We start from the raw sequence: 144,179 nt of genomic DNA, 5'->3' as shown, positions 1-144,179 counted from the left end.
TGGCACATGGTCCCCATCAGGGGTGATTGTGTGTGTGTGTGTGTGTGTGTGGCACATGGTCCCCATCAGGGGTTATTGTGTGTGTGTGTGTGTGTGTGTGGCACATGGTCCCCATCTGGGGTGATTTTGTGTGTGTGGCACATGGACCCCATCAGGATGTGTGTGTGTGGCACATGGTCCCTATCACGGGTGTGTGTGTGTGTGGCACATGGTCCCCATTAGGGTGGTTGTGTGTGTGTGTGGCACATGGTCCCCATCAGGGGTTTAATGTGTGTGTGTGTGTGTGTGGCACATGGTCCCCGTCAAAGGTGATTGTGTGTGTGTGTGTGGCACATGGTCCCCATCAGGGGTGATTGTGTGTGGCTTATGGTCCCCATCAGGGGTGATTGTGTGTGTGTGTGTGGCACATGGTCCCCATCAGGGTGTGTGTGTGTGTGTTTGTGTGTGTGTGTGTGGCACATGGTCCCCATCTTGGGTGATTGTGTGTGTGGCACATGGTTTCCATGAGGGGTGATTGTGTGTGTGTGTGGCACATGGTCACCATCAGGGGTGATTGTGTGTGTGTGTGTGTGTGTGGCACATGGTCCCCATCAGGGGTGATTGTGTGTGTGTGTGTATGTGGCACATGGTCCCCATCAGGATGTGTGTGTGTGTGTGTGTGTGTGTGTGTGTGTGTGGCACATGGTCCCCATCAGGGGTGATTGTGTGTGTGTGTGTGTGTGTGTGTGTGTGTGTGGCACATGGTCCCCATCAGGGGTAATTGTGTGTGTGGCACATGGTTTCCATCAGGGGTGATTGTGTGTGTGTGTGTGTGTGGCACATGGTCCCCATCTTGGGTGATTGTGTGTGTGGCACATGGTTTCCATCAGGGGTGATTGTGTGTGTGTGTGTGTGTGTGGCACATGGTCCCCATCAGGGGTGATTGTGTGTGTGTGTGTGGGGGGGGGCACATGGTCCCCATCAGGATGTGTGTGTGTGTGGCACATGGTCCCCATCTGGGGTGATTTTCTGTGTGTGTGTGGCACATGGTCCCCGTCAGGGGTGATTGTGTGTGGCACATGGTCCCCATCAGGGGTGATTGTGTGTGGCACATGGTCCCCGTCAGGGGTGATTGTGTGTGGCACATGGTCCCCGTCAGGGGTGATTGTGTGTGGCACATGGTCCCCGTCAGGGGTGATTGTGTGTGTGTGGCACATGGTCCCCATCCGGGGTGATTGTGTGTGGCACATGGTCCCCGTCAGGGGTGATTGTGTGTGTGTGGCACATGGCCCCCATCCGGGGTGATTGTGTGTGTGTGTGTGTGTGTGTGTGTGTGGCACATGGTCCCCATCAGGGGTGATTGTGTGTGTGGCACATGGTCCCCATCAGGGTGTGTGTGTGTGGCACATGGTCCCCATCAGGGTGTGTGTGTGTGTGTGTGTGTGTGTGTGTGTGTGTGTGTGTGGGGCACATGGTCCCCATCAAGGGTGATTGTGTGTGTGTGTGGCACATGGTCCCCATAAGGGGTGATTGTGTGTGTGTGGCACATGGTCCCCATCAGGGGTGATTGTGTGTGTGTGTGTGTGTGTGGCACATGGTCCCCATCAGGGGGTGTGGGTGTGTGTGTGTGTGTGTGTGGCACATGGTCCCCATCAGGGGTGATTGTGTGTGGCACATGGTCCCCATCAGGGGTGATTGTGTGTGGCACATGGTCCCCATCAGGGGTGATTGTGTGTGGCACATGGTCGCCATCAGGGGTGATTGTGTGTGGCACATGGTTGCCATCAGGGGTGATTGTGTGTGGCACATGGTCGCCATCAGGGGTGATTGTGTGTGGCACATGGTCGCCATCAGGGGTGATTGTGTGTGGCACATGGTCGCCATCAGGGGTGATTGTGTGTGGCACATGGTCCCCATCAGGAGTGATTGTGTCTCGCACATGGTCCCCATCAGGGGTCATTTTGTGTGTGTGTGTTTGTGGCACAAGGTCCCCATCAGTGGTGATGTTTGTGTGTGGCACATGGTCCCCATCAGGGGTGATTGTGTGTGTGTGGCACATTGTCCCCATCAGGGGTGATTGTGTGTTTGCGTGTCTCGCACATTGTCCCCATCAGGGGTCATTTTGTGTGTGTGTGTGGGGGGCACAAGGTCCCCATCAGGGGTGATGTTTGTGTGTGGCACAAGGTCCCCAGCAGGGGTGATTGTGTGTGTGTGGCACATGGTCCCCATCAGGGGTGATTGTGTGTGTGTGTGTGTGTGTGTGTGTGTGGCACATGGTCCCCATCAGGGGTTATTGTGTGTGTGTGGCACATGGTCCCCATCAGGGGTGATTGTGTGTGTGGCACATGGTCCCCATCAGGGGTGATTGTGTGTGTGTGTGTGCGTGTGTGTGTGGCACATGGTCCCCATCTTGTGTGTGTGTGTGTGGCACATGATCCCCATCTTGGGTGATTGTGTGTGTGGCACATGGTCCCCATCAGGGGTGATTGTGTGTGTGGCACATGGTCCCCATCAGGGTGTGTGTGTGTGTGTGTGTGGCACATGGTCCCCATCAGGGGTGATTTTGTGTGTGTTTGTGTGTGTGTGTGTGTGGCACATGGTTCCCATCAGGGGTGATTGTGTGCGTGTGTGGCACATGGTCCCCATCAGGGGTGATTGTGTGTGGCACATGGTCGCCATCAGGGGTGATTGTGTGTGGCACATGGTCCCCATCAGGAGTGATTGTGTGTGGCACATGGTCCCCATCAGGGGTGATTGTGTTTGGCACATGGTCCCCACTAGGGGTAATTGTGTGTGTGTGTGGCACATGGTCCCCATCAGGGGTCATTGTGTGTGTGTGTGTGGCACATGGTCCCCATCAGGGGTCATTGTGTGTGTGTGTGTGGCACATGGTCCCCATCAGGGGTGATTGTGTGTGTGTGAGTGGCACATGGTCCCCACAGGGGTGATTGTGTGCGTGTGTGGCACATGGTCCCCATCAGGGGTGATTGTGTGCGTGTGTTGCACATGGTCCCCATCAGGGGTGATTGTGTGCGTGTGTGGCACATGGTCCCCATCAGGGGTGATTGTGTGTGTGTGTGTGTGGCACAAGGTCCCCATCAGGGGGTGTGTGGGTGTGTGGCAGATGGTCCCCATCAGGGGTGATTGTGTGTGTGTGTGGCACAAGGTCCCCATCAGGGGTAATGGTTGTGTGTGGCACAAGGTCCCCATCAGGGGTGATGATTGTGTGTGGCGCACGGTCCCCATCAGGGGTAATTGTGTGTGTGTGTGTGGCACATGGTCCCCATCAATGATGATTGTGTGTGTGTGGCACATGGTCCTTATCAGGGGTGATTGTGTGTGGCACATGGTCCCCATCAGGGGTGATTGTGTGGGTGTGTGGCAGATGGTCCCCTTTAGGGGTGATTGTGTGGGTGTGTGGCACATGGTCCCCATCAGGGGTGATTGTGTGTGTGTGGCACAAGGTCCCCATCAGGGGTGATGGTTGTGTGGCTCATGGTCCCCATCAGGGGTGATTGTGTGGGTGTGTGGCAGATGGTCCCCTTTAGGGGTGATTGTGTGGGTGTGTGGCACATGGTCCCCATCAGGGGTGATTGTGTGTGTGTGGGGGGCACATGGTCCCTTTCAGGGGGTGTATGTGGCACATGGTCCCCATCAGGGGTGATTGTGTGTGTGTGTGTGTGTGTGTGTGTGTGTGTGGCACATGGTCCCCATCAGGGGTGATTGTGTGTGTGTGTGTGTGTGGCACATGGTCCCCATCAGGGTTGATTGGGTGTGGCACATGGTCCCCATCAGGGGTGATTGTGTGTGTGTGTGTGTGTGTGTGTGTGTGGCACATGGTCCCCCATCGGGTGATTGTGTGTGTGTGGCACAAGGTACCCATCAGGGGTGATGTTTGTGTGTGGCACATGGTCCCCATCAGGGTGTGTGTGGCACATGGTCCCCATCAGGGGTGATTGTGTGTGGGGGGGGCACATGGTCCCCATCAGGGGTGATTGGGTGTGGCACATGGTCCCCATCAGGGGTAATTGGGTGTGGCACATGGTCCCCATCAGGGGTGATTGGGTGTGGCACATGGTCCCCATCAGGGGTGATTTTGTGTGGGTGTGTGTGGCACAAGGTCCCCAGCAGGAGTGTGCGCGCGCGTGTGTGTGTGTGTGTGTGTGTGTGTGTGGCACATGGTCCCCATCAGGGGTGATTGTGTGTGTGTGTCGCACATGGTCCCCATCAGGGGTGATTGTGTGTGTGTGTGTGTGTGGCACATGGTCCCCATCAAGGGTGATTGTGTGTGTGTGTTTGTGTGTGGCACATGGTCCCCATCAGGGGGGGTTTGTGTGTTTGATGGGCGTGTGGCACATGGTCCCCATCAGGGGTGTGTGTGTGGCACAAGGTCTCCATCAGGGGTGATGTTTGTGTGTGGCACATGGTCCCCTTCAGGGGTGATGTGTGTGTGTGGCACATGCTCCTCATCAGGGGTTATTGTGTGTGTGTGTGGCACATGGTCCCCATCAGGGGTGATTGTGTGTGTGGCACATGGTCCCCATCAGGGGTGATTGTGTGTGTGGGGGGGGGGGCACATGGTCCCCATCAGGGGGTGTATGTGGCACATGGTCCCCTTCAGGGGTGATTGTGTGTGTGTGGCACATGGTCCCCTTCAGGGGTGATTGTGTGTGTGTGTGGCACATGGTCCCCATCTGGGGTGATTGTGTGTGTGTGGCACAAGGTCCCCATCAGGGGTGATTGTGTGTGTGTGGCACATGGTCCCCATCAGGTTTAGGCCACGCCCCCTAACCACACCCATTTCACAGTCACGCCCATATCCACTCCCCATCCACACCCATTCAGCACAAACACGCAGGCAGCCGGCGGGCCTCCAGCACGGACACGCAGGCAGCCGGCGGGCCTCCAGCACGGACACGCAGGCAGCCGGCGGGCCTCCAGCACTGACACGCAGGCAGCCGGCGGGCCTCCAGCACGGACACGCAGGCAGCCGGCGGGCCTCCAGCACGGACACGCAGGCAGCCGGCGGGCCTCCAGCACGGACACGCAGGCAGCCGGCGGGCCTCCAGCACGGACACGCAGGCAGCCGGCGGGCCTCCAGCACGGACACGCAGGCAGCCGGCGGGCCTCCAGCACGGATACGCAGGCAGCCACAGTGAGGCGGCCGGTCGCCCGCACAGTGAGGCGGCCGGTCGCCTTCACAGACAGGCGGCCGGCCGCCTTCACAGACAGGCGGCGGGCCGCCCGCACAGAGAGGCGGCCAGCCGCCCGCACAGAGAGGCGGCCGGCTGCCCGCACAATGAGGCGGCGGGCCGCCCGCACAGACAGGCGGCGGGGGGCGCCCGCACAGACAGGCGGCAGGGGGGCGCCCGCACAGACAGGCGGCAGGGGGGCGCCCGCACAGACAGGCGGCAGGGGGGCGCCCGCACAGACAGGCGGCAGGGGGGCGCCCGCACAGACAGGCGGCAGGGGGGCGCCCGCACAGACAGGCGGCGGGGGGCGCCCGCACAGACAGGCGGCGGGTGGCGCCCGCACAGACAGGCGGCAGGGGGGCGCCCGCACAGACAGGTGGCGGGCCGACCGCACAGACAGGCGGCCGGCCGACCGCACAGACAGGCGGCCGGCCGACCGCACAGACAGGCTCCGGCCGGGGGTGAGGGGGGAGGGAGGGAAATCAGCGCTGGGGAGATTAGTTTACTGTACCAGCAGCAGCACAGGCAGCGCTCCTCTCTATGCCACGTCTACTAGGATGGTAGGAGGGAAAAGCAGGGAGGCGGAGAGAGAGTGGGTGGGCGGAGCCCGGGAGCCGGCCGTCCCGCCCGTGGCAACGGGACAAACAACGTAAAGCGTGAAAGTCCCGCTGTATCCGGGACGGTTGGGAGGTATGCAGCATGTTAGAATGTGTACATAAGATCCCGCTGGTGGTGGCCGCAGCTTATAGGCCCCAAATCTGGTGACAGGTTCCCTTTAAAGTGAACCTGTCAGGTGCAATCTGCACTCAGAGCCAGGAGCAGTTCTGGGTGTATATTGCTAATCCCTGCCTAACCGTCCCTGTATACACTAGCATAGATAAAGAGATCAAGAACAAATATTTTTAAAGATCTTATATCTTATGCTAATGAGCGCGGGGACTAGTCCGAAGGGCGTTACTTCACTTGGCTAGTCGGCTCGCATAGCATGTTAGCATGTTATTACGCCTCTGTGTGAGTACTAACACGCTATGTGAGCCGACTAGCCAAGTGAAGTAACGCCCTTGGGACTAGTCCCCGCGCTAATTAACATAAGATATAAGCTCTTTAAAAATACTTTTTCTATAGATGCCTTTATCTATGCTAGTGTATACAGGGACAGTTAGGCAGGGATTAGCAGTATACACCCAGAACTGCTCCTGGCTCTGAGTGCAGATTGCACCTGATAGGTTCCCTTTAAAGGGAAACTGTCACCAGAAATTTAGCAAAAAAAATAAAAGATTCCCCTCTGCAGCTCCTGGGATGAATTCTGGAAAGGTTCCTGTTGCTATTGTGCCCACTTTGAGACCTAAAAAAATACTTTATGAAGTCTTACCTTTTTGTATGCAAATCTGTTTTTATGGTCACGGGGGCGGGCTGCCTGGCGTCCGTTATTCCCCCTCCTGCCGCTGTACGCCGTCCCCCATTGCTCATTTCCATACATGAGGACGCCTTCCTCATGTAACTGTCCTCCTGAAGTTTTGTGCATGCCCAGTGCCACTCTCGCGGGACTGAGCACTGTGCAAAGTGTGAACGCTTTTGAGGTGATTGCGCAGGCGCGAGATTATGGGCGGCGCTGTGATTGTCATCAGCAGCGTCATCCAAGTACCTGCCCATAATCTCGTGCCCGCACTTCTCACTCTGCCTCCACCGTTATGCGCAAGCACTGGCCATATGAACCACGTTACCTATTACCATGGGCGCGAGATTATGGGCGGCGCTGTGATTGTCATCAGCAGCGTCATCCAAGTACCTGCCCATAATCTCGTGCCCGCGCTTCTCACTCTGCCTCCACCGTTATGCGCAAGCACTGGCCATATGAACCACGTTACCTATTACCATGGGCGCGAGATTATGGGCGGCGCTGTGATTGTCATCAGCAAAGTCATCCAAGTACCCGCCCATAATCTCGTGCAAGCGGTAATAGGTAACATGGTTCATATGGCCAGCACTTGCGCATAACGGTGGAGTCAGAGGGAAAAGTGCGGGCACGAGATTATGGGCGGGTACTTGGTTAACGCTGTTGATGACAATCACAGCGCCGCCCATAATCTCGTGCCTGCGCAATCACCTGAAAAAGCGTTCACATGCGCAAATCTTCGGGAGGACAGTTACATGAGGAAGGCGTTCTTGTGTATGTAAATGAGCAATGGGGGACTGCGTAAAGCGGCAGGAGGGGGAATAACGGACGCCAGACAGCCCGCCCCCGTGACCATAAAAACACATTTGCATACAAAAAGGTAAGACTTCATAAAGTATTTTTGTAGGTCTCAAAGGGGGCACAATAACAACAGGAACCTTTCTAGAAGCAGCCCAGGAGCTGCAGAGGGGAATCTATTACTTTTATTGTGAAATTTCTGCTGACATGTTCCCTTTAACTGGTAGGGGAGCCAGGATAAAGCAGAGCTGAAGTTGTTGGGAAGCTAGGACCCAGCAGCTCTGCTCCACAGGCAGGAGACCACTGATCGGTAAGCTAATAGAAGCCTGCAGATGTCACTCTGCATAGGTTATTGCCACTGCTATCTGCAGGAGATAAGTGCTGATTGCACGGTCTCCTCAGCTTCCTGACTCCCCGCGTGTCTGCAGCAGTGAGAAGCCGCACACGGGGGAATCAGAGAGAACAGCTGCAGACAAACGCAGGCTCCAGGACTGGGGGGGTCGGCTCTGGGGGAGGGGGGATCGCTCTGCTGCAGGGAGGGGTCGCTCTGCTGCAGGGGGGTCGCTCTGCTGCAGGGGGTGATTCATACCTCAGCAGCAGTCACAGGAGTAGGTGCGCGGTCGGCTCTGTAATGAATAGAAGGGAGAAACAGCGAGGCGGGGCTACAGTGGGTGGGTGGAGCCGGGATAAACAGCCTCACGGGCGGGACCCGGGATCAAAGGCTCAGAAGAGGGACTGTCCCGCTGTATCCGGGACGGTTGGGAGGTATGTGTATGTGTTGCTATACTTGTGGGGACATGGACCTGAATACACACCAACAGTGTGGGGACCTCTGTCTTCGTGTGGACCAAAAATCAGGTCCCCACGAAGCTGCCAATGCTAACCAATGGAGAAGACCTTTTTATACACCTAGCATCAAAATCTCAAGTGTCCTCCTTATACACATATATAAGAGACAGTGTGTATGAGTGCGTGTGCTCAATGTGTGTACACTCCCTCTCTGGTGCCTTTGTGGTACTGCAAGCTGATACACACTTCAGAAAAGCCTCAAGATTCCTTCTCTGGCAAACCGAGGTACTGCAGGCTCTCACACAAATTTGTTTAAAGTGTGTTGTGGGGACACAGATACAGTCTTGGTCATATGACTTAGTGGGAGTGGTGTACAGGGTCTTAGCAGTAAAGAGTATTTCATATTTCTGCCAGATACCCACAGAGATATTGAAATCTGAAAAAAGAGACTTCTGCTCATTGAAGGTAAGAACTGCTCACATAGGGTTCAACTCCACAGCAAACAACTCTCTATTTTATGCTGTATGTTGCTCTTTATATGTTTGGGGTGACTGCACATAGGGTTGCATAATGTGGATTATATAAATATAAGTGTACACAAGGCTCGTAATGTGGATGATGAGGGATAGATATCACACATACCCAGCTTTCCAGTAACTGTACTGAGCAAGAGACATGGGGAATGAACATGATATATGTACAGTATACAGTGTAATGGATATACAGTATCCCACATACCCAGCTTTCCAGTAACTTTCCTGAGCAAGAGAGATGGGGAATGAACATGATATATGTACAGTATACAGTGTAATGGATATATCCCACATACCCAGCTTTCCAGTAACTGTACTGAGCAAGAGAGATGGGGAATGAACATAATATATGTACAGTATACAGTTTAATGGATATATCCCACATACCCAGCTTTCCAGTAACTGTACTGAGCAAGAGACATGGGGAATGAACATAATATATGTACAGTGTAATGGATATACAGTATCCCACATACCCAGCTTTCCAGTAACTGTACTGAGCAAGAGACATGGGGAATGAACATGATATATGTACAGTATACAGTGTAATGGATATATCCCACATACCCAGCTTTCCAGGAACTGTACTGAGCAAGAGACATGGGGAATGAACATGATATATGTACAGTATACAGTGTAATAGATATATATCACATACCCAGCTTTCCAGTAACTTTCCTGAGCAAGAGACATGGGGAATGAACATGATATATATACAGTATACAGTGTAATGGATATGTCCCACATACCCAGCTTTCCAGTAACTTTCCTGAGCAAGAGACATGGGGAATGAACATAATATATGTACAGTATACAGTGTAATGGATATATCCCACATACCCAGCTTTTCAGTAACTGTACTGAGCAAGAGACATGGGGAATGAACATAATATATGTACAGTATACAGTGTAATGGATATACAGTATCCCACATACCCAGCTTTCCAGTAACTGTACTGAGCAAGAGACATGGGGAATGAACATGATATATATACAGTATACAGTGTAATTGATATACAGTATCCCACATACCCAGCTTTCCAGTAACTGTATTGAGCAAGAGACATGGGGAATGAGCATAATATATGTACAGTATACAGTGTAATGGATATACAGTATCCCACATACCCAGCTTTCCAGTAACTGTACTGAGCAAGAGACATGGGGAATGAACATAATATATGTACAGTATACAGTGTAATGGATATACAGTATCCCACATACCCAGTTTTCCAGTAACTGTACTGAGCAAGAGACATGGGGAATGAACATAATATATGTACAGTATACAGTGTAATGGATATATCCCACATACCCAGCTTTCCAGTATCTGTACTGCGCAAGAGAGATGGGGAATGACCATGATATATGTACAGTATACAGTGTAATAGATATATCCCACATACCCAGCTTTCCAGTAACTGTACTAGGCAAGAGAGATGGGGAATGAACATGATATATGTACAGTATACAGTGTAATAGATATATCCCACATACCCAGCTTTCCAGTAACTGTACTGAGCAAGAGACATGGGGAATGAACATGATATATATACAGTATACAGTGTAATAGATATATCCCACATACCCAGCTTTCCAGTAACTGTACTGAGCAAGAGACATGGGGAATGAACATAATATATGTACAGTATACAGTGTAATGGATATATCCCACATACCCAGCTTTCCAGTAACTGTACTGAGCAAGAGAGATGGGGAATGAACATGATATATGTACAGTATACAGTGTAATAGATATATCCCACATACCCAGCTTTCCAGTAACTGTACTGAGCAAGAGACATGGGGAATGAACATGATATATGTACAGTATACAGTGTAATAGATATATCCTAAATACCCAGCTTTCCAGTAACTTTCCTGAGCAAGAGACATGGGGAATGAGCATAATATATGTACAGTATACAGTGTAATGGATATATCCCACATACCCAGCTTTCCAGTAACTGTACTGAGCAAGAGACATGGGGAATGAACATAATATATGTACAGTATACAGTGTAATAGATATATCCTAAATACCCAGCTTTCCAGTAACTGTACTGAGCAAGAGACATGGGGAATGAGCATAATATATGTACAGTATACAGTGTAATGGATATACAGTATCCCACATACCCAGCTTTCCGGTAACTGTACTGGGCAAGAGACATGGGGAATGAACATGATATATATACAGTATACAGTGTAATGGATATGTCCCACATACCCAGCTTTCCAGTAACTGTACTGAGCAAGAGACATGGGGAATGAACATGATATATGTACAGTATACAGTGTAATAGATATATCCTAAATACCCAGCTTTCCAGTAACTGTACTGAGCAAGAGACATGGGGAATGAGCATAATATATGTACAGTATACAGTGTAATGGATATACAGTATCCCACATACCCAGCTTTCCGGTAACTGTACTGGGCAAGAGACATGGGGAATGAACATGATATATGTACAGTATACAGTGTAATTGATATATCCTAAATACCCAGCTTTCCAGTAACTGTACTGAGCAAGAGACATGGGGAATGAACATGATATATATACAGTATACAGTGTAATAGATATATCCTAAATACCCAGCTTTCCAGTAACTTTCCTGAGCAAGAGACATGGGGAATGAGCATAATATATGTACTGTATACAGTGTAATGGATATACAGTATCCCACATACCCAGCTTTCCAGTAACTGTACTGAGCAAGAGACATGGGGAATGAGCATAATATATGTACAGTATACAGTGTAATGGATATACAGTATCCCACATACCCAGCTTTCCAGTAACTGTACTGAGTAAGAGACATGGGGAATGAACATGATATATGTACAGTATACAGTGTAATGGATATACAGTATCCCACATACCCAGCTTTCCAGTAACTTTCCTGAGCAAGAGACATGGGGAATGAGCATAATATATGTACAGTATACAGTGTAATGGATATATCCTAAATACCCAGCTTTCCAGTAACTGTACTGAGCAAGATACATGGGGAATGAGCATAATATATGTACAGTACAGTGTAATGGATATATCCCACATACCCAGCTTTCCAGTAACTGTACTGAGCAAGAGACATGGGGAATGAACATGATATATGTACAGTATACAGTGTAATAGATATATCCTAAATACCCAGCTTTCCAGTAACTGTACTGAGCAAGAGACATGGGGAATGAGCATAATATATGTACAGTATACAGTGTAATGGATATACAGTATCCCACATACCCAGCTTTCCGGTAACTGTACTGGGCAAGAGACATGGGGAATGAACATAATATATATACAGTATACAGTGTAATGGATATGTCCCACATACCCAGCTTTCCAGTAACTGTACTGAGCAAGAGACATGGGGAATGAACATGATATATGTACAGTATACAGTGTAATAGATATATCCTAAATACCCAGCTTTCCAGTAACTGTACTGAGCAAGAGACATGGGGAATGAGCATAATATATGTACAGTATACAGTGTAATGGATATACAGTATCTCACCCAGCTTTCCGGTAACTGTACTGGGCAAGAGACATGGGGAATGAACATGATATATGTACAGTATACAGTGTAATTGATATATCCTAAATACCCAGCTTTCCAGTAACTGTACTGAGCAAGAGACATGGGGAATGAACATGATATATGTACATTATACAGTGTAATGGATATATCCCACATACCCAGCTTTCCAGTAACTGTACTGAGCAAGAGACATGGGGAATGAACATGATATATGTACTGTATACAGTGTAATGGATATACAGTATCCCACATACCCAGCTTTCCAGTAACTGTACTGAGCAAGAGACATGGGGAATGAGCATAATATATGTACAGTATACAGTGTAATGGATATATCCCACATACCCAGCTTTCCAGTAACTTTCCTGAGCAAGAGACATGGGGAATGAGCATAATATATGTACAGTATACAGTGTAATGGATATACAGTATCCCACATACCCAGCTTTCCAGTAACTGTACTGAGCAAGAGACATGGGGAATGAGCATAATATATGTACAGTATACAGTGTAATGGATATATCCTAAATACCCAGCTTTCCAGTAACTTTCCTGAGCAAGAGACATGGGGAATGAGCATAATATATGTACAGTACAGTGTAATGGATATATCCTAAATACCCAGCTTTCCAGTAACTGTACTGAGCAAGATACATGGGGAATGAGCATAATATATGTACAGTACAGTGTAATGGATATATCCCACATACCCAGCTTTCCAGTAACTGTACTGAGCAAGAGACATGGGGAATGAGCATAATATATGTACAGTATACAGTGTAATGGATATATCCCACATACCCAGCTTTCCAGTAACTGTACTGAGCAAGAGACATGGGGAATGAGCATAATATATGTACAGTATACAGTGTAATGGATATATCCCACATACCCAGCTTTCCAGTAACTTTCCTGAGCAAGAGACATGGGGAATGAGCATAATATATGTACAGTATACAGTGTAATGGATATATCCCACATACCCAGCTTTCCAGTAACTGTACTGAGCAAGAGACATGGGGAATGAACATAATATATGTACAGTATACAGTGTAATGGATATACAGTATCCCACATACCCAGCTTTCCAGTAACTGTACTGAGCAAGAGACATGGGGAATGAACATGATATATGTACAGTATACAGTGTAATAGATATATCCTAAATACCCAGCTTTCCAGTAACTGTACTGAGCAAGAGACATGGGGAATGAGCATAATATATGTACAGTATACAGTGTAATGGATATACAGTATCCCACATACCCAGCTTTCCGGTAACTGTACTGGGCAAGAGACATGGGGAATGAACATGATATATATACAGTATACAGTGTAATGGATATGTCCCACATACCCAGCTTTCCAGTAACTGTACTGAGCAAGAGACATGGGGAATGAACATGATATATGTACAGTATACAGTGTAATAGATATATCCTAAATACCCAGCTTTCCAGTAACTGTACTGAGCAAGAGACATGGGGAATGAGCATAATATATGTACAGTATACAGTGTAATGGATATACAGTATCCCACATACCCAGCTTTCCGGTAACTGTACTGGGCAAGAGACATGGGGAATGAACATGATATATGTACAGTATACAGTGTAATTGATATATCCTAAATACCCAGCTTTCCAGTAACTGTACTGAGCAAGAGACATGGGAAATGAACATGATATATGTACAGTATACAGTGTAATGGATATATCCCACATACCCAGCTTTCCAGTAACTGTACTGAGCAAGAGACATGGGGAATGAACATGATATATATACAGTATACAGTGTAATAGATATATCCTAAATACCCAGCTTTCCAGTAACTTTCCTGAGCAAGAGACATGGGGAATGAGCATAATATATGTACTGTATACAGTGTAATGGATATACAGTATCCCACATACCCAGCTTTCCAGTAACTGTACAGAGCAAGAGACATGGGGAATGAGCATAATATATGTACAGTATACAGTGTAATGGATATATCCCACATACCCAGCTTTCCAGTAACTTTCCTGAGCAAGAGACATGGGGAATGAGCATAATATATGTACAGTATACAGTGTAATGGATATACAGTATCCCACATACCCAGCTTTCCAGTAACTGTACTGAGCAAGAGACATGGGGAATGAGCATAATATATGTACAGTATACACTGTAATGGATATATCCTAAATACCCAGCTTTCCAGTAACTGTACTGAGCAAGATACATGGGGAATGAGCATAATATATGTACAGTACAGTGTAATGGATATATCCCACATACCCAGCTTTCCAGTAACTGTACTGAGCAAGAGACATGGGGAATGAGCATAATATATGTACAGTATACAGTGTAATGGATATATCCCACATACCCAGCTTTCCAGTAACTGTACTGAGCAAGAGACATGGGGAATGAACATGATATATGTACAGTACAGTGTAATGGATATATCCCACATACCCAGCTTTCCAGTAACTGTACTGAGCAAGAGACATGGGGAATGAGCATAATATATGTACAGTATACAGTGTAATGGATATATCCCACATACCCAGCTTTCCAGTAACTGTACTGAGCAAGAGACATGGGGAATGAACATGATATATGTACAGTATACAGTGTAATAGATATATCCTAAATACCCAGCTTTCCAGTAACTTTCCTGAGCAAGAGACATGGGGAATGAGCATAATATATGTACTGTATACAGTGTAATGGATATACAGTATCCCACATACCCAGCTTTCCAGTAACTGTACTGAGCAAGAGACATGGGGAATGAGCATAATATATGTACAGTATACACTGTAATGGATATATCCTAAATACCCAGCTTTCCAGTAACTGTACTGAGCAAGATACATGGGGAATGAGCATAATATATGTACAGTACAGTGTAATGGATATATCCCACATACCCAGCTTTCCAGTAACTGTACTGAGCAAGAGACATGGGGAATGAGCATAATATATGTACAGTATACAGTGTAATGGATATATCCCACATACCCAGCTTTCCAGTAACTGTACTGAGCAAGAGACATGGGGAATGAACATGATATATGTACAGTATACAGTGTATTAGATATATCCTAAATACCCAGCTTTCCAGTAACTGTACTGAGCAAGAGACATGGGGAATGAGCATAATATATGTACAGTATACAGTGTAATGGATATACAGTATCCCACATACCCAGCTTTCCGGTAACTGTACTGGGCAAGAGACATGGGGAATGAACATGATATATATACAGTATACAGTGTAATGGATATGTCCCACATACCCAGCTTTCCAGTAACTGTACTGAGCAAGAGACATGGGGAATGAACATGATATATGTACAGTATACAGTGTAATAGATATATCCTAAATACCCAGCTTTCCAGTAACTGTACTGAGCAAGAGACATGGGGAATGAGCATAATATATGTACAGTATACAGTGTAATGGATATACAGTATCTCACATACCCAGCTTTCCGTAACTGTACTGGGCAAGAGACATGGGGAATGAACATGATATATGTACAGTATACAGTGTAATTGATATATCCTAAATACCCAGCTTTCCAGTAACTGTACTGAGCAAGAGACATGGGGAATGAACACGATATATGTACAGTATACAGTGTAATGGATATATCTCACATACCCAGCTTTCCAGTAACTGTACTGAGCAAGAGACATGGGGAATGAACATGATATATGTACAGTATACAGTGTAATAGATATATCCTAAATACCCAGCTTTCCAGTAACTTTCCTGAGCAAGAGACATGGGGAATGAGCATAATATATGTACTGTATACAGTGTAATGGATATACAGTATCCCACATACCCAGCTTTCCAGTAACTGTACTGAGCAAGAGACATGGGGAATGAGCATAATATATGTACAGTATACAGTGTAATGGATATATCCCACATACCCAGCTTTCCAGTAACTTTCCTGAGCAAGAGACATGGGGAATGAGCATAATATATGTACAGTATACAGTGTAATGGATATACAGTATCCCACATACCCAGCTTTCCAGTAACTGTACTGAGCAAGAGACATTGGGAATGAGCATAATATATGTACAGTATACAGTGTAATGGATATATCCTAAATACCCAGCTTTCCAGTAACTTTCCTGAGCAAGAGACATGGGGAATGAGCATAATATATGTACAGTATACACTGTAATGGATATATCCTAAATACCCAGCTTTCCAGTAACTGTACTGAGCAAGAGACATGGGGAATGAGCATAATATATGTACAGTATACAGTGTAATGGATATATCCTAAATACCCAGCTTTCCAGTAACTTTCCTGAGCAAGAGACATGGGGAATGAGCATAATATATGTACAGTATACACTGTAATGGATATATCCCACATACCCAGCTTTCCAGTAACTGTACTGAGCAAGAGACATGGGGAATGAGCATAATATATGTACAGTATACACTGTAATGGATATATCCTAAATACCCAGCTTTCCAGTAACTGTACTGAGCAAGATACATGGGGAATGAGCATAATATATGTACAGTACAGTGTAATGGATATATCCCACATACCCAGCTTTCCAGTAACTGTACTGAGCAAGAGACATGGGGAATGAGCATAATATATGTACAGTATACAGTGTAATGGATATATCCCACATACCCAGCTTTCCAGTAACTGTACTGAGCAAGAGACATGGGGAATGAGCATAATATATGTACAGTATACAGTGTAATAGATATATCCCACATACCCAGCTTTCCAGTAACTTTCCTAAGCGATTAAATAGTTGGTGAATAAACATGATATATGTGTAATATATAAAGGATAAGGGGACCTCTTAAGAAGACCCTAAATCTGAGTTAAGTCTAAGGGTACGTCCACACGCTGCGGGTGTATGGCGTCTGGAATCTGTATGGACTTTGGCCGCTAAATGCGGCGGTATTCCAGAGTATATATACCAATTGGTCGGCGTATATATGGCAGTAATAGGGTGGAATAGCGGCGGTAGTTCCTTACCACCGCTAATTCCCGCAAGAAGCCGCGGCTGATATTTAGCCACGGTTTCTGCCATTCTAGCATGTCAAATTATCGGACGGATCCTGTCCGTCAAATTGACATGATGCGGTTGAGAATAACGGCAGTCCAGATCAATTTCCGGATGAAAATAATCCGACCAATGACATCAGTACTGGTTTTGCTGGCGGCCACGGATCAGCCGCCACAAATCCGGCATGTGTGGACGAGCCATAATTCTCATCTGTTAGGTAATTCTGTCACAGACTTCATGCTTGTTATTGCAATTGGCAAAATTAATTCCATCTTTTCTGCAGGTTTTGAGGTGCTTTTTTGGCGCTCTTATGTGCGGCAAAAGCGCCAAAAAATACACTGCTAAGATGTTGCAAGAGCGGTCTGACAGCGGTTCAATTCTAACCTATAAGCAATTTCCGTTTGTATTCCGCAAGAAATCCGAGCGGCAAATTGACAAGATGCGGTTGAAAATTGCCGCACTGCGGCCTGCTTTCCATGGCGGCAATTTTCCGCCCTGTGTGAACTGCTTTTTGCAGTTCACACAGGGTATAATGGAGGGCGTGGCCGCAGTGGCATTTCCGTGCAAAACCTTGTGAAAAATCCACCACGTCTGAACGTACCCTTAAATGACTTGTCAAATTTACTATTTGCACTTCATTCACACTGCCGCTGTTTTTGTGGCCGCATTTGCGGTCTGTTCTTGCAAAAGTGGGACGCAATTGCGGCCGCTCGAAAGCGGAGTATGTGGAATATATATCCCTTACACTATATAGAAATCATGTTCATTCCCCATCTATCTTGCTCAGGAGAGCATCTCCCTCCCCCGGCACCAAGAGCAGCTCATACTGAATTGTTACATTGTCTAGTAACACAGCACACAGAAATGCAGCTTAATATTCCACTGTTAACCCTTTCCTCCCAGCAGTAACACACAACTCCTCACCTTGATATCATGGTGATTTATGGTCAGAATGACTTCAATGCGATCAGTGATTTCTATTCTAGCTCTGCTCACATAGATTTTATATCCACACTCAACTATAGGCCGTTCTTCATATTTTGGGGCTGTTAGTCAGATATACTAGCTTGTGCCTGTATAGTATTGGTGTAGATGGGAGTGCAGGGCATGGGTTACATGGCACTGTGGTGGGATACTGATGGGAGGTATTGGTGCTGTGTTTGATGCTTCTACTGGGTATTTTCCTACTAATACTGGAACAGCTCACTGCTTAGAACGATCCTTCCCAGCTCTATAATATATTCTATATACCCCACAATGCAGGCTCACACACACATTTGTCTCAAGTGTGTTGTAGGGACACAGACACAGTCTTGGTCATGTGACTTAGTGGGAGTGGTGTGCAGGGTCCTAGCAGTAAAGAGTATTCCATATTTCTGCCAGATACCCACAGAGATATTGAAATCTGAAAAAAGAGACTTCTGCTCATTGAAGGTAAGAACTGCTCACATAGGGTTCAACTCCACAGCAAACGAGTGCTCTAGCACTGGCATCTCAGCAGGGATATTCCCTACTGCACAGCAAACGCGTGCTCTAGCACTGGCATCTCAGCAGGGATATTCCCCTTCTGCACATGTGTGTCTGGGACATAACTCAGGGCCCCCAGACAGAAGGAAGAGGGGAGCCTGAGCAGCTGAGCCTATATCTTGTGAGCATTAGAACCGGCCGGCGATTACAGGGTAACATGAAAAATGTCCGGCTTGCATTATGACTAGAACATGACAATATCCCTTTAAGTACTAACTTATGATGCGTTCCTAAGCAGTTGATGTTATATGTTCTACATTTCATTTTCTGCATACTTTACAAGTAGTAGAATTTGCTTTGATATAGGCAACTGGATTTTCACAATGAAAAGGTGAAGGATAACGCCCGAAAAAGACGCCATACATTATGTCAGTGCCATCACTGACAAACCTGGATTGACCATGAAATACATCAATCCCCTTAAAGGTGAGTTAAAACAAGTTTTAACTAAATTGCCTTAATATTGTCATGCATTAGAATGACATTGGGCTGAAATTCAGTCTGAAAATGAAAATTCGGACATGCATCCAAATTTTTTTTTTGGATCGGCCGAAAAAAATTCGGACGTGTTTTACCCCATTGAAATCAATGCATTTCAATGGGGTCCGAATTTCGGATCCGAAATCTGAAATATTTTCAGATGTATTTTAGCCCTTAAGGCTATGTGCCCACGCTGCGGATTTTGCCGCGGATTTCCCGAAAATCTGCAGCAGCGGCACTTCCAAGCCATTTCAATGGCATTTTGGAAATGCTGTGTCCATGCTGCGGATTTTTCCGCTGCGGATTTGCCGCGGATTTTGATCCGGAAAAATCTGCAGCATGTCAATTGTTTGGTGCAGATTTGGTGCGGATTTTTGGTTTTGAATGGGGAAAAAAAAAAAAAAAATCTGCGGCAAATCCGCGGGTGCGGATTTGCCGCGAAAGTCGCGGATTTTCAGGCAGAAAAATCCGCAGGTACATTCTACCGTGGACACATAGCCTAAGAGGGCAATATGAATAGGGGTTAGTTTGCTTTTAATAGCTATAGCAGGTAGATTAAGGCTGTGTGCACACGTTGCGTTTTTTACCGCAGAAGCGCTGCGTTTAGAACCGCAGCATTTCAGTGGCAAATTGCATGCGTTCAGCTTTCCCAGCAAAGTGTATGAGAAAGCCGAAAAATCAGTGCACACGCTGCGTTTCTAAACGCAGCGTTTTGGATGCCAAAAATCGGTGCGGAAAGAAAAGCAGCATGTCACTTCTTTTATGCGTTGTGGCTGCGTTCTCTCCCCCATTGAATCAATGATGTGGGGTCAGAACGCAGCTACACCGCAGTGAGCTGCTTTTTTGTTGCAATCCACGGGCTTTGTCGGCACACAGAACGCAGGCATTTACCTGGAAGTGAGGTCAAGAGGTTTCCTGTTGACCTCACTTCCTGGCAAAGTCCTGGAAAGCCCCCGGTGTCGCCAAAGTGCCCGCCCCGACCCCCGACCCCCCCCCCTCCCGAAAATCCAACATGGCCGCGCGCACAGTAGCGCACCGGCCGCCCTGCTCCTATGATTTCTGTCGCATGTGCCTTGAGACATGCGACAGAAAAATGCCCCCCAGGCCCTGCCAGGTCACCCCCTATTCCCCCCGGTATTCCCCCTTACCTGTCCGGTCGCAGCGCTGATCCCCCGCGGCCCCCTCCTCCTTCACAGCAGACGCCGGTCAGTGCGGTCACATGAGCAGAGCAGCTGACAGCCAGCACTGTGTTCAGATTGCTGTGCTGGCTGCTCGCACTCTGCAGCTGTGACCCGGGGAGAGTGGGTGCAGGTTTTTGGCACCCACTCTCAAATGGAGGGTCTGCCCTCCTAGAAAATGGGGGATACGTTCCCTGAACGTGCCCCCATATTCTAGAAGGTCCAGAGCCGACGTGGGACATCCAAATGGATTTCTGCGGACCCATTTTTTTCAAATTTTTTTATTAAATTGGAGAACAAGGGAATGATTTGGGGAGTGTTTTTTCTAATAAAAATTTTTTGTCATTTTTTTTGCTTTTGTTAACTGTCAATTAATTATGTCTAGTATCTGATAGACGCCGTGACATCACTAATTGCTGGGCTTGATGCCAGGTGACATTACACATCTGGTATCAACCCCTTATTACCCCGTTTGCCAACGCACCAGGGCGCGGGATGAGTTGGGGCGAAGCGCCAGGATTGGCTCATCTAATGGATGCGCCACTTCTGGGGCGGCTGTGGCCTGCTATTTTTAGGCTGGGAAGAGTCCAATAACCATGGCTCTTCCCACCCTGAGAATACCAGACCCCAGCTGTCAGCTACACCTTGGCTGGTGATTTAATTTGGGGGGACCCCACGTTATTTTTTTTTTAATTCTTTATTTATAAATAAAAAAAAAAGCCTGGGGAGCCCTCCAAATTGATCACCAGACAAGATGAAGCTGCCAGCTGTGGTTTGCAGGCTACAGCTGTCTGCTTTACCCTGACTGGCTATCAAAAATAGGGGGGACCCCACGCCATTTTTTTCATTGTTTTTTTTTTTTTTAGGATAAATACTAAGCTAGGCACCCTTTAGTGCCACATGAAAGGTACTAAAGGTGCCAGCTTAGAATATGCAGGCGGGGGTGGGACGTTATATATATTTGACATCCATTCATCCATTGACGCTTTTTAGGCTGTGTGCCCACAATCAGGTTTTGCAGTGGTTTGGGCGCTGAGTGTTTTCCCTGCGTCCATAACGCTGCGTTGTGCAGTAGAAGCACAGTGGAAGGATTTTTGGAGATCCCATGCCCACTGTGCTTCTTTTCTCCGCAGCATAAACTGACCGGTGGTGTGGCTTCCCGAGCATCAGCATGTCAATTTATGCTGCGGAGACGAGTGTGTTCTCTGCAGGTAGAATAGAGCTAAAGTCCACAGCAGCCTGAACCCAAATCGTGGGCATGGGCAGCTGCGTTCTCCCGTGGACAACACTCACATCTCTGCAGGAAGGCTGACACTGTGTACTAGACGCCGTGTCGCTGGATCATGGCCACATAGCCTTAGGCCTCTTTCACACGTCAGTGATTCTGGTACGTTTGTGCTTTTTTTTTAAACGTACCAGAATCACTGACATACGCAGACCCATTATAATGAATGGGTCTGCTCACACGTCAGTGATTTTTCACTGCACGTGTCTCCGTGCGGCGTACCCACGTGTGCGTGATTGCCGCACGGAGACATGTCCATTTTTTTCTGGCATCACTGATGTTCCACGGACCACGCAGTGGTGTGGTCCGTGAAACACGTGCCAGAAAAAACGTGCTTTTAAAATTAAAATCATTTTTACTCACCCGGCGTCCAGCGATGTCCTCTGCAGCCCGTGCAGCTTTCTGCTTCTGAGCCGGCTCATTACTGTCGCGCATATTCATGATGCGCAACACAGCCGACCCGGAAGCAGCTGCTGCGGGGGTCAGCGCCGGCCGGATGCTGCACCGCGGGAGCGATCAGCACCATGGAGAGCGGGAGCGGGCGCAGGTGAGTTGATTACTAAGTGCAATCACGGGCCACGGAGAACGGAGCCCGGATTGCACTTAGACAACCCACATGTGCCGTGATTCACGGCACACGGAGGGACATGTGCATGTTTTACACGCCAGTGAAAAACGTCAGTGTTTTTCACTGAAGTGTGAAACGGGCCTAAAAGTGAGAATATTGTTGCTACAGCAACATTTTGGGTGAAGTAGCTGTGGATTCAAAATGCTTAATATACTCCTGAATAAAATCCTTGAGGGGTGCAGATTCCAAAATGGGGTCACTTGTGGGGGTTTTCTGACATATAGGTACCAAGTGGCCCTGCTAATGTGACATGGTGCGCGAAGTTTATTTCAACTTTTCCAAAATTCAAATGGTGCTCCTTCCATTCCAAGCCCTCCCATTTATCCAAACAGAATGTGGGGAAGGAAATGACATCACAGGTTTTTTTTTCCAAAAGGTCTGTGTTCAACCAACTTTATTAACACTGACAAGTCTTAAAAAACGCACCTAAAAAAACGCATGAAAAACGCATGAAAAATGCATGCGTTTTCGATGCGTTTTTCTCAAAAAGCATTGTTTACAATTCTCCCCTCTGCCAGAGGGTGCGTTTTTTTCCGCGCTGAAAAAAAAGCAACGTGTGCACATAGCCTTAGGGCTTTTAAACATATTGGTATACCCAGAAATCTCTCATTACAGTGAAGATGTAGCCTCTCTGACTTTACCAGCCAGCACAACAAAGGCAGCAAAATGTCTAAATTAAAAGCAGAGATGTATACTTTCCCTTTCCATGGCCGTTGGCAGTTTAGCTAGCATCAAACTGGTGAAAAATTCCTTTAACAGATGTCAACCAGTGTCATTTCTTATGTTAAGATGACTGTAACAAGGGAATTTTGTCACCAGTTTTTCAGTGTGGAGTTCTCTCACTGTTTGGTAGGCACGGTGGTCAGACAGCAGAAACCAACTTAGGTTATTTAATTATAGAGATTTAAAGGAGTTCTGTCAGGGCAAAAAAAGAAATTATACTCCCCTGCTCCTGCAGACGCTGCCAGCAGTCCATGGGTCCGTCCTCCGGTCGGCGACGCTGTGGTGTCACTTTCCTGACACTGCCTGGCCTGGAGTGCTTCCGGGTCGGGCTGTGTGCAGCGTCTTTTTGCGTCATATGACGCGTCAGGGGCAGGCTCCAACCCCCTGATGACACACTGTTGTTCCCACCCACCAGCGCCTCACAAATGTGAGCAGGGACTACTAAATTCAAAGTCCCTGTTCTTCCCACCCACTTTGACGTGCTGGTGGGTGGGAACACATGGAAACTCCATGTGCGTCAATGTGGAAAGGGACAGCCGGTAAAGCCTTCTGCAGTGACACTGTAGGAGTGTTCCCAGGCTGTCCCCGCCCACCGTGTCTCCATAGAGTGTATCCTTGGGTTTGCCTTCCATCTGGCACTTTGGTCTGTACGCCAGAGGGCAGGGATACCTTGAGGCAGGCTGTTCCCTGCTAGTAGTATTATCCGGACACCTTCCCCTCATAATTTATATGCAAATGAGCTCCACAAGCAGGATTAGGGTACCGTCACACTTTAACCTGATGTTTACCTTAGTTACCAGTGTCCGCAGCTTCCAGACGCCGGCTCTGTGCAAGCGCAGCGTCGCTTGCACGTCGCTGCTGGATGGGGGCTGGTCACTGGTCACTGGTGAGATCTGCCTGTTTGACAGCTCACCAGCGACCATGTAGCGACGCAGCAGCGATCCTGACCAGGTCAGATCGCTGGTGGGATCGCTGCTGCGTCGCTAAAGTGTGACGGTACCCTAACTCGTGTCCGCAATTATCATTACCCTTTGCTTGCGAGCCCAATAAATCTACGCCACACAATGTCGTAGAGTTTTGGAAAAAATTGTATTGTATAATTACAATGGACGAGGTTAAATACCTCCAATTATATCATATGGTGAGGTAACAAAACATCTAATTTACAGAAGATAATTGGTTAGTATATATAAACATGGGTTATATTCGTCATGTGGGCTCCATTTCAACGAATTTCCGTTTAGTTATGAGTACACAGTACCAATGCAGCATCCTACCTTTGGAGGCAGTATTGGACAAAGAAATTACTAAGAAAATGATATGGTTACACAGAAAACTGGTTAAGGCCCTGTGCGCACTTACCGGATTTTGCCGCGGATTTTCCGCGGATTTGCTGCATGTTTCGCTGCAGAAAATGTTCATAACATCTCTGCAGTGAATCACCAGCAAATCCTATGGAGAAAAAAAATCCTGTACTCACTGGGCGGAATTTGACAGCTGCATGTTTTGCTGCGGGAATCCCGCAGCAAAAACAAGTGCATGTCACTTCTTTTCCGCACATCGCTGCGGGATTTCACTCCATTGACTCCAATGTTAATCATGAAATCCCGCAGGGAATAACGCAGGCAGCAAATTCTGTGCGGTTCACTGCGTTTTCCTGCGTTATTCTCTGCGGTATTTCGCGGTTTACCTCCGGTAATGTACATCGCTTGTCTGCGTTTTTGCAATGAAGTGATGTCATTACAGGAAGAGGAAGCAAAGCAGAGAGTAAACGCACACACACACACATCACACACACACACACAGACATCACAGACATAGAACACATAGACACAGACACATAAAACACACATAGAAAGAAAACGGAAATATAGAAAACAAAGAACGTGGGCTCCGCTGCATATTCACCTTCCAGCCGAGGTAAGCACACAGCGGCGGCCCGGTATTCTCAGGCTGGGGAGGGAGAGGGGCAGGGTTAATGTCCCCCGCCTCACACCCCCTCCCGCAGCCGTGAATATCAGCCGCAGCTGCCCCGGCACTGTCGCATGCATTATGCGGCAGCACCGGCGTGTCCCCGGCTCTTCTTGCCGCCGTGTAGCAGTGGCAGCAAGGTAATACAAGGGGTTAATGGTGGTGGATCACCGCCATTAACTCCAGGCTTGATCATGGCAGCGTCTATGTGACAGCTGACATGATCAACCCGTAAGTAAAGTGAAAAAAACAGACACCGAAAAATCCTTTATTTTAAATAAAACAAACAAGCCTCGTTCACCATTTTATTAACCCCTCCCGCACCAAAGCTCCGGCGTAATCCACCGCTCCGGCGTAATCCACAGGTCCTGTGCTGCTTACATCCAGCCGCGACTGTCACAGACACAGGCTGAATGAAAGCAGCAGACAGCAGAGGTAATTACCGGTCATTTCCCACGGCCGGTAATGTGAACTCACTGCCGACCGTGGGAAATGCAGCGATCTGTCCTCTATCTATCTATCTATCTATCTATCTATCTATCTATCTATTCTTCTGTCTATCTACTATCTCAGAATTAAATGAATTTTTTTTTTTTTCAATGTGCTTTATTGCATTGAATGCAATAAAGCACATCCCAACCCGCACGCGGCACAACCGCGGCAATACCGCGAATAATACCGCGGTAAAACCGCGGCGAACCGCATGCGGTTTTCGGGTGCGGTTTCCCGCGGTTTTTAACCGCGGGTGCAGTAATCTTTGAGAGCATGCAGAATTTTCTCAAGAAAATTCCATTTCCCAGTGCGCACAAGGCCTAATAAGAAAAAAAAGAGAAAGAGGCGATCATGAAAGCCCAAAAGACCAATAGACAAAAATTACAGTACAATGTACTTTTTATTAATATTTTATTTTTCTTATAAATATAACAAGTGTGAGTGTGGGCAAAACATACGCCAATGTATACATACAGCGGAAAATATCATAGTTCAATCAATGCAATTAATTACATAAGGCTGCACATTCCTGCAACTTATATGCAATATTCAAAGAGAGGACTCTAGTATCTGTACATACAAGGCACTCCAATTGATATCATGTATATATACCATTCCAATAGCACAATCCTTATAATATATATGTTTATACCAAGGATAGATAGATCACCATATACTTCATATTGGAGAACCTAAAAGCATGTAAGTGAACTCGAACACGCGCAACATCAAAATTTCATCCAAATGGTCCGCAGAACAAATTGAGTTCCTGGATATTGTGGTGAGAAAGGACGCAGAGGGTGTTCTGCAGTCTGACTTGTATCGTAAGCCTACATCTACTAACATGCTTCTCCATGCATCCTCATCACATCCAACATTTATGATCAGGTCGGTGCCGGTTGGGCAGTTCCTTCGGTTACGGAGGATCTGCTCGACCGACGCCGATTTTGAACGACAGGCCTTGGACCTTAAGGGGAGGTTCAGGGAGAGGGGATATAGTGGGAGGATGGTAAAAAAGGCCTACCATCGGGCCAAATATACGTCTAGGGACTCCCTTCTGTATTCCCAAAAGATACCAGAATCTAGTAATAAAATTCGATTTATTACCAACTTTTGTGCCCAAATTCCATCTATTCGGGCATGTCTCAATAGGGCATGGCCGATACTCCAAGCCGACCCCACCCTTAATAAAATCATCCCCGAGCAATTATCAATTACTATGCGTCGCAGTAAAAATCTTCGCGACCATCTTATCCGCAGCCACTACACAAGTGATAGGAAGGATTCAACTTTTTTGGGTAAAATTAATCCCATTATTAAAGTAGGTTGCTTCCCCTGTGGGGAATGCGTGGCATGCCCCAATATATGCCGCGAGAGTACCTTCACTGACGCTGACAACCGCAAAATCTATCATATACGTAAACGTATTACATGTAATTCAAAAGCAGTTGTGTATTACGCAACATGTCCATGTCCTAAGATCTATATTGGACTTACCACGCGTCAGCTGAAGGTACGTACTCGCGAGCATGTATTGGGGATTGAGGCCGCACGAAATACAACTGATGTTGAGAGCCTCAAGACCCTTCCTAAACATTTCTTTAAATTCCATTCTTGTAATGGTGGTTTGCTTAGGGTTAAAGGTATTGATCAACTAGATTTGGGGATCCGTGGTGGGGAGGTTAGTAGAAGATTGGCCCAACTTGAGGCCAGGTGGATATACACATTGGGTACTGTGTGTCCATCTGGCCTCAACGATAATATCAGTTTTGCGCCCTTCCTATAGATACCGAGAGTTCTATGTCGTCCAATATATGCCTCTTTTTGACTCCTATTGAATACATTTAAATTGTATTTTACACGCCTCTGGTTTTTAGATGGTGTTGGTTAACTTTTGTCTAATCAATCCCCTTTTTTTCCTTATTTATTTTAGTTATGTGAACATGTTACACATGTGTGTGGTGACCCGATGGACGTAGTATTTATATTGATCTACAGGACCTGTGTTTATACTCACACATATGATTGCGAAGACGGCTGCATTATCTGGCTATCTGGATGAAAGAGCGATGCTAAGCAGTAATTTTTGTGGCAGCCGTAGTGATGAGAGACAGAAGTATGAGATGTTATATCCTAACTGTGATTTCTCAATTCACTATTGGCTGTTTTGTATTTTTTGCTATATTTATACTTGTTCTTTCTTGTTCATGCCGTTTATTATGAGTGGCATGCATGTGTGTGTATATATGCACACATGTGTTTGCTTTGCGAAAATGATGTTCTCTCCGATCGCCGTCTATATCCATATATTCCCCCCATGGTGGTAATATGTCCACATTTATATTTAGCTATGCATTTCACGATTTTTGCACTTTGTATACCATTACCCGATACATGTACGCACGGCCGTCATTGGCTGCCGGCACTGGTCCGGCCGCTGCGTCTTTACTGGTCTTCTGTTCAGGGGCCATGTGGTGTCCTGGGCTGGATGGCTGGTGACGCGGCGGCCTGACTGGCGTCGGCAAGTAGCCATGACGACGGGTGCGTCACGGAAGTATCTGTTGGTAATTGGAGGCAGGAGATATAAAAAGCCTCCTCTTGGTTGATTAGATACGCCCCCTGACGAAGGTAGTGAACTGAAACACGTGTCGGGAGCCTTATCACCATCAGCGGGAATTCACTCATTGTAAGTAAATGGATTGTTTTTATGGCTGCTCTCCTGTGTGTTATCTAGCGGTTAGCTCCGGTCCATATTGACTGATCGTAGTTGTTGATATGAACACGTTAGTGTTAGATAGGAAGCCACCATTAACTAGGTAAGTGTTATATACACTCACATAGTTATAGTGACACCTAGTGGCGTCCCATATAATGATTTCCCTATGTTGAGTTGTAACCATGAATGGGGAGCTTTATCACCATAGCGGGAATCCACTTATTGCAAGTAAATGGATTGTTTTCCTGTGCTTTATCTAACGGTTAGCTCTGGTTCATATTGACTGATTGCATCTATTGATACTAATACGTTTAGTGATAGATAGGGAGCTACTATTAACCAGATACGAGTTATATATACCCACATGGTTATAGTGACACCTAGTGGCGTCCCGTATAATGACTACTTTAGGAACCTTGAGCTGTAACCATGAATGAGATGGGGACTCCGTACTTTTACATGCTTTTAGGTTCTCCAATATGAAGTATATGGTGATCTATCTATCCTTGGTATAAACATATATATTATAAGGATTGTGCTATTGGAATGGTATATATACATGATATCAATTGGAGTGCCTTGTATGTACAGATACTAGAGTCCTCTCTTTGAATATTGCATATAAGTTGCAGGAATGTGCAGCCTTATGTAATTAATTGCATTGATTGAACTATGATATTTTCCGCTGTATGTATACATTGGCGTATGTTTTGCCCACACTCACACTTGTTATATTTATAAGAAAAATAAAATATTAATAAAAAGTACATTGTACTGTAATTCTTGTCTATTGGTCTTTTGGGCTTTCATGATCGCCTCTTTCTCTTTTTTTTCTGTAACATGTCCTGCGATTTTTGCCCATAATCATTTAAGTCCTAATTATCATGATTGACCTTATTCTAGTGTCTTAATATGAATAATACATCACAACTTGCTCTCTTTTACAAGGCCTAATAAGTATACTAAGTGTTTATACTTCAACTTATCCTGGGTCTTAATGTCCAACGATAGCCACATAGGCAATATAGATAGACTACTTAGGACATTACAGAATGTGCTGAACACTTTGTGTTTAGAGAAAGCAGAGTTAAAGGTCACAGTCTTCTAGACATCTAATAAGAGACTTGACTACACATTGAACAATACCTTAGAACTATAGAACTTATCTATCTAGTGAATTCATAGATATTTCCACAACAAGGTCATGCACCAAGTGGGGACATTCACCACATCCAGACTTCATTTCCAACATTCAAAGCACCCTGCCTCTTCCTTTCAGGTCACGGTGCTCGTGGGGACATACTTACACACATTTCAGGTCATGCACCAAGTGGGGACATTCACCACATCCAGACTTCATAACCAACATTCAAAGCACCCTGCCTCTTCCTTTCAGGTCACGGTGCTCGTGGGGACATATTCACACATATTTCAGGTCATGCACCAAGTGGGGACATTCACCACATCCAGACTTCATTTCCAACATTCAAAGCACCCTGCCTCTTCCTTTCAGGTCACGGTGCTCGTGGGGACATACTTACACACATTTCAGGTCATGCACCAAGTGGGAACATTCACCACATCCAGACTTCATAACCAACATTCAAAGCACCCTGCCTCTTCCTTTCAGGTCACGGTGCTCGTGGGGACATATTCACACATATTTCAGGTCATGCACCAAGTGGGGACATTCACCACATCCAGACTTCATAACCAACATTCAAAGCACCCTGCCTCTTCCTTTCAGGTCATGGTGCTCGTGGGGACATACTCACACACATTTCAGGTAATGCACCAAATGGGGACATTCACCACATCCAGACTTCATAACCAACATTCAAAGCACCCTGCCTCTTCCTTTCAGGTCACGGTGCTCGTGGGGACATACTCACACACATTTCAGGTCATGCACCAATCACACGATTTGTCTTTAGTGTTGAAAATGCTGATTGGTGGGGTGCAGACATCTGACACTCCCACTAATCTGCTATTCATCGATGTCTCCCTGACAGAACCAGAAGCAGATGGCTTTGTTCACTGTGTAATGGATCTGCCAGGTTAATTTAGCTCAGTTCAGAGTCACTAGTATGGGAGCTGAGCTGCTGCAGTCTGGCATGGCCACTGCATAGTAAATTGAGCTATCTGCTTCGGACTCCTTTCACAATGTAGATCTTGCTATGGTGGCTCTACACCCTCTGATCAGATTCAAGCCTATCCTGACGATATTGCATTAACATGCAAAACTCAAAAACTCATTTAAAAGGAAACCTGTCAGGTGGAATATACACAATAACTTACAGATTGAGAAAAAGAAATCTTGTGTGGCATGGCGCACCAGTGAGAAGCGCTGGTGCGCCATGCCACACAAGGCATTTACATTTGCTGTACAGCTGCTATTGTTCGCTGCACAGCGAATGTAAATAGAACATGGCCGGTTCTATTGAGCTAGACGCGCCCTATTGTATTTGCAGCGGCGAATATAAATAGAACGTGGCCATGATTTTAATGGAACGCGGCCGCTTCTATTCAGCCGTCCGTGTTCTATTGTATATGCAGGACTGGCCGCGGTTAAAGTAAATTTGCCATGATTTATTTACTTTATTTACAGGTTTGTGTCCTGTCTTACTATGTAGGCGCAGAAAACAGACAGGCTGTTGCATTTCCTGGCCGACCCTGCTGGTGCTGGCTTGTTCTCAGCCGACCCAGCACAGGAGGACTGTAGGAGGGCTTAGGGTATCTACAGGAGGGCATACAGGAGGTGACCTACAGGCTGGCTATAGGAGGGCGCAGAGGGGCACAGGCTGCTACATTTCCCGGCTAACCCTGCCGGTGCCGACTTGTTCTTGGCCAACCCAGCATAGGAGAGCACAGGGTACCTACAGGCTGGCTACAGGAGGGTACAGGGGACTTACATACTGGTTACAGAAGAGCAGTGGGGGGGCTACAGAGGGGCACAGGCTGCTGCATTTCCCACCCTCGGCTTATGAGGGTCAAAGTTTTTTCCCACTTTTTTATGTTAAAAGTCAGGGGGGTTGGCTTATACACGAGTATATACAGTATTTATTTTATATATATAATCTTTTTCTTCTTTGGAACAAATTCAGCACCAAAGTGAGTCAGAGCTTGGGCAGGACCATAAACTAAAGAAATCAGAAGGCATGTGTTCTTTTAAATTTTATATTGTTGTATTGGAATACTATATCATGCAATTCTCATATATTGATATGAAAACCGGTATTTTAAAATATATATATTTTTTTTATTTTTCAGGCCGAAAACCTGTAAAGAAGATACCTTGGAACAGGGAGGAAGTGAAGGCTATTGAGAAACATATGATTAAATTTATTCATAAATGTAAAGTGCCTGGAAAAAATGACTGTGTGGCATGTATCGCTGCAGAACCATCTGCACTGAAAGACAGAAACTGGCTTGCTGTTAAGTTTTACATAAAGAACCGCATAACAGCTCTAAAACGCAATCCGATAGAATAAACACAACATTTTGAGCCAGGCACCGGGTTTTAAGTTTGGTTAAATTATAGGTTAGCATACTAGAAAAGAACAAAAGAAATTTAATTCTACCTAAAACCTAACAGTTCTATCCCCTACTCTGAGCCTCAAACTCATGGGGCTTATAGTAGGTGGAACAGGAAATCCGGGGATGTATTTTTTATACTTGCCCCCATTCCCATACTGTGCTAGTCCACAGTCAGTAGATGCACAAGAAGAGTGACTCTTTTCATTCTATTCTCTATGGGAAAGCAGAGTGAAAAGTCACTTTTCTGTTTATGCTCAGACTTTGGAACGATACAGTGCAAGAATTTACTATAGGGGTATAAAATGACAGTTGTTAGACGGATATAAAATGAAAAGTTTTTATTAACAATAAATACTAGACCATGGTAATGTGGCAACGTTTCGGGCTACAAGCCCTTTGTCAAGCCGTAACATAAAATGCGCAGGGTCTAGAATGATAAAATACATATAATCAATTAAAATATTAATAAACACAAAAGAAGATCTAAAAAAGTTTACATGTCGTACATACTATAAATAAAACCGGGGTATCCTGATTCTGAATCATAAACACACAATTATGTATATACACATATACACACATGTACATATGTCGTATCTCCACTAAATAATAGTACATCATAAATCATTTGTTTGTTGAATTAGTCATAGAAAATCCATTGATACACAGATATGCATAGGCTATTACCTTAAGCAGTGTATAATACCATAATATGTCCAGTTACATTATTCTATATAGGGGAGAGAGTTAAGAAACAGGTCCCAGCGACTCCTGTACAATGAGTTTTCAAAGATAGTGAGGAATAGCTTACCTAGAGTGCTTTGGTTATGTGACCAACGGCCCCATAGTGTAAAGTGTAGAGCTTCAGAGCAGTTGATAGGCAACACCTAAAAGTTAGCCAGAGTATTACAGACCGTTGTAAGGCTACGGTACACCCCACGTGGATGCCGGAGCCTGCTGCACCTAAGAGGCACGGGCTCCTTTGCTGCCCACACGCACACGCTGCTGTGACTCCGCATCACCCCTCAGATAGGTAAGATCACTCTTCACCAAGGGTCTCCTGTGGGTCTAATGCTTCTATACACGTGAGTACCGTAGCCTTACAACGCCCTGTAATACTCTGGCTAACTTTTAGGTGTTGCCTATCAACTGCTCTGAAGCTCTACACTTTACACTATGGGGCCGTTGGTCACATAACCAAAGCACTCTAGGTAAGCTATTCCTCACTATCTTTGAAAACTCATTATTGTACAGGAGTCGCTGGGACCTGTTTCTTAACTCTCTCCCCTATATAGAATAATGTAACTGGACATATTATGGTATTATACACTGCTTAAGGTAATAGCCTATGCATATCTGTGTATCAATGGATTTTCTATGACTAATTCAACAAACAATGATTTTTGATGTACTATTATTTAGTGGAGATATGACATATGTACGTGTGTGTATATGTGTATATACATAATTGTGTGTTTATGATTCAGAATCAGGATAACCCGGTTTTATTTATATTACGTACGACATGTAAACTTTTTTATATCTTCTTATGTGTTTATTAATATTTTAATTGATTATATGTATTCTCATTCTAGACCCTGCGCATTTTATGTTACGGCTTGACAAAGGGCTTGTAGCCCGAAACGTTGCCACATTACCATGGTCTAGTATTTATTGTTAATAAAAACTTTTCATTTTATATCCGTCTAACAACTGTCATTTTATACCCCTATAGTAAATTTAGACCTACAGAAGTAATGGTTCCATCGACTTGATCGTGGGTGACTTTATTGGTTCTCTTGTTGTAAACTCTACGGAAACACGTATCAGTTTTCCGGTATACACCATGCGGTCCCACCACCAAGTGTGAGGTAGCCATTTAATTTGGCCAAGTCCTTCCAGGAGGTTATTGTGTGTATATATTTTTTACTGCTTTGGTCATCCCCAAGTGGCACCACTCTTTCCTTCCTTTTTAGTCAATTATTTTTGTTTTAGAACAGTGCAAGAATGGGTGACCATATGAGTATAAAACCCCAGACTCCTTGGTCCCCCTACTTTCAAGAGGTACTGCATTGCTGTGTTGGGCAGAGAGCATGCGCCTGGGTATTACAACCCGACACATAGCAGGCGGGCGGAGAACGGGGCCGTACGTATTGCAACCAGTACGGCATGGCCCCAGCTCTCTATCTTACTTGTCAAATGACAGTACCCCTTTAAGCCCTATATGTTACTTTATGGGATTCATAATAGCTGACAGAGCTCCTTTAATATATCCAAATAAAAGTCCATGTACCTGGGCAACATAAAAATAACTACAAAAATGAACCAATATAAATAGCAAATACACAGTCAAGCATTGCAAGTGAGTTATTGATATGATAAGGCCAATCAATGTCCCTTTATTGAACAGCTGGCCCTACCCAGCAGCAGGACAACTGCCGCCATGATAATGAAATGTTTGTGATCAATAAAAACAAGCGACCCCACTGATGTTCGGGTCAAACCAGATTGACCTGATTTCACTTATAATCAGGATTGAGATGCCCAAATCTGATCTTTCTCTCTCCAGCATTAATTTGAAAAACATTTTTTTCCTTCAGTCTTCAAAGTCATCCCTAGTCAATAAAACAACAAAAATGTATGGCAATATACAAATGCAAGAGATGATGGGCAAGTAAAATTATAAAAGATTAAGGTGCTGGAAACAGTTATTACAGAAAACATTTGTGGCAATTGTTTAAAAAAAACCTATAATCCCAAAAGTGTGTGTAACACATGATGATCAATATGTGCTAACAATAACTGTCGAGTTGTTGAAGGGGTTCTGTTGTCACAACTTTTTTTCTGCAATATGATATGGTAATCGGTGTGCCATAGCATGTTGCAGAAATGCGACTTACCTCCTCCCACCGCTCCTCCAGGTCTTCTCCGGTTCTCTTTGCAGTTGTTTACTGGCAGGTATTCCAGGATGCATTGGTGCGGAGCATTTGACTGCTGTGGAGCAAATCTCATGTTTACAGTGGTCACATGCTCTACACCACCATCCCAGGCAATGCTTCCACTGTGCATGCCTGGGATTTCGTGAAGGTGCCGCCCCATTCATGGGTTGGAACGCCATCATATGATGTTCGGATACACTGCACCTTCCGGCCTTTAGTCCTTCAGCCACAAGTGGCTAGAAATGCTCAAGAAGAGTGTTTCTAACAGAGGTGCTGGAGAGCCAGGATGCCAGAATTGCTCTGGGAACACCATTATTGTCCGGACCAGGACCTTGGGGCGCAACAATAGGCGAGTACACCTGTTTGGTTCCAGAACCCCTTTAGGTTTAATGATAAAAGACTTGTACCTGCATGTCTGAAAGTGGTATAGTACAAGCAAGTGTGCAATATAGCCGCTTGTCCTTTATTTGATATGGTACACTAGGGATATCAATAGGCCCTATTATATGAATAGCACACCTGTAAATCTTGACTGCGTTTTGTTTTTCACACTTATTTTCATAGTGCTGTAAGCTTATGTTGCTCAGTTACATAAGCTTTTACTTGGACATATTGAATGGTAAGTATTAGAATGAAATTATTTTTGTTCTCGGTTTCTCTAAAGCATTTTACCATTGCTAACATTGTGTCTAGTTGATGATACATAGGTCAACATGACTAAATAAATAGTTTTGGGTTAATTTCAACTTAAATTTTAAATGGAAAGAAGGTTTCCCAGAAACCCAGGACCAACAAAGGTATTACTAAAAGAAACTCCAAGATTTTGATCTGTTTTACCAAAGGCTTTTTGTGACCTCAGTGTACTCGCCCTCCTTCCAGAACTTGTGAACTGTTCTTACTCCACTCTGTTTCAACCCTGCAACTTCAATTGTTTTACATATGTATTTTATATAAAATGTTGAATAAATTTGTTACTTTGGCATTCAATATTTGTCTGTCACATTTATTTATTAATTTACCTACACTGTAGGTCTAACTGTATTACTGTCTAACTTCAGTACTGGGATCATAGTTCGCTCCAACCCCATCCATTGTAGCAATAGCCCAGCTGTATATTAGTACTGCTTTTGTGCTCAATTCATCCAAATCATGTTACCATATGTCAATTGTAAACTAGTCTCTTAAAAACTTAAAGGAGTATTCCGGGAATAGAGAATTCTTGTCAGTCGGCAGGACACCTGTAGGGATAGGAGGCGGACTGGTACTTACCATCATCCGCGGTCTCTTGTCCTGAGCAGGGGCTCCCGTCACCGGCGCTACAAAAACCGGAAGTGTCTGTTACCACGTCATTGTACACGTGATTGCCAGCCACTCACAGGCTTCAGAAGCAGATCGAGCCTAACCAGTGAAGCGTGGGTAGCCGCTGGTAACATGAACGATAGATGCCGGCCCAACACTTTGGGACTTTGCGGCGCCGGTGATGGAGGCTGCTGCATGGCATGGAAGGCCGCCGGTGACGAGACTATAAGCACCAGTCCCCCTTCTCTCCTTACAGGTGTCCTGCCAGGTACTGGGAATTCTGTATTCCCAGAATACCCCTTTAATGTAGAGTTAGGTCATTTTGCGGGAAGGAAATAATACATGAACTTTAAGGGCCTGAATGCAACATCAATGGTAAAATTGGTAAGGCTGGTGTTACACGCACCATTTTCTATAAAAATCCATTGGCCTGTACTTATCACTCTGTCTTAATCACCTATAGCAACTAATCAGAGGTTGATACCAAAGCTGTGATGGGTTATTATGGGCAAATCAAACAATTTTTGTTCTCAAACAGATTAAATGTTTATACCTGTTTTTTTTCGCAGAAAAATGCTGCTGACAGATTGGCTAGCACTGAACAGGGAAAGTATAATAACCACAAAATGAAAAGCATTGTAGATGGAGCATTTTCTCACTTTGTATTTCTTGGGTAATTGGCAGTTTGTTTAAAAAAACAGCATGGTCTTGGTGTGGTGATTTTTTTTTCAACAAGTTAGGACTCTCCCATACGAATGTATTTGCCCGTCTGTGCAGTGTCCGCAATTAGGGACCAAAGCTTTGGTCCCTATTTGCGGACACTGCACAGACGGGCAAATACGCTTGTGTGGGCGAGCCTTAAATGTAATTTCTCCTATAGAACTCCATTGTTAGTGACCTAACAGCAGAAAAATATCTTAGTCCCCAGGTGGTTAAAACCCTGAGATGTGTGTATTTACAGATGTCCTCAGATGGTCATTGTTCATGAAACGGTCCTCACAAGGATAGTAAAAGTCAGGTTCCTTATTTTAAGCAATATTGATTAGCTCAAGTGATAACTGTGGTTACACATTGCACTAAAATATTCCTATATGATTGCCTTGTTAATATCACTGCAGGGAATGGTAGTCCCCACAATACATGTTCCAGTCAGGTGTCCCTCTAAACCACCAAAAACGAGTGTGTGTGTGTGTGTGTGTGTGGCACATGGTCCCCATCAGGGGTGATTTGTGTGTGTGTGTATGTGGCACATGGTCCCCATCAGGGGTGTGTGTGTGTGGCACAAGGTCCCCATCAGGGGTGATGTTTGTGTGTGGCACATGGTCCCCTTCAGGGGTGATGTGTGTGTGTGGCACATGCTCCTCATCAGGGGTTATTGTGTGTGTGGCACATGGTCCCCATCAGGGGTGATTGTGTGTCTGTGCGGCACATGGTCCCCATCAGGGGTGATTGTGTGTGTGCGGTACAAGATCCCCATCAGGGGTTATTGTGTGTGTGTGTGTGTGTCACATGGTCGCCATTAGGGTGATTGTGTGTGTGTGTGTGTGGCACATGGTCCCCATCAGGGGTGATTGTGTGTGTGTGGCACATGGTCCCCATCAGGGGTGATTGTGTATGTGTGGGGGGGGGCACATGGTCCCCATCAGGGGGTGTATGTGGCACATGGTCCCCTTCAGGGGTGATTGTGTGTGGCACATGGTCCCCATCAGGGGTGATTGTGTGTGTGTGTGGCACAAGGTCCCCATCAGGGTGTGTGTGTGTGTGTGTGGCACAAGGTCCCCATCAGGGGTGATGTTTGTGTGTGGCACAAGGTCCCCATCAGGGGTGATGTTTGTGTGTGGCACATGGTCCCCATCAGGGGTGATTGTGTGTGTGTGGCACATGGTCACCATCAGGGGTGATTGTGTGTGTGTGGCACATGGTCCCCATCAGGGGTGATTGTGTGTGTGTGTGTGGCACATGGTCCCCTTCAGGGTGGGTGTGTGTGTGTGTGTGGCACATGGTCCCCATCAGGGTGATTGTGTGTGTGTGCGGCACATGGTCCCCATCAGGGGTGATTGTGTGTGTGTAGCACATGGTCCCCTTCAGGGTGTGTGTGGGTGTGTGGCACATGGTCCCCATCAGGGGGTGTATGTGGCAGATGGTCCCCATCAGGGTGTGTGTGTGTGTGTGTGTCTGTGTGGCACATGGTCCCCTTCAGGGTGTGTGTGTGTATGTGGCACATGGTCCCCATCAGGGGGTGTATGTGGCACATGGTCCCCATCAGGGTGTGTGTGTGGCACATGGTCCCCATCAGGGTGTGTGTGTGTGTGTGTGTGTGGGGGGGGGGGGCACATGGTCCCTATCAGGGGGTGTATGTGGCACATGGTCCCCATCAGGGGTGATTGTGTGTGTGTGTTGCACATGGTCCCCATCAGGGGTGATTGTGTGTGTGTTGCACATGGTCCCCATCAGGGGTGATTGTGTTTGTGGGGCACATGGTCCTCATCAGGGGTGATTGTGTGTGTGTGTGTGTGTGTGTGTGTGTGTGGCACAAGGTCCCCATCAGGGGTGATGTTTGTGTGTGGCACATGGTCCCCTTCAGGGGTGATGTGTGTGTGTGGCACATGCTCCTCATCAGGGGTTATTGTGTGTGTGGCACATGGTCCCCATCAGGGGTGATTGTGTGTCTGTGCGGCACATGGTCCCCATCAGGGGTGATTGTGTGTGTGTGGCACATGGTCCCCATCAGGGGTGATTGTGTGTGTGTGTGTGGCACATGGTCCCCATCAGGGTGTGTGTGTGTGTGTGTGGCACATGGTCCCCATCAGGGGTGATTGTGTGTGTGTGTGGCACAAGGTCCCCATCAGGGTGTGTGTGTGTGTGTGTGTGTGTGGCACATGGTCCCCATCAGGGTGTGTGTGTGTGTGTGTGTGTGTGTGTGTGGGGCAATAGGTCCCCATCAGGGGTGATTGTGTGTGTGTGTGTGTGTGTGTGTGTGGCACAAGGTCCCCATCAGGGGTGATTGTGTGTGTGTGTGGCACATGGTCCCCATCAGGGTGTGTGTGTGTGTGGCACATGGTCCCCATCAGGGTGTGTGTGTGTGGCACATGGTCCCCATCAGGGGTGATTGTGTGTGTGGGGGGGGCACATGGTCCCCATCAGGGGGTGTATGTGGCACATGGTCCCCATCAGGGGTGATTGTGTTTGTGTGTGGCACATGGTCCCCATCAGGAGTGATTGTGTGAATGGCACATGGTCCCCATCAGGGGTGATTGTGTGTGTGTAGCACATGGTCCCCTTCAGGGTGTGTGTGTGTGTGTGGCACATGGTCCCCATCAGGGGGTGTATGTGGCAGATGGTCCCCATCAGGGTGTGTGTGTGTGTGTGTGTCTGTGTGGCACATGGTCCCCTTCAGGGTGTGTGTGTGTATGTGGCACATGGTCCCCATCAGGGGGTGTATGTGGCACATGGTCCCCATCAGGGTGTGTGTGTGGCACATGGTCCCCATCAGGGTGTGTGTGTGTGTGTGTGTGTGTGTGGGGGGGGGGGGCACATGGTCCCTATCAGGGGGTGTATGTGGCACATGGTCCCCATCAGGGGTGATTGTGTGTGTGTGTTGCACATGGTCCCCATCAGGGGTGATTGTGTGTGTGTTGCACATGGTCCCCATCAGGGGTGATTGTGTTTGTGGGGCACATGGTCCTCATCAGGGGTGATTGTGTGTGTGTGTGTGTGTGTGTGTGTGTGTGTGGCACATGGTCCCCATCAGGGGTGATTTGTGTGTGTGTGTGGCACAAGGTCCCCATCAGGGGTGATGTTTGTGTGTGGCACATGGTCCCCTTCAGGGGTGATGTGTGTGTGTGGCACATGCTCCTCATCAGGGGTTATTGTGTGTGTGGCACATGGTCCCCATCAGGGGTGATTGTGTGTCTGTGCGGCACATGGTCCCCATCAGGGGTGATTGTGTGTGTGTGGCACATGGTCCCCATCAGGGGTGATTGTGTGTGTGTGTGTGGCACATGGTCCCCATCAGGGTGTGTGTGTGTGTGTGTGTGTGTGTGGCACATGGTCCCCATCAGGGGTGATTGTGTGTGTGTGTGGCACAAGGTCCCCATCAGGGTGTGTGTGTGTGTGTGTGTGTGTGTGTGGCACATGGTCCCCATCAGGGTGTGTGTGTGTGTGTGTGTGTGTGTGGGGCAATAGGTCCCCATCAGGGGTGATTGTGTGTGTGTGTGTGTGTGTGTGTGTGTGTGGCACAAGGTCCCCATCAGGGGTGATTGTGTGTGTGTGTGGCACATGGTCCCCATCAGGGTGTGTGTGTGTGTGGCACATGGTCCCCATCAGGGTGTGTGTGTGTGGCACATGGTCCCCATCAGGGGTGATTGTGTGTGTGGGGGGGGCACATGGTCCCCATCAGGGGGTGTATGTGGCACATGGTCCCCATCAGGGGTGATTGTGTTTGTGTGTGGCACATGGTCCCCATCAGGAGTGATTGTGTGAATGGCACATGGTCCCCATCAGGGGTGATTGTAATTGTGTGTGTGTGTGTGTGTGTGTGTGTGTGGCACATGGTCCCCATCAGGGGTGATTGTAATTGTGAGTGTGTGTGTGTGTGTGTGTGGCACAAGGTCCGCATCAGGGTGTGTGTGTGTGTGTGGCACAAGGTCCCCATCAGGGGTGAGTGTGTGTGTGTGTGTGTGTGTGTGGCACAAGGTCCCCATCAGGGGTGGTGTGTGTGTGTGTGTGTGGCACATGGTCCCCATCAGGGGTGATTGTGTGTGGCACATGGTCCCCATCAGGGGTGATTGTGTGTGTGTGGGGGGCACATGGTCCCCATCAGGGTGTGTATGTGGCACATGGTCCCCATCAAGGGTGATTGTGTGTGTGTGTGTGTGTGGCACATGGTCCCCATCAGGGGGTGAGTGTGTGTGTGTGTGTGTGTGTGTGTGTGGGGCACAAGGTCCCCATCAAGGGTGATTGTGTGTGTATGTGTGTGGCACATGGTCCCCATCAGGGGTGATGTTTGTGTGTGGCACATGGTCCCCATCAGGGGTGATTTTGTGTGTGTGTGTGGCAGATGGTCCCCATGAGGGGTGATTGTGTGTGTGTGGCACATGGTCCCCATCAGGGGTGATTGTGTGTGTGTGTGTGTGTGGCACATGGTCCCCATCAGGGGTGATTGTGTGTGTGTGTGTGTGTGTGTGTGTGGCACATGGTCCCCATCAGGGGTGATTGTATGTGTGTGTGTGTGGGGCACATGGTCCCCATTAGGGGTGATTCTGTGTGTGTGGCACATGGTCCCCATTAGGGGTGATTCTGTGTGTGTGGCACATGGTCCCCATCAGGGGTGAGTGTGTGTGTGAGGCACATGGTCCCCATCAGGGGTGATTTGTGTGTGTGTGTATGTGGCACATGGTCCCCATCAGGGGTGTGTGTGTGTGGCACAAGGTCCCCATCAGGGGTGATGTTTGTGTGTGGCACATGGTCCCCTTCAGGGGTGATGTGTGTGTGTGGCACATGGTCCCCATCAGGGGTGATTGTGTGTCTGTGCGGCACATGGTCCCCATCAGGGGTGATTGTGTGTGTGCGGTACAAGATCCCCATCAGGGGTGATTGTGTGTGTGTGTCACATGGTCGCCATTAGGGTGATTGTGTGTGTGTGTGTGGCACATGGTCCCCATCAGGGGTGATTGTGTGTGTGTGGCACATGGTCCCCATCAGGGGTGATTGTGTATGTGTGGGGGGGGGGCACATGGTCCCCATCAGGGGGTGTATGTGGCACATGGTCCCCTTCAGGGGTGATTCTGTGTGTGTGTGGCACATGGTCCCCATCAGGGGTGATTGTGTGTGTGTGTGTGTGTGTGGCACAAGGTCCCCATCAGGGTGTGTGTGTGGGGCACAAGGTCCCCATCAGGGGTGATTGTGTGTCTGTGCGGCACATGGTCCCCATCAGGGGTGATTGTGTGTGTGCGGTACAAGATCCCCATCAGGGGTGATTGTGTGTGTGTGTCACATGGTCGCCATTAGGGTGATTGTGTGTGTGTGTGTGGCACATGGTCCCCATCAGGGGTGATTGTGTGTGTGTGGCACATGGTCCCCATCAGGGGTGATTGTGTATGTGTGGGGGGGGGGCACATGGTCCCCATCAGGGGGTGTATGTGGCACATGGTCCCCTTCAGGGGTGATTGTGTGTGTGTGGCACATGGTCCCCATCAGGGGTGATTGTGTGTGTGTGTGTGTGTGTGTGTGTGTGTGGCACAAGGTCCCCATCAGGGTGTGTGTGTGTGTGTGTGTGTGTGTGGGGCACAAGGTCCCCATCAGGGGTGATTGTGTGTGTGTGTTTGTGTGTGTGTGGCACAAGGTCCCCATCAGGGGTGATGTTTGTGTGTGGCACAAGGTCCCCATCAGGGGTGATGTTTGTGTGTGGCACATGGTCCCCATCAGGGGTGATTGGGTGTGTGTGGCACATGGTCACCATCAGGGGTGATTGTGTGTGTGTGGCACATGGTCCCCATCAGGGGTGATTGTGTGTGTGTGGCACATGGTCCCCTTCAGGGTGGGTGTGTGTGTGTGTGTGCGGCACATGGTCCCCATCAGGGGTGATTGTGTGTGTGTAGCACATGGTCCCCTTCAGGGTGTGTGTGTGTGGCACATGGTCCCCATCAGGGTGTGTGTGTGTGTGTGTGTCTGTGTGGCACATGGTCCCCTTCAGGGTGTGTGTGTATGTGGCACATGGTCCCCATCAGGGTGTGTGTGTGGCACATGGTCCCCATCAGGGTGTGTGTGTGGCACATGGTCCCCATCAGGGTGTGTGTGTGAGTGTGTGTGTGTGTGTGGGGGGGGCACATGGTCCCCATCAGGGGGTGTATGTGGCACATGGTCCCCATCAGGGGTGATTGTGTGTGTGTGTTGCACATGGTCCCCATCAGGGGTGATTGTGTGTGTGTTGCACATGGTCCCCATCAGGGGTGATTGTGTGTGTGTAGCACATGGTCCCCATCAGGGGTGATTGTGTGTGTGGGGGGGGGGCACATGGTCCCCATCAGGGGGTGTATGTGGCACATGGTCCCCATCAGGGGTGATTGTGTGTGTGTTGCACATGGTCCCCATCAGGGGTGATTGTGTTTGTGGGGCACATGGTCCCCTTCAGGGGTGATGTGTGTGTGTGTGGCACATGCTCCTCATTAGGGGTTATTGTGTGTGTGGCACATGGTCCCCATCAGGGGTGATTGTGTGTCTGTGCGGCACATGGTCCCCATCAGGGGTGATTGTGTGTGTGCGGTACAAGGTCCCCATCAGGGGTGATTGTGTGTGTGTGTGGCACATGGTCCCCATCAGGGGTGATTGTGTGTGTGTGTGTGTGTGGCACATGGTCCCCATCAGGTGTAATTGTGTGTGTGTGTGTCACATGGTCCCCATCAGGGGTGATTGTGTGTGAGTGGGGGGGGGGCACATGGTCCCCATCAGGGGGGATTGTGTGTGTGTGGGGGGGGGCACATGGTCCCCATCAGGGGTGATTGTGTGTGTGTGGCACATGGTCCCCATCAGGGGTGATTGTGTGTGTGTGGCACAAGGTCCCCATCAGGGTGTGTGTGTGTGTGTGTGTGGCACATGGTCCCCATCAGGGGTGATTGTGTGTGTGTGTGGCACAAGGTCCCCATCAGGGTGTGTGTGTGTGTGTGTGTGTGTGTGGCACATGGTCTCCATCAGGGGTGATTTGTGTGTGTGTGTGTGTGTGTGGCACAAGGTCCCCATCAGGGGTGATGTTTGTGTGTGGCACATGGTCCCCTTCAGGGGTGATGTGTGTGTGTGTGGCACATGCTCCTCATCAGGGGTTATTGTGTGTGTGGCACATGGTCCCCATCAGGGGTGATTGTGTGTCTGTGCGGCACATGGTCCCCATCAGGGGTGATTGTGTGTGTGCGGTACAAGGTCCCCATCAGGGGTGATTGTGTGTGTGTGTGGCACATGGTCCCCATCAGGGGTGATTGTGTGTGTGTGTGTGTGTGGCACATGGTCCCCATCAGGGGTGATTGTGTGTGTGTGTGTCACATGGTCCCCATCAGGGGTGATTGTGTGTGAGTGGGGGGGGCACATGGTCCCCATCAGGGGGGATTGTGTGTGTGTGGGGGGGGGGCACATGGTCCCCATCAGGGGTGATTGTGTGTGTGTGTGGCACATGGTCCCCATCAGGGGTGATTATGTGTGTGCGTGGCACAAGGTCCACATCAGGGTGTGTGTGTGTGTGTGTGTGTGGCACATGGTCCCCATCAGGGGTGATTGTGTGTGTGTGTGGCACAAGGTCCCCATCAGGGTGTGTTTGTGTGTGTGTGTGTGTGTGTGTGTGGCACATGGTCCCCATCAGGGGTGATTGTGTGTGTGTGTGTGTGTGTGTGTGTGTGTGGCACATGGTCCCCATCAGGGGTGATTGTGTGTGTGTGTGTGGCACATGGTCCCCATCAGGGGTGATTGTGTGTGTGTGTGGCACATGGTCCCCATCAGGGGTGATTGTGTGTGTGTGTGGCACAAGGTCCCCATCAGGGTGTGTGTGTGTGTGTGTGTGTGTGTGTGTGTGTGGCACATGGTCCCCATCAGGGGTGATTGTGTGTGTGTGTGGCACAAGGTCCCCATCAGGGTGTGTGTGTGTGTGTGTGTGTGTGTGTGGCACATGGTCCCCATCAGGGGTGATTGTGTGTGTGTGTGTGTGTGTGTGGCACATGGTCCCCATCAGGGTGTGTGTGTGTGTGTGTGGCACAAGGTCCCCATCAGGGGTGATTGTGTGTGTGTGTGGCACATGGTCCCCATCAGGGGTGATTGTGTGTGTGTGTGTGGCACATGGTCCCCATCAGGGGTGATTGTGTGTGTGTGTGTGTGTGTGTGTGGCACATGGTCCCCATCAGGGGTGATTGTGTGTGTGTGTGTGTGTGTGTGTGGCACATGGTCCCCATCAGGGGTGATTGTGTGTGTGTGTGTGTGTGTGTGGCACATGGTCCCCATCAGGGGTGATTGTGTGTGTGTGTGTGGCACATGGTCCCCATCAGGGGTGATTGTGTGTGTGTGGCACATGGTCCCCATCAGGGGTGAGTGTGTGTGTGTGGCACATGGTCCCCATCAGGGTGTGTGTGTGTGGCACATGGTCCCCATCAGGGGTGATTGTGTGTGTGTGGGGGGCACATGGTCCCCATCAGGGGGTGTATGCGGCACATGGTCCCCATCAGGGGTGATTGTGTTTGTGTGTGGCACATGGTCCCCATCAGGGGTGATTGTGTGTGGCACATGGTCTCCATCAGGGGTGATTGTGTGTGGCACATGGTCCCCATCAGGGGTGATTGTGTGTGTGTGGCACATGGTCCCCATCAGGGGGTGTATGTGGCACATGGTCCCCATCAGGGGTGATTGTGTGTGTGTTGCACATGGTCCCCATCAGGGGTGATTGTGTTTGTGGGGCACATGGTCCCCTTCAGGGGTGATGTGTGTGTGTGTGGCACATGCTCCTCATTAGGGGTTATTGTGTGTGTGGCACATGGTCCCCATCAGGGGTGATTGTGTGTCTGTGCGGCACATGGTCCCCATCAGGGGTGATTGTGTGTGTGCGGTACAAGGTCCCCATCAGGGGTGATTGTGTGTGTGTGTGGCACATGGTCCCCATCAGGGGTGATTGTGTGTGTGTGTGTGTGTGTGGCACATGGTCCCCATCAGGTGTAATTGTGTGTGTGTGTGTCACATGGTCCCCATCAGGGGTGATTGTGTGTGAGTGGGGGGGGGGCACATGGTCCCCATCAGGGGGGATTGTGTGTGTGTGGGGGGGGGCACATGGTCCCCATCAGGGGTGATTATGTGTGTGTGGCACATGGTCCCCATCAGGGGTGATTGTGTGTGTGTGTGGCACAAGGTCCCCATCAGGGTGTGTGTGTGTGTGTGTGGCACATGGTCCCCATCAGGGGTGATTGTGTGTGTGTGTGGCACAAGGTCCCCATCAGGGTGTGTGTGTGTGTGTGTGTGTGTGTGGCACATGGTCTCCATCAGGGGTGATTTTTGTGTGTGTGTGTGTGTGTGGCACAAGGTCCCCATCAGGGGTGATGTTTGTGTGTGACACATGGTCCCCTTCAGGGGTGATGTGTGTGTGTGTGGCACATGCTCCTCATCAGGGGTTATTGTGTGTGTGGCACATGGTCCCCATCAGGGGTGATTGTGTGTCTGTGCGGCACATGGTCCCCATCAGGGGTGATTGTGTGTGTGCGGTACAAGGTCCCCATCAGGGGTGATTGTGTGTGTGTGTGGCACATGGTCCCCATCAGGGGTGATTGTGTGTGTGTGTGTGTGTGGCACATGGTCCCCATCAGGGGTGATTGTGTGTGTGTGTGTCACATGGTCCCCATCAGGGGTGATTGTGTGTGAGTGGGGGGGGGCACATGGTCCCCATCAGGGGGGATTGTGTGTGTGTGGGGGGGGGGCACATGGTCCCCATCAGGGGTGATTGTGTGTGTGTGTGGCACATGGTCCCCATCAGGGGTGATTATGTGTGTGCGTGGCACAAGGTCCCCATCAGGGTGTGTGTGTGTGTGTGTGTGTGGCACATGGTCCCCATCAGGGGTGATTGTGTGTGTGTGTGGCACAAGGTCCCCATCAGGGTGTGTTTGTGTGTGTGTGTGTGTGTGTGTGTGGCACATGGTCCCCATCAGGGGTGATTGTGTGTGTGTGTGTGTGTGTGTGTGTGTGGCACATGGTCCCCATCAGGGGTGATTGTGTGTGTGTGTGTGGCACATGGTCCCCATCAGGGGTGATTGTGTGTGTGTGTGGCACATGGTCCCCATCAGGGGTGATTGTGTGTGTGTGTGGCACAAGGTCCCCATCAGGGTGTGTGTGTGTGTGTGTGTGTGTGTGGCACATGGTCCCCATCAGGGGTGATTGTGTGTGTGTGTGGCACAAGGTCCCCATCAGGGTGTGTGTGTGTGTGTGTGTGTGTGTGTGGCACATGGTCCCCATCAGGGGTGATTGTGTGTGTGTGTGTGTGTGTGTGTGGCACATGGTCCCCATCAGGGTGTGTGTGTGTGTGTGTGGCACAAGGTCCCCATCAGGGGTGATTGTGTGTGTGTGTGGCACATGGTCCCCATCAGGGGTGATTGTGTGTGTGTGTGTGGCACATGGTCCCCATCAGGGGTGATTGTGTGTGTGTGTGTGTGTGTGTGTGGCACATGGTCCCCATCAGGGGTGATTGTGTGTGTGTGTGTGTGTGGCACATGGTCCCCATCAGGGGTGATTGTGTGTGTGTGTGTGTGTGTGGCACATGGTCCCCATCAGGGGTGATTGTGTGTGTGTGTGTGGCACATGGTCCCCATCAGGGGTGATTGTGTGTGTGTGGCACATGGTCCCCATCAGGGGTGAGTGTGTGTGTGTGGCACATGGTCCCCATCAGGGTGTGTGTGTGTGGCACATGGTCCCCATCAGGGGTGATTGTGTGTGTGTGGGGGGCACATGGTCCCCATCAGGGGGTGTATGCGGCACATGGTCCCCATCAGGGGTGATTGTGTTTGTGTGTGGCACATGGTCCCCATCAGGGGTGATTGTGTGTGGCACATGGTCTCCATCAGGGGTGATTGTGTGTGGCACATGGTCCCCATCAGGGGTGATTGTGTGTGTGTGGCACATGGTCCCCATCAGGGGTGATTGTGTGTGTGTGGCACATGGTCCCCATCAAGGGTGATTGTGTGTGTGTGTGTGTGTGGCACATGGTCCCCATCAGGGGTGATTGTGTGTGTGGCACATGGTCCCCATCAGGGGTGATTGTGTGTGTGGCACATGGTCCCCATCAGGGGTGATTGTGTGTGTGGCACATGGTCCCCATCAGGGGTGATTGTGTGTGTGGCACATGGTCCCCATCAGGGGTGATTGTGTGTGTGTGGCACATGGTCCCCATCAGGGGTGAGTGTGTGTGTGTGGGGCACATGGTCCCCATCAGGGGTGATTTTGTGTGGCACATGGTCCCTATCAGTGGTGATTGTGTGATTGTGTGGCACATGGTCCCCATCAGGGGTGATTGTTTGGCACATGGTCCCCATCAGGGGTGATTGTGTGGCACATGGTCCCCATCAGGGGTGATTGTGTGGCACATGGTCCCCATCAGGGGTGATTGTGTGGCACATGGTCCCCATCAGGGGTGATTGTGTGTGGCACATGGTCCCCATCAGGGGTGATTGTGTGTGGCACATGGTCCCCATCAGGGGTGATTGTGTGTGTGTGGCACATGGTCCCCATCAGGGGTGATTGTGTGTGTGTGTGTGGCACATGGTCCCCATCAGGGGTGATTGTGTGTGTGTGGCACATGGTCCCCATCAGGGGTGATTGTGTGTGTGTGGCACATGGTCTCCATCAGGGGTGATTGTGTGTGTGGCACATGGTCCCCATCAGGGGTGATTGTGTGTGTGTGTGTGGCACATGGTCCCCATCAGGGGTGATTGTGTGTGTGTGTGGCACATGGTCCCCATCAGGGGTGATTGTGTGTGTGTGTGGCACATGGTCCCCATCAGGGGTGATTGTGTGTGTGTGGCACATGGTCCCCATCAGGGGTGATTGTGTGTGTGTGGCACATGGTCCCCATCAGGGGTGATTGTGTGTGTGTGGCACATGGTCCCCATCAGGGGTGATTGTGTGTGTGTGTGGCACATGGTCCCCATCAGGGGTGATTGTGTGTGTGTGTGGCACATGGTCCCCATCAGGGGTGATTGTGTGTGTGTGCGTTTGTGTGGCACATGGTCCCCATCAGTGGTGATTGTGTGTGTGTGTGTGTGGCACATGGTCCCCATCAGGGGTGATTGTGTGGCACATGGTCCCCATTAGGGGTGATTGTGTGGCACATGGTCCCCATCAGGGGTGATTGTGTGTGGCACATGGTCCCCATCAGGGGTGATTGTGTGGCACATGGTCCCCATCAGGGGTGATTGTGTGTGGCACATGGTCCCCATCAGGGGTGATTGTGTGTGGCACATGGTCCCCGTCAGGGGTGATTGTGTGTGTGTGTGTGTGGCACATGGTCCCCATCAGGGGTGATTGTGTGTGTGTGTGTGTGTGTGTGTGTGTGTGTGGCACATGGTCCCCATCAGGGGTGATTGTGTGTGTGTGGCACATGGTCCCCATCAGGGGTGATTGTGTGTGTGTGTGTGTGTGGCACATGGTCCCCATCAGGGGTGATTGTGTGTGTGTGGCACATGGTCCCCATCAGGGGTGATTGTGTGTGTGTGGCACATGGTCCCCATCAGAGGTGATTGTGTGTGTGTGGCACATGGTCCCCATCAGGGGTGATTGTGTGTGTGTGGCACATGGTCCCCATCAGGGGTGATTGTGTGTGTGGCACATGGTCCCCATCAGGGGTGATTGTGTGTGTGTGTGTGGCACATGGTCCCCATCAGGGGTGATTGTGTGTGTGTGTGTGGCACATTGTCCCCATCAGGGGTGATTGTGTGTGTGTGTGTGTGGCACATGGTCCCCATCAGGGGTGATTGTGTGTGTGTGGCACATGGTCCCCATCAGGGGTGATTGTGTGTGTGTGGCACATGGTCCCCATCAGGGGTGATTGTGTGTGTGTGGCACATGGTCCCCATCAGGGGTGATTGTGTGTGTGTGGCACATGGTCCCCATCAGGGGTGATTGTGTGTGTGTGTGGCACATGGTCCCCATCAGGGGTGATTGTGTGTGTGTGTGTGTGTGTGTGGCACATGGTCCCCTTCAGAGGTGAGTGTGTGTCTGGCACATGGTCTCCATCAGGGGTAATTGTGTGTGTGTGTGTGGCACATGGTCCCCATCAGGGGTGATTGTGTGTGTGGCACATGGTCCCCATCAGGGGTGATTGTGTGTGTGGCACATGGTCCCCATCAGGGGTGATTGTGTGTGTGGCACATGGTCCCCATCAGGGGTGATTGTGTGTGTGGCACATGGTCCCCATCAGGGGTGATTGTGTGTGTGTGGCACATGGTCCCCATCAGGGGTGAGTGTGTGTGTGTGGGGCACATGGTCCCCATCAGGGGTGATTTTGTGTGTGTGCGTTTGTGTTTGTGTGGCACATGGTCCCTATCAGTGGTGATTGTGTGATTGTGTGGCACATGGTCCCCATCAGGGGTGATTGTGTGGCACATGGTCCCCATCAGTGGTGATTGTGTGGCACATGGTCCCCATCAGGGGTGATTGTGTGGCACATGGTCCCCATCAGGGGTGATTGTGTGGCACATGGTCCCCATCAGGGGTGATTGTGTGTGGCACATGGTCCCCATCAGGGGTGATTGTGTGTGGCACATGGTCCCCATCAGGGGTGATTGTGTGTGTGTGGCACATGGTCCCCATCAGGGGTGATTGTGTGTGTGTGTGTGGCACATGGTCCCCATCAGGGGTGATTGTGTGTGTGTGGCACATGGTCCCCATCAGGGGTGATTGTGTGTGTGTGGCACATGGTCTCCATCAGGGGTGATTGTGTGTGTATGGCACATGGTCCCCATCAGGGGTGATTGTGTGTGTGGCACATGGTCCCCATCAGGGGTGATTGTGTGTGTGTGTGTGGCACATGGTCCCCATCAGGGGTGATTGTGTGTGTGTGTGTGTGTGTGGCACATGGTCCCCATCAGGGTTGATTGTGTGTGTGTGTGGCACATGGTCCCCATCAGGGGTGATTGTGTGTGTGTGGCACATGGTCCCCATCAGGGGTGATTGTGTGTGTGTGGCACATGGTCCCCATCAGGGGTGATTGTGTGTGTGTGGCACATGGTCCCCATCAGGGGTGATTGTGTGTGTGTGTGTGGCACATGGTCCCCATCAGGGGTGATTGTGTGTGTGTGTGGCACATGGTCCCCATCAGGGGTGATTGTGTGTGTGTGCGTTTGTGTGGCACATGGTCCCCATCAGTGGTGATTGTGTGTGTGTGTGTGGCACATGGTCCCCATCAGGGGTGATTGTGTGGCACATGGTCCCCATTAGGGGTGATTGTGTGGCACATGGTCCCCATCAGGGGTGATTGTGTGTGGCACATGGTCCCCATCAGGGGTGATTGTGTGGCACATGGTCCCCATCAGGGGTGATTGTGTGTGGCACATGGTCCCCATCAGGGGTGATTGTGTGTGGCACATGGTCCCCATCAGGGGTGATTGTGTGTGTGTGTGTGGCACATGGTCCCCATCAGGGGTGATTGTGTGTGTGTGTGTGTGGCACATGGTCCCCATCAGGGGTGATTGTGTGTGTGTGGCACATGGTCCCCATCAGGGGTGATTGTGTGTGTGTGTGTGTGTGTGGCACATGGTCCCCATCAGGGGTGATTGTGTGTGTGGCACATGGTCCCCATCAGGGGTGATTGTGTGTGTGTGGCACATGGTCCCCATCAGAGGTGATTGTGTGTGTGTGGCACATGGTCCCCATCAGGGGTGATTGTGTGTGTGTGGCACATGGTCCCCATCAGGGGTGATTGTGTGTGTGTGGCACATGGTCCCCATCAGGGGTGATTGTGTGTGTGGCACATGGTCCCCATCAGGGGTGATTGTGTGTGTGTGTGTGGCACATGGTCCCCATCAGGGGTGATTGTGTGTGTGTGTGTGGCACATGGTCCCCATCAGGGGTGATTGTGTGTGTGTGTGTGTGGCACATGGTCCCCATCAGGGGTGATTGTGTGTGTGTGTGTGTGTGTGTGGCACATGGTCCCCATCAGGGGTGATTGTGTGTGTGTGGCACATGGTCCCCATCAGGGGTGATTGTGTGTGTGTGTGTGGCACATGGTCCCCATCAGGGGTGATTGTGTGTGTGTGGCACATGGTCTCCATCAGGGGTGATTGTGTGTGTATGGCACATGGTCCCCATCAGGGGTGATTGTGTGTGTGGCACATGGTCCCCATCAGGGGTGATTGTGTGTGTGTGTGGCACATGGTCCCCATCAGGGGTGATTGTGTGTGTGTGTGTGTGTGTGGCACATGGTCCCCATCAGGGTTGATTGTGTGTGTGTGTGGCACATGGTCCCCATCAGGGGTGATTGTGTGTGTGTGGCACATGGTCCCCATCAGGGGTGATTGTGTGTGTGTGGCACATGGTCCCCATCAGGGGTGATTGTGTGTGTGTGTGGCACATGGTCCCCATCAGGGGTGATTGTGTGTGTGTGTGGCACATGGTTCCCATCAGGGGTGATTGTGTGTGTGTGCGTTTGTGTGGCACATGGTCCCCATCAGTGGTGATTGTGTGTGTGTGTGTGGCACATGGTCCCCATCAGGGGTGATTGTGTGGCACATGGTCCCCATTAGGGGTGATTGTGTGGCACATGGTCCCCATCAGGGGTGATTGTGTGTGGCACATGGTCCCCATCAGGGGTGATTGTGTGGCACATGGTCCCCATCAGGGGTGATTGTGTGTGGCACATGGTCCCCATCAGGGGTGATTGTGTGTGGCACATGGTCCCCATCAGGGGTGATTGTGTGTGTGTGTGTGGCACATGGTCCCCATCAGGGGTGATTGTGTGTGTGTGTGTGTGGCACATGGTCCCCATCAGGGGTGATTGAGTGTGTGTGGCACATGGTCCCCATCAGGGGTGATTGTGTGTGTGTGTGTGTGTGGCACATGGTCCCCATCAGGGGTGATTGTGTGTGTGTGGCACATGGTCCCCATCAGTGGTGATTGTGTGTGTGTGTGTGGCACATGGTCCCCATCAGGGGTGATTGTGTGGCACATGGTCCCCATTAGGGGTGATTGTGTGGCACATGGTCCCCATCAGGGGTGATTGTGTGTGGCACATGGTCCCCATCAGGGGTGATTGTGTGGCACATGGTCCCCATCAGGGGTGATTGTGTGTGGCACATGGTCCCCATCAGGGGTGATTGTGTGTGGCACATGGTCCCCATCAGGGGTGATTGTGTGTGTGTGTGTGGCACATGGTCCCCATCAGGGGTGATTGTGTGTGTGTGTGTGTGGCACATGGTCCCCATCAGGGGTGATTGTGTGTGTGTGGCACATGGTCCCCATCAGGGGTGATTGTGTGTGTGTGTGTGTGTGGCACATGGTCCCCATCAGGGGTGATTGTGTGTGTGTGGCACATGGTCCCCATCAGGGGTGATTGTGTGTGTGTGGCACATGGTCCCCATCAGAGGTGATTGTGTGTGTGTGGCACATGGTCCCCATCAGGGGTGATTGTGTGTGTGTGGCACATGGTCCCCATCAGGGGTGATTGTGTGTGTGGCACATGGTCCCCATCAGGGGTGATTGTGTGTGTGTGTGTGGCACATGGTCCCCATCAGGGGTGATTGTGTGTGTGTGTGTGGCACATGGTCCCCATCAGGGGTGATTGTGTGTGTGTGTGTGTGGCACATGGTCCCCATCAGGGGTGATTGTGTGTGTGTGTGTGGCACATGGTCCCCATCAGGGGTGATTGTGTGTGTGTGGCACATGGTCCCCATCAGGGGTGATTGTGTGTGTGTGGCACATGATCCCCATCAGGGGTGATTGTGTGTGTGTGGCACATGGTCCCCATCAGGGGTGATTGTGTGTGTGTGTGGCACATGGTCCCCATCAGGGGTGATTGTGTGTGTGTGTGTGTGTGTGGCACATGGTCCCCTTCAGAGGTGAGTGTGTGTGTGGCACATGGTCCCCATCAGGGGTGATTGTGTGTGTGGCACATGGTCCCCATCAGGGGTGATTGTGTGTGTGGCACATGGTCCCCATCAGGGGTGATTGTGTGTGTGTGGCACATGGTCCCCATCAGGGGTGAGTGTGTGTGTGTGGGGCACATGGTCCCCATCAGGGGTGATTTTGTGTGGCACATGGTCCCTATCAGTGGTGATTGTGTGATTGTGTGGCACATGGTCCCCATCAGGGGTGATTGTTTGGCACATGGTCCCCATCAGGGGTGATTGTGTGGCACATGGTCCCCATCAGGGGTGATTGTGTGGCACATGGTCCCCATCAGGGGTGATTGTGTGGCACATGGTCCCCATCAGGGGTGATTGTGTGTGGCACATGGTCCCCATCAGGGGTGATTGTGTGTGGCACATGGTCCCCATCAGGGGTGATTGTGTGTGTGTGGCACATGGTCCCCATCAGGGGTGATTGTGTGTGTGTGTGTGGCACATGGTCCCCATCAGGGGTGATTGTGTGTGTGTGGCACATGGTCCCCATCAGGGGTGATTGTGTGTGTGTGGCACATGGTCTCCATCAGGGGTGATTGTGTGTGTATGGCACATGGTCCCCATCAGGGGTGATTGTGTGTGTGGCACATGGTCCCCATCAGGGGTGATTGTGTGTGTGTGTGTGGCACATGGTCCCCATCAGGGGTGATTGTGTGTGTGTGTGGCACATGGTCCCCATCAGGGGTGATTGTGTGTGTGTGTGGCACATGGTCCCCATCAGGGGTGATTGTGTGTGTGTGGCACATGGTCCCCATCAGGGGTGATTGTGTGTGTGTGGCACATGGTCCCCATCAGGGGTGATTGTGTGTGTGTGGCACATGGTCCCCATCAGGGGTGATTGTGTGTGTGTGTGGCACATGGTCCCCATCAGGGGTGATTGTGTGTGTGTGTGGCACATGGTCCCCATCAGGGGTGATTGTGTGTGTGTGCGTTTGTGTGGCACATGGTCCCCATCAGTGGTGATTGTGTGTGTGTGTGTGTGGCACATGGTCCCCATCAGGGGTGATTGTGTGGCACATGGTCCCCATTAGGGGTGATTGTGTGGCACATGGTCCCCATCAGGGGTGATTGTGTGTGGCACATGGTCCCCATCAGGGGTGATTGTGTGGCACATGGTCCCCATCAGGGGTGATTGTGTGTGGCACATGGTCCCCATCAGGGGTGATTGTGTGTGGCACATGGTCCCCATCAGGGGTGATTGTGTGTGTGGCACATGGTCCCCATCAGGGGTGATTGTGTGTGTGTGTGTGTGTGTGTGTGTGTGTGGCACATGGTCCCCATCAGGGGTGATTGTGTGTGTGTGGCACATGGTCCCCATCAGGGGTGATTGTGTGTGTGTGTGTGTGTGGCACATGGTCCCCATCAGGGGTGATTGTGTGTGTGTGGCACATGGTCCCCATCAGGGGTGATTGTGTGTGTGTGGCACATGGTCCCCATCAGAGGTGGTTGTGTGTGTGTGGCACATGGTCCCCATCAGGGGTGATTGTGTGTGTGTGGCACATGGTCCCCATCAGGGGTGATTGTGTGTGTGGCACATGGTCCCCATCAGGGGTGATTGTGTGTGTGTGTGTGGCACATGGTCCCCATCAGGGGTGATTGTGTGTGTGGCACATTGTCCCCATCAGGGGTGATTGTGTGTGTGTGTGTGTGTGGCACATGGTCCCCATCAGGGGTGATTGTGTGTGTGTGGCACATGGTCCCCATCAGGGGTGATTGTGTGTGTGTGGCACATGGTCCCCATCAGGGGTGATTGTGTGTGTGTGGCACATGGTCCCCATCAGGGGTGATTGTGTGTGTGTGGCACATGGTCCCCATCAGGGGTGATTGTGTGTGTGTGTGGCACATGGTCCCCATCAGGGGTGATTGTGTGTGTGTGTGTGTGTGTGTGGCACATGGTCCCCTTCAGAGGTGAGTGTGTGTCTGGCACATGGTCTCCATCAGGGGTGATTGTGTGTGTGTGTGTGGCACATGGTCCCCATCAGGGGTGATTGTGTGTGTGGCACATGGTCCCCATCAGGGGTGATTGTGTGTGTGGCACATGGTCCCCATCAGGGGTGATTGTGTGTGTGGCACATGGTCCCCATCAGGGGTGATTGTGTGTGTGGCACATGGTCCCCATCAGGGGTGATTGTGTGTGTGTGGCACATGGTCCCCATCAGGGGTGAGTGTGTGTGTGTGGGGCACATGGTCCCCATCAGGGGTGATTTTGTGTGTGTGCGTTTGTGTTTGTGTGGCACATGGTCCCTATCAGTGGTGATTGTGTGATTGTGTGGCACATGGTCCCCATCAGGGGTGATTGTGTGGCACATGGTCCCCATCAGGGGTGATTGTGTGGCACATGGTCCCCATCAGGGGTGATTGTGTGGCACATGGTCCCCATCAGGGGTGATTGTGTGGCACATGGTCCCCATCAGGGGTGATTGTGTGTGGCACATGGTCCCCATCAGGGGTGATTGTGTGTGGCACATGGTCCCCATCAGGGGTGATTGTGTGTGTGTGGCACATGGTCCCCATCAGGGGTGATTGTGTGTGTGTGTGTGGCACATGGTCCCCATCAGGGGTGATTGTGTGTGTGTGGCACATGGTCCCCATCAGGGGTGATTGTGTGTGTGTGGCACATGGTCTCCATCAGGGGTGATTGTGTGTGTATGGCACATGGTCCCCATCAGGGGTGATTGTGTGTGTGGCACATGGTCCCCATCAGGGGTGATTGTGTGTGTGTGTGTGGCACATGGTCCCCATCAGGGGTGATTGTGTGTGTGTGTGTGTGTGGCACATGGTCCCCATCAGGGTTGATTGTGTGTGTGTGTGGCACATGGTCCCCATCAGGGGTGATTGTGTGTGTGTGGCACATGGTCCCCATCAGGGGTGATTGTGTGTGTGTGGCACATGGTCCCCATCAGGGGTGATTGTGTGTGTGTGGCACATGGTCCCCATCAGGGGTGATTGTGTGTGTGTGTGTGTGGCACATGGTCCCCATCAGGGGTGATTGTGTGTGTGTGTGGCACATGGTCCCCATCAGGGGTGATTGTGTGTGTGTGCGTTTGTGTGGCACATGGTCCCCATCAGTGGTGATTGTGTGTGTGTGTGTGGCACATGGTCCCCATCAGGGGTGATTGTGTGGCACATGGTCCCCATTAGGGGTGATTGTGTGGCACATGGTCCCCATCAGGGGTGATTGTGTGTGGCACATGGTCCCCATCAGGGGTGATTGTGTGGCACATGGTCCCCATCAGGGGTGATTGTGTGTGGCACATGGTCCCCATCAGGGGTGATTGTGTGTGGCACATGGTCCCCATCAGGGGTGATTGTGTGTGTGTGTGTGGCACATGGTCCCCATCAGGGGTGATTGTGTGTGTGTGTGTGTGGCACATGGTCCCCATCAGGGGTGATTGTGTGTGTGTGGCACATGGTCCCCATCAGGGGTGATTGTGTGTGTGTGTGTGTGTGTGGCACATGGTCCCCATCAGGGGTGATTGTGTGTGTGGCACATGGTCCCCATCAGGGGTGATTGTGTGTGTGTGGCACATGGTCCCCATCAGAGGTGATTGTGTGTGTGTGGCACATGGTCCCCATCAGGGGTGATTGTGTGTGTGTGGCACATGGTCCCCATCAGGGGTGATTGTGTGTGTGTGGCACATGGTCCCCATCAGGGGTGATTGTGTGTGTGGCACATGGTCCCCATCAGGGGTGATTGTGTGTGTGTGTGTGGCACATGGTCCCCATCAGGGGTGATTGTGTGTGTGTGTGTGGCACATGGTCCCCATCAGGGGTGATTGTGTGTGTGTGTGTGTGGCACATGGTCCCCATCAGGGGTGATTGTGTGTGTGTGTGTGTGGCACATGGTCCCCATCAGGGGTGATTGTGTGTGTGTGGCACATGGTCCCCATCAGGGGTGATTGTGTGTGTGTGTGTGGCACATGGTCCCCATCAGGGGTGATTGTGTGTGTGTGGCACATGGTCTCCATCAGGGGTGATTGTGTGTGTATGGCACATGGTCCCCATCAGGGGTGATTGTGTGTGTGGCACATGGTCCCCATCAGGGGTGATTGTGTGTGTGTGTGTGGCACATGGTCCCCATCAGGGGTGATTGTGTGTGTGTGTGTGTGTGTGTGGCACATGGTCCCCATCAGGGTTGATTGTGTGTGTGTGTGGCACATGGTCCCCATCAGGGGTGATTGTGTGTGTGTGGCACATGGTCCCCATCAGGGGTGATTGTGTGTGTGTGGCACATGGTCCCCATCAGGGGTGATTGTGTGTGTGTGGCACATGGTCCCCATCAGGGGTGATTGTGTGTGTGTGTGGCACATGGTCCCCATCAGGGGTGATTGTGTGTGTGTGTGGCACATGGTCCCCATCAGGGGTGATTGTGTGTGTGTGCGTTTGTGTGGCACATGGTCCCCATCAGTGGTGATTGTGTGTGTGTGTGTGGCACATGGTCCCCATCAGGGGTGATTGTGTGGCACATGGTCCCCATTAGGGGTGATTGTGTGGCACATGGTCCCCATCAGGGGTGATTGTGTGTGGCACATGGTCCCCATCAGGGGTGATTGTGTGGCACATGGTCCCCATCAGGGGTGATTGTGTGTGGCACATGGTCCCCATCAGGGGTGATTGTGTGTGGCACATGGTCCCCATCAGGGGTGATTGTGTGTGTGTGTGTGGCACATGGTCCCCATCAGGGGTGATTGTGTGTGTGTGTGTGTGGCACATGGTCCCCATCAGGGGTGATTGAGTGTGTGTGGCACATGGTCCCCATCAGGGGTGATTGTGTGTGTGTGTGTGTGTGGCACATGGTCCCCATCAGGGGTGATTGTGTGTGTGTGGCACATGGTCCCCATCAGTGGTGATTGTGTGTGTGTGTGTGGCACATGGTCCCCATCAGGGGTGATTGTGTGGCACATGGTCCCCATTAGGGGTGATTGTGTGGCACATGGTCCCCATCAGGGGTGATTGTGTGTGGCACATGGTCCCCATCAGGGGTGATTGTGTGGCACATGGTCCCCATCAGGGGTGATTGTGTGTGGCACATGGTCCCCATCAGGGGTGATTGTGTGTGGCACATGGTCCCCATCAGGGGTGATTGTGTGTGTGTGTGTGGCACATGGTCCCCATCAGGGGTGATTGTGTGTGTGTGTGTGTGGCACATGGTCCCCATCAGGGGTGATTGTGTGTGTGTGGCACATGGTCCCCATCAGGGGTGATTGTGTGTGTGTGTGTGTGTGGCACATGGTCCCCATCAGGGGTGATTGTGTGTGTGTGGCACATGGTCCCCATCAGGGGTGATTGTGTGTGTGTGGCACATGGTCCCCATCAGAGGTGATTGTGTGTGTGTGGCACATGGTCCCCATCAGGGGTGATTGTGTGTGTGTGGCACATGGTCCCCATCAGGGGTGATTGTGTGTGTGGCACATGGTCCCCATCAGGGGTGATTGTGTGTGTGTGTGTGGCACATGGTCCCCATCAGGGGTGATTGTGTGTGTGTGTGTGGCACATGGTCCCCATCAGGGGTGATTGTGTGTGTGTGTGTGTGGCACATGGTCCCCATCAGGGGTGATTGTGTGTGTGTGTGTGTGTGGCACATGGTCCCCATCAGGGGTGATTGTGTGTGTGTGGCACATGGTCCCCATCAGGGGTGATTGTGTGTGTGTGGCACATGGTCCCCATCAGGGGTGATTGTGTGTGTGTGGCACATGGTCCCCATCAGGGGTGATTGTGTGTGTGTGTGGCACATGGTCCCCATCAGGGGTGATTGTGTGTGTGTGTGTGTGTGTGGCACATGGTCCCCTTCAGAGGTGAGTGTGTGTGTGGCACATGGTCCCCATCAGGGGTGATTGTGTGTGTGGCACATGGTCCCCATCAGGGGTGATTGTGTGTGTGTGGCACATGGTCCCCATCAGGGGTGATTGTGTGTGTGGCACATGGTCCCCATCAGGGGTGATTGTGTGTGTGTGTGGCACATGGTCCCCATCAGGGGTGATTGTGTGTGTGTGTGTGTGTGTGTGTGTGTGGCACATGGTCCCCTTCAGAGGTGAGTGTGTGTGTCTGGCACATGGTCTCCATCAGGGGTGATTGTGTGTGTGTGTGTGTGTTTGTGTGTGGCACATGGTCCCCATCTGCGGTGATTGTGTGTGTGTGCGTGGCACATGGTCCCCATCAGGGGTGATTGTGTGTGTGTGGCACATGGTCCCCATCAGGGGTAATTGTGTGTGTGTGGCACATGGTCCCCATCAGGGGTGATAGTGTGTGTGTGTGTGTGTGGCACATGGTCCCCATCAGGCGTGATTGTGTGTGTTTGTGGCACATGGTCCCCATCAGGGGTGATTGTGTGTGTGTGGCACAAGGTCCCCAACAGGGGTGTGTGTGTGTGTGTGTGTGTGTGTGTGTGTGTGTGTGTGTGTGTGACATTTGTGGTCATCAACAAAATGGCTGTGCACTATGTTCCTACATGTCTATCTCTGTTATCTGTTGTAAACACTCAGATTGGGAGGGGGGAGGCGTGCCATCACACACAGGAGAGCAGACTCCGCCCACTTTACTGCAGGCTGTAATGTGAGCTGTTTTTTTTTTTTTTTAACACTGTGTGATTTCTGTAGGATTCCAGCAGCTGCTCCCCTTTTTAATTTTTTTTATTATATATTTTGCTCAATTAAAAACAAATAATATTTAAACAAAACATTATTACTTTACATTTTTTTCAGTTATTGAAATTTTTTTTTTTTTGACGATATCTTCCCTTAACAACATACTCGTTAACACAATATGCCCTCCAGGGTCATATCTAAAGAGATTATCATCTGTGAGAAATGCTATGATCTAGGGCAGTGATGGAGAACCTATGGCACGCGTGCCAAACAGGGCACGCAGAGCCCTTTGGGCTGGCACGCGCGCTGTCGCCACACTGAGACACTTTACTGTTGGTGTGATTGCGCCGACAGTACAAAGTGGTGTTTAGCAGAGGAGACCTTTCTCCTCCCTCTCACGCCTCCTCTCCTGGGCTGCAGGCCTGTTGCCTAGGAGACGGAGGAGTGACAGAAAGCAGCGCCGGCGTCTTGTGGCCGCGCGGGAACCTGTGCTGGAAGGTGAGGATTTTTTTATTTTATTTTTAGGCTGTGTGCGGCCAAGGTGTGGGGGGACAGAGCCAGCACGGGGCAAACATGGAGCACGGGGTACAGAGCCAGCACGGGGCAAACATGGAGCACGGGGAACAGAGCCAGCACGGGGCAAACATGGACCACGGGGGACAGAGCCAGCACGGGGCAAACATGGAGCACGGGGGATGGAGCATGGGGGACAGAGCCAGCACGGGGCAAACATGGAGCACGGGGGACAGAGCCAGCACAGGGGCAGCCATGGAGAGCACGGGGGCAAATATGGGTGCAAGGATGGGGGAAATGTGCAAAGAGGGAGAGAAACATGCAAAGATAGGGGAAAATATGGCTGCAAGGATGAGGGAAAACATGCCAGGAAGGGGTATATTTACCAGAATGGGGGGGAAACATGTTAGGATGGGGTACATGAACATGCCAGGATGAGGAAAAATGCCAGGATGGGGAACATTTAGCAGGAAGGGTGACATTTACCAGGATGGGGTACATTTACCAGGAAAGGGGACATTTACCAGGATAAGGGAACATGCCTGGATGGGGTACATTTACTAGGATGGGGTCATTTAACAGCATGGGGGAACATGCCAGGATGGGGTACATTTACCAGGATGGGGGGAAACATGCCAGGATGGGGTACATGAACATGCCAGGATGAGGAAAAATGCCAGGATGGGGAACATTTAGCAGGAAGGGTGACATTTATCAGGATGGGGTACATTTACAAGGATGGGGTACGTTTACCAGGAAAGGGGACACTTACCAGGATAAGGGAACATGCCTGGATGAGGTACATTTACCAGGATGGGGTACATTTACCAAGAATGGGGAACATTTACCAGGAATGGGGAACATTTACCAGGAATGGGGCCATGATGGGGACAAATCTACCAGAATGTAAGAAATATATATCAGGATGGGGGACATGTTTACCAAAAAGTGGCCAGGAAGGGGGACAGAACTACACCATGAAGGAGGAGGGGAGCAACTCGTACATCTTTATGGGATTTCAGGATGTTCAGACTTTGAAATGTAGATGTGGATTACAGGGTGAAATCTGATTGCATTCCAGGCTAAAATCTCTGTCTAATATGCTGCAATTTTTTCCAGAAAGATCAATTGCTGGGTTTGGAAAAGGCTCAGCATCAATGTGTGGTAAGCATGCATGAGCGTGATGGCCCCTGCTTAAGAGAAGAGAAGACGGCAAAGGTAAGGTTAAAATCAACTATTTACATAATAGGATTGGTTGGCACTTCGGAAAAAAAAATGGGTTTAGGGCTACAGTTTGGGCACTCGGCCTGTAACTGGTTCGCCATGACTGATCTAGGGGGATCATCTTGAGGGTAAGGCTTTTAGGGCCCTGATCGCAGAAGTGAAAACCACATGTAGGTCTCAAAACTGTAGTGAATCAAGGTATCAAATTTATTTCGTAAGGTACTTACCGAGGCTCCGCCGTAGCTGTACACTGCTTCCAGGGCGCTCATTCAGTTCCATGGTCGTGCATTAGCCTTCATGCGTATGCACTGCTTTCCCTGCCCACAGGTGTTTGATTGGTTGCAGAGAAGTCAACCTGGCTTCACTAACTGTAATGAGGTGCTCAGAAACAAAGTCAAGTCCAATAAAAGAGAATAATTTCGGCACACTCTTAAAGTAGATGTGATACGGTAAGTATCAGGTTATTTTATTGTAAGGCAAAAATGAAAAAAATGGTAACCGATGTTTCAGCTCCCCGAGCCTTTGTCAAGGTAGTACTGTGTATAATACAAAACAAAGAGATACATAGTCATTTAACAAATTGAGACAGATGAATCCCATGGAGACCAATAAAGTGCTCCAAACATGAAATAAGCCAAATATACAATATTGTGTCGTATACAAACATTCACCTTACAAGGTGTATATACACAGCAAATTAATCAAATACTTGCAACCACTAGAAATACAAAATAAAATGCAACGGTATCCTTATAATCTTGGTATAAGGAGAAAACGCACTTACAACGGATATGAAGGCATAAAATATATATATGCTATATGGGCACAACGTAGTTGTGAGGTTTACCTGAGCAGAAAAGAATACAGAAGATTGAATATACATAGCCAAGGCGTCAGATTAAAATACACACTGAATATGAAATGCTTAAGCTGTATACACAATTAAAGACTGAACCCACCTATCGTTGCAATAACACGTATGCATGGAGGAATAAAAGGATGCCAGTATAATGTGGCAGATTGTAATGTGATCCTGAGAGACAACACGTGTGTTATAACAAGGGGAGGAAAGCTGAGAAGATATAGACCAAAAGGGTTGTTACAATAGCGTAAGGGTCATTCCATGTCAAGTGGACCAGTGGTCCCCACTCGACCTCCGATTTTGCTGAAAATTTATAAGGATGTACATGTATGTTTGAAAAGAGGTTCTGTAAATTTTTAGGGCCAGATCTCAAATACATTGGGCACTGTTGACCTTTCACTGGAGGTTCCACCAAGCCTGCGGCTTCAGCTAAGAGGATTTTGCAAACTTTGGCACATAGCCATTAGAGTTCTATACTGGTTATGATGCTGAAATTTGGCATACTAGCTCAACACGATAAAATTATTACCGGCTATGACAAAACAATATTTTGGCCGCAATTTTGTGTCAAAGTAGCTTGTAAAACGCCTCGCATAAAATTTATGCCTAACTTTGCCCATATATAACTCAAGACCAAAAACCAATAGTAACTGGTGCTTTGCCCTGTACACCAAACATCTACATGACTTTGCATTGCTGCAATATCACGGTCAAAGCATATGTATTTGTGGAAATATTCACACCCACATATGATGAAAAACTTAAAAAACCCGAATTGTACCTATTTTTAGGTCAAATTTCTCAAAAAGGGTACCCCTAAAATATATTAATTCTGATATCATTAGAAAGAGCTAATTTTTCTCTACAAGGATCATTGTTTGTTTTTTTTGGACTCTCAGTTTAAGAAAAGAAAAATGCCACTGAACATGGTGTTATTTATGCGCGTAATGCATTGATTTTGTTTGATTTTCAGATTCTTATCGCATGTTAGAGTTGTATTGTTGCTAGCAATGTCTATTATAATAAAAAACCTATAAACCTTTTTATTTATGAAAAGTTATTGACTAATAATAATAACTAATAATAACTAATCAGTGATTGCTCACGACATGACACAGTTGCAGTCCACACTTTCTTAACAGTAATTGTGGAGTATCTCAAGACTCTCATCTATGGGATTCGTCATATCCACTACTTCAGCGATGGATCTGCAGCCCAGTACAAAAATTTCCTCAACTTGTGCCACCACAATGCTGATTTCAATATCGGCGCTGAATGGAATTTTTTGGTACCAGTCATGGAAGGTCGCCCTGTGATGGGATTGGAGGGACAGCAAAGAGGTTGGCAGCTCGTGCCAGTCTTCAATGCCCAACTGAAAACCAAATACTGACCCAGGTGGATTTATTCATCTTTTGCAACTAGCAACTGCATGGAATCAAGTTTTTTTTTTTTTTTCCCAAAAGAAAAAATTGACGAAATACTGGTAGTTCAAGAGGAAAGGTTCAAAGATGGACATACAATTGCTGGAACAAGAGAAAATCACCAATTGATGACAAAAAGATTGACATTTCAAGGGTGTGAAATGAGCCATCATCTTTCATTGCCCGTGTAGCTAGATCATTCAGATCAGAAATGCCTTTTGTGCCTATTGCAAACCTCCAGGCAGGGCAATACATTTCCTGCATTTACGATAGGAACTGGTGGATTGGAAATATTTCTGAAAATTCAGTCGACGACCTTGATGCATTAATAATTTTTATGCATCCTCATGGACCAGCTAGCTTCTTTCACTGGCCTGTGAGAAATGATACATGCTGGATTCCCGAGCAGTCAATCATTGCAATAATTCCAGCACCAGCTGCAACAGCAATGGGCCGACAATACAGCTTCTCTGAACCCATTATGTTGCAACTTCAGCAACAATTCCAGACCACTTAGACTGAACATTATGACTTGGGAACCAACAAAAGATACCCAATATTAGGCGCTTAGGATCCTAGGCAAAGACACCCACCCTCAGGCTTCGGAACCTGCGATAAAGAGACCGCCCGCGGCTGGCCTTGCACGGCTATCGGCCATGGCTCCTAGGCGATGGGGCTGCTAATTCTCAAAAGACAGCATTATTACAATTCTTAATAGGATTATAAGACCAATTCTTCGTGAATTGGTTGTGGTATAACCACCATGGACCAACGCAAGGGTTTGAATAGTGCAGTTACCATTCATTGCGTATTAATAAATAACACCATGTTCAGTGGCATTTTTCTTAAACTGAGAGACTCCAAAAAAAAAAAACAATGATCCTTGTAGAGAAAAATGTGCTCTTTCTAATTATATCAGAATTAATATATTTTAGGGGTACCCTTTTTGAGAAATTTGACCTAAAAATAGCTAAAATTCGGGTTTTTTAAGTTTTTCATCATATGTGGGTGTGAATATTTCCACAAATACATATGCTTTGACCGTGATATTGCAGCAATGCAAAGTCATGTAGATGTTTGGTGTACAGGGCAAAGCACCAGTTACTATTGGTTTTTGGTCTTGAGTTATATATGGGCAAAGTTAGGCATAAATTTTATGCGAGGCGTTTTACAAGCTACTTTAACACAAAATTGCGGCCAAAATATTGTTTTGTCATAGTTGGTAATAGTTTTATCGTGTTTAGCAGCAAACGTTGAGCTAGTATGCCAAATTTCAGCATCATAGCCAGTATAGAACTCTAATGGCTATGTGCCAAAGTTTGCAAAATCCTCTTAGCTGAAGCCGCAGGCTTGGTGGAACCTCCAGTGAAAGGTCAACAGTGCCCAATGTATTTGAGATCTGGCCCTAATAATTTACAGAACTTCTTTTCAAACATACATGTACATCCTTATAAATTTTCAACAAAATCTGAGAAGGTCGAGTGGGGACGATTTTTAAAACTGGTCCACTTGACATGGAATGACCCGTAATGAAAGTGGCGTAATGCTTAAATAGCGTGGCTAGCAGTACTGAATATAACGACGTGCCTATGAGGGTATCTAGATAATGAAAATACTGTATATCAGATTAACGCTCATAGTATATATTTATTATTGACAATACTGTGGAGATAGTATACTGATATACTTAGTGAAACAAGTGTCCAAGGGAGATCCTAATAATGGATATATGTACTGTACACAGGTCAATAGCAGGTAATGACATAACTGGGTATCGGAACCTGTTGTCACATAAGGTCAGTCTGCTTACTGTTTGGAATAGCCGTGGGAGTGATCTGGGGTATAATAAATGGAGAGGCAATTCAGGGGGTAAAGCATAGAAAGCCCAAAGAAATCACCTAGATAGACCATAGGACATACCTAGAGATGTGGTCAATGAAAGGGTATTCCAGCCTGGGGGAGGGGGAAAAAGTTATCAATATTAAATTATACATTCGTTGGTTTTGGCATATGTGGGAGCTAATCGCTTACCTTATACGCCAGGGGATGCAGGAGACCGTGAACAGCGGTGAAGTGCCGAGTGCTTTAAGGAGGGGTCCGGCATTCCACGTGACTGCATGCTTCCTGTGTGTAGAACGCAGCAAGTAACGTTGTGGAACCCAAGCCCCGGTTGCACAGTGAATGCTGTGACCGGGAGAACAACTGCGCATGCGCGGTGTGTTAGTGCTGGGAAAGTGATTCTGAGTGTTGAGAAGGAATGGTGGAGGTCAGCTGGGATCAGGTGGGGGTTCAGTAAGTGATCTAACGTGAAAACGTTAAAGAAATTAAAAAATAATGATCAGAGAATCAATTATAACATATGAAAGGTGACCATATTATAAAGCATAGAAGAAAATGCATAACATCCAGGATCACAGTGATTAGTAAAGTTGAATCCACAGTAAAAAAGACTTACAAAAGGAGAACACTAATAAGGTTACATAGCCTTGATCTGTAAAAATACATAGAATTAGTACACCTCATATTCGCGGTTTAATCCATGTGGCTTTAATGTTTGTAAGGTGAAAATCTATAATGCTTCACGCTCGTTAGGCTATGTGCACACGCTGCGTTTTTTTGACGCTGCGTTTTTGTGCGTTTTTGGCCGCTAAAAACGCACAAAAACGCACCTGCGCCGAAAAAACGCGGCAAAAAACGCACGCGTTTTGCCGCGATTTGGTGCGTTTTTTTGCTGCGTTTTGCTGCGTTTTTGCTCACTGCGTCCTTATGCGTTTTTTATCAGTGAACAAAAAAAAAAAAGGTCTGATGTCATTTCCTTCTTCAATGTGTTCTTCATTCTCCTCTTATGCAGAAGAGCAGACAGCTGCAGAACTACAAGGCTCAGCATCCTCGATCCAATAGTGTATGCAGGACAGCAGACAGCAGCTGTCGAACTACAAGGCTCAGCATCCTCCATCCAATAGTGTATGCAGGAGAGCAGACAGCAGCTGTCGAACTACAAGGCTCAGCATCCTCCTTCCAGGACTGTATGCAGGATTTCTCTGCCCCCCCAAAAAAAAAAATGACGTGGGCTTCGCCATATTTTTGTATGCTAGCCGGGTACAGCAGGCAGGTACGGGCTGCCCCCAACCCCCAGCTGCCTATTTGTACCCGGCTGGGAACCAAAAATATAGGGAAGCCCTTTTTTTTTAAATTATTTCATGAATTTCATGAAATAATTTAAAAAAAAAATGACGTGAGCTTCGCCCCATTTTTGAGTCCAGCCGGGTACAACTAGGCAGCTGGGGATTGGAATCCACAGTGCAGGGTGCCCATGCTTTCTGGGCACCCCCGCTGTGAATTGCAGTCCCGCAGCCACCCCAGAAAATGGCGCTTTCATAGAAGCGCCATCTTCTGGCGCTGTATCCAACTCTTCCGGCTGCCCTGAAGCTGGGTGGCTAGCCAGGTAATAATGGAGTTAGGGCTAGCTGTATATTATCAGCTAGCCCTAAGCCCGAAATTCATGGTGTCACGCCAATATTAGACATGGCCACCATGAATTTCTAGTAAAGATAAAAAAAAAACACAACACACAGAAAAATATTTTTATTAGAAATAAAACACAACACAATTAGTGACTCCATCTTTATTGAAATAAACCCCCCTCCGCAGTAATCCTGGGTCAGGGTCCCGCGCCGTCCATCCGGATCCAATATCATCTGATCGGTTTGCTGGAAGGCAAAGCGATAAGATGATGTGTCAGGTTAAAGGATGTGAATCCCATCACACATCAGCTGATTGTATAAACGCCGATTATACAATCAGCAGATGCATCAGTAGAAAAAAAAAAAAAATAATACTCACTTATGTGCTGAATTACCGGCAGCTCCCGGAGCGATGGGGCGGGAGTCTGATCCTGTCCGATCGCTGCAGCAGCTGCCGGTAATCAGGGATGAAGTCTCCTGACGCATCCGCTGATACCGGCCGGGCGCCCGCGTCAGCCCGAGACTCGATCAGCTGATGCGTCAGGTGACTGCATCAGGTGATCCATCGCCAGGTCCTGCAAGCAAGGTCCTGCCCCGGGGAGACTGCACACAGCCGGAGCGGGAGCGGTGAGAGGAGATGGGAGCGGGCATGGCACCGGGAGGCTGCAGACAGGTGAGTATAACTTTTTTTTTTTTTATTCTACTGTTAACTTTTGTTTTCGCAGCCGCTTCCACCTCCCGCCCAGACATGGCGCCGCACGGCAGCATACATGCACAGGACGGGAGGTGGACGCGGCGGTGACGGTACCGGGAGGATTCATGCTTCTGTCTATACTGACAGAAGGAATCCTCTTCCTGTACACGTCACTTTACTACCCACCTCCTGCGCTTATAGCTGCGTTTTTGGTCTTAGAAACGCACCAAAACGCAGCTATTTGCGTTTCTCATTGCGTCTTTCAACATCCCATTGAACTCAATGGATGAAAAGCGCAGTGAAAAACGCGGGAATAATTGACATGCTGCGTTTTTGTGGTCACCACAAAAACGCAGCTGAAAAAAAACGCTGTGTGGGGACAGCAAAAATGAAAACTCATAGACTTTGCTGGGGAAGCAAAGTCATGCAGTTTTGAGGCCAAAAACGCACCCGAAAAACGCGCAAAAACGCCGAGAAAAACGCACCGTGTGCACATAGCCTTAAGTAGTTTGATCCTATCACCGACCCTTCTATTCAGAGGGACATGATCAATGATTTGTTATCTCAGTTGTGATATGGAATGTCCTTGAGTAATAAAGTGAAATGGAATTGGGAGTAAAGGTCCAGTCACACTAAGCAACTTACCAGCGATCCCAACAACGATAGGGATCGCTGGTAAGTTGCTAGGAGGTTGCTGGTGAGATGTCACACTGCGACGCTCCAGCGATCCCACCAGCAACCTGACCTGGCAGGGATCGCTGGAGCGTCGCTACACAAGTTGCTGGTGAGCTCACCAGCAACCAGAGAGCAGGGAGCAGCGCACACTGAGCGCTGGCTCCCTGCTCTCCTAGTTACAGCACACATCGGGTTAATTACCCAATGTGTGCTGCAGCTACATGTGCACAGAGCAGGGAGCAGCGCACACCGCTTAGCGCTGGCTCCTTGCTCTCCTAGTTACAGCACACATCGGGTTAATTACCCGATGTGTACTGCAGCTAAATGTGCACAGACCAGGGAGCAGCGCACAATGCTTAGCGCTGGCTCCTTGCTCTCCTAGCTACAGCACACATCGGGTTAATTAACCCGATGTGTCCTGCAGCTACATGTGCACAGAGCAGGAGCCGGCAGCGCAGGCAGTGAGAGCGGCGGAGGCTGGTAACAAAGGTAAATATCGGGTAACCAAGGACAGGGCTTCTTGGTTACCCGATGTTTACATTGGTTACCAGCCTCCGCAGAAGCCGGCTCCTGCTGCCTGCACATTTAGTTGTTGCTGTCTCGCTGTCACACACAGCGATCTGTGCTTCACAGCGGGACAGCAACAACTAAAAAATGGCCCAGGACATTCAGCAACAACCAACGACCTCACAGCAGGGGCCAGGTTGTTGCTGGATGTCACACACACCAACATCGCTAGCAATATCGCTGCTACGTCACAAAAGTTGTTCGTTAGCAGTGATGTTGCTAGCGATGTTGCTTAGTGTGACGGGGCCTTAAGGTTTGCTTGCAGCGAATGGTGGACTTAGAATTCGTAAACTTATCAAGTATGTGTTGGGTTATCTCACCTACATAACCTAAACCACACGAGCATTTAATGACATACTCAACATAAGAAGAATCGCAAGTGAAGAAACCTCTAATTTGAAAACTTTGCCTGAACGTGGATGGGAAAAGGAGTCCCCTTGTGTAATGTTCGAACAGTGGACATAGGAGAGGCATGGGAAAGTGCCCCTTCTCGTAGTAAGAGTGGATTGTCGTAGTGGGATCTTGGATGGGCCCACATCTGCGCTGTATTCTTTTCTGCTTAGGCAAACCTCACAACTATGTTGTGCCCATATAGCATATATATTTTATGCCTTCGTATCCTTTTGTAGGTACGTTTTCTAGTTATACCAAGATTATGATGATACCGTTCTATTTTATTTTGTATTTCTAGTGGTTGCGATTATTTCATTAATTTGCTGTGTATATATCTTGTAAAGTGAATGTTTGTATAAGACGCAATATTGTATATTTTGTTTATTTCGTGTTTGGATCACTTTATTGGTCTCTGGGATTCATCTGTCTCAATTTGTTCAATGATTATGTATCTCTTTGTTTTGTATTATACACAGTACTAGCTTGACAAAGGATCGGAGAGCTGAAACGTCGGTTACTATTGTTTTTCATTTTTGCCATGCAATAAAATCACCTGCAGATACTTACCGTATCACGTCTACTTTTTTATGAGTGCCGAAACTATTCTTTTTTTTATTGGACTTGACTTTGATTCTGAGCACCATCTCATTACAGTTAGTGAAGCCAGGTTGACTCTTCTCTATTATAATTTTTTCCTGTGCTCCAAACCTGCATTTTTCCGTTTCGGATCCATGTCTTCTTCAACCTTTTTTTTTTTTACAATGAAGCAGAATCATCAGCAATCTTGGCACGAGTGACATCCTCAAATCAGTTTCTGTCCATTTCTCCTGAGCAGACCCGTACTAAAGACTATGAAAAGATTCTAAAAAACAGACTACACTAGATCTCCATTGTACCACCCTTGCGGAGTACAATCGGGTTCAAAGGATCCCACGGGGCTTGAGGGTCTCCCTACGGCCCACCCTTTTTTCTGATAATACAGACTATTGTAACAAATTTGAGTGCATTCTCAACAAATGGTCCTTTGACATCATTTTGTTGACCATAGAGTTCCTTCAAAAAGAACTAACTGACCTTGAATCCCAGATTAAAGCAATTGAATCACAACTATCTAATACTCTTTCAACGGCCAGCTTCACAGAAACCAGGCTGAGGACTCTATCAACGAATTCCGGAAAAACATTACAAGCAAGGAAACGTTCCAAATTCTTGAGAGATCAAAACAATTACCATCACAATTCCGTTTACAGATGTCAGCCTTCAGAATTCTCACAGCACAGATGATATCACTCAACATCCAGTTCATGAAGTGATTATGGTCCATCATGACAATACCGTTTTGTAGGACCACGTCGACAACAACAACAGCAAAGCGGAAAATGAGACAGGGCAGGAGAAAATCCAACAACATCCAGCAGAATGACTACGCACTCCCAGGTAGTATAAATCCAAAAGCGGAAATAGAGATCCATAATCTATATATGCATGTCATGCATATATAGATTATGGATCTCTATTTCCGCTTTTGGATTTATATTCTGTTTTTTGGTTTGGATCTAGGTTCCAATATGGATTACAAAAGTAGAGATGGCTGTTGGATCACGCAGTTGAGTGAGGTCTTTGGTGGCGGCTCAGGCCCGGCTCAAGTTTCAACGCCTGTACAGTACCGTGAGTTACAGAATAGATACAAGGATTTAGTCCATAAGTGCATGAGAGCGTGGTGCAACAAGGCTTCTTTGGAGCAGTACATATCTAAAGGGATCACCCCTAGAGGCCTGAGGGTCCAGGTGTTTCCCTCTTTTGAGGTTGATGACACAAATTTCAAAAAAAGATGGGAGGAGGCCTGTGGGCTTTGTTCCCGAACAATGTTGGAACTCCTCATTGGATTTGATAAAAAGAAAATTGAGACCTTGGAGGCCGAAATTGAGATAGTCAATTCTGAGATCAAATTGAAGATGTCTAAAGATGCCATAGATAATTTTAAAATGGAAGTGCAGAAGGATTCCCTTCGTTGGGAAAATGATATTAAACAATTTAAACTGAAGAAATTTCAGCGTGATATTGAGGATCATGAATCAGACAGGGTGTATAGGTGGCATCAGCCTAAAAGATTCAGATCGAGATCCAGGTCCAGATCTATTTATAGAAATTCTTCAATGTCATCGGATGACCGCTCGGGGAGTCCTTCAGCAAATCAAAATGGCCCTGAAAGATCTACCACAGGTGGAGTAACAACTCGTAACAGCACTAAAAAGAAGGCTAATCAGTTTGAAAGTGGAGGAAAAGACCGTGGGACCAAAGACAGCCTGCAGGTGATCAATTTGTCTGATCGTTTACTTACGCAGGATCAGATTGATGTTCTGCAGATGGGCCTGTCATTCTCACCTGTTGCGAGATTTGACAGTTTTACTGCCATTAAGGATGTCCAATTGTTCGGCCAAAAGCTCCTTTTTAAAAAACATTTTTCTAAGAGGAGTGATGTTGATTGGGCCACACTATCAACACAGGATAGAGAAGTTGTCGAACTCTTGGAATCCTTACTGGCAGAACAAGAGGAAATAACTACCTCAAAATTTCCACAACACATTAAGAAGTCCTCTGCCTTTCCCCCATTGTCAGCCTGTCCCACTATAGACCTATTCGTCAAATTGGTTACTCAGGATCTTCGCAAACTCCCTGAGATGAGATCTCATGATAATTTGAACCAGGGACAAAGAAAAGCGATTGACGAGTTATCTAAAATGAGGGATATAGTGGTGAAACAGGCTGACATGGGGGGAAACTTAGTTATTTGGCCAACCGCCAAGTACGAGGCCGAGGCCTTCAGACAGCTTAACAACCGTGATTGTTATCGGAAATTGGATAGCAACCCATCTGCAACTTTTAAATCTGAACTTGATGATATCCTTAAAAAAGCCTGCGATGATAACATCATTCCTGTGGGTATCCTGGAGGGTCTTGTGAATCAATTTCCTATTGTTCCAACCATATATTTTTTACCTAAAGTTCATAAGAGCCTCCAGGACCCCCCGGGAAGACCGATAGTCTCAGCTATTAATAGCCTATGCGAACCCGCCTGTAGATTTTTGGACTATTATTTACAACCTTTGATGTTCGACTTACCCTCTTATATCCGGGACTCAACTGACCTGCTGGTGCGGATACAGGACTTACAATTGGATGATGACGTTATAATGATGACCGCTGACATAGTCATTGTATACGTCTATTGCACACTCTGATGGGTTAAGGGGTGTAGAGTTTTATTTGAGCACCACCTCTCTAGATAGTAATCTTGTCTTCCTCCTGCTCACCCTGCTAAAATTTATCCTCACCCACAACTTCTTCCTGTTCAAGGGGCGTTACTATCTCCAGGAGAGGGGCACTGCTATGGGGGCGCCTTGTGCGCCCTCGTATGCGTGCCTCTTCCTGGGGTATGGGGAGCGCTCCATTCAATATCCTGACAGTGATAGTGGCTCAGTTTTGTTGTGGGTAAGGTGTATATAGATGTGTTAATGGTTTGGCAGGGTGGACAGGAGGAATTAGAGCGGTTTATGTGCTCTTTGAATGGTAATAATTCTAACATAAAATTAACTTATCATTGCAGCCCTAGCTCAATAGTTTCTGGATATCAGAATAATGAAGGGAGCGGACGGCTCTGTCGTGACGGACATCTTTAGAAAAGGAACAGCAGTTAACTCCCTTCTTAGTGCAAAATCATCTCATCCCCCACAGGTCATCCACTCCATACCAACAGGTCAGTTTTTGAGAGCCCGTAGGGTATGTTCGGACAATTTGCTGTTTGAGGGCCAGGCGGCGGACCTTAGGAGGCGGTTCAAGTCCCGCCACTACAATGATAGGTCGATTGAGTCTGGCTATGAGAGGGCAAGACATACCCCGAGGGATAATCTCAAACCGAGTACAAGAAGATCAGATCAAAAGGTCAGATTCATTACGACCTATCATTCTCAGTGGAGGGAGATGAACGAAGTTGTAGCACGTTATTGGCCTATACTTTTGTCTGATGGTGATTTAGCAAAAGCTATCTCGGTTAGGCCATCGGTCACGCCACGTAGGTCTAGAACACTAAAGGACATGATAGTGAAGAGTCACTATGTCCCACCCCCTTCTACATTTCTGGGTTTGTCAAAGGGACTCAAATGGGGCTCTTTTTCTTGTGGAGACTGTGGGGCCTGTCCCCAAATGGAAAGGTCCTTTACTTTCCATGATGCGTCTAATACCAAGTCCTACAAGATTGTACATACTATCAACTGCAGGACAACTTTTGTTGTTTATTGGGCAAAGTGCCCTTGCGGATTGATATATGTAGGGTTGACCTCCCGGGAATTTAGAGTCAGGGTTCTCGAACACATTAGGGACATCAAAAAAGCCGCGAAAGCTGAAACAGCGGAGGAAATTGAGGCTCTTAATAATATACCTAAGCACTTTCGGGAAAGGCATAGTTGTAATTGGCGTCTTCTTAAGTTCAGAGGGATAGATAGGGTCTATTTTGGTATGAGGGGAGGTGACTACAGGAAGGTACTGGCCCAGAAGGAGGTGAAGTGGATTACCACATTGGAGACCACTAAGCCTCGGGGTTTAAATGATCTGGTGTCCTTTAAGCCCTTCCTGTGATCGCCCTCCCTATGGATATTCCTGGTTTTGATCCTGCTCTCATGCGCTTTTTGGTACGCATTGATTTTCCTTGTCTAATCATGTTCTGTACTTATTGTCTGAGTCTGGCTTGGGCTGCCTCTTTGGGCCTATTGCTCTCTGTTTGATTTTTATGGTCATTTTTTTAATTCTTTTTTCCTTCCTTTTCTTGATTTTTTTATATACAGAGCTTGGTGAGAGCGATTTTTTTGGAAATTAGTCATGTGTGGGATGTACACCCTCTACATATATGACGGAACCACACTCCGGGATCCACGCGCATTAACTAATGTATAAAGATGTTCTATTGATTGGCCCTTATGGATTGTATGATGAAAATTAGGGTTATGATTATGCAGCACATGGGATGGCCATGAATCGATTATCTCTCTGCTATAGATAGCTGAATGTCTTTTTGGCATCTCTATGTGCTGCATTTTCATACCTTTTTATGAGATTATGTATCTGTATCAACTCCATATGTGATTATGCATTTGTATATTATTGTTATTGCTTGGGAACAATTTCTTGGTAAAATGCTTATGTGAATTCCCGATTTGTGGTGTTTGCCAATACTTCTGCCCTCATCCAAGATGGCGCTGGACTTATTGATGCCCGTGCGCGCTCTGTGTGTCGGTGTCTGTCCCTCCCCTGCAGCCGGCGCCCAATGAGTGAAGCGATTAGCGCGTATGCACAATGCAGCTTCCGGGATGCCGGCTGGAGTGGGCGTCATGGCCGTCGCCGCACTTTGCGCGCCACTGATGGGCCTCAGGTGAGTCCTGCGCCATAAAAGATGACCATCTCCCTGTCACAGCACCTCCTGACGAAGCGAGTGTGAAACGTGCGCGTAGAGGTGCTGGGCAGTGTGGTTCATCAGGTAGTGGTCTCCTATTAACTCCAATCTGCCTCCAGCAGTGTTTCAGGTCTGTTTTCTCCCCATCTCCCCCTTCTTGGGTGATAGGATGGCATGATACTGACCTGAATGCTGGCATAACTTCATGTGGGGTATGTCTAAAAATCTCATTGCAGAATGTTTTGATCTATGTAATCTGCAAGGGTTTCTTTATGTACCACATGTTTACAATTGTATGATATGAGAATTTATACATCAGTATTTATTCCTGCTGGAGTGCCAGTTTTGTACTATCACTTTTGATGTATTTGGGACTTATGCATGCATCCCTTGTGATTACAGTATACCAGATTGCTGGTTTTGCAGTATTCTCTTTGATGTATTTTTGGGGTGCATGTATATATCCCTTTCTGACTGTGGAGACACGGGGCTCAGTGGGTGCTCTCGTCCACTAAAACCCGCCGCCTTTAGAAAGACAGCGTGGCTCAGGGCTCATCCCAACTGAACGCCGGCCTCCTTAACCGTGGGCGTAACACTACTCAGACAACACAGGATGAGGGAACCACAATAATTAGACTTTATTGGATCCCCAAACAATTAACGGCACATAACACATAACCAGCAAAACACACAAATGTAACAGGCAACAGAGTCTCACCCTTCCGCTGGCTCACCAGGGATTTAGAATGTCCTTGCCTCAGAGGTTCCAGGGCCACTTACTCCAATCCAGCAGCACCCCGCTTTTGGCGGGCACCCACCGAGAAAGGAATAGCACCAAATTTAGGAAGCTGGCTGAGGTCTGCAAAGTCTGTTTCAGGTGACTGAACTGTCCCAACCTGAGTGTCCTCCTTAGGTAGTCCTGGTATGATGTTACAATCCTGGCAGCCGGAGTCGAAATCCCTAGGCTGTGGATATGGTCTCCAACCGGAACCGGAGTCCCTAGATTGAAGCCACAAGATATCCTGATCCTCTAGTCAGCTCCAAAGAGCTTAGACTGGATCCATCAGCATCCATCAACCTTCATCAACCCTGGTGGCTTAAAGAAGTCCCTTTTATAGCCATAACCTTCCCTTAGGATACACTGCATCCTCATCAATTGGTTGGACAAGATTGCTTCTCCTATTGGATGAATTTCAAGCTGCATGGATAATGTTCATTTAAATGATGTGCATAGAAAGACTCAGTATATCTACATGGAGTCGGCAAGTCACCGACTAGACAATGGCTACTAAGGTAATTACATTATCAATACACAACTACAATACAATGGTTACTGGAAAAGTCTGGAGAGCAATAGCTAAGCAAACATGACTTAGGACACATAAGAACAATAGTCTGGCTGAATGTTAAGAAACTTTAACCCATGAGAGTCCATGTCGTCACACTGACCACTATAATGTACTAACTTTAAGGCCACACTGTCCCAGAATTGTTTCTGTGTTTTTAAGAAGTAATGACTTTTTACTGTGTGTTCTTATGATATCCGTCTCGAATCATGTGATATATTGTTTATTGGTATCATGCTAATAAAATTTTGTAATACTTTTTGAAATAATGTGTACTTTCATTGGTGTACTATGTGATTACGCATGTCTAGTGTAGGTTTATATACACTCCCAGGTAGGCCTGACCTAATTTATAACATTTCATCTCAAATTCTTTCTCCTCTTGAGTTACAAGTCCTACACTAGGGCTTATCGTTTTGCCCCACCCCCTCTTTCAATTCATTTAAGGTTGATCAAGAATTGAAACACTTCTTTAGAACATTGAGATTGAAAGCCTACTTTAATAATGAAACAACACCTACTCCCACTCCTCCATCCCTCCCTTCAGATTCCTTCTGACTCAGAGATTTGGACTTGAGTAGCTAGCACGTTCACCCCACCCAAACATTACCATCCCATAAAAACCTACATTTCACTGATCACCGAGGATGTGAATAACACCATTAGATCCATTGAACAAGGGTCTTTACATGTTAAACATAACATAACACGTGAATAGTCACGGGCCTTAGATAATTTCCAACGGAACCAACAAGTCATCATAAAACCTGCCGACAAAGGTGGATCTATAATTATTGTGAACAAAGCGTATTATATACAAGAAATCAGATCACAACTAGATGACACCGATACATATCAACCAGTCGCTAATGACCCCACCTCACAAATTTCCTCCCTAATTGGAACCACCATCGACAGTTATCTACGAGGATGGTACTATCAACAGCAAATTGGCAGAATTTCTTATTCGGCCTAATCCTATCACCCCTGTTTTTTACATGCTCCCAAAAATTCACAAGGACCTCCAGAGACCATTGGTATGTCCCATTGTTGCATCCATGGAATCTATCTTATCCCCACTGGCCATTACTTTAGATAAGATTCTCACTCCACTTATCCCCATATTGCCATCATATCTTAAAGATACCACAGCATTTTTGACCCACATTCAACAATTAGGGTACATTCCTTAAGGCTGCTTACTTGTTACCTTCGACGTAAACAGCCTTTATACCAGCATAATTTAAAGGGTTGGGTGCACAGCAAATACATATATTATTTATATTTAAGGGTGCTGCCACATGCAGTAAAGCAATTAATTGTACAAGAGAAAAAGACATTGCATATAGAGGGCAGCAGACCTAATTTATAGGTTAGTAAGAGATTTTTTTTGAAATTCAAAAAGGTTAAAAATCACATTAAAAACATAAAACCCACACCAGGGTATCTCCAACCCCACATAAATTGTGCAAAATTCACAAACAATACAGCAGTTGTGCAGTCATACTAACCTATATATCAGGTGTGCTGCCCTCTATATGCAGTGTCTTTTTCTCTTGTACAATTTATACCAGCATAAAGCCTGCTTTACACGCTGCAATTAATCGTGCGATCACATTTGCGATCGCACCCGCCCCCGTTGTTTGTGCGGCACGGGCAATTTGTTGCCCGTGGCGCACAATGCTGTAACCCCCTGTCACATGTACTTACCTCCCTAACGACCTCGCTGTGGGCGGCGAGCATCCGCTTCCTGAAGGGGGAGGTGTTACGGCCCCTGGGTCTGTTGCTCCACGTTCCCCTTCTTCCCCTTCTGCTTCTCGTTTGCGTCGTTCCAGTCATTTGGGAACTTCTTAGCTTCCTGAGTCTAAGTCCCAATTTTGAGCTACTGAACATGCTCACGGACTTAGTGATTTCTGAGGCTAAGTGTGTACTCTGTTCTGAGCATGTCTGCAATGTGGCATTACATGACTGGCCGTGGGTGATGTCACAGATGATGCGGGGATCACATGGTCCTCGGCATGTGACGTGGCATTACATGATTGGCTGAGGGTGACGTCACTTCTGTCGCTGCTCGTTACTATTGGCCCGGGGTCGTTCCTGTTAACTATCCTCCCATCTTGTGGGCGGAGCCAAGTTTATTAAGGGCCCTGGAGCCTGCCTCTTGGCGCTCAGTCGTTACATGTGCTTGTATGGGAGTAGACGCTCCATGCGAGTCTGCATAATATCCCCGCTACCAATCTCTATAGTGGTACCGGGTTAGGCAGGGACCTAGTACCGATTCGGGCGTCGTTATACCCGCTTCCTATGCTTTAGGGGAGTCGGGCTAGGTAGGAACTTCTCCCCCTTTGCTCCTGTTTATTGTCTGCGGATAGCATAGAGAGTTCCCTGGCTCCTTATAGTGCGGTTAGCACACGGGGCTTGGACAGGGACTTGCACTTGAGCCATTTCAGAGAAAGCTATTGCTCTCTGTTATCAGTTGTCATATTACACTTGCTCTATGAGCATAATAGAGGTTAGTTCTTAGGTTTGCCTGTGACCATTAACAGGAGACCTGTGCATTCTCTACTTACCTAAGAGCATTGTTTATGCTTTGTTAATTTACTAGCTTACTTCTGTGAAGTAACAGAGGTATTTCCTATTCATATGGGGTAGTCGCCCTAACTTATTTATTTGTCACCACATATTAGTTTATGCTAATACGGTACTCGCTGTGAGTTAAACAGGGTGTGTCGTACTAGTCCTTGTGTTGCTGTGAAGTAACAGGAACAAGTACTACTTCTGTGGTACAGACACCCTTTTCTGCTGTCACTAGCAGCAGTTGCACGGTGGGCCCTGACTGCCTGTTACTCATAATTAGTTATAATACCAGGCAGCCCCGTAACAAGAGGGACGTTCGGCGTCACCGCGACGTCACACAGCGGCCGGCCAATAGTAGCGGAGGGGCGGAGATGAGCGGAACGTAAACATCCCGCCCACCTCCTTCCTTCCGCATTGCCGGCGGGACGCAGGTAAGCTGCAGTTCAGCGTTCCAGGGGTGTCACACGGAGCGATGTGTGCTGCCCCGGGAACGATGAACAACCGGCGCAGAGAAGGACGTGCGATTTTTAGAAAATGAGCGATGTGTCAACGAGCAACTATAAGGTGAGTATTTTTCCTCATTAACAGACGCTCGTAGCTGTCACACGCTACGATATATCAAATGATGCCGGATGTGCGTCACTAACGACGTGACCCCGACGACATATCGTTTGATATATCGTAGCGTGTAAAGCCCACTTAAGTCATGAGGAAGTTCTGTAAGCTGTTTCTTGGTTTTTGGATACATTTAGTGACCTCTCGCCTAACAAAAAAAAAAATTGTCTGGATCGCCTCAAAATTGTCCTCCAGAAGATTATTTTCTTATTTGATGACCAGTTCGACTTTCAGTGGAGGGGTACCGCCATGGGATCGAATGTAGTGCCTCCATATGCTAATATTTTTATGGGCAAATTTGAACAAGATTTAATTTACAGTCACAACTTAGTCAGGGAACATGTTCTTTTATGGAGGTGCTACATTGATAACATATTTGTCATCTGGCATGGTGATTAGGAATCTCTTCAGACCTTTTTCCAAATGTTTTCAAATTAGAGGTTTCTTCACTTGCGATTCTTCCTATGTTGTGTATCTCATTAAATTCCCGTGTGGCCTATGTTATGTAGGTGAAACAACCCAACACATATGTGATAGAATTAGTAAACATAAGTCCGCTATTCGCTGCAAGCAAACCTTACTCCCAATTCCATTTCACTTTATTACTCAAGGACATTCCATATCACAACTGAGATATCAAATCATTGATCACGTCCATCCGAATAGAAGGAGCAGTGATAGGATCAAACTACTTAAGGAGCGTGAAGCATTCTGGATTTTCACCTTACAAACATTAGAGCCACATGGATTAAACCGCGAATACGAGGTGTACTAATTTTATGTATTTTTTACAGATCAAGGCTATGTAACCTTATTAGTGTTCTCCTTTTGTAAGTCTTTTTTACTGTGGATTCAACTTTACTAATCACTGTGATCCTGGATGTTATGCATTTTCTTCTATGCCTTATAATATAGTCACCTTTCATATGTTATAATTGATTCTCTGATCATTATTTTTTAATCTCTTTTTATCTTTTTCACATTTTAGATTACTTACTGAACCCCCACCTGATCTCCAACGTTCCTCCTCAACACTCAGAATCATTCTCCCAGCACAAACACACTGCGCATGCGCGGTAGTTCTCCCGGTCACAGCATTCAGTGCTCAATCGCAGCTTGCATTCCACAACGTTACTTCCTGTGTTCCACACACATGAAGCAGGCAGTCACGTGGAACGTCAGCCACCTCCTTAAAGCAATCGTCACTTCACCGCTGTTCACTCTGTCTCCTGCATCCCCTGGCGTCTAAGGTAAGCGAGCAGCTCCCACTAACACCAATGATTAGCTCCCACATATGTTGATACCAACGAATGTATAGTTTAATATTGATAATTTTTCCCCCTCCTCCAGGCTGGAATACCCTTTCACCGACTAAATCTCTAGGTATGTCCTATAGTCTGGGTGATTTCTCTGGGCTTTCTATGCTTTATCCCCTGAATTGCCTCTCCATTTATTATACCCCAGATCGCTCCCATGGCTATTCCAAACAGTAAGCAGACTGACCTTATCATGTGACAACGGGTTCCTGATACTTAACCTGTGGTTTGCCGATACCCAGTGATCTCATTACCTGCTATTAACCTGTGTACAGTGCCTTACGGAGGTATTTGGATCCCTTGAATTTTTCAACCTTTTCCCTTATTTCAGGCTTCATACATAAAAATAAAAAATAAATGTTATTGTGAAGAATCAACAACAAGTGGAACACATTTGTGAAGTTGAACGAAATTTATTGCTTATTTTAAACTTTTTAAAAAAATAAATGACTGAAAAGTGGGGCGTGCAATATTATTCGTCCCCTTTACTTTCAGTGCAGCAAACTCACTCCAGAAGGTCATTGAGGATCTCTTAATGATCCAATGTCCTAAATGACTGATGATGATAAATATAAGCCACCGCTCTGTAATCAAGTCTCCATATAAATACAGCTGCTCTGTAATAGTCTCAGTGTTCTGTTTAAAGCGCAGGTAGCATCATGAAGACCAAGGAACACAACAGGCAGGTCCGTGATACTGTTGTGGAGAAGTTTAAAGCCGGATTTGATTACAAAAATATTTCAAAAACTTTAAACATTCTAAGTATCATACCACTGAAATCTACCAAGACCCGGCCGTCCATCCAAACCTTCATCTCAAACAAGGAGAAGATTGATCAGAGATGCTATCAAGAGGCCATGATCACTCTGGAGGAACTGCAGAGATCTACAGCTGAGGTGGGAGAGTCTGTCCTTAGGACAACAATCAGCCGTACACTGCACAAATCTGACCTTTGTGGAAGAGTGGCAAGGAGAAAGCCATTTCTCAAAGATATCCATAAAAAGTGTTGTTTAAAGTTTGCCACAAGCCACCTGGGAGACACACCAAACATGTGGAAGAAGGTGCTCTGGTAAGATGAAACCAAAATCGAACTATTTGGGCACAATACCAAACGATATGTTTGGACGTAAAAACAACAACGCACATCACCCTGAACACACCATCCCCACTGTCAAACATGGTGGTGGCAGCATCATGGTTTGGACCTGCTTTTCTTCAGCAGAAACAGGGAAGATGGTTAAAATTGATGGGAAGATGGATGGAGCCAAATACAGGACCATTCTTGAAGAAAACCTGTTGGAGTCTGCAAAAGACCAGAGACTGGGAGAGAGATTTGTCTTCCAACAAGACAATGATCCCAAACATAAAGCAAAATCTACAATGGAATGGTTCACAAATAAACGTATCCAAGTGTTAGAATGGCCAAGTCAAAGTCCAGACCTGAATCCAATCGAGAATCTGTGGAAAGAGCTGAAAACTGCTGTTCACAAACGCTCTCCATCCAACCTCACTTAGCTCGAGCTATTTGCAAAGGAAGAATGGGCAAGAATTTCAGTCTCTCGATGTGCAAAATTGATATACACATACCCAAAGGGACTTGCAGCTGTAATCGCAACAAAAGGTGGCGCTACAAAGTATTAACTTAAAAGGGGCCGAATAATATTGCACTCTTCACTTTCCAGTTATTTGTTTTTTATAAAAGTTTAAAATTAGCAATAAATTTGGTTCAACTTCACAATTGTGTCCCACTTGTTGATTCTTCACCATAACATTAAAATTTTTATCATTATGTTTGAAGCCTGAAATGTGGGAAAAGGTTGAAAAATTCAAGGGAGCCGAATACTTTCGCAAGGCACTGTACATATATCCATTATTAGGATCTCCCTTGGACCCTTGTTTCACTAAGTATATCAGTATACTATCTCTACCGTATTGTCCTTATTAAATATATATTATGGGCTTTAATCTGATATATTTTCATTATCTAGATGCCCTCATAGGCACATTGTTATATTCAGTACTGCTAGCTACACTATTGACGCATTACGCATCTTTCCATATGCTATTTCATCTTCCCGGCTGGGATTATTTCCAAGGTAATAACCCTTTTGGTCTATATCTTCTCACATTTCCTCCCCTTATTATAACACACGTGTTGTCTCTCATAGGATCACATTACAATCTGCCACATTATACTGGCATCCTTTTATTCCTCCACACATACGTGTATTATTGCAACGATAGGTGGGTTCAGTCTTTAATGGTTTATACAGCTTTAGCATTTCATATCCAGTCTGTATTTTAATCTGACTCCTTGGCTATGTATATTCAAACTTCTGTATTCTTTTCTGTTCAGGCAAACCTCACAACTACTTTGTGCCCATATAGCATATATACAGTATTTTATGCCTTCATATCCTTTGTAGTACGTTTTCTCCTTATACCAAGATTATGATAATTCCATTCCATTTTATTTTGTATTTCTAGTGGTTGCGATTATTTGATTAATTTGCTGTGTATATACCTTGTAAAGTGAATGTTTGTATATGACACAATATTGTATGTTTGGTTATTTCATGTTTGGAGCGCTTCATTGATCGGTCCGTGGGATTCATCTGTCTCAATTTGTTCAATGATTTATTATGTATCTCTTTGTTTTGTACACAGTACTACCTTGACATAGGCTTGGAGAGCTGAAACGTCAGTTACTATTTTTTTAATTTTTGCCTTGCAATAAAATCACCTGCAGATACTTACCGTATCACGTCTACTTTTTTATGAGTGTGCCGAAACTATTCTTTCTTATTGTGATTGGTTGCAGTCAGACACGGCCCCACTCTAAAGGCCGCTTTACACGCAATGACATTGCTAACGAGATATCGCTAGGGTCACGGAATTCGTGACGCACCTCCGGCCTCATTAGCGACGTCGTTACGTGTGACACCTACGTGCGACCGCTAACTATCAGAAATACCAAATCGTTGATTGTTGACACGTCGTTCCTTTCCCAAATATCGTTGCTCATTTTGGACGCAGGTTGTTCTTCGTTCCTGAGGCAGCACACATCGCTACGTGTGACACCCCGGGAACGACGAACAAAAGCGTTCCTGTGTCCTCCAGCAATGAGGTGGGAGTGACGTGAATGCGGCTGCTCTCCGCCCCTCCGCTTCTATTGGTGGCCCGCTGATTGACGTCGCTGTGACGCTGCACGAACCGCTCGCTTAAACAAGAGGTTGTTCGCCGCCCACAGTGACGCCGCTAGGAAGGCAAGTCTGTTTGATGCGTCCTAGTGGTATTGTTTGCCACGGGCAGCGATTTGCCCGTGATGCACAAACGACGGGGGCGGGTGCGATCGCTAGCGACATTGTGTAAAGCGGCCTTAAGTGTAAGCGTTTCGGATACTTCCAACCACAGACCCGATTGATTAAAAAAATGTATGAGTAAAACACAGAGATATTATATTCAGTCAAAAATAAACCCAAGAGCAAACCATAAATGCTTTAAATGTGGCAAAGAGAAGACAGACTTATTTCATCACCTTTGGGAATGTACACAGATTTAGGGGGTTTGGAGGAGCGTCCATTCCGTTCTACAAACCAAGTATAATATTAAATTCCCAGTGACGCCACAATGGGCTATCTTTAACATTCTGCAGGAGTACCAACTAAAAATACCAGGACATACTAATAGGGCTGTGGAGTCTGAGTCCGTGTTCATTTTGGTGGAGTCTGAGTTGGTATAAAATGGACCGACTCCAACTCCTAAAATATATAATAAATTGAGTACAGTAGTTCAATGCAGAATGTGCTGAATATTTTTTCATAGGGATTTGGGAACGTTATGAAATGTCCTATAAATGGTGTGTTCTTCAACACAGTTCTGAATTTGTTTGTACTGGATCTGGCGACGCGAGTCCCAATCCACTCCGGGCACGTAGATTTTGGACAACTCAACCTCCATCTCCAAGTCCACAGGAAGTCTTCCCGGCCTGGCTCTCATAAGGTAAGTGGGGGTGCACTTGGTGGATCCCACTGGGATGTTGTTACAGATGTCTACCAAGTCTGGTAGCTTTTCAGGCCACTGGTTCCGCTCCTCAAGAGGGAGAGTTTTCAAAAGATTGATCACCAGGTGGTTCATCTTCTCACACATCCAATTCGTCTGCTCATGATAGGGTGTGGTGCGTATCTTTTTGCACCCATACAGACTGCAGAACTCCTGGAAGATTTCAGCCTCGAATGCAGGGCCTTGATCCGTAAGGACTCGATCGGGGTACCCATGCGGCCTATAGAAGTGTGCCTGGAACGCCTTTGTCGCGGTGCTGGCTGTCAAATCTTTAACGGGTACCACCACCAAGAACCGTGAGTAATGGTCGACCATCGTGAGTTCATATGTATACCCACTCCTGCTGGGAGACAATTTGACATGGTCCAGAGCCACAATCTCCAAGGGCTGTTTCGTGACAATCGGTTGAAGTGGTGCTCGCTGACTGGTGCCATCTTGCCTTCTCAAGGCGCAAGGGCCGCAATTCCTACACCAGGCTTCTATGGAATCCCTCATTCCTATCCAGTAGAAGCGACTTCTCAGCAACATCTCCAGCTTCTTCCATCCAAAGTGCCCAGCTGCATCATGGTACGCCTCCAGCACCACCGGGACATACACACGGGGTATCACGATCTGGCAGATCCTCTCATGGGTCTTGAGGTTGTTTAAGCTCCTGCATAACTTGCCTTGGTGAAGATAATGCAGACTCCGATCTTGCCACAATTTTCTGGCTTCCTCTGGGGCGCCTGGTTCAAGACGGGTGTCAGCTCTGGCTAGCAATGCCTTGACTAATCTGATTACAGAGTCCTTATCCTGGGCTTCCTGCCAGCCATGGTGAGGGAATGGGTCACAGGTCCTTTCTTGCTGATGGGTACATGGTCAAGGCTGCTCCACAGAAGTGGGTTGATGGAACACAGGCAATTCAATCTCTTCCAGGTCATCTTCATTCCTCTCATCATCGAACAGATGATGCATCCTGGACAGTGCATCAGCGTTGGTGTTCTTGCGACCAGCCCTGTACTTTATAACAAAATCATAATTTGCCAATCTTGCAACCCAGCGCTGTTCCAAGGCTCCCAGCTTTGCCGTATCCAGAATGAGTCAACGGATTATTGTCCGTGTATACAGTAAACTTGGCAGCAGCAAGGTAGTGCTTTAACCTTTCTGTCACGGCCCATACGAGTGCCAGGAACTCCAGCTTGAAAGAGCTATAATTCTCCGGGTTCCTCTCCGTGGGCCTCAGCTTCCGACTAGCATAGGCTATCACCTTCTCCTTGCACTTCTGCACCTTGGACATGACAGCTCCGAGCCCCACGTTTCTGGCATCCGTATACAGTATAAACGGGAGACTGTAGTTGGGGTATGCCAGGATTTCATCCCCGGTTAGGACAGACTTCATCCGCTCAAAGGAATCTTCTTGTTCCTTACCCCACCAGAATGGAGGCCCTGAGGACTTGCCATGCACAGGTTGACCAACCAGAAAATCCTGCAAGGGGGCCGCCATCTGTGTGTACCCCTTCACGAACCTTCGGGAGTACCCCATCAGGCCCAGGAATTGCCGCACTTCCCTGATGATGGTGGGCCATTGGCCAGTTCTGTATAGCTGTATAGCTGTATTCTCGTGGTCCGGTGCCACACCTTTGGCAGTAACCACATGCCCCAAGTACTGTACCTTCGGCTTCAGCACTTGGCACTTGGATGGCTTGAGCTTCATCCCGTACTTGGACAGGGCGTCAAACACCTCTGGCAGGTATTTCAGATGTGCCTCATATGTCTTGGAGTAGACAATGACGTCGTCCAGATACAGCAAGACCGTTTCAAAGTTGCAGTGACCCAAGCAGCACTCAATCAGCCTCTGGAACGTCCCCGGTGTGTTGCACAGCCCGAATGACACTGTTGAATTCACAAAGCCTCATTGGGATAGCAAACGCGGTCTTCTCCCAGTCATCCTCGGCAACAGCCACCTGCCAATACTCGCTGGTGAGATCAAGAGTAGAAAAGTAATTAGCAGACTTCAGGGCAGTCAACGATTCCTCAATATGGGGCAAGGGTTAGGCGTCCTTGTGTGTGATCTTATTAATCTGTCGGTAGTCTACACACATTCTCATTGTAACATCCTTTTTACTCACAAGTACCAGTGGGGCAGCCCAGGGACTACAACTGTCGCGGATTACTCCTGCTTCCTTCATGCTTCTGAGCATTTCTTTGGCACATTGATAATGGGCAGGTGGTATGGGCCTATACCTCTCCTTGATAGGTGGGTGAATGCCTGTGGGTATGTGATGTTGTACCCCTTTTATCCGCCCAAAGTCCAATGGGTGTTTACTGAAGACCTGCTCATACTCCTGGACAACCCTGTAGACCCCTTGTTTATGATGTGCAGGTGTAGAGTCGGTGCCCACATGTAATTCCTGACATCACTTGTCTACCGGTCTCTGGGGGCTGTCACCGGGGAACTGACTGGGCTTGTTTGAGGAACCCGCTGTATGGATGTCATCTGTATGGACTACGAACAGCTTGGCTATGGTGGGAAATCTGGGTAGTGTGACCTCCTCTTCCTCACAATTCAACACTCGCACGGGCACGCTCCCCTTCCGGACATCGACTACCCCCCGGCCGTAAACACGGTGGGCCAATGCTCTGAGGGAAGGGGCTTTACTGTCCACGGGAGCCTACAGCTGCCTTGCACCATACCACCTATCTCCCCTCCAGAGAGATTTACCTGTTGCCGGTGCAGGAGGGCTCGGATCTCAAGTTGCAGAACTCTGCCGCCCTGCTCCTGCAGTCTCAGACAGCTGTTAAAGCAAAAACAATACTTCCCCCCCATACAGTTTTCAATGGCATTTGTGCTTAAAATGATCTTAGGGTTCCGATCACTAGAGTCATTCTGTACCACTATGAGGCCTTGCCTCGTCAATTCTACCCGGCCCACCTTAATGGTCACCTCCTTGAACCTGATTTGAGCCATTGGCAGCCCGTTGACTGAGTAGATGGTAATGCTGTCATCTGGTGGGGTAAGTTCATCGTCAAGCCAAAACTTCTTATACAGTACATAGGGAATAGTTGTTACCTGGGAGCTGGTATCAAGGAGTGCAGAGGTCGGGATCCCATCCAGGGTGATGGAAACGATGGGTCATCCCCCCACATACTGCTCTTGCCAGTCTGCTGGGCCATGGGAGTTTATTCCTGGGGATTGACCCTTGGCCCCAGGGGTTGCCTGTTTAAAGGACAGCTCCGTGTGTAGTGGCCAGGCTTGTTACACTTATAACAAACAGGTGGTCCATACCGGTCACTGTTCCGTCCTTTGCACGCCGGGGTCTTCTTCCTTATCCAGGGGACGTCTTCCGGGCAGTCGGCCAGCTGGATTTCCCTTGACGGGGTGGTCTTTGACTTGAGCTGCATCCCCTCCAGAATCCTTGCGACGTTGTTACTCAGTTGCTGTACTTGGGCACACAAATCACTTGTTCCGCTCCCGGGTGTCACTAGAGGAGACGGCTCTGGCAGTGCTAAGGCAGGGGGCTTCACCTGTAACGGGGATATACCAGCTTGCCAAGACAGGATTGGAGAGTCAGGAGAGTCAGGAGCCTCCGGGGGCTGCAGGGCTTTGATTGCCCGCTCTTTCAGGGTAGCAAAGTCTAAAGCAGGATGTTCCAGGGCTCACAGCCGGAGCTGCTTGCGGTCCTCCGCTGACCCTAAGCCTTGCAGAAACTGCTCCACCAGCATCTTGTTTCCCTCTGGCTCTCCAATATAGTTGGTCAGTCACAGTGTCCGCAGCGCCGCTTGTAACTTTAAGGCGTAATGCCTAATGCTGTCTTGGGGCTGTTGTTTGCAGCTATAGAACCTCATCCTCAGTTCAGCCTCAGTGCGGGTCTCAAATGCAGCTCCCAATCTCTTTAAGATGGTGGGTACCGAGACCCGATTCTTTTCAGTCCATGTGATAAAGCGGTCATAAATTTACTGTGATGCAATTTAATTGTGCATCTACCTTAAACCTGTCTGCATCCAAATTAGAGTAATTTGGTAGTAACATGTATACTATTGTTCCATTCAGTGGCGTAACTAGAGTTTGATGAACCCTGATGCGAAATTTGGACCGGGGCCCCCCCCTCGATGTACCCCGACACTTAGGGTATGGGATAATGACACTGACACTCGGGGTACAGGATAATGACGCTGACACTTGGCTTTTACTCACAGCACCCAGGTTTCCCATGATCTGAAATTCCTCTATCAGCACTGTGAGACTGTGACCGGGGTTATCTATGACGGCCGGTATGTCTCACCCAGGTTGTGCTCACTCCATGATAGAAAGTGAACCCACTATAGGGTTAATGCTGTTTCCCTACAGACTGAAGGAAGGGTTAAATAGAATCAGGAACAAGGGCAGGTGTGCCGGGTGTGAGGGAGTGAACACAACTCCCTGAGTTCTCTGCTGGAGAGGCACATGTATATTGGTGTGGACTTTTGTTTGGACATTAAAACCGTGTGCTGTGAACCTTGATGCCTGGATCCCGTGTCTTCTGCTGCGCAGCCGACCGTGCTACCTCACATATGGTGGAGAATCGGCGGGCATCACAGCCGGTGAGGTGTAGCATCCATCCCTGGTGACCCAGCAGCGCATGTCCTGGATTCGAGCGGCTATACTACAGCCCAAACCAGGCGACGCCATGGAGGACATACTAAAGCATTTGGCTCAGGCTAATGCACAGCAACAACAGGCTAATGCACATCAACAACAGACCAATGCACACCTGCTCCAATCCTTGCAAGTGCAGGAAAAAAAATTCCAAGAACAGATGGATCAGGCCAATGCACGTCAGCAGCAATCCTTGCAAGTGCAGGACAAAAGGCACCAAGAACAGATGGAGCAGGCCAATGCACGTCAGCAGCAAGCCTTGCAATTGCAGGAAAAAAGGCACCAAGAACAGATGGTTCTCCTGGCCAAGTCGATCCGTGCCGGACCGGCAGCAACAACCCCGGGACCGGGTGATGACGGCAGCGTCCGGAAAGCGGTGAGACAAGCGTTGCAAAAGATGACCCCGGGGGACGATGTGGAAGCGTTCCTGGCGGTGTTTGAGCGGGTGGCCGAGCGGGAAAAGCTGCCGACCCCCCAGTGGGCTGAGGTATTGTCACCCTATCTGACGGGGGAACCCCAAAAAGCGTACCTGGACCTCGGTACCGAGGACGCCATTGACTATGTGACCCTAAAAGCCGAAATACTGGCACGGTTGGGGGTGAATACCTATGTACGGGCTCAGCGGGTAAATCAGTGGTTCTACGAGGAAGCCAAACCCGTACGCTCCCAGGCCTATGACTTGTTGCATCTTGTAAAAAAATGGTTGCAGCCTGACACTCTGAGCCCGGCGCAGATGGTGGAAAGGGTAGTAGTGGATCGTTTTGTGCGCACTTTACCCGTCACCGTTCAACGGTGGGTAGGACAGGGTGACCCGAGTACCCTGGACCAGTTAGTGTCCCTGGTAGAGCGGCATGTGGCTACGCAGGACTTGATACGGGACACTGAGACTTTGCGTACCGCCCGTCGGTCCGGCCCCTCCAAGCCTAGGGCCAAGGACCCACCGCCGACAACGGTGCAGGAGTCCCCTACCGTCCCGCCTGAGGCCGCGGCCGCCAATCCTGAGGTCCGGAAGGTTCTGTACCCTAAACGACAACCCGTCAAGGGGGTTTCCGTCCCCCTTAGATGTTGGCGGTGCCAGCGGGTGGGACATATGGAAGCCCAGTGTCCACTCACCACGGAGCCCATGGATTGTGGGGTTACCCGGCGGGGTTCAATGTATGCTCAGGTGGTGTGTACCGCTGACCTGGTCTCCCCAGAGACGGAGCCCCACTTGTGCCAAATACAGGTGAATGGATGTCCGGTTACAGGATTGTTGGATTCCGGAAGCATAGTGACCCTTGTGCGATCCACCTTGAGGGCTAAAGTAAAGGCCACAGGACGTACCGTGGGGGTGGTTTGCATACATGGGGACCGCCGAGACTATCCCACGGGGATTGTCACCATCACAGCACCTTGCGGTCAGGTGCAACATGAGGTGGGACTTCTTAACACTCTTCCTTATGACGTGATCCTAGGAAGGGATCTGCCCTATTTTTGGACTTTATGGAAGGGACCCCCTAAGTCTCCTCAGATATTGGTCAGTCCGGGACCTGAGCCCTACAATCCTGAATCCGGGACACCTGCCGTAGGGGTCCCCATGATAGGGACAGAATGTGAACCCGATAGGTCGCCCCTAGAGGTATTGGCAGGAGAGGCTGAGACGGTCGAACCCATCCCGGAGTTGGAGGCGTCCCCGGATACGTTTGGGACTGCCCAACTCCAGGACCCTACATTAATACATGCCCGGAGTCAGGTGACAGTAATTGACGGGGTGGCACAGCTGCCCGGTGCCCAGGTAAGGTACCCCCATTTCGCTCTTAAGCAGGATTTACTCTACCGGGTAGATGAAATACGGGGCGTGGGGGTAGAGCAGTTGGTGGTGCCCCAGCCGCATCGTCGGCGGGTCCTCGACTTGGCTCATAAACACCTGATGAGTGGCCACCTGGGGGTCAAGAAAACGCAGGAGCGAATATTGCAAAGGTTCTATTGGCCCGGAGTCTTTGGGGAGGTAAAACGGTTCTGCGAAACCTGCCCGGAGTGTCAGCTTACCGCACCCCTGACCCATTTTCGCAGTCCGTTGGTACCGTTACCCATTATAGAAGTCCCTTTTGAACGGATAGGGATGGATCTGGTGGGGCCCCTCGTAAAGTCCGCTCGAGGGCACCAACACATCCTAGTGATCGTTGACTATGCCACCCGGTATCCCGAGGCGATACCTCTCAGACATACTGCAGCAAAGCTTATAGCTCGGGAGTTGTTTGCTGTGTTCTGCCGGGTGGGGTTGCCCAAGGAGATCCTTACGGATCAGGGGACCCCATTCATGTCTAAAGTGACCAAAGAGCTATGCCGGCTACTCCAGATCAAGCAGTTGCGTACGTCTGTGTACCATCCTCAAACGGACGGTTTAGTGGAGCGTTTCAATAAAACCCTGAAAACCATGCTAAAAAGGGTGATTTCAAAAGACGGGAAAGACTGGGATATGATGCTTCCCTATTTGATGTTTGCCATCCGTGAGGTGCCACAGGCATCCACGGGGTTTTCGCCTTTTGAGTTGTTATACGGGCGACATCCCCGGGGATTGTTGGACCTGGCAAAGGAAACATGGGAGCAAGAGCCCACCCCCCATAAAAGTGTGATTGAACACATTTTGGGTATGCAGAACCGCATAAGCGCGGTCATGCCAATTGTGAAGGAGCATTTACAGGAGGCTCAGGCCGCGCAAAGCGGCCGCTACAATAGACAAGCCACCGTGCGGACCTTTAAACCCGGGGATCGGGTGTTGGTATTAATCCCCACGGCGGAGAGTAAATTCCTGGCTCAGTGGCAAGGCCCCTACGAGATAAAGGAAAGAGTCGGGGTGGTTAACTATAAAGTATTGCAGCCCGGTAGGCGGAAACCTGAACAAATATACCATGTCAACCTATTAAAACCCTGGCAGGAACGGGAAAGCCTGATGGCTGTTTTTTCCCCATCTCCCTCCCCTTCGGGTCCTTCACCTCCGGCTCCAGCGACCTCCGGAGAGGACGAACCGGAAGTAAGGATTGGAGAAGCCCTCACCAAGACTCAGAGGCGAGAGGCCAGACGGTTAGTTCAGCAGAACCCCGATGTCTTCTCCGAGCTGCCCGGTAGGACCAGTCTGATACGACATGATATTGTCACCGAGCCCCACCTGAAGGTACGCCTGAAGTCATACCGGGTACCGGAGGCTCGACGACAAGCCATATCGGAGGAAGTAAAGACAATGTTACGCCTGGGGGTCATCGAAAAATCCCGGAGTGAATGGGCTAGTCCGATCGTCCTAATACCAAAACCCGATGGCTCCTTAAGGTTCTGCAATGACTTTAGGAGATTGAACGAAATATCCAAGTTCGATCTCTACCCCATGCCCAGAGTGGATGAGCTGATTGATAGGCTGGGACAGGCGCGGTATTTTACCACGCTCGACCTGACCAAGGGGTACTGGCAGGTGCCACTGACGGAGTCCGCCAAGGAGAAAACCGCTTTTGTTACGCCGGAGGGTCTCTTCCACTATGTTGTCTTGCCTTTTGGGTTACATGGCGCTCCAGCCACGTTCCAGAGGTTGATGGACTTAGTGCTGGAACCCCACCAGGCGTATGCATCAGCGTACCTTGATGACATCATTATTTACAGCTCCGAGTGGCAGACCCACTTGGAACAGGTACAAGCGGTGGTGGACGCGCTTCGAGCAGCCGGACTGACAGCCAATCCCAAGAAATGTGCATTGGGACTCACGGAAGCCCGCTACTTGGGCTACGTGATAGGCCAAGGAGTGATTAAGCCCCAAATTAACAAGGTTGAGGCGATCCAGAAGTGGCCTAGACCCCTGACCACGAAGCAGGTTAGGGCCTTCCTGGGTATCGTGGGGTACTACAGGAGGTTTGTAAAGGATTTTGCGGGACTATCAGCCCCCTTGACGGACCTTCTCAAAGGCAAGAAGTCCGTCATGGTGCGCTGGACTCCGCAGGCCGAGGACTCCTTCCGGGCCCTGAAGGAGGCCCTGTGCGGACAGCCCGTTCTGGTACACCCTGATTTCCGGAAGGAGTTCATTGTACAGACTGACGCCTCGGAGGTCGGCCTGGGGGCAGTACTGTCTCAGGTGGTTCAGGGGGAGGAACACCCCGTCACCTTCTTGAGTAGGAAGCTCACCCCTCCCGAGCGGAATTATAGCGTAGTGGAGAAGGAGTGCCTGGCGATCAAGTGGGCCTTGGAGTCCCTACGCTATTACCTGCTGGGACGGCAGTTTCGCTTGGTGACGGATCACTCTCCACTGGTCTGGATGAGGTCCGCCAAGGAACGGAATGCCCGGGTTACCCGGTGGTTCCTTTCTCTGCAGAACTTCCGGTTTACGGTTGAACACCGGGCCGGTAGGTTGCAGGGCTACGCCGATGCCTTGTCCCGCGGGCCGTGTTTGATGGCTGGAGTTCAACCCCGCGCGCTTGAACTGAGGGGGGGGGTATGTGAGACTGTGACCGGGGTTATCTATGACGGCCGGTATGTCTCACCCAGGTTGTGCTCACTCCATGATAGAAAGTGAACCCACTATAGGGTTAATGCTGTTTCCCTACAGACTGAAGGAAGGGTTAAATAGAATCAGGAACAAGGGCAGGTGTGCCGGGTGTGAGGGAGTGAACACAACTCCCTGAGTTCTCTGCTGGAGAGGCACATGTATATTGGTGTGGACTTTTGTTTGGACATTAAAACCGTGTGCTGTGAACCTTGATGCCTGGATCCCGTGTCTTCTGCTGCGCAGCCGACCGTGCTACCTCACAGCACCCAGCTTTGCTATGTTCTGATATCCATCTTGTCTTGTCTTGTCCATCTTGTCCTCTGCACCCAGCTTCCCCATGCTCTGCCATACATCTTACCTTCAGCACCCAGCTTTCCCATATCTGAGCATGGGAAAGCTGGGTGCTAAAAAAGATGTACAGCAGAGCATGGGGAAGCTGGGTGCTGAGGGAAAGAGCCTTTTTCCCAGTCACCACAAAAGATTACCATCCCCTGCTTGTATCTTTGTCCTCCCTTGTATATAGTTCTCCAAATACTATAATAGCCCCCACATAGCCTTCCATATAGTATAAAGGGTCCCACATAACCCTTCATATATTAGAATGCACCCCCATAGTCCTCCATGTATTATAATGCATTTCCGATAGTTCTTGATGTATTATAATTCACCCCATAGTCCTCCATATTTTATACTGCACCACAGTTCTCCATGTTTTATAATGCACCCCCATAGTCCATGTATAAGGTAGGCTCCATAGTCCTCCATATATTATAATGTAGCCCCCATAGTCCTATATGTATTATAATGCAGCCCCATAAATCTTCATATTGGATTATGCAGCCCCCATACACCTCCATGTATAATGCACCCCTATATTCCATGTATAAGGTGTCCTTCATTTTGTATAATGCAGCTTCATAGATCTCCATGTATAATGCACCCCTAGTCCATGTATAAGGTGTCCTTTATGTTTATTATGCAGTCCCATAGACCTCCATGTATCATGCAGCCGCCCCCCCAGGGCCTCAATGTGTCATGCAGCCAGCCCCCCCAGGTGTCATGCAGCCAGCCCCCCAAGGGCCTCCATGTGTCATGCAGCAAGCCCCCCCAGGTGTCATGCAACCAGCCCCCCTAGGGCCTCTATGTGTCATGCAGCTAGCCCCACCAGGGTTTCCATGTGTCATGCAGCCAGCCACCCCAGGTGTCATGCAGCCAACCCCACCAGGGCCTCCATGTGTCATGCAGCCAGCCCCCGCAGGTGTCATGCAGCCAGCCCCCTCAGTGCCTCAATGTGTCATGCAGCCAGCCCCCCCAGGGCCTCAATGTGTCATGCAGCCAGCCCCCCCCTGGGCCTCCATGTGTCATGAAGCCAGCCCCCGCAGGTGTCATGCAGCCAGCCCCCTCAGTGCCTCAATGTGTCATGCAGCCAGCCCCCCCAGGGCCTCAATGTGTCATGCAGCCAGCCCCCGCAGGTGTCATGCAGCCAGCCCCCTCAGTGCCTCAATGTGTCATGCAGCCAGCCCCCCCCAGGGCCTCCATGTGTCATGCAGCCAGCCCCCCCCAGGGCCTCCATGTGTCATGCAGCCAGCCCCCCCAGGGCCTCAATGTGTCATGCAGCCAGCCCCCCCTGGGCCTCCATGTGTCATGAAGCCAGCCCCCCAGGTGTCATGCAGCCAGTCCCCCCAGGGCCTCTATGTGTTATGCAGCCAGCCCCACCAGGGTTTCCATGTGTCATGCAGCCAGCCCCCCCTGGGCCTCTGTGTCATGCAGCCAGTCCCAACAGGGCCTCCATGTGTCATGCAGCCAGCCCCCAGGTGTCATGCAGCCAGCTCCCCAAGGGCCTCTATGTGTCATGCAGCCAGCCCCACCAGGGCCTCTATGTGTCATGCAGCCAGCCCCCCCCCCAGGGCCTCCATGTGTCATGCAGCCAGCCCCCCCCAGGGCCTCCATGTGTCATGCAGCCAGCCCCCCCCAGGGCCTCCATGTGTCATGCAGCCAGCCCCCCCCAGGGCCTCCATGTGTCATGCAGCCAGCCCCCCCCCAGGGCCTCCATGTGTCATGCAGCCAGGGCCTCCATGTGTCATGCAGCCAGCCCCCCCCAGGGCCTCCATGTGTCATGCAGCCAGCCCCCCCCAGGGCCTCCATGTGTCATGCAGCCAGCCCCCCCCAGGGCCTCCATGTGTCATGCAGCCAGCCCCCCCCCAGGGCCTCCATGTGTCATGCAGCCAGCCCCCCCCAGGGCCTCTATGTATCTCCTTCCAACCCCTACGACCGCGGTAGTTACACCCCTGCCCCCATATGTCACACACCCAGCCTGCACCCTCATATCACACACACTACACCCTCATATGTCTCACACCCTGCCCCACATATCTCACCCTGCCTGTACCCCAACTTACCCCTCTCAAACACTCTGCACCCCTTCACATCCGTCTGTCAAAGTCTGCAGCCCTCATATGCCACTCACCCTGCACCGCCCCCTCCCTCATGTCCTATCTTTTTCCATTACCAGTCATGTGTCCAAATCTCGTTCAGGATTCAGTATCTTCTGCTTTCTACCGGCCTCCTGTGTCTCCTCCCACACAGTCACATGGGCGTGACATCATCGCAGGTCCTGGAAGGATGGATTCCGTGTGCTGTGCAGGAGCACTTCTGCTCTGCCGCAGGTCAGAGAGCCCCTCTCACAGGCCGGCCACTACACAGCGGCACTACACATAGGGGCCCGGCAGCCGGCTCTGCAGAGCGGCTGCCGGGCCCCTATAACCCTGCGGGCCCGGTCGCAGTGGCGACCTCTGCGACCGCGGTCGTTACGCCCCTGGTTCCATTCAGACCAGAGACATGACACGGATCTGCATAGAATAAAATGACTGTTTAATATGAAAGTGGACAATACATTTAAAGGGAATTATTGGTTAGGAGACAATAATACGTAACATGTCTCCTATTGGGTAATCTATCATAGAGCTTATTCTGTGATATGGAATATACTGTAATGTGCTTCCTTCCTCATTATACTAAGCAATGTCAGCATGATTCACTTGTCACATGAAAGTCCAGACTGTCTGAGTCTTATGTCTGAATGCAGATATAGGTGTGGTACAGCTCAAACACCATCTTAAATCCTGGTTTTTAGATATCTTCATATAACTCTCTTATATACAGTTAGGTCCAGAAATATTTGGACAGTGACACAATTTTCGTGAGTTGGGCTCTGCATGCCACCACATTGGATTTGAAATGAAACCTCTACAACAGAATTCAAGTGCAGATTGTAACGTTTAATTTGAAGGTTTGAACAAAAATATCTGATAGAAATTGTAGGAATTGTACACTTTTCTTTACAAACACTCCACATTTTAGGAGGTCAAAAGTAATTGGACAAATAAACCAAACCCAAACAAAATATTTTTATTTTCAATATTTTGTTGCGAATCCTTTGGAGGCAATCACTGCCTTAAGTCTGGAACCCATGGACATCACCAAACGCTGGGTTTCCTCCTTCTTAATGCTTTGCCAGGCCTTTACAGCCGCAGCCTTCAGGTCTTGCTTGTTTGTGGGTCTTTCCGTCTTAAGTCTGGATTTGAGCAAGTGAAATGCATGCTCAATTGGGTTAAGATCTGGTGATTGACTTGGCCATTGCAGAATGTTCCACTTTTTTGCACTCATGGACTCCTGGGTAGCTTTGGCTGTATGCTTGGGGTCATTGTCCATATGTACTATGAAGCGCCGTCCGATCAACTTTGCGGCATTTGGCTGAATCTGGGCTGAAAGTATATCCCGGTACACTTCAGAATTCATCCGGCTACTCTTGTCTGTTGTTATGTCATCAATAAACACAAGTGACCCAGTGCCATTGAAAGCCATGCATGCCCATGCCATCACGTTGCCTCCACCATGTTTTACAGAGGATGTGGTGTGCCTTGGATCATGTGCCGTTCCCTTTCTTCTCCAAACTTTTTTCTTCCCATCATTCTGGTACAGGTTGATCTTGGTCTCATCTGTCCATAGAATACTTTTCCAGAACTGAACTGGCTTCATGAGGTGTTTTTCAGCAAATTTAACTCTGGCCTGTCTATTTTTGGAATTGATGAATGGTTTGCATCTAGATGTGAACCCTTTGTATTTACTTTCATGGAGTCTTCTCTTTACTGTTGACTTAGGCGGGGTTTGCACACTACGACATCGCAGGCCGATGCTGCGATGCCGAGTGTGATAGTCCCCGCCCCCGTCGCAGCAGCGATATGTGGGGATAGCTGGCGTAGCGAAAATTATCGCTACGCCAGCTTCACACACACACTCACCTGCCGTGCGACGTCCCTGTGGCCGGCGACCCGCCTCCTTGTTAAGGGGGCGGGTCGTGCGGCGTCATTGTGACGTCACACGGCAGGCGGCCAATCGGAGCGGAGGGGCAGAGATGAGCAGGATGTAAACATCCTGCCCACCTCCTTCCTTCCGCATATCCTACGGAAGCCGCAGTGAGGCCGGTAGGAGACGTTCCTCGCTCCTGCGACTTCACACACAGCGATGTGTGCTGCCGCAGGAGCGAGGAACAACATCGGACCGTCGCGTCAGCGTAATTATGAATTACGCCGACGCTATACCGATGATACGATTACGACGCTTTTGCGCTCGTTAATCGTATCATCCAGCCTTTACACACTGCGATGTCGCATGCGATGCCGGAAGTGCGTCATTTTCAATTTGACCCCACCGACATCGCACCTGCGATGTCGCAGTGTGCAAAGTGCCCCTTAGACACAGATACACCTACTTCACTGAGAGTGTTCTGGACTTCAGTTGATGTTGTGAACGGGTTCTTCTTCACCAAAGAAAGTATGCGGCGATCATCCACCACTGTTGTCATCCGTGGACGCCCAGGCCTTTTTGAGTTCCCAAGCTCACCAGTCAATTCCTTTTTTCTCAGAATGTACCCGACTGTTGATTTTGCTACTCCAAGCATGTCTGCTATCTCTGATGGATTTTTTTTTTTTCAGCCTCAGGATGTTCTGCTTCACCTCAATTGAGAGTTCATTAGACCGCATGTTGTCTGGTCACAGCAACAGCTTCCAAATGCAAAACCACACATCTGTAATCAACCCCAGACCTTTTAACTACTTCATTGATTACAGGTTAACGAGGGAGACGCCTTCAGAGTTAATTGCAGCCCTTAGAGTCCCTTGTCCAATTACTTTTGGTCCCTTGAAAAAGAGGAGGCTATGCATTACAGAGCTATGATTCCTAAACCCTTTCTCCGATTTGGATGTGAAAACTCTCATATTGCAGCTGGGAGTGTGCACTTTCAGCCCATATTATATATATAATTGTATTTCTGAACATGTTTTTGTAAACAGCTAAAATAACAAAACTTGTGTCACTGTCCAAATATTTCTGGACCTAACTGTATGCACTGTTACTTTTACCCTGTGTTCAGTTACCATGAATCATTGCTAATATAACTCTTCCTGTTTTTCTTCTTTTCTTCCTATACATATATCTCTAAAGAGTTTATATACGACTTCCTGCTCCGGTCCTGGCTGAGGAGGCAGCATAGAGGAGAAGCTCCCGACACCCCTCTGAGAAACCTACGATAAACAGCATACCCGGGCAAGTTAGCGAGCAGATAGCAGCACGTCTGGTAGCAGGAAGCACACAGCTATGGAGCGGTACTTACTGAGGAGTGCTGGTGGTGGTGAGGGGACCTGCAGGAATGGAGATTCTGACTGCCGGCGGGGAGAAGAGGAGACTGTCATGGCACCAACAAGCCTGATGGAGGAGGAGCCAGAGTCCCCAGTGCAAGATGTGGTAATGGAAGCCAGGAGAGGGAGAAGTGAAGGAGATGAGAGCGGGGGGTCGGGGGAGGATGGAGCAGGAGAGAAATCGCTGCAGGGGATTGCAGAGGGAGAAACACAATGGATAGAGGAAGGGGACATGGAGGAACAAGAAAGAGAGGAGGAGGAGGAGTGCAGCAAGCAAAGAGGGCTCAGAGACGCAGGAGACCGGACTGATCACTTAGACACGCAGTATAAGGTGTCTAATCTTGATCAACGCCAGCAGAAGCTGCATGTCAGAAACAGTAACACTCCTTCTAAAGCAAACAAGAAACTGCCGGCCACACCATTATCTAAATACTGTAAACAAATGGGGGAGGGTGGAAAATCCCCAGCACAGAATAAGAGAACTAAGAAACCAGCACCACCTGCAGGCCAAGACAAGCATGCACAAGAGCTCAATGTTGATTATAAAAAATTGGCTGCCGAAGTGACATCACATCTGTCAAAAGAGATTAAAGTGGCCATTGAAACAGCCATACAAACATCCCTAGCAGCTATGCAAAAGCAGATTAGTGGACATGCATCTAGACTGGCAGAAACAGAGCAGAGAATATCTGACTCAGAGGAGAAAATAATGGCTATGCAAGAGCAAATAGCAGCTCTAGTGAAATCTAACGATTATTTGAGAGATAAAGCGGAAGACTTAGAGAACCGATCGAGGCGAAATAATTTGCGCATTGTGGGGCTGCCAGAATCGGTATCTTTGGGACAGCTGGATAACATATGTGAACACGAGTTACCTCAGGCCCTGGGCATTAAGGCTAAATTCAGAGTGGAAAGAGCGCACAGAGTGGGACCACTAAGACAAGAAGCGAATAGGGGAGAGGATCCAAACCCGAACAAGAAAGCCCCGCTGAGGGCTAGACAAGTGATAGTCAAATATCTTGATTATAAACATAAAGAGGAAATACTGAGGGCCTTTAGAGACAGACAGCGACCATTGCATTACCAAGGCAACAGACTGCTAATTTTCGGCGATTATTCAGCAGAAGTCTCCAGAAAGAGAAAAGAATTCAGCAAAGTATGTTCATTCCTGTATAACAAAAAAGTCAAGTGCCAACTGCTATACCCTGCCACACTGAAAGTCAGAAATAGTAATGGCTCGTTTGCATATTACAAAGACTTTAAAGAAGCAGAGCGTACTCTCATGGCAGAACAGGATAAGAATCAGGCTGATGGACAAAAAAGAGGAAACAATGGAGAAGGGACCAGCAGAGGAGGATCTCCAAGAGGCCCAGGGAAAGACTCGAGAAGCTTTGAGGAGCAATCGCGGGTGGAGAGTAGAGAGGAAAGGAGATTGAGCCCAAAACAACAAAATAATCCTCGCTCGGAACACAGAGACTAACTGTTGGAAATGGTCCATGACAACTGAACTGAACTAGATATTGCTGGTCCTGTTCTCGCACTCTCTTGCTCTCTTGATTTCACTCTCTCATGTCCAGTTTTGCTTTCACGCTTGCTATCAGTTCCACTTTCAGTCTTACTCCTAACGTTCAGTCTCACACTCTCACACTCACCCTCAGTCCCACACTTTTTTTTTTTTTTTTTTTCCCTCCCTCACATATTCAGTCTCATTTTCAGTTTCATGCTTACTTCCAGTTTCACACTCACTCTCCTACTCAGTTTCATTTTCAGTCTCACGCTCACTTTCAGCACCTCACGCGCTCTGTCTCACTCTTTTTATTTCGCATATTCAGTCTCACGCTTACTTTCAGTTCCACTTCCAGATTCACTTTCATTCTTACTTTCACTCGCCTTTGTCCAGGAACGACTTCCAGGCGTAAATGAAGTGGATCTGTCTGCTCTGAGTGCTGGGACGACCACCAGAAAATAGAGCTAAGTTGGACTTGAAGTCCTTATAGAGTTTTTGTCATACTGTACTATTTTTGACATTATTTAAGGCTCGTTCATGTGACTCATGTGAATCCGGGGCTAGAACTATACTCTAAGGGGGGTGACTAGGGAGCTCAACAGTTTGGCTAGGAAAAGGGGAAGTCATCAGCATGGCGAAAAGAGCCAAAGATTTCCCAGAAGGGAAAACGTGTTCTACAGTTAATTGTTTATTGTTATATTTGTTATACCTACAAGGTGGGGAAAAGATATATCAAGCCTGGGGGGCAAATTCTATACCTGGTAATAATTGTTTCGTCTCTTGTGAGTTCAGGGCCCACAGGGGAGGAAGTAGTAAGAGCAAAATACAAAGGCAAATATGGTACAAATAACTACATGGAATGTGAAAGGCTTGAGATCTCCTAACAAACGAGCAATGATACTAAGACATCTGAAAAGACTAAAAACAGATATTGCATTATTACAGGAAACGCATTTGAGGAAGGAGGACTTTTTTCGCATGAAGAAATACTGGGTGGGTACTGTATATGGGGCAGAGGCACAAGGTAGGAAAGCGGGGACAATGATTCTAATACATAAACAGCCCAGCCATGAAGTAGTGACACACGAGGCAGACGATCAGGGACGGTGGCAACATTTAACAATCATTAGTCCAGCGGGTAAATTAAGTATCTACAATGTTTACGGTCCAAACTCCCAACAGAGCATATTTCATGATGGCATAAAGGCCAACATACTAGCAGATGGGGAGACCAACATCATAGTAGGAGGTGATTTTAACACAGTTCCAGACTCAGCTGAAGACAGGAGGAGGGGGAAGGAGAGGACAGAGGATGTGGACAGAAGGCCGGAACATAGGGATGTGACATTAGAAGACGTGGGTTTGAAGGACATCTGGAGATTAGCTCACCCGCATGATAGAGAATATACACACTTCTCGCATCCTCATGATAGCTGGTCGCGTATTGATCAATTTTGGATTTCTCAAGGCCTAGTTTATGGGGCACAAGAATGTGTGATAGAAAACATGGTGATATCTGATCATAGTCCGTTGAGATTGGGTATCAGAGAGCAGTTCAAGAGAGGTACAGATATCATATGGAGATTTCCATCGTTTCTTCTCAGACAAGATAATTTCCACAGGGTATTACGAGAGTGGTGGGGAGAATTCACAGAGGAAAACAAGGAACACAAAGGGAACCCAGTGCTATACTGGGAAACGGCAAAAGCGGTCTTGAGGGGTCGCCTGATTGGATATGCAGCCATGATCAAAAGGAAAACCAATGAGAATTATAATGCCCAGAGTGAAGCAGTGCGGGTAGCATACACAAAGTTTTTGGCTAATAGATCTCCCACGACGAAAGACAGATGGTTGGAGGCAAAAAGGGGGTTTGACGAATGGGCAAAAAAAAGGAACAATTATTTTGGTCGCACAGGGAAGCAGAGCTACATAGATTTGGCAACAAGGCGGGGAGGATGCTGGCAAATTTGGCAAGGGGTAGCAGGAAAATGACAGTGATTTCCAAACTAAAAAGAAAGGGGGGGGAGGTGACCACAGATCCTAAGGAAATTAATAAATTGCTGGGACATTTTTATAGAAAATTATATGGGCCAGGAAACAACGACATGACTGACGAGGCAGAGTGGTTAAGACAAGTGCACTTGCCTAGCGTAACAGAGGAAGATCTGAGTGACCTAAATGCAGATATCACAGTTGAGGAGGTGACTAGAACAATCGGGGAGCTTAACACCAACAAGGCACCAGGCCCCGACGGTTTTAACAGCGAGTTTTATAAGGCTATGAGGGATCTGATCTCGCCAGATTTAACTGCGGTATTTAATGCATTTTTGGAAGGAGAGGAAATTCCTAAAAATTCAAACGTAGCATATATCAAATTACTCCCTAAGGGAACTAAAGACCTGGATGATCCCTCTAGTTATAGACCCATATGACTTATAAACCAGGATTTAAAAATAATATCTAAGATTATGGCTAATAGATTGGCCATGATTCTTCCAAGGATCATTACAGAGCATCAGGTAGGGTTTATTAAAGGGAGAAACGCTGTTACTAATATCCGGAAGACAATACTAGTGGTGGATGCGGTGAGATTGGAACAGACAGAGAAGGGGGCAAGACCCGCTCTAGTTACACTTGACGCAGAAAAAGCGTTTGACAATGTAAATTGGAGCTGGCTGGACAAAGTACTAGAGGCCACAGGGATTGTAGGCAAAATGAGGCTTTACATTAGGAATCTTTACGCTAACTCGGGAGCTAGAGTACACACTCCAGGTTTTTTATCAGACGTGTTCCCTTTGATGAAGGGAACAAGACAAGGCTGCCCGCTATCTCCCCTTTTATTCGACTTGGCCATTGAACCATTGTCAAGAATACTGCAGGGCCCGAATAGTTTTAAAGGGATTAAGGTAAGGGGAACTGAAATAAAGACAGCACTTTTTGCCGATGATGTCATACTATATATGGGGGACCCTAACGTGGATCTGCCACAGACTCTAGCCCTAATTGAAAAATTTGGATTAGTCTCAGGATTCAAATTGAATAAAAAAAAGTGTGAGATCCTGTTCCTAAAAGGGGGGAATGTAAGAGATGGTTGTATATGTGGCATTCCTATAGCACAGACATCACTTAAATATCTGGGAATTCATATAGGAAGAACGGTGGAATCAATTTACGAGATGAATCATGGCCCACTAATTAGGAAAATTATAGCACAACTAAAGGGATGGAAGGGTCTGCCTCTACCACTACTAGCAAGGTGCCACCTGATAAAAATGATGAGCTTTCCTAGACTGTTGTACCCATTCCAGACGATCCCGATATTGCTAAAAATGAGGGACGTAAATAGGCTCAACTCAGCGTATGCGGATTTTATATGGCGGGGAAGGAAACCTAGAATAAAGTTACGAACATTGATGAAGTCAACGGAGGAAGGAGGTCTTAGTTTCCCGGATGTTCGGGATTATAACCTGGTGTGTATAATGAGACATGTGTTTGATTGGTTGAGAGGAACGAGCAGGCACTCAGACTATGGCATGGAAGCCAAGTATGCATCACCGTGGGATTTGGCGTTCATTTTACACTCCCCATTGTCCAGGGCGGATGGGCATATAAGGAACTCAATCTTATTCCGAGACACTATGCTAACATGGAAACTGGTAAGAAAGAAATTGGGACTGTCATGGAAAGTATCTAAGTACTTAAATCCCTGGGCATCTCCGAACTTTCCCATGGGACGGGAAAATAAGCTATTTACTAGATGGAAAGAGAAGGGCGTCGAGAGAATGAAGGATGTCATGAATGTGGAGGAGAGAAGGTGGCTGACAGGACGGGAAGTGCTTGACAAGTATGACCTTAATAGCTCACATATCATCCAGTATGAACAACTGAAGCATGGAGTATTTGTAGATTTGGGGGAGCTTGGAAAGGAATTGAATAAGAGTTTGATTGATGAGCTTATGGAAAGTGATGTAGCAAGTGTAAATGTTTCAAAAATTTACCGAACATTTCGGGGAATGCTTATATCTGGGGAGGATAGCCGTACTCTAACAGCGTGGGGGAAACAATTGAAAGGGCAGGAAGTTGTAGGGGATATATTGAAGGGATGGGTACAGATGCGGAAACATGTTACCAATGAGAGATGGAGAGACACCCAATTTAGAATTTTACACAGGGCTATTATGGGCTTCAACATTCCGGGAAGAGATATGCGGTGTCCTAAATGTCAAAGAGAAAAAACAGATATGCTACATGGACTATGGGAGTGTACGGAAATTCACAAGTTCTGGAATCAAGTTAGATTATTTGTCCAGGCAACATGGGGAATTTCTGGAAATCTAGAGCTAATGGTGTGGATTTTCCATTCCTTTGAGGGAGGAGTAAGAGGGGGATCGGACATGCCGGGAAAGAAGAAATATACAATAGTACATGACATAGCCATGATAGTCAAACGGTCCATATTAAAGCATTGGATACAAAGGGAGGGACCATCCATAAAAGAGGTCATCGGTGAACTACATAATTTATTGAGGCTGGAGAAAGTGGAAGCGGAAAGGGACAAAGATAGGTTGACACCCAAGTTCTTTGGGAAATGGAGAAATTTCATTGAAAGTCAATTTACTCAGGGAGAAATAAATAATCTGATGACACCTTTTATACAATCGGAATGGTACCTTCTGAATGATAGCCAGGACAAACTGGGTAAATTGAAAATCACGGAGGTGTGGGTTCCGGAGGAAAGGGAGACGAGACGCTAAGGTAGCAACAAGACGTGCCAGAAAATTTGGAAGTATCCGGGGTTGGCTTAGGGGCTTAATGATTCTAATTGACTTGTATCGCGTCTGTTATTTCTTAGTACTTTTGCCTTGGTTTAATAGAGACCATATCAATCAGATAAACAGTTTAAAATATCAAGTTGGGGCATTGCACCCTATTATGTCACATATTGTCAGACAAATGTTTTTCCTTGTGTAACCTTGAATATCTTGTTATGTTTATAAAAAATTGGAAAATCAATAAAAAGTTTTTGAAAGAGTTTATATACATTGTATTTTTCTCTTTTTTTCTTTCTGTTTGAAGCCCTGGACTGACCCCTAGGGGTCATAGGGTCAACTTGAATTTTCTGAATCCCATCATTTTACTATGCATGTAACGCATCTAGAATATGGATGTTATCCTCATCATATTTTCCTTCTCTTTTAGAGCCTCTTTGATTCAACACGAAACGTATTTTTCAGTGTTTTCTCCATCGTTATTGTCTTTGCTAGGTACGCATTGTAAACGAAAATAATACTTGTTGTCATTATGTTTACCTTTATATTGTGATTTTGATTTCATTTGTTACAAAGTACCCATATTTTCACTTTGAACTATATAATTGTGAAAATCCTTTTACACAGATCCCTATCACCCAGATAAAGGCTACATGCCGAAACGTCGGTGGTATGAGGTACGTTCTTTTGTTACCCCTTTTTTCACAAAATAAAGACATTAAATTCAAGCAAATTTTCCTCTTTTCTTTCACGTGTGCCGAAGTTTCTCTATTCTATATTGGCTAAATTTTACTTCAGAACACCGTCCCACATGGTTGAGCCAGGCTTACTCTTTATCAACCTATGGGGACGACTTATAGGGTGGAGGGCGTTGCTTCTAATAGGCTTGGCCACTTCCTGAGGTGCCATTTTCTCAGACAAATTTAGAATTACATTTCTTCAAGCCATCTCAATACTTCCACTATATTGACATTCAATATCACACCCTGTACCTTAAATCAATTCTCATCTAATCTCCCGCCTTGGGAGAATTCTCCATTCTCTTTTTAAACATATGTGTGTCACTTACAATTAAACTTCATAGAAGTTGAAATAGAAACCTAACACTTCTCTTTTTTCCTATTTCAACTTTCCTACGGTGTTTCACACCAAAAACTGCAAACAAACGTCTTCCAGGAAGAAATAGAGCCCCAGTGTCAATCTGTTCACATTGCACATACCTCATGAGGACGGTCCATCCGGACTCAATAATTCTGATTAAGACCAAGGAAAAAAGGATTATCTTTCTGATGCTCCTCCTACCTAGGCTCGCGGAGAACACCTATTCCACCAGGTACAGTCAGGGCTCTCAAGGCACTATCAAGGCATTTACCATAACTCTGTACTGGCAGAAACCAAAGAAAATCCCTCTCACCGTCTCCTCTCTGTGGGAGACCTACCAGGATAGTCAGGGCTCTTACCATAACTCTGTACCTGGTCCCTCAGACCTTATCAATTATCGATTATTGATGACATGCCACACATCGGTGTATATCAGTGGTCAGTATACCTTCTGACTCACAGTTAACTTTACAAAGTACAATTTTTCCTTCACTCAAAGAAACAGCTGCTATTACACTGTGACACTTCCTTATTTTTGCTCAAACACCAGCGTCTGCTATATTCTTTCCAGTCTTCCAGACAGTCAAAATAATTAACCAACACATTGATTGACATAACAATAAAGATACTATATATACCATCCAGGTGGGATCTCTCAAGACGTCCATCCCATGCGAGATGGTGGTCATTAGATGTCTAGACTGGAACAGCCCAACCCCCCCTTTCGAAATGCAAGTACACGCATGAGGTCCGCAAGGTGAGATTAAACAGATTTTCTCACCTGCCTGTGGAGTGCGTATCTCCCCTCTCGTGCAGTTGCCTTTCGAATCAAGGTGTCAGCATTGCCGTCCTTCATCTAGACTCTCCGTCTTAAGGTTCGTTGGGCACCAACTGTCAAGGTTGGCCATAACTTTACTGTGATGCAATTTAATTGTGTCTGTCTGCATCCAAATTAGAGTCATTTGGTAGTAGCATGCATACTATTGTTCCATTCAGACCAGAGACATGACATGGATCTGCATAGAATAAAATGACTGTTTAATACGGAAGTGGACAATACATTTAAAGGGAATTATTGGCTAGGAGCCAATAATACGTAACACGTCTCCTATTAGGTAATTATCATAGAGCTTATTCTGTGATATGGAATATACTGTAATGTGCTTGCTTCCTCATTATATTAAGCAATGTCAGCATGATTTACTTGTCACATGAAAGTCCAGACTGTCTGAGTCTTATGTCTGAATGCAGATATAGGTGTGGTACAGCTCAAACACCATCTTAAATCCTGGTTTTTGGATATTTTCATATAACTCTTATATATACTCGTAATAGTTCATAATCTTGTCCATGACACATATCTCCACTTCCAGTTCGGCAGCGCCGGTCAGCTGCCCCAGTACCACGGACACCCGCTGCCTTCCAATCAGGGCGTACATATCGAGAACGTTACATATCTTCCTCCTGAATCCCTGCAGCATATCTGGTCGGCAATCGTACTGTGGGAATCAGGCGGCGCCAGCCACATAGGCAGAGTTATCGGCATTATTGGCGCAACCGCCGCGGGTCCCTGTGCCACCGCTCCTGCAGCTGGAGTGGCGTCCGCCACACTAGCGTTACCCTGGTCGGGTGGAGGCAGCGCCCCCACGCTTCCATCGTCTGGCGCCGACATTCTCGCGTGACCCCTCGGTTTTCACTCCGCACTCTTCTCTCTGCTGTGGCCCTCTGGGAACTTCCAGTTCCGAGCTCTCGCTCAGGACGAAGGGCGGAACTTCGGTTTTGCGCACTTTCGGGGAAGAAGACGGTGTTTTGGAGCGAAAAGATGGTGGAAGATGGCGGAATTGGCGGGGAACGGGATCTTGACTCAAGGCGCACGTCACCCAGGTAATTGGGTCCTGCTCGTATCCTGTTTGTGATGCCAGGTAATTTCGAGGTGTGCCACCCCCACGTCAGCAACTGGGCTGCTCGGATCTGGACTCGCGGTTGCTCGAGGGGCGTCTGGACCCGGGGGTCGTATGGCCACTCAATTAACCCCTTCACCCCCGGCCACTAAAACACCCTAATGACCAGGCCATTTTTTGCAATTCTGACCAGTGTCACTTTGACAGGCTATAACTCTGGAACGCTTCAACGGATCCTGGCGATTCTGAGATTGTTTTTTCGTGACACATTGTACTTCATGTCAGTGGTAAATTTAGACCGATATTTTTTGCGTTTATTTGTGAAAATTTAGGAAATTTTGAAAATTTCGCATTTTTCAAACTTTGAAAATTTATGCCCATAAATCTGAGAGATATGTCATACAAAATAGTTACTAAATAACATTTCCCACTTGTCTACTTTACATCAGCGCAATTTTCGAAACAAAATATTTTTTAGTTAGAAGGGGTCAAAGTTCATCAGCAATTTCTCATTTTTCCAACAAAATTTACAAAAAAATTTTTTTAGGGACCACATCACATTTGAGGTGACTTTGAGAGGCCTAGGTGACAGAAAATACCCAAAAGTGACCCCATTCTAAAAACTGCACCCCTCACACTGCTCAAAACCACATCCAAGAAGTTTATTAACCCTTTAGGAGCTTCACAGAAACCAAAGCAATGTGGAAGGAAAAAATGAAAATTTTAATTTTTAACACAAAAATGTTACTTTAGCCATAAAATTTTCATTTTCACAAGGGAGAAAAAAAGAAAGTGCACCCTACAATTTATTGTGCATTTTCTCCTGAGTACGCTGATACCCCATATGTGGTAAAAATCAATTGTTTGGGAGCACGGCAGAGGTCGAAAGGGAAGGAGCACCATTTGAATTTTTGAACGCAAAATTAGCTGCACTCATTAGCGGACGCTATGTCGGTTTTGAAGACCCCCTGAGGTGCCTAAACAATGGAGCTCCCCCACAAGTGACCCCATTTTGGAAACTAGAGCCCTCAAATAAGTTTTCTAGATGTTTGTTGAGCACTTTGAACCCCTGGGGGCTTCACAGACGTTTATAACGTTGAGCCGTGAAAAGAAAAACATTTTTTTTTACCACAAAACTGTTGCTTTAACTAGGTAGCTTTTTTTCACAAGGGTATCAGTAAAAAATGCACCATAAAATGTATTGTGCCTTTTCTCCTGAGTACGCAGATATCCCATATGTGGTGGAAATCAAATGTTTGGGCACACGGCAGGGCTCGGAAGGCAAAAAGCGCTATTTGAATTTTTGAGTGCAAAATAAGTGGCACTCATTAGTGGACGCCATGTCGGGTTTGAAGACCCCATGAGGTACCTAAACAATGGAGCTCCCCCAAAAGTGACCTCATTTTGGAAACTAGAGCCCTCAAATAATTTTTCTAGATGTTTGGTGTGCACTTTGAACCCCTGGGGGCTTCACAGAAGTTTATAACGTTGAGTCGTGAAAAAAAACAATTTTTTTATCACTAAACTGTTGCTTCAACTAGGTAGCTTTTTTTCACAAGGGTATCGGGAAAAAATGCACCATAAAATTTATAGTGCATTTTTTCCTGAGTACGACGATACCTCATATGTGGTGAAAAGTAATTGGGCGCATGGTGGGGCTCAGAAGAGAGAGAGCACCATTTGACAGCAAAATTGGTTGGAATCATTAGCTGACGTAATGTTGCATTTGGAGACTCCCTGAGGTGCCTAAACAATGGAGCTCCCCCACAAGTGACCCCATTTTGGAGACTAGACCCCTCAAGAAATTTATCTAGATGTTTAGCGAGCCCCAAGGGGCTCCACAGAAGTTGATAATGTTGAGCCATGAATACAATTTTTTTTTTTCACCACAAAACTGTTACTTGAACCAGGTAGCTTTTTTTTTCACAAGGGTATCAGGAAAAAATGTACCATAAAACATATTGTGCAATTTCTCCTGAGTACGGAGATACCTCATATGTGGTGGAAAGAAATTGTTTGGGCGCATGGCGGGGCTCAGAAGAGAAGGCGCATCATTTGACATAAAAATTGGTTGGAATCATTAGCGGATGCCATGTCACGTTTGGAGACCCCCTATGGTGCCTAAACAGTGGAGCTCCCCCTCAAGTGACCCCATTTTGGAAACTAGACCCCTCAAGGAATTTATCTAGATGTTTGATGAGCCGCTTGCACCCCTAGAGGCTCCACAAAAGTTGATAACGTTGAACCGTAAATTTTTTTTTTTTTTTTTTTTTACCACAAAATTTTTGCATCAACCAGGTAGCTTTTTTTTTACAACGGTATTAGGAAAAAAAATGCACCATAAAACGTATTGTGCAATTTTTCCTGAGTACGCAGATACCTCATATGTGCTGGAAATAATGTGTTTGGGCGCATGGCGGGCCTCAGAAGAGAAGGAACGCTATTTGACTTCTCAAACGCACAGACGCGGTACACTGATCAGCGCTCTGTGAGACGCACGGACGGATGTGATACAAAAAGCGTCGCGGATACAGAAAAAAGTCACCCCAAAAATTGAGCAGGGATGCCGATCCGTTATGTGCATCCCTGATCAGCGCTCGGCGGGACGCACGGACAGATACAATACAAAAAGCGTCGAGGATACGGAAAAAAAAAAGTCACGACAAAAATTGAGCAGGGATGCTGATCCGTTATCTGCATCCCTGATCAGCGCTCGGCGGAACGCACGGACGGATGCGATACAAAACGCGTTGGGGATACGAGAAAAAAAACGCACGGACGGATGAGGTGTAAAAATGGACAGGATACAGGAATAAAAAAAAAAAAAGTTATACTCACAGTACCCAGAGGATTAGCAGGAGGATCACTTACCAGAAGAACTGCAGGAGGAACAGAAGGCAGGCGAGATAGACAGCTGTACAGGAGCAGCAGGCAGGACATTGGACAGCTCTGCAGAATACCCAGGAAGGACCCAGCGATGGAGGCAGATGTGATCGGGCCAGATTTGAACAGCCAATCACATCGATCGTCTATGGGGGTTGGCGATGCCACTCCCCCTGGGGTCAAGCAAAGGTCCCCTGCTGTAAGAAACAGCAGGGGACATCATTTGAAAGCCGTTGCTATGGCCACAGCAATCAAATGAACTTTAGGCAGTAAAGTTACGTCCCTGATCATTAAGTCACGTTAAAATAGGACGTAACTTTACTGCCCGCGGTCGTGAAGGGGTTAAGGGGGATATTTACAGGGGATTGTATTTAGAGTTTGTGACGCCACCCGTGGTGTGTAGTAAGCTGGGGAGTACCCGGTGGCCATAGAGTGGGCAGCTAGATGTTTAACCCCTCCAAGAGTAGGGGGGATGCCCCGGGACTCAGTGATGGTGACAGGGATGTGCCGTTGGGGAGGTAAGGGTCACTTACGTACTCACTCAGTCCATAAAGCTGACACAGACAACTTAGTAAACCAACGTTCTGGACACCGCTACCGCTGAGGGGGAGCACGTTTGGGTCCCATTTCTGCTGGTGTTGCCTGTTGATCTGTGACCTTTCCCTTGGCACCTTGTTCTCTTCTTAGTTGGTCCTTATAGCTTGATGCTAATCGGGTCCTGCTCCCCAGTGTGGCTAACTGAGGGATCTTGCTCTCAGGGTTCACACTTGGGATTTCCTGGACCGTTTATTGGAAAGTCCTATCCCCCTTTTGGAGCGGGTGGAGAGCGGATCTTGAAGGCTCCGTTCTCGTCGGTGAATTGTCAGGTTGTCTGAAGCTACTCCCTGACCTAGGGTACATGTACCCCGTCGTGCCCTCGCCCCAGCCCGGTGATGGTGCAAGGCCGCCGGCTGTCCTCCACGACAATACCGTACCCCTTGCCACGATGCCCTGCGACCGGGGGTCCAGCTCCTACCAGGCCCAGACCAACATCTGCCACCTAGTACTTCCAAGGAGCCCAGCAATATACAAAATGTACAGTGGGATTTGAACCCACAAGCTTACCACTAGGCCAAGGAGCGATTGTGGAAAGCTCAGCCTCCACAGCTCACTTGATCCTATAGGCGTCAGACACAACAGGCCAAAATTAAAGAAATACATGTCGCCTGCACTATCCGTTATATGAAAACAGATAGGGATCATCATAGACCATTGGTCAATGGCACATTGAATATACAGGAACATACATTGGGATTAGAACCCACAAGCTCATACATCCAAATACCATAAGCTTACCACTAGGCCACAGAGTGAATGTGGAAAGCACAGCCTCCCCTACTTCACTTGATCCTATAGGTGTCAGACTCAACTGGCCAAAAGTAAAGAAATACACTTTGCCTGCACTATTACTTCAGTGAAAACAGATAGGGATCATCATAGACCAAGGCACATTGAATATACAAAAATGTACATTCAGATTCAAACCCAAAGGCTTACCACTAGGCCATGGAGAGAATGTGAAAAACAAAGCCTCCCCTACTTAACTTGATCCTTTAAGCTTCAGACACAACAGGCCAAAATTAAGAAAATACACGTCGCCTGCACTATCTCTTCAATGAAAACAGATAGGGATCATCATAGGCCATTGGACAATAGCACATTGAATATACAGGAATGTAGATTGTGGTTTGAACCCACAAGCTCACGTATCCAAAGCCAACAAGCTTACCTCTAGGTTATGGAGCAACTGTGGAAAGCACAGCCTTCCCTACTTCACTTGATCCTATAGCTGTCAGACACAACAGGCCAAAATTAAAGAAATACACGTCGCCTGCACTATCCCTTCAATGAAAACAGTATTAATCACAAGAATAGGGAAAAACTTGGACCTCATTATTTCATCATCGGGTCACTCCCATCAAACACATTTGAAAACCATGAACAAAAAACTCCTGGGAGTTTTTGTAACCCATAGATAATTACAAGAGTATTATTATCAAAAATGCTCAGACATGGCACCCTATTTAAACACACACCTTTCTTCACTCCCCTTATGGCCCCCGAAGAAGATTCACCTCGAAACGTATGTCGGGCGAGGGAGGGGACCCGGTGACTGAGCTTCACAAACATTTAATATGGGTAAGTCTGGAGCATTGTGCGGTTATACTTTCTGCTGAGTGTATGGCAGACTAGTGTGGTTTTTGAGCTTGAGCGCCACCTAGTGCCTGTTCTGCTGAACAGCTTGGATATTGCTCCATTTCTATATATTCTTACTTGAGCCTGTGCTCCAGGTACGGTTGCAATATGTACATATCTTTTTGCCCATTTATTGATTGGGTCAGTGTTTGCTCCGCTGTCTGGTCTCCCCTCCCATTTTGGGCTTTTTACAGTGTCCACACTCCTTTCTTGTCCATGGTTGGATTATGTATTTAATATGTGGTGGTTGAATATCTACTCAGTATTTATAATATAATGAACTGTTTTTTAGAATTTTGTGATAATAAAATTAATTAAATTATTAAACAGTCTGAGCATTTTTGATAATAATACTCTTGTATTTATCTATGGGTTACAAAAACTCCCAGGAGTTTTTGTTTATGGTTTTCAAATGAAAACAGATAGGCAGGGTCATATTTACCACTAGGCACCCGTGGTCCGGTGCCTGGGGCGGCGTGTTGTTGGGGGCGGCACCTTCTGTCATCAAAAAAATATATTTTTTTTTTTACATTCTTTCCCCCTCCGTTAGTCAGTCGATTAAATCCGCTGTTTTTTCGGAGGGGGGGAGGTAGAGGGGCACCTCCATTTATCTGTATCTGCATCTTTAATACGCAAATACAAATAAACTGCGGGCGCCGTGCACAGGGAGCTGATTGACCCTGGATGTGCTGGCATCTGCACTTCCGGGGTCAGAGGCGCGTCAATCAACTCCGTGCTGTGGCGTCCAATGCTTCAGATGCCACGGAGGAGGAAAGAACACTCACCGGAGCAGAGAGAAGAACGACTTTGGTGGAGGGGCAGGCAGAGGCTATAATGTGTTGTGTGGGGGAGGAGCAGGCAGAGGCTGTAATGTGATGTGTGTGGGGGAGGGGCAGGCAGAGGCTATAATGTGATGTTTGTGGGGGAGGGGAAGCCAGAGGCTATAACGTGATGTGTGTGGGGGAGGGGCAGGCAGAGGCTATAATGTGATGTGTATGGGGGAGGGGCAGGCAGAAGCTATAGTCTGGGGTAGGGGCAGGTAGAGGCTATAGACTGAGGATTAGGAGGCCTATTATTGTAGTCTGGGGATTAGGGGGCCTATTGCTGTAGAGGGGGGTTTAGGGGGCCTATTGCTGTAGAGGGGGGGTTTAGGGAGCCTATTGCTGTAGAGGGGGTTTAGGGGAGCTTACAGAGGGAGGGATAGTGGAAGGGACAAAATCGATGGGGAAAAGTGTAAGGACTCAGTATGCTGGGGGTCTCAGAATGGAGAGGGATAGATGTAGAAACTTGGCACCCAAGATCAATGTGAATAGTGGTTTTTATTGAGAAGAACTTGTAGGACCAGCACAAGTGCAGATGTTTAGGTCAAAAGACCTTCATCACTGCGTGCAGAGGGTCCTCAAAAAGTATAGTAGCGTGGCGAGTGGCGTAGCTGGGTAAGACGTGGTGTCCACCGCGTCTATGTGGCAATAATGCGCTTGTGCTGGTCCTACAAGTTCTTCACAATATTAACCACTATTCACATTAATCTTGAGCACCAAGTTTCTACATCTACATGAGGCGGTTTTGGACCCTACTTGTGCATCAGCCCAGAAGTGCCGAGTATCAACTCAAGTATAGAGAGGGAGAAACATTGGGAGCTCATTATGGAAAAGGGGTAGCATGGGTGGGCTCAGTATGGAGTGGAGCAATGTAGGGGACTCAGTATGAAACGTAAGATAGTGGGGGGGCTCAGCATTAGCCATGAGGTAACAGGGTGGTCTCTGTATGATGACTGGGGCAGCATGGTGGTCTCTGTACGATGAGTGGGGCAGCATGGTGGCCTCTGTATGATGAGTGGGGCAGCATGGCGGCCTCTGTACGATGAGTGGGGCAGCATGGTGCTCTCTGTACGATGAGTGGGGCAGCATGGTGGCCTCTGTACGATGAGTGGGGCAGCATGGTGGCCTCTGTACGATGAGTGGGGAAGCATGGTGGTCTCTGTACGATGAGTGGGGCAGCATGGTGGTCTCTATACGATGAGTGGGGCAGCATGGTGGTCTCTGTACGATGAGTGGGGCAGCATGGTGGTCTCTGTATGATGAGTGAGGCAGCATGGAGGTCTCTGTATGGAAAAGGGGCAGGCAGCATTTGAAATGCATTAAGAAGGGGTAGCATGGGAGGCTCAATATGGCAGTGTGAGCGCTCCATATGGAGAGGGACATTGTGAGGAGGGGGCAGCATGATGTGAGGAAGTGTAAAGATAATATTTTATCATTGAGGAAGGTGTGGTGGGTATAGTTTATAAGGGAGGACAGTGTCTTGTTTTATTAGGGGGCAGTGTGGCGGTCATAGTATATAAGTGGGGATGGTGTGGTGGGAATATTTTATAGGAGAGGACAGTGGGGCAGCCATGTACGTTAAGAAGGTTTGTGAGGAGTAATTATTCTTTTGCGGGGAGCACAGTGAGGAGCAATTATTTTTTTCACAGCATAGGGCTTATTTATGGCACAGCGTTTGTGGTTATTGTTATTCAGGAACATTATAATGACATTGTTATTTTTCAGGGCACCATGGTGAGATGTGCTGCAGAAGACCGGAGAAGAGGGAAGTCAGCAGAGACAAGTTGTAGATGTGAAATCATCATGGAGTCGGGTACATGAGAAAACAGCGATCGGTGAGTGAATTATCACAGACCGTAAACTACACTAACATATACACAGGTTTAGGGGTAAAAGTGACCGGAGTACTTCTTTAAAGGGAACCTGTCACCAGATTTGGTCACTAAGCTGCAGCCACCAGCACTGGGCTCTTATATACAGCAGGTTAGAATGCTGTATATAAGAGCCCAGGCTGCTGTGTAGAACATAAAAATCACTTTATAATACTCACCTAAAGGGTGATGCGGTGCAGACTGGTCTGATGGGTGTCTCCGTTCTCAGATACCGGTGCCTCCTCTTTCAGCCATCTTTGTCCTCCTGCTTCTGAAGTTGGGGTGCATGACACATCCTACGTCATCCACACTAGCTGGTATTGAGGTCCTGTGCAGGCGCAGTACAACACTTTGATCTGCCCCACTCAGGGCAGGTCAAAGTGCGCCTGCGCAGGACCACAATGCCGGTTGACAGGTTCCCTTTAATATTAGCAGAAAAATTGACTTTTTTAATATGCAAATGAGGGCGCTTTGGTGCACTGTTGGGGTGGTCTTTGCTTTGGTGCACCGTTGGTGCGGTCTTTGTGTCGGTGCACAGTTGGTGCGGTCTTTGCTTTGGTGCACCGTTGGTGTGGTCTTTGTGTTGGTGCACCGTTGGTGCGGTCTTTGCTTTGGTGCACCGTTGGTGCGGTCTTTGTGTCGGTGCACTGTTGGTGTGGTCTTTGTGTTGGTGCACCGTTGGTGCGGTCTTTGCTTTGGTGCACCGTTGGTGCGGTCTTTGTGTCGGTGCACCGTTGGTGTGGTCTTTGTGTCGGTGCACAGTTGGTGCGGTCTTTGCTTTGGTGCACCGTTGGTGTGGTCTTTGTGTTGGTGCACCATTGGTGCGGTCTTTGCTTTGGTGCACCGTTGGTGCGGTCTTTGTGTCGGTGCACTGTTGGTGTGGTCTTTGTGTTGGTGCACCGTTGGTGCGGTCTTTGTGTCGGTGCACCGTTGGTGCGGTCTTTGTGTCGGTGCACCGTTGGTGCGGTCTTTGTGTCGGTGCACCGTTGGTGCGGTCTTTGCTTTGGTGCACCGTTGGTGCGGTCTTTGTGTCGGTGCACCGTTGGTGCGGTCTTTGTGTCGGTGCACCGTTGGTGTGGTCTTTGTGTCGGTGCACCGTTGGTGTGGTCTTTGTGTCGGTGCACCGTTGGTGTGGTCTTTCTGTCGGTGCACCGTTGGTGTGGTCTTTGTGTCGGTGCACCGTTGGTGTGGTCTTTGTATAGACAAAACAGACTGACTGCACTCACCAAACTGACGTATGAAAAGGAGCATAACTGAACATGACATAAAATACAAAAAAAGACAGCTGGCACTCTGATAATGCTAAAGTATGGAAACCATGAATGTGTGAACATGGACCTGCATTACTGCTAAGGAAAATCTAAGAAAAATGAGATATTTAGCATATATAAATGGCCATTTGTATATCTGCCCAGTTGCCCCTTCACGGCATGTCTCGTAACTGGGTACCTACACTATGCTGCAGCCTCTCTCTGGGTTAAAAACCTCCTGTGTATGGGCAAGTAGGAACCTGCTATATAGGATAAGATTACCTGTGGCAACTGGGGGAGGGGTCATTGTGTCGGTGAACTGTTGGTGTGGTCTTTGTGTCGGTGAACCGTTGGTGTGGTCTTTGTGTCAGTGCACCGTTGGTGTGGTTTTTGCTTTGGTGCACCGTTGGGGTGGGCTTTGTCTCGGTGCACCGTTATGCTCTCATATTTGTACTTTAAAGTCTTTTGTTTTTATTGACAGCGCTCCAATAGTAAAAGTGAGTGCTGTCTAATATCAGCTTGTATTTCTGATTTTACCGCTCTTACTAAGTGAGCTCTGTCAATCAACACAAGGGACTGGCTTTCATATGCAAATATAAGAGTGCACCAAGGCATAGTCCATGCCAAGGGTGCACCAAACCCCCTCATTTGCATTTTAAAAAATCGATTTTGAAGCAAATATTAAAGGGGTTGTCCAGACTAGAATGACAAGTCTGCAGTTACTGTGTGTCTGCAGATTCATGAATCCTCCCAGTGCACTCACTGTGTGCTATGAGGATTATCCGGTGTCTGCGACGGGAACAGCGGTCACGTATGCGATATGCAGAGTCCAAGCTAGAACCCATTTAGTAGACGCCACCTCGCTCAATACAAGTGCATTAAGCAAAGCCGTACCCAGTAGACGAATTCTGACTGGGAATCTGCATATCGCATACTTGACCGCCATGAGTCCACTGGGAGGATTCACAGGTCTGCAGTCATACAGGGACACAGACGGACTGCAGACTTCTCATTCTAGACCGGACAACCCCTTTTAAGCTAAACTGTTTGTGATTTTTGTAGCGTAATCGTCCCTTATATAAATGTTTGTTTATGTAAATGGCAAAATCATTTCACTCGACAAACAAACCTTTTGCTTGTGCGTCGGGTGATCTGACAGCCGGTTCATATAGACCATTAATCGGTTTCCGATTATTGGCAGCGTTGTAAATGAACCTCAAAGAGTAACTAAACTTTTGGGAGAATTTTTGGTTTTATGCCCGATAATTCTGAGCAGATTGGTGGGGAATCTGGTTCGTAGACCTCAAACCACAACTGAAAAGCTCTTTTAGAAGAGCGCACACAGCACAGAGCAGATGCTGTAGAAAGTCCTAGTCCTGTCTCCTGAGCTGTGCACTTCTAAGCGGTCTTTTGAGCAATTTACGGGGCTCTTAGAACCCAGACCCATTTAATGTGCTCAGAATTAATGGACCTAAAACATAGAAGGTATCTTCCAAAAATTAAGGTATTTTTTAAACGTTTAACAGTTCTACTGCCTGCACCATCAGTTCTGTGGTTCCTGTATGGTCCGTAGTCTAATGATGGCTGCTAACAACTCCTGTATCTCCTTACCATTGTTACAGACATACTAGGAGCTGCAGTTTCATGCCAGACAATTTTATGTTGGGCCGGCTTTAGTACTGGTGATGTAGTGATTTGAAGTTGGTTCTTGTGATGCAGTCACGTACCAATGGTGGTTCTGGTGATGTAGCAGTGTGCAGATGGTGGTTCTGGTGATGTAGGAGAGTTTTGAGGTTGGTTCTGGAGATGTTGTCATGTAAAGATGGTGGTTCTGGTAATGTTATCATCATTTGAGATTGGTTCTGGTGGTGTATTCTTGTAGATGTAGAAATATTTAATTTATTAGATTTGATAGTAGATCATTATAGGGCAGTGATGGAGAACCTATAGCACGCGTGCCAAACAGGGCACGCAGAGCCTTTTGTGCTGGCACGCGCGCTGTCGCCACACTGAGACACTTTACTGTTGGTGTGATTGCGCCGACAGTACAAAGTGGTGTTTAGCAGAGGAGACATTTCTCCTTCCTCACTCCTCCTCTCCTGGGCTGCAGGCCTGTTGCCTAGGAGACGGAGGAGTGACAGAAAGCAGCGCTGGCGTCTTGTGGCCGCACGGGAACCTGTGCTGGAAGGTGAGGTTTTTTTATTTTATTTTTAGGCTGTGTGCGGCCAAGGTGTGGGGGGACAGAGCCAGCATGGGGCAAACATGGAGCACGGGGGACAGAGCCAGCACGGGGCAAACATGGAGCACGAGGGACAGAGCCAGCACGGGGAAAACATGGAGCCCGGGGGACAGAGCCAGCACGGGACAAACATGGAGCACGGGGGACAGACCCAGTACGAGGCAAACATGGAGCACGGGGGACAGACCCAGTACGGGGCAAACATGGAGCACGGGGGGCAGACCCAGTACGGGGCAAACATGGAGCACGGGGGACAGACCCAGTACGGGGCAAACATGGAGCACGGGGGACAGAGCCAGCACGGGGCAAACATGGAGCACGGGGGACAGAGCCAGCACGGGGCAAACATGGAGCACGGGGGACAGAGCCAGCACGGGGCAAACATGGAGCACGGGGGACAGAGCCAGCACGGGGCAAACATGGAGCACGGGGGACAGAGCCAGCACGGGGCAAACATGGAGCACGGGGGACAGAGCCAGCACAGGGGCAGCCATGGAGAGCACGGGGGCAAACATGGAGAGCACGGGGGCAAATATGGGTGCGAGGGAGAGAAACATGCAAAGATGGGGAAAATATGGCTGCAAGGATGGGGGAAAACATGCCAGGAAGGGGTATATTTACCAGAATGGGGGGGAAACCTGCCAGGATGGGGTACATGAACATGCCAGGATGGGGTACATGAACATGCCAGGATGAGGAAAAATGCCAGGATGGGGAACATTTAGCAGGAAGGCTGACATTTACCAGGATGGGGTACATTTACCAGGAAAGGGGACATTTACCAGGATAAGGGAACATGCCTGGATGAGGTACATTTACTAGGATGGGGTCATTTAACAGCATGGGGTACATTTACCAGGATGGGGTAAATTTACCAGGATGGGGGAAACATGCCAGGATGGGGTACATGAACATGCCAGGATGAGGAAAAATGCCAGGATGGGGAACATTTAGCAGGAAGGGTGACATTTATCAGGATGGTGTACATTTACAAGGATGGGGTACGTTTACCAGGAAAGGGGACACTTACCAGGATAAGGGAACATGCCTGGATGAGGTACATTTACCAGGATGGGGTACATTTATCAGGAATGGGGAACATTTACCAGGAATGGGGAACATTTACCAGGAATGGGGCCATGATGGGGACAAATCTACCAGAATGTAAGAAATATATATCAGGATGGGGGACATGTTTACCAAAAAGTGGCCAGGAAGGGGGACAGAACTACACCATGAAGGAGGAGGGGAGCAACTCGTACATCTTTATGGGATTTTAGGATGTTCAGACTTTGAAATGTAGATGCGGATTACAGGGTGAAATCTGATTGCATTCCAGGCTAAAATATCTGTCTAATATGCTGCAATTTTTTCCAGAAAGATCAATTGCTGGGTTTGGAAAAGGCTCAGCATCAATGTGTGGTAAGCATGCATGAGCGTGATGGCTAGTGATGAGCGAGTACTAAAAAGCTCGGGTGCTCGAGGCTCGGGCCGAGCATCCCAAGATACTCGTGTACTCGGCCCGAGCACCGAGCCCAATGTTATCCTATGGGAGACCCGAGTATTTTTATGAAATGACCCCCGGCAGCATGTAGAAACCCTAAAAATGTCACAAAAGTCTCAGAAGAGTGCTCAAATGACATGGCAACAGCATGGGGAAGACCCCTTGAAGCATTTATCACTCAAAAGTCACAGCTGTGAACAATTTTGTCTGCGTTTTACGCCATTTTTACGGACTCACCAGAAAACCTTCAAAAATGACACCAAAATGAATTTTCATGGCGGAAATGTTAAGGGCACATACCCAATAGTGAGATAGAGCTGGTGTATGTTACTTTTGGAGATTATATGAAAGATTTTACGTGAAAACATTGTGTGGCACTCCGATGTCCCTGAGAAGAGACGTACATGAAAGCCTCTTGAGTCTAATGTGCCCATTTTGAGGAAGTGAGTCTTTGTAGTATTTTCCTTTGCCAGGGCAGTCCAAAATGGTGAGGTTCACCAATGCCCCTGCATACAGACGTGCATGAGGGCCTGTATACCTGAAGTGCCCATTGTAAAGGAAGTGGGTCTATTGTAGTATAGCCCTTTGGCAGGACAGCCAAAAATTGGGAGACTCCACATTGTCCCTGGATAGAGACGTGCATGAGGGCCTGTAAACCAGAAGTGCCCATTGTAAGGAAGTGGGTCTATTGTAGTGTAGCCCTTAGGCAGGGCAGCCAAAAATTGGGAGGCTCCACATTGTCCCTGGATAGAGACGTGCATGAGGGCCTGTAAACCTGAAGTGCCCATTGTAAGGAAGTGGGTCTATTGTAGTATAGCCCTTAGGCAGGGCAGCCAAAAATTGGGAGGCTCCACATTGTCCCTGGATAGAGACGTGCATGAGGGCCTGTAAACCTGAAGTGCCCATTGTAAGGAAGTGGGTCTATTGTAGTATAGCCCTTTGGCAGGACAGCCAAAAATTGGGAGGCTCCACATTGTCCCTGGATAGAGACGTGCATGAGGGCCTGTAAACCAGAAGTGCCCATTGTAAGGAAGTGGGTCTATTGTAGTATAGCCCTTAGGCAGGGCAGCCAAAAATTGGGAGGCCCCACATTGTCCCTGGATAGAGACGTGCATGAGGGCCTGTAAACCTGAAGTGCCCATTGTAAGGAAGTGGGTCTATTGTAGTATAGCCCTTTGGCAGGGCAGCCAAATATTGGGAGGCTCCACATTGTCCCTGGATAGAGATGTGCATGAGGGCCTCAAAACATTGTTCCCATTGCAAAGGAGCGGGTCTCCTGTCGTTGTAATGTCCATTCTGAAAGAATGGGCGAAAAAATTTACCACTGGGGTTATACCTGAAACAACGGCCTAACTATTGTAACGGTCATCATGGAGGCGCATGAGGAGAAGGAGGAGCAGTCCAGCGATTATCCAAAGTCCAGAAGTGTGTACCCATGGGTGAGTGGAGGTACATGGCAAATTCCCGTTACAAACTTTAAATTCCGCTCTCATTTGCTGGTGGTGTGGTGAAGTCTGGCCCAATCCAACCCTTGTTCATCTTGATCAGAGTCAGCCTGTCAGCATTTTCAGTTGACAGGCGGGTGCTTTTATCTGTAATGATTCCACCTGCGGCACTAAAAACACGCTCTGACAAAACGCTAGCGGCAGGGCAGGCCAGGACTTCCAAGGCGTAGAGAGCCAATTCATGCCACGTGTCCAGCTTGGATACCCAATAATTGTAAGGCACAGAGGAATGTCGGAGTACAGTTGTTCGATCTGCAAGGTACTCCTTGAGCATCTGGGCAAACTTAGGATTTCTTGTGGCACTACCCCGCACCTCAGGGGCTGTGGTATGTGAGGGGCTGAGAAAACTGTCCCACATCTTAAAGACTGATCCCCCTACCTCTGGCGGATTGGACTTGTGCCCCTCTCGGCTGTACGCCTTGGTTGTCCACTGATTCCTGACCTATGCCGCTAGCGTTTTGTGAGGGGAATGCTTTGCCTACTTCCGTGACTATGGCCTTCCGGAACTGCTGCATTTTGGCTGACCTCTCCGCCTTGGGAATAAGAGACATAAAGTTCTACTTGTAGTGTGGGTCTAACAGTGTTACCAACCAGTAATGATTGTCGGCCAAGATGTTCTTAACGCGAGGGTCACGAGACAGGCAGCTTACCATAAAGTCAGCCATGTGCGCCAGACTCTTAACAGCCAGTACTTCAGTATCCTGACCAACACGATGACTGAACATGCTGTCCTCCTCCTCCTCCTCCTCATCTACCCTGTCCTCTGGCCAGCCACGCTGAACCGAGGATCTGACTGGTGTGCATGTCATATCCTCAATTTGGCTGGAGAGTTGCTCCATGTCTTCATCCTCCTCCTCGTCATAGTCCTCCACTGCACGTTGTGATGAGACGAGGCTGGACTGTGTTTTATCACCCACACCCACTACTGTTGCTTGCTCCAACTCATCGCGCTCCGCCTGCAATGCATCATGTTTGTTTTTGAGCAGAGACCATTTTAGAAGGCAGAGAAGCGGTATGGTGACGCTAATAATGGCGTCATCCCCACTCACCATCTTGGTGGAGTCCTCAAAGTTTTGGAGGATGGTACATAGGTCGGACATCCATCTCCACTCCTCAGGTGTTGTGTGGAGTTTGACACATTTCCCGACGGCTTAGGTGATGCAGGTATTCAACAACTGCCCTCTTCTGCTCACATATCCTGACCAACATGTGCAGAGTTGAATTCCAACGCGTGGGGACATCACACACCAGTCTGTGAGCCGGACGATGCAAACGGCGCTGAAAGCCGGCAAGGCCGGCTGAAGCAGTAGGTGACTTTCGGAAATGTGCAGACAGGCGGCGAACTTTTACCAGCAGATCAGACAGCTCTGGGTATGACTTTAGAAACCGCTGAACCACGAGGTTGAGCACATGGGCCACGCATGGAACATGTGTCAGCTGGCCTCGCCTCAAAGCTGCCACCAGGTTCCGGCCATTGTCACACACGACCTTTCCTGGCTTTAGGTTCAGAGGTGTGAGCCAGTGATCTGCCTGCTGTTTCAGAGCTGTCCACACCTCTTCTGCATTGTGGGGTTTGTCACCTATGTAGATTAGCTTCAGCACAGCCTGTTGCCGCTTCGCCGAGGCAGTGCTGCAGTGCTTCCAGCTTAGGACTGGTGTGGAGGGTAAAGTGGATGAGGATGCGCAGGAGGAGGATGAGGCTGAGGAGCATGACATTCCGGAGCTGTAGAGTGTGGGTGAAACCCTGACTGAGGTAAGGCCTGCAAACCTTGGTGTGGGAAGGACGTGTTCCGTCCCTCGCTCAGACTGGGTCCCAGCTTCCACGATATTAACCCAGTGTGCCGTCAACGAGATGTAGCGGCCTTGCCCACAAGCACTTGTCCACGTGTCTGTGGTTAGGTGGACTTTGGCTGAAACAGCGTTGTTCAGGGCACGTGTGATGTTTTGTGACACGTGGTTATGCAATGCGGGGATGGCACACCGAGAGAAATAGTGGCGGCTGGGGACCGAGTAACGTGGAACAGCTGCCGCCATCAGGTCGCGGAATGCTTCTGTCTCCACCAGCCTAAAAGGCAACATTTCCAGCGCAAGCAGTCGCGAAATGTTAGCATTTAGAACTGTGGCATGTGGGGCGTTGGCAGTGTATTTGCGCCTGCGTTCAAAGGTTTGCTGAATGGATAACTGAACGCTGCGCTGGGACAAGGACGTGCTTGATGATGGTGTTATTTCTGCGTAGGCAACTGCAGGTGAAGGGCCGGAGGAGGCTTGTTCGCAGGCAGCATGGACAGGGGATTGGCTCGCATGCACAACAAGCGAAGACGTAGCAGTGACATCAGCAAGCACTGCTCCTAGACTCTGTTGTACCTCCCACAAAGTCGGGTGCTTGGCTGACATGTGCCTGATCATGCTGGTGGTGGTCAGGCTGCTAGTTTTGGTACCCCTGCTGATGCTGGCACGGCAGGTGTTGCAAATGGCCTTTTTAGAATCATCTGGAGCCAACTTAAAAAACTGCCAGACTCGGGAAGACCTAACATTTGTACAGGCACCTTGTGTCGTGTTGTTGTTCCGTGGAACGGTTGCCTGACTTCTGCCTGAGGCCACCACCCTGCTTCTTAGTGCCTGTTGGGATGCTACGCCTCCCTCCCCCTGTGCACTGCTGTCCTCGCTCTGCATATCCTCCTGCCAGGTTGGGTCAGTTACTGGATCATCCACCACGTCGTCTTCCTCTTCTGCACCCTGCTCCTCCTCCTGACTTCCTGACAATTGTGTCTCATCATCGTCCACCCCTTGTTGAGACACATTGCCAACTTCGTGAGAATGTGGCTGCTCAAATATTTGGGCATCTGTACATACGATCTCCTCATGACCCACTTCAACAGGAGCTGGCGAGAGGCCAGAATGTGCAAATGGAAACGTGAACAGCTCTTCCAAGTGTCCAAGTGTGGGATCAGTAATGTCCGTGGACGTGTACTCAGCCTTGTGGTAGGAAGGAGGATCAGGTTCTGAAATGTGCGGTGCAGTATCACGGCTACTGACACTTGACCGTGTGGAAGACAGAGTGTTTGTGGTGGTGCCAATCTGACTGGAAGCATTATCCGCTATCCAAGTAACAACCTGTTGACACTGGTCTTGGTTCAAGAGCGGTGTACTGCTGCGGTCCCCAAGAATTTGGGACAGGACGTGCGAGCGAGTAGATGTGGCCCTTTGTTGTGGCGAAATTAGACCTCGGCCTCTGCCTGCACCACCATCACGTCCACTTCCTTGTTCGTTGCCAACGCCCTTGCACATTTTGCAATGCTGGGCTGACGTGTATTCACTAGACTTGTGCGTTATATCCAAGTTTGTGCAAAACGCACACAAGTGCACCTGTACGCTGCCACCGACAGGCACACACGTGCGGTTTTTAAATGCAAGCACGGACGCACTAAGAACCTAACAGCTTTTTAGGAGCGACAATTACTGAGAAGTTTGACACTATCAGGACTGTTTTAGACTGTGTACACCAGCCCCAGATATGATGAAGGCTGGTATACGGTCACCACTAGGAATGGCTATATACCCTGCATGCCTGCCTGTATACAGCTACAATAGTCCTGAGAAGGACTCTTCTGGTCACTAGCCTGTATTCCGACCTGGCTATACCCTGCCTGCCCTGCCTGTATACAGCAACAATAGTCCTGAGAAGGACTCTGCTCCTGTACTCCGACCTGGCTATACCCTGCCTGCCTGTATACAACTACAATAGTCCTGAGAAGGACTTCTGGTCACACTGTTTGCAGCCCTGCTACGGAAATAACTATAAAGGGCCGCAAACCTTTCCCTGAAGCAGCAACACTCTCCCTGCACTGACTGTCTGGATGGCTGTGCGCAGAGCACAGCGCGCCCGCCGGTATAAAGGCTCGGTCACGCTGTGTAGGCCGGCCAATCACTGCAATTCCACAACTAACAGGGCTTTGGCATTGCAGTGGTCTGCCAGCCAATCCCTGCATGAGGGCTGGCTCTCAAAAGAGCACCAACATGCAGGGATGAAGACCACGAGTACAGCACGAGTATCGTGAGATTACTCGGTCCCCGCCGAGTAGCCCGAGTACAGTGATACTCGTGCGAGTACCGAGTAGTGACAAGCATACTCGCTCAACACTAGTGATGGCCCCTGCTGAAGAGAAGAGAAGACGGCAAAGGTAAGGTTAAAATCAACTATTTACATAATAGGATTGGTTGGCACTTCGGAAAAAAAAATGGGTTTAGGGCTACAGTTTGGGCACTCTGCCTGTAACAGGTTCACCATGACTGTTATAGGATCATTGTGCCAGGCTACATAAATATCTGTCTTAATGAGGCCATACGTCTGCCAAACAAGTATTTGACTAAAGCCCCCATACGCTATAGACAACTGTCCCATAGTTCGGCTGGCAGCTATCTCCCTGACTCTAACATACACTATAGACAGGTGTCCCATCGTTTGGATGGCAGCTATCTCCCTGACTGTCCCATACACAGGAGCTGACAATCAGACTGTCGGCCGAGCCTGTTTATCTCTGGGTCCTGCCAACTGTAGTCGGTGTATGAGCACCTTAACTACTATCTAAAGGGTATGTGAATGGTTAGGGTGTGTGCACACCATGGCTTTTACATATCTGTAAATCTTTTGAGTTTTTCAGGCTCAGGACAGGGTAGGAAACACTGGGATCTTTTTTAGATTGAAATTGTATGTGGTGCTAGTCACAAACTTCTTGGCGGCAGCAGCCTGAAAAATGGTTCAGTTACCTGTTTTAACCACTTAGTGTCTTTGAAAACCTGAAGCTGTTAAAAGAAGCTAAATAAAACTGAACGTGCGCAGCAAGTACAGATCTTCATTCTTATAGCGTTTAGCAGTTTTTCAAGTATGTTACAGAGTAAGGCCCTGTGCGCACGGGAAAAAGGATTTTTCTCAAGAAATTTCTTGCATGAAAGATTAGCGCACTTGCATTCAAAAAACGCACCAATAACGCATGCGTTTTTTATGCAATTTTGGTGCGTTTTTTCCGCAGGTTGGTCCTTGCGTTATTTTACCATTATCTATGGCAAAAAACGCAGGTACCTGTAGAAAAGAAGTGACATGCTCATTCTTTTTCTCAATAATTTTCTTGAGAAAAAACGCAGTGTGTGCACAGCTATTTTTTTGTTCCCCATAGGTTTTGCTGGGGAATGTCTGCAGGAAGGTTACAACCACTTTCTCAAGAAATTTCTGTAGCAAAAAAACGCGGGTAAAAACGCAGTGTGCGCACATGGCCTTGATCCACCTTACACAGATGTTGTGTGCACAAAAGCATAGTTTTACATTGTCAGGAAGGGGCACAACCACTTAAAGTGGGCAGCATGAAGACCGAATACAGCCCTGCAGACAGGGATCATCATAGACCATGGCACATTGAATATACAGGAATATACATTGGGATTCAAACTCACAAGCTCACCATCAAAAGCCCACAAGCTTACAACTAGGCCATGGAGAGAACGGGAAAAGCACAGCCTCCCCTACTTCACTTGATCCTATAGGCTTCAGACACAACAGGCCAAAATTAAAGAAACACACGTCGGCTGCATTATGCCTTCAATGAAAACAGATAGGGATCATCATACACCATTGGCACATTTAATATACAGGAACGTACATTGAGATTCAAACCCACAAGCTCACACATCTAAAGCTCACAAGCTTACCACTAGGCCATGGAGAAAAGGTGGAAAACACAGCCTCCCCTACTTCACTTGATCCTATAGGTGTTAGGCACTACAGGCCAAATTTAAAGAAATACACATCGCCTGCACTATCCCTTCAATGAAAACAGATAGGTATCATCATAGACCATTGAACAATGGCACTTTGAATATACAGGAACATACATTGAGATTTGAAGCTACAAGCTCATATATCCAAAGCCCACAAGCTTACCACTAGGTCATGGAGAGACTGTGAAAAGCACACCCTCCCCTACTTCACTTCATCCTATAGGCGTCAGACACTACAGGCCAAAATTAAAGAAATACACGTCGCCTACACTATCCCTTCAATGAAAACAGATGGGGTTCTTCATAGACCATTGGACAATGGCACATTGAATATACAGGAACGTGCATTCGGATTTGAACCCACAAGCTTACCACTAGGTCATGGAGAGACTGTGAAAAGCACAGCCTACCTTACTTCACTTGATCCTATAGGCGTCAGACACAACAGGCCAAAATTAAAGAAATACTCATCGCTTGCACTATCCCTTCAATGAAACAGATAGGGATCATCATAGGGTATTGGACAATGGCACATTGAATATACAGGAACGTACATTGGGATTCAAACCCACAAGCTCATACATTCAAAGACCACCAGCGTACCACTAGGCCATGGAGGGAATGTGAAAAGCACACCCTCCCCTACTTCACTTCATCCTATAGACTTTAGACACAACAGGCCAAAATTAAAGAAATACACGTCGCCTGCACTATCCCTTCAATGAAAACAGATGGGGATCATCTTACACCATTGTACCATGTCACATTGAATTTATAAAAGAAAAAGGGAGAGGAGGGCGCTCCTGTGTGTAAAAGTAAAATATATATGCGGTAAAATGAAAAATCAGTTACACTCACCTATGAGTGTTGTACTGCAGGTACAGCACTGTCATAGAGATCTGGATTCCCGGTAGCTTGCTGACACAGATCCTGCTGGGGAAGATCATACAGCAGGCTTTGATTCCATTGGTGCGCAGATTGCCAGTGATGAGATTAGAGCCTCTCCCAGATAAAGTGTCAGTGGAGGGAATTTGCTAATCCTGCTCTGGCTGCAGCAGCCCCATGAGCTCCCAAAGGGAGATAAGAAACTGGAGATAGGTTACAAAATTCACAGTGACGGCCAAGCTGCTTAGAGACAGGATAGATAATGTAGATAAGGTTCAAAGTTTTATTTAGTTTAAAGGCCCCGTCACACTAAGCAACATCGCTAGTGTGAAGCCCCACAAGTGCTGTGTCGGTGCATTACCTTCAGGGACTCCACGCAGCTGGATCCTGTCACAGGTAGGAAATCTTCTATTTGGGATTGTCGTGACGCCACTCTCAGTATTGCGGTCAGTGGGGACCGCCACTGTAGATTAAGGGATGCCTAGGGCTGATGGTGGGTGCAGTCAGTTGTAGTAGCCTCCTGAGAGTGAGGCAAGCCCCAGGGTCCGGTGTAGATGTGTAGAACTACAAGGCGCAGAATAACTTCACACAAGCAGAGTGTCTTTCAGGGGTTTTACTCACGAAAGGTGGCAGAGTGAGTAACCCGGGCGTAGCTGGGATGAACCAGGCTGGAACCAGGTGTCCTTCAGGCTGACTGATGAGGGTGACTACCGACTCGCCTTCCTTAGCCCTTTGCGTTTTGGGGTAACCCCGACTTTTAGTCCCTATGGGGGTCACCCAGGGAAGTTGCTGGTGCCTCTCTCCCCTTCTTTTTGGCCCGTTTGCTTGTAGCCTGGACCAGGACACTCCGGCTGCTTGCCTCCTGTGAACTATGGGCCCTAACTGTGGCTACGTGGCTGCGGACTCTGTAGTGTGTTCTTGGGGGTGTGAAGTGCCCCCTCAAGCAGGTTTGGCAAGGAAAGGTGGATCTATCCCTGCACTGGGACCTACTACCCGTTTGGGCCTGGTAACTCCCTAGCAGTCTCCTTACTTCCCACTCCGTTGCTCTCTCTTTAGCTGAAGATGGATTTCGGGTAGCACTACTAGGTGACCGTTCTCCCCCGTCGGTAGCCACTGCGCGGACGCTGTCAGACTGCCACAGCCCCAGGGTCTGCTCCTGACGTCTGCTCTCCCTGGACTGCACACTGAACCGGCTCACTCGTGGGACCTTCACTGCTGCTCCTGTCTGAGCTCCTCTTCCAAGCTCCTCACTCCTCCCCACTCTGCTTCAGACTCCTCTCTTCCTTCTCCCTCTTGTGCCTGCCTACGCCACCTAGCAACCAGGCTCTCCACCACACCCCTTGAGTGGAGATGGAGGCTTTACCCCCTCCACTATTCCAGTGGAGGTGAAGGCCTTGCCCCCTCCTGGGATCCCCAGGGGTCCTCTCAAAGGTACATGTGTGAGACCTGATCACTATGCGCCTGTGTAGTCACACCTCGGTCAGCCTTCTGGATTACCTGTATTGTACTGTCCCCAGCATGGGTGCAGTACTCAGTGGTGCCTGACCAGGTCAGGGGCGCCACACTAGCAACATCGCTGCTAACGAACAACTTTTGTGACGTTGCTAGCGATGTTGCTGTGTGTGACATCCAGCAACAACCTGGCCCCTGCTGTGAGGTCGTTGGTTGTTGCTGAATGTCCTGGGCCATTTTTTAGTTGTTGCTGTCCTGCTGTGAAGCACAGATCGCTGTGTGTGACAGCGAGACAGCAACAACTAAATGTGCAGGCAGCAGGAGCCGGCTTCTGCGGAGGCTGGTAACCAATGTAAACATCGGGTAACCAAGAAGCCCTGTCCTTGGTTACCCAAATTTACCTTTGTTACCAGCCTCCGCCGCTCTCACTGTCAGTGCCGGCTCCTGCTCTGTGCACATGTAGCTGCAGGACACATCGGGTTAATTAACCCGATGTGTGCTGTAGCTAGGAGAGCAAGGAGCCAGCGCTAAGCAGTGTGCGCTGCTCCCTGCTCTGTGCACATTTAGCTGCAGCACACATCGGGTAATTAACCCGATGTGTGCTGTAACTAGGAGAGCAGGGAGCCAGCGCTCAGTGTGCGCTGCTCCCTGCTCTCTGCACGTGTAGCTCCGTGCACTGGTAACCAAGGTAAATATCGGGTTGGTTACCCGATATTTACCTTAGTTACCAAGCGCAGCATCTTCCATGCGGCGCTGGGGGCTGGTCACTGGTTGCTGGTGAGCTCACCAGCAACTCGTGTAGCGACGCTACAGCGATCCCTGCCAGGTCAGGTTGCTGGTGGGATCGCTGGAGCGTCGCAGTGTGACATCTCACCAGCAACCTCCTAGCAACTTACCAGCGATCCCTATCGTTGTTGGGATCGCTGGTAAGTTGCTTAGTGTGACTGGACCTTAAGATTAATATCCACAATGCATTTCAGGGATACAATAATCTCCCCCTTCCTCAGGTAGCATAAACATAAAATTGTGGCAGACACATATATATACAAAGAAGGATAAGAAAATTCACAGACCCTCCCTCAGTGTTAATCCCAAATTAGGAATTGATTGCCCTCCACATGATTCACCCTCAGATCTCTATAGAATTATTTTGGATGTAGGAACTAGGTAATTATGGGGTGAATCACTGGGGAATCAATAATAAAAAGGTTAGGCTAGCTTCACATCAGCGGTATTCTGCCGGTCGGCAGAAAAACGCAAACTGCATGTTGCCGGATCCGTTGTCTGCTCAATGCAATGTCAATGGACTAGCGGCAACATGCGTTTGCATCCGTTTTCATGCGGCAGTGTCTGGATCCTGTGAGTTGCAGTTTTTACCATATTTCAAAAACGCAACATGTAGCGTTTTTTGCCTCCGACCTAAAACTGCAGCTCACCGGATCCTGTACATTGCAGCACTAGCTTCAATGTTTTTCAATGGGCGACGGATCTAGTTTTCACATTTGAGGTAGTATGCAGTTGGAAGGATACTTTTTGCCGTACAAAACATAGCCTGAAGCATTCTCATTCTCTTCTCATTGTCTTCTATTCTCTTCTCATTCTCTTCTCTTCTCATTTTTTTCTCATTCTCTCTCTCTGCACAGACACCGGCACTAGAGCCCCCAGCATCACCACACATGCAGGCACTACCGCACACACACAGGGACTACCTCAGTGATGTCCCCGCTGTCAGCGTGACTCCCTTCAGTTGCTGCATGGAGCTCCCGGGAGCGCTGGTGTTCTACTGCCGCTCCTGTCAGCTTCATGTAGCAGAGCTGATAGCGTCGTGGGACCTCTGTGTATTTGGGGATTTTTAATAAAATGGTGAAAGAAGTTGTTTTTTTTGTCTTTTATTCCAAAGAAAGTATTTTTTCGGGTGTATGAGTTTATTAACTTTCACTTACAGGTTAATCATTCGGGGTGTCTCATTGACGGCTGCCATGATTAACCCCTTATTACCTCGATTGCCACCGCACCAGGGCAATTCGGGATGAGCCGGGTAGAGTCCCGGGATTGTCGCATATAATGGATGCACGTGATCGGTGAGTGGGTGAGAGTGAGTGAATTAGTCAGTGACACTCATTCACACACACACTCAATCTCACACTCACTCTCACACTCAAGGGTGCTTTACACACTGCGACATCGCTAGCGATCTCGTTAGCGATGTGACACGCCAGATCACAGATGCGATCTGTCGAGATCGCACATAGGGCGGTTTTATAGCGCCAGTCACATGTACGACCTCGGCAGATCGCTTCTGCGATCTGGCGTGTCACATCGCTACTCACTCTCACCCACTCATCAATCACCTGCGTGGCGCTGCACGGCTGTGACACTCTTCTGGCGGCTTCTTCTGATTTAAAAATGCTGGCTGCCATTATTCAATCTCGTATTCACTGCTTTCCCCGCCCACCGGCGCCTATGATTGGTTGCAGCCAGACACGCCACCACGCTGAGTGACAGCTGTCTCACTGCAACCAATAACAGCCGCCGGTGGGTGGGGCTATATCTTGCAGTAAAATAAATTAATAATTATAAAAAAACCGACGTGTGGTCCCCTCCCAATTTTTATACCATCCAGGGTAAAGCCACACGGCTGAAGGCTGGTAGTCTCAGGATGGGGAGCTCCACGTTATGGGGAGCCCACCACCCTAACAATATCAGCCAGAAGCCGCCCGGAATTGCCGCATGCATTATATGCGACAGTCCCGGGACTCTATCCGGCTCATCCCGAATTTCCCTGGTGCGGTGGCAATCGAGGTAATAAGGAGTTAATCATGGCAGGCGTCTACCCGAGATACCTTCCATGATTAACCTGTAAGTTAAAGAAAATAAAGACATACACTCAAAAATCCTTTATTTGAAATAAATGACAAAAAAAACCCACCCTCTTTCACCACTTTATTCAAGTCCCCGAATACCCCTTCTGGTCCGACGTAATCCACAGAGGTCCCACGTCGCATCCAGCTCTGCTTGATGACAAGCTAACAGAGAGTGGTCACATACCACTACTGCTGTCTGTGAGCTCCCTGCAGCAACTGAAGTGAGTCGCGCTGTCAGCGGTGATACCATTCAGGTTACCCGCGGCCACAGATCTCAGGTGGAGAACTTCAGCTGTGGCCGCGGGTAACCTCAGTGACTGCACCGCTGTTAGCAGAGATCACTTCAGTCACTCAGGGGAAACCTTCACCGGTGACCGAAAATCAGCCCATGACACACAGGCAGAGCTGCGGGATGACAATGAAGTCGGGTGAAGTTCATCCGACTTCATTCTGATCCCGCTGCTGTGTCTGCTGTCAGCGGCCATTCAGCTCTGCTACATGGCTCTGTCTGTGTCTGCTGTCAGCGGCCATGTAGCAGACCTTAATGGCAGATGACATAGCTGCTGAGAATAAAAACGGATCCGTCAAAACTAAGCAAAAAAAACAGCACCCAAACGCAAGTGATCGCTCCGTTTTTATGCTGAATCCGGTAGACGGATCCAGTTAAAAAACGTTCAGGTCACTTCCGGGGGCATGCGTTGTTCTTCAAAAGAAAAGGAACCAGTGACATGCAGTTTGCGTTTTTTTTTGCCTTAAGGCAAAAAAACGCTGATGTGAAGCTAGCCTTATTTATAAAATTGTGATAAAGTTGTGATGTAAATAGGGATAAAATTAATATTATAAATTCCTGTAAAAAACCTATAAAATTTCATATAAAATACACATAAAAGAAATTTTTCTATATGGACTAATTTATGGTAGAGCTCTCAATTGTAGTATTTACCAATTGAGAGTTCTAGTATAAATTAGTCCAAATAGAAAAATTTCTTTTATGTGTATTTTATATGAAATTTTATAGGTTTTTTTTACAGGAATTTATAATAGTAATTTTATCCCTATTTACATCAAAACTTTATCGCAATTTTATAAATAACATTTTTAGGATTTATTCACTATTATTTATATATGTATTCCCTTTACATAATCGTAGTTCATTATCTTGTATTTCTGCCATCTCCTGGTTTTCTTAGAATGTAATTTATACTTCCAGGATTCAGCTCCAGGTAATACCAATATTAACAATTGGGAAATAACAATAGGGAAATACCAATATCATCGTCAATTTTATTCCTTTTTTATATCATGATCATACTGCACACTTATTTTAACCGAATTAATTATATCCCCGACCTCAGTGATTCACCCCATAATTACCTAGTTCCTACATCCAAGATCATTCTATAGAGATCTGAGGGTGAATCATGTGGAGGGCAATCAATTCCTAATTTTGGATTAACACTGTGAGTGTGTTTGCATTTTCTTCTCCTTCTTTGTATATATCTGCCACAATTTTATGTTTATGCTACCTGAGGAAGGGGGAGATTATTGTATCCCTGAAACGCATTGTGGCTATTAATCTTAAACTAAATAAACCTTTTCTACATTATCTATCCTGTCTCTAAGCAGCGCAGCCCTCACTGTGAAATTTTGTAACTTATCTTGACATTGAATTTATAGGAACATAAATTGGGATTTGAACCCATAAGCTCACACATCCAAAGCCCACAAGCTTACCACTAGGCCATTGAGCGAAGGTGGAAAGCACAGCCTACCTTACTTCACTTGATCCTATAGGTGTCAGACACAACAGGCAAAAACTAAAGAAATACACGTCAACTGCACTATTTCTTCAATTAAAACGGATAGGGATCATCATTAATTATACTGGAATGTACATCAGGATTCGAAACCACAAGCTCACACATCCAAAGATCACAAGCTTAACACTAGGCCATGAATAGAATGTGAAAAGCACAGCCTCCCCTACTTCACTTGATCCTATAAGCTTCAGCCACTACAGGCCAAAATTAAAGAAATACACGTCGCTTGCACTATCCCTTCAATGAAAATGGATAGGGATCATCATAGACCATTTGACGATGGCACATTGAACATACAGGAACGTACATTGGGATTTGAACACACAAGCTTACCACTAGGGCATGGAGCACATATGGAAAGCACAGCCTCCCCTACTCCACTTGATCCTATAGGTGTCAGGCACAACAGGCCAAAATTAAAGAAATACACGTCGCCTGCACAATCTCTTCAATGAAAACAGATAGGGATCATCATAGACCATTGGACAATGGAACATTCAATATACACGAACTTACGTTAAGATTAGAAGCCACAAGCTCATACATCCAAAGCCCACAAGCTTACCACTAGGCCACGGAGAAAATGCAGAAAGCACAGCCTCCACTACTTCACTTGATCCTATAGGCGTCAGACACAATAGGCCAAAATTAAAGAAATAGATGTTACCTGCACTATCCCTTCAAAGAAAACAGATAGGGATCATCATAAACCATTTTTATAATAAGTACAGTTTGGAATTTTTAGTGCTGAAGTGCACATTTAGTGCTGGCTTTTTGTTTTTATTCATTGAATTGGTCGGTGGCTGACCCCCACCAAGCTATGCACCCCAATTTGGGATGTATTCCATCTGTCTAGATTTTGGCGGTTGGTGACTGTTCACATTGTCATCAGGCCTTGTCCACAGGCTATTTACTTCATGCAGCATTTGCTTGGACCTGTCCCGCCCACAGCCATGACTCAGTCATGGGTACGGGATTGAAATAGACCAGGTGAGTGCTGCTAAGAGCAGTTCTACTATTCATATGTGAGGCCGTATGGCACATTTTCTAAAAATATTTTAGTGTAGGACTGCCTCAAATGAGATTTGCCGTCACGTGGCGAGGCAGCTCAAGAAATTGCAATTTTTTGCCAAAAATCTCAAAAATTTTTAGAATAAGTACAGTTTGGAATTTTTAGTGCTGAAGTGCACATTTAGTGCTGGCTTTTTGTTTTTCTTCATTGAATTGGTCGGTGGCTGACCCCCACTAAGCTATGCACCCCAATTTGGGATGTATTCCATCTGTCTAGATTTTGGCGGTTGGTGACTGTTCACATTGTCATCAGGCCTTGTCCACAGGCTATTTACTTCATGCAGCATTTGCTTGGACCTGTCCCGCCCACAGCCATGACTCAGTCATGGGTACGGGATTGAAATAGACCAGGTGAGTGCTGCTAAGAGCAGTTCTACTATTCATATGTGAGGCCGTATGGCACATTTTCTAAAAATATTTTAGTGTAGGACTGCTTCAAATGAGATTTGCCGTGACGTGGCGAGGCAGCTCAAGAAATTGCAATTTTTTGCCAAAAACCTCAAAATTTTTTATAATAAGTACAGTTTGGAATTTTTAGTGCTGAAGTGCACATTTAGTGCTGGCTTTTTGTTTTTCTTCATTGAATTGGTCGGTGGCTGACCCCCACCAAGCTATGCACCCCAATTTGGGATGTATTCCATCTGTCTAGATTTTGGCGGTTGGTGACTGTTCACATTGTCATCAGGCCTTGTCCACAGGCTATTTACTTCATGCAGCATTTGCTTGGACCTGTCCCGCCCACAGCCATGACTCAGTCATGGGTACGGGATTGAAATAGACCAGGTGAATGCTGCTAAGAGCAGTTCTACTATTCATATGTGAGGCCGTATGGCACATTTTCTAAAAATATTTTAGTGTAGGACTGCCTCAAATGAGATTTGCCGTGACATGGCGAGGCAGCTCAAGAAATTGCAATTTTTTGCCAAAAACCTCAAAAATTTTTATAATAAGTACAGTTTGGAATTTTTAGTGCTGAAGTGCACATTTAGTGCTGGCTTTTTGTTTTTCTTCATTGAATTGGTCGGTGGCTGACCCCCACCAAGCTATGCACCCCAATTTGGGATGTATTCCATCTGTCTAGATTTTGGCGGTTGGTGACTGTTCACATTGTCATCAGGCCTTGTCCACAGGCTATTTACTTCATGCAGCATTTGCTTGGACCTGTCCCGCCCACAGCCATGACTCAGTCATGGGTACGGGATTGAAATAGACCAGGTGAGTGCTGCTAAGAGCAGTTCTACTATTCATATGTGAGGCCGTATGGCACATTTTATAAAAATATTTTAGTGTAGGACTGCCTCAAATGAGATTTGCCGTGACGTGGCGAGGCAGCTCAAGAAATTGCAATTTTTTGCCAAAAATCTCAAAAATTTTTATAATAAGTACAGTTTGGAATTTTTAGTGCTGAAGTGCACATTTAGTGCTGGCTTTTTGTTTATCTTCATTGATCCTATAGGTGTCAGACACAACAGGCCAAAATTAAAGAAATAGACGTCGCCTGCACAATCTCTGCAATGAAAACAGATAGGGATCATCATAGACCATTGGACAATGGAACATTCAATATACACGAACTTATGTTAAGATTAGAAGCCACAAGCTCATACATCCAAAGCCCACAAGCTTACCACTAGGCCACGGAGAAAATGCAGAAAGCACAGCCTCCGCTACTTCACTTGATCCTGTAGGCGTCAGACACAATAGGCCAAAATTAAAGAAATAGATGTTACCTGCACTATCCCTTCAAAGAAAACTGATAGGGATCATCATAAACCATAGGACAATGGCACAATAAATATACAAGAATGTACATTGGGATTTGAACACACAAGCTTACCACTAGGGCATGGAGCAAATATGGAAAGCACAGCCTCCCCTACTCCACTTGATCCTATAGGTGTCAGACACAACAGGCCAAAATTAAAGAAATACACGTCGCCTGCACTATAACTTCAATGAAAACAGATGGGGATCATCTTAGTCCATTGTACTATGTGACATTGAATATATATTGGGATTTGAACCCACAAGCTCATTTATCCAAAGCCCACAAGCTTACCGTTAGATCATGGAGCAAATGTGGAAAGTGCAGCCTCTCCTACTTCACTTGATCCTATAGGCGTCAGACACAATAGGCCAAAATTAAAGAAATACATGTCGCATGCACCATCCAATGAAAACAGATAGGGATCATCATAGACCATTGGACAATGGCACATTGAATATACAGGAATATAAATTGGGATTTGAACACCCCAAGCTCACACATCTAAAGCCCACAAGCTTACCACTAGGCCATGGAGCAAATGTGGAAAGTATAGCCTCCCCTATACACCCTATAGGTGTCAGACACAAAAGGCCAAAATTAAAGAAATGCATGTCTCCTGCACTATCCCTTCAATGTAAGCAGATAGGGATCATAAAAGACGAATGGACAATAGCACATTGAATATATAGGGACCATGGACGGCACAACCACATTGAACTTTGCACAGGTTAGTTATAGCTGCGCTTCACTACAAACTTTACCCAGGGTTTCTAACCTCGCCAGGAACTACTGCATTCACAGCGCTACTGAAAGCTGTGGGGAGGGTTTAGGAGCAGTTTCAAGTACATGGGTATATCCAGAAGGAGGTGAAAATTACCAACGTAAATGACGTAGGCATGATACATGCCATTAATAAGTTTGTGCAGCTATTCAACTTATAACAGTGGTATTGGAGCCAGTCCAGTGTGAAAAATAATATTGTGACCCTGTTGTGCACATGTATGTAATTGGAAAATGATTTTAATATTCAGAAATTAATAAAAATAATTTTATTGAGGAAATGCACCATCCCAAGTCTCTAATTGTGGTATTCTTATGTATCAGGTGTGACTCCTACGTGATGTAGGTTTAAGATAAGGACAAATGATGCATTGAATATATAGAAAAGTACGGTGGAATTTGAACCCACAAGCTCACACATCCAAAACCCACAAGCTTACCACTAGGCCATGGAGCAAATATAGAAAGCATTGCCTCCCCTACTTCACTTGATCCTAAAGGCATCAGACACAACAGGCCAAAAATAAAGAAATACATGTCGCCTGCACTATCCCTTCAATAAAACAAATAGGGATCATCGTAGACCATATGACAATGACACATTAAAAACACAGGAATGTACGATGGGAGTTGATCCCACAATCTCATTCATCCGAAGTCTACAAGCTTACTGTGTCGCCAGGGGTTAAGGGGATACCCAGAACTGGGCCAAGGGGTTGCTTCTGGAAAGGGGATCACGGTGTCGTGACCCGGTCCGTGCTCCCTGGTTCCACAATAAAAAGGGGGGTTATGTTCGTGACGCCACCTGTGGAATGTGATCAGAGATGACCACCGCTGCTGCAGAACCTCCGGGGGTGATGCAAGGCAGCTTGAGATGGGACGGCTCCCCACGGGTAGAGCCTTTTCCCCGGGGCAGTGTGTTAGTCTATGGGGGGAGTGCAGGACACGAGCACAATAAACAAGCAAACTCACGGTTTTGCAGTTTCTTTGTCTTTTACTGATGATGGTATTCAGCAGAGTACTGTCCACGGAGTCTGTGAGGGGTTCAGGGTTTCTCCCACCCAGCCGGGCCGTTTTGGCTTCCTTGCCTGCATTGTGTGTCTGTGGCCCTGCTGCTGTGTGAACTAGGCAGCCGGCTCTGCTCTGCTCCTAGGTACCGACCTGACAGGCAACTCGAGTCCTTCCTAGTATGTTCCTGAACTCTGCCTTTGTTGCTGTGTCTGTGGTACAGATAGAGAATGTGGAATCCTCACTTCTCTGGTGTTAACTGTACAGTATGTAACCTGCAGTCTCGGATCCAGCATCCGTTCTGTGTGCTCCACTGGGGTGAGCTCTGCAATGCTCTGCCTCCCAGGAATGTTCCTCTGTGCAATCTGTCTCCTTCCCTCAGACCCTCAGCTAGGCCTGGAATTGGTCAGTGGATCCTGAGGTGAGCTAAAGCCAGCTTCCAACCTGCAGAGATCCTTTCTCCTCAGTGCTCTGCACTGAACTCCCAAACTGAAACTACTGACCATTTCCTCTCCCCACCAGAATATACAGGGAAGCAGCTTGGTCTCCCCCTTCTGGCCAGGAGGTCTTGGTGTTGTGTGTGGGGAGTTAACCCTTTGTGTTGTTACTGTGGCAAACCTGGGGTGCCACATTCCCCCTTAGTGAAGAACAGTACTCCGGGACTGTGAAACAAACAAACAAATTATCACAACAATTATATATATACAGAGTCTCAAAAGGAAAAAATACAAAAACCTTAAAGCTCAAAAAGAGTCCAAAATGTTCAAAAATATATAAGTGTTCATACAGTATAGTCTCTGTAGGTACTGGGCTTTTGGTCTTAAAGTTGCAATTATATAAACATTTAAACAACCAAACGCTTCTTACAGGTGTCTCTACTCTGGTCGTAAGTGCAGTGGGCCTCACGGCCCTCGGGCCACCAACAATGTGATCAAGTTGTAACTCTCCGTGCTGCCACCTTACACCACTCTTCTCTCACCTTTTCTGTACACTAAACTGTTACGGTTTTTCATATAAACATTATAACATATGTACATTTTATATGCAATTCCACATTAGTCTTTATATCTTGCTGGTATCTGACCCTGAGTACTACGCTGTGACCTGCGTACTGCTGGTGTACTGGGTGTATTTAGCATAATGGTGTGAGTGGAAGTGTACCTATTTGGTGTTTCTGGTACTTGTGAGGATGGGGGGCTGACTGTAGGACTGGCAAGCTCACTGGGACCAGGAATCTGTTCTTCCTCTACGGTTTCGACTTCCAGTTCTTCTTGTCTTGAGACTTCTTGTGGTATGGGTTCTGATTGTGGTTCCACCACTTGAGGGAAGGCGATCATTGGGACTACTACTGCTCCATAGTAATTTGGCCATGTTTTTGGGAAATTTCCTAAGACTGTATGGAATACATCTTCTTCCTTCTTGACAGGTTTGTACCTGTATGGGTAAGGTGACTTCTGGTGTCTTCAGGGTTTCAGGACACGGTTTGAGTTGATCTCTTGACACGACAGCTGATGTCCTTCCTTCATCCTTACTGATGAGACACACTTTGGGATTATCCATACTGGATGGTAAGACTGTATATGGGGTGGTTTCCCACTGATTATCCAATTTGTTTGTGCGCCGTTTCCTCTTGAGAACTTGGGCACCAGGTTGCAATGGGGTTGCTAGAGCATGCTGGTTGAAGGTTCTCTCCTGTCTTCCCCTAGCTTGTTGGAGACTTTTCTCTACGCACTCTTGTACCTGGCGATACTGTTGCCGACGTAGGGTATCCCAATTGGATTCTTGAATTTCTGCATCTGGCTTCAGAATTCCCATATCTAAATCAATTGGCAGTTTACCGGGCCTTGCACGCATAAGGTAAGCGGGGGTGCAGTTTGTAGAACTCACTGGGACATGATTGAACAAGTCCACCAAGTCTGGCAATTTCTCTGGCCATTGATTTCTTTCTGACTCTGGTAAGGTCTTCAACAGGTCAATCACAATATGGTTCATCTTCTCACATAAGCCATTTGTTTGGGGATGGTATGCTGTTGTGCGGATCTTTTTACAGCCATACATGTTGCAGAATTCTTGGAAGATCTGTGATTCGAAAGCTGGACCTTGATCTGCAAGGACTTGTTCTGGGTAACCATGGGGTCTGCAAAAGTACGTCTGGAATGCTTTAGCTGCTGTTCTAGCTGTAAGGTCTTTCACGGGTACCACCACTAAGAAGCGTGAGTAATGGTCCACGTTGGTTAAGGCATAGACATAGCCGAACTGGCTTGGTGACAACTTGACGTGGTCTAACGCGACTAGCTCGAGTGGTTGCTTGGTTACTATGGACTGGAGTGGAGCTCTTTGGTTCTGTTGATCCTTTCTTCTGAGGTTGCACGGTCCGCATTTTCTACACCAATCTTCAATTGATTTCCTCATGCCAACCCAGTAGAAACTTTCTCTTAAGAGCACTTCCAACTTTTTCCAACCAAAATGACCAGCACCGTCGTGGTAAGCTTCCAGAACCATCTTGACGTCTCTCTTGGGCACGATGATCTGCCAGACCAACTCATGTGTTTTTGGATTGGTGTGCCTTCTACAGAGCTTCCCTTGGTACAGGAACAATTTACCTCTCTCTTTCCAGAGATGTTGTGTCTCAGCTGGGGCATTCTGATTAGGGTATGCACCTTGTTGTGTAAGCAGTTCTTTCACTAGCTTCACAGCTGGATCGCTGTCTTGTGTGTCAGCCCATCCGTGGTGTGCTAATGGGTTGAGAGTTGCCTGCTGTTGTTTTTGGTAGACACTCTGTTGATACTGTCCAACCTTAGGACGGTGAAAGGCCGGCAGCTCAATTTCTTCCAGTCCCTCCGGTTCCTCTTCCACGTCCCCCGAGTGTGGCATCCGGGATAAGGCATCTGCATTCCCATTCTTGTGGC

Source organism: Anomaloglossus baeobatrachus, chromosome 2 (assembly GCF_048569485.1).
Source record: "Anomaloglossus baeobatrachus isolate aAnoBae1 chromosome 2, aAnoBae1.hap1, whole genome shotgun sequence".
NCBI classification, from domain to species: domain Eukaryota; kingdom Metazoa; phylum Chordata; class Amphibia; order Anura; family Aromobatidae; genus Anomaloglossus; species Anomaloglossus baeobatrachus.
Note: the sequence above shows the minus strand (reverse complement) of the source record.